This window comes from Elgaria multicarinata, chromosome 11 (genome assembly GCF_023053635.1).
Source record: "Elgaria multicarinata webbii isolate HBS135686 ecotype San Diego chromosome 11, rElgMul1.1.pri, whole genome shotgun sequence".
Lineage (NCBI taxonomy): Eukaryota > Metazoa > Chordata > Lepidosauria > Squamata > Anguidae > Elgaria > Elgaria multicarinata.
Window position 1 is genome coordinate 43,347,596 of NC_086181.1, and position 140,005 is coordinate 43,487,600.

The 140,005-nt window shown below is 46.4% G+C and overlaps 9 protein-coding genes across 11 annotated transcripts in view; 2 read left to right on the plus strand and 7 right to left on the minus strand.

Annotated features, from left to right (window-relative positions):
- Positions 1-16,873: 16,873 nt before the first annotated feature.
- CEBPE (CCAAT enhancer binding protein epsilon) lies at positions 16,874-19,281 on the minus strand. Its single transcript, XM_063137860.1, has 2 exons — positions 18,724-19,281; positions 16,874-17,256 (listed from the first exon to the last, which is right to left on the minus strand). The coding sequence occupies exons 1-2, from the start codon at positions 19,147-19,149 to the stop codon at positions 16,954-16,956; spliced, it is 729 nt and encodes a 242-aa protein (XP_062993930.1). The 5' UTR covers positions 19,150-19,281; the 3' UTR covers positions 16,874-16,953.
- A 5,140-nt stretch (positions 19,282-24,421) lies between these two features.
- On the minus strand, positions 24,422-42,339 carry SLC7A8 (solute carrier family 7 member 8). Its single transcript, XM_063137876.1, has 11 exons — positions 41,847-42,339; positions 35,943-36,147; positions 35,672-35,823; positions 31,139-31,264; positions 30,733-30,886; positions 30,511-30,634; positions 30,304-30,407; positions 29,879-29,975; positions 29,519-29,668; positions 25,231-25,408; positions 24,422-25,092 (listed from the first exon to the last, which is right to left on the minus strand). Exons 1-11 carry the CDS (start codon positions 41,971-41,973, stop codon positions 24,944-24,946), a joined length of 1,566 nt encoding a protein of 521 aa, XP_062993946.1. The 5' UTR covers positions 41,974-42,339; the 3' UTR covers positions 24,422-24,943.
- A 7,292-nt stretch (positions 42,340-49,631) lies between these two features.
- On the plus strand, positions 49,632-58,909 carry RNF212B (ring finger protein 212B). The gene is made up of 15 exons (XM_063137646.1): positions 49,632-49,731; positions 50,118-50,170; positions 50,774-50,848; positions 52,996-53,111; positions 54,055-54,115; positions 54,296-54,324; positions 54,512-54,558; positions 55,010-55,052; positions 55,394-55,451; positions 56,351-56,396; positions 57,167-57,206; positions 57,346-57,473; positions 57,721-57,779; positions 57,873-57,913; positions 58,376-58,909. Exons 1-15 carry the CDS (start codon positions 49,632-49,634, stop codon positions 58,410-58,412), a joined length of 933 nt encoding a protein of 310 aa, XP_062993716.1. The 3' UTR covers positions 58,413-58,909.
- A 95-nt stretch (positions 58,910-59,004) lies between these two features.
- HOMEZ (homeobox and leucine zipper encoding) lies at positions 59,005-66,570 on the minus strand. Of its 2 annotated transcripts, none has more exons than XM_063137741.1 (2): positions 66,390-66,570; positions 59,005-62,510 (listed from the first exon to the last, which is right to left on the minus strand). In XM_063137741.1, exon 2 carries the CDS (start codon positions 62,448-62,450, stop codon positions 60,996-60,998), a length of 1,455 nt encoding a protein of 484 aa, XP_062993811.1. In that variant the 5' UTR covers positions 62,451-62,510; positions 66,390-66,570; the 3' UTR covers positions 59,005-60,995. The 2 variants fall into 2 exon arrangements, with proteins under 2 accessions (XP_062993811.1, XP_062993810.1); XM_063137740.1 differs by lacking the exon at positions 66,390-66,570 and adding an exon at positions 64,003-64,158.
- Positions 66,571-71,937: 5,367 nt separating this feature from the next.
- LOC134406147 (twisted gastrulation protein homolog 1-like) lies at positions 71,938-81,397 on the minus strand. Its single transcript, XM_063137432.1, has 5 exons — positions 81,387-81,397; positions 80,085-80,238; positions 76,797-76,896; positions 75,070-75,285; positions 71,938-72,554 (listed from the first exon to the last, which is right to left on the minus strand). Exons 2-5 carry the CDS (start codon positions 80,196-80,198, stop codon positions 72,334-72,336), a joined length of 651 nt encoding a protein of 216 aa, XP_062993502.1. The 5' UTR covers positions 80,199-80,238; positions 81,387-81,397; the 3' UTR covers positions 71,938-72,333.
- Positions 81,398-87,279: 5,882 nt separating this feature from the next.
- PPP1R3E (protein phosphatase 1 regulatory subunit 3E) lies at positions 87,280-91,983 on the minus strand. The gene is made up of 2 exons (XM_063137769.1): positions 91,508-91,983; positions 87,280-87,762 (listed from the first exon to the last, which is right to left on the minus strand). The coding sequence occupies exons 1-2, from the start codon at positions 91,958-91,960 to the stop codon at positions 87,283-87,285; spliced, it is 933 nt and encodes a 310-aa protein (XP_062993839.1). The 5' UTR covers positions 91,961-91,983; the 3' UTR covers positions 87,280-87,282.
- A 7,939-nt stretch (positions 91,984-99,922) lies between these two features.
- Positions 99,923-111,301, plus strand: PABPN1 (poly(A) binding protein nuclear 1). Its single transcript, XM_063137710.1, has 7 exons — positions 99,923-100,357; positions 103,515-103,629; positions 107,418-107,485; positions 107,577-107,683; positions 108,714-108,801; positions 109,322-109,476; positions 110,211-111,301. The coding sequence occupies exons 1-7, from the start codon at positions 99,923-99,925 to the stop codon at positions 110,248-110,250; spliced, it is 1,008 nt and encodes a 335-aa protein (XP_062993780.1). The 3' UTR covers positions 110,251-111,301.
- Positions 111,302-113,508: 2,207 nt separating this feature from the next.
- Positions 113,509-134,765, minus strand: SLC22A17 (solute carrier family 22 member 17). The gene is made up of 10 exons (XM_063137873.1): positions 134,559-134,765; positions 133,332-133,676; positions 131,976-132,079; positions 129,505-129,659; positions 127,132-127,297; positions 124,305-124,438; positions 123,415-123,520; positions 120,831-121,054; positions 117,985-118,096; positions 113,509-115,584 (listed from the first exon to the last, which is right to left on the minus strand). Exons 2-10 carry the CDS (start codon positions 133,665-133,667, stop codon positions 115,269-115,271), a joined length of 1,653 nt encoding a protein of 550 aa, XP_062993943.1. The 5' UTR covers positions 133,668-133,676; positions 134,559-134,765; the 3' UTR covers positions 113,509-115,268.
- A 2,696-nt stretch (positions 134,766-137,461) lies between these two features.
- The window catches only part of EFS (embryonal Fyn-associated substrate), an 18,628-nt gene continuing 16,084 nt past the window's right edge, over positions 137,462-140,005 (minus strand). For both annotated transcript variants that reach the window (XM_063137874.1, XM_063137875.1), the window contains exon 6: positions 137,462-138,693. In XM_063137874.1, coding sequence (XP_062993944.1) covers positions 138,280-138,693 — 414 coding nt within the window. In that variant the 3' untranslated portion in view covers positions 137,462-138,279. The remainder of the gene's footprint in view (positions 138,694-140,005) is intronic.

A 140,005-nucleotide genomic window follows, 5' to 3' on the forward strand; every position in this document is an offset into this window, starting at 1 on the left:
ATGAGCCTTATTTTCCTTTCATTGCACTCTACTAGTGCCAAGGTATGATCTTAAACTGAGATGGAGACCTGGTGGCCCTCTGGATATTGGATCACTGGCCATCTGAATTGTGGCTTATGGGAGTTCAGCAACATCTGAAGGACCAGTGGATCCCCTCCCTTAGTCTAAAGATATGTGATCATTGCTGAAGCTAAGTGTGTGTGGATCTATGCAGTGTTTTGATAGGGGAGGAACCACGAACTCTTTGTATCATCCATCTGTCGGGGATGCTTTAGGGTGGATTCCTGCATTGAGCAGGGGGTTGGACTCGATGGCCTTGTAGGCCCCTTCCAACTCTACTATTCTATGATTCTATAAACTACCTTGAGTTTCATTCACGGAAGGAAGGTGTGATCTAATATTAATAAATAAACATGCATTTCTTTCATTGGAGTTTATTCTCTTATTTATTGCTTTATTTGCTTTATATTCTATTCTTTCTCACAAAGAGCCCAGGGTGGCAAATAAACACAGCCCAACCACATCCACAACATTAAAATCATGATTATAAAATCACAATACTATAATAATAAAAGAATGTCTGTCTGACCGTCCATCCATAGCACCAAGACCCTGAAATCTATACACCTGAAACTTGGCGTACTTAGTAAGGGGACCCTAGTTGTGTGCACTTTGGGGGGTATTTTGTTTTTTAAACGCATTCATTCATTTTAATGGATGCAAATGTGTCCATGTGGTTGAAGTTTGTAGTAACACCTTCTCTAAGCGGGCACGTAGCTCTACAGTCCTAAGTATTATTATTATTATTTATATAGCACCATCAGTGTATTATTATTATTATTATTATTATTATTATTATTTATATAGCACCATCAGTGTATTATTATTATTATTATTATTATTATTATTATTTATTTATTTATATAGCACCATCAATGTACATGGTGCTGTACAGATAACACAGTAAATAGCAAGACCCTGCCGCATAGGCTTACAATCTAATAAAGTTGTAGTAAACAATAAAGAGGGAAGGAGAATGCAAACAGGCACAGGGAAGTGTAAACAGGCACCGGGTAGGGTGAAGCTAGCAGTATGGAGTTAGAACAAACTCAATATTTAAAAGCTATAGGGAAAAGAAAAGTTTTTAGCTGAGTTTTAAAAGCTGTGATTGAGTTTGTAGTTCTCAAGTGTTCTGGAAGAGCGTTCCAGGCGTAAGGGGCAGCAGAAGAAAAAGGACGAAGCCGAGTAAGGGAAGTGGAGGTCCTGGGGCAGGCGAGAAGCATGGCATCAGAGGAGCGGAGAGCACGAGCGGGGCAATAGTGTGAGATGAGAGAGGAGAGATAGGCAGGAGCTAGACCGTGAAGAGCTTTGAAGGTCAGCAGGAGAAAGCAAAACCCTGCCGCATAGGCTTACATTCTAATAAACTTACATTCTAAGTTTGAAACCAGTGGAGGTTAGTAGGCTGAGGGGCAGAGTTATAGGCCTGTCCCTTCCTCATGGCTGTGGGGCAGCCCCACTTAGCGGCATGAAATGAACAGACCCCTCCCTGTGTCTAGGGGTATCAGTGGGAATGGCTTCACTCAGTTGGGGTGGGCACGTGGGTCCAAGTCTTATTTATTTATTTATTTATTACATTTCTATACCGCCCAATAGCCGGAGCTCTCAGGGCGGTTCACAAAAATTAAAAACATTCAAAGTATAAAACCCTTGACAGTTGCGTACATTTGCTTGAAGGCTTTGCTGCATCAAACAGCCCTGTTCCAACCCATGCAAAGCTGAGTCTATTTGACAGTACTAAAACACAATTCTCCGTGTTCAGTTTTTCACTGCACCCCTATTTCAGCAGCCTGTGCACCTCAGGTCTGCAGTGCCACAGACCACTTTCTGTGTCTCTGTCGTGCTGTTTCCTGCAAATTATAGCAACAGGCTCCTCTTTCTGTGCTCTTCCTTAGTAATGCCATTCTCTGTTTCATTTTCTTTACTGGGGTCGTGGGTGGCACGAAAGGGAGTTGAGCTACACCCTAGTTCTTGCTGGGTAGAGGAACTCACAGCCTGTTTCTGTTGATCCAGACTGTTTATGCCCAAAGGCATAAAACACATTCCCTCACTCTATTCCTGCAGTGAATTGAGCCAGGATTTTCAAAACATGGGGCCTCCTGACCCTTCTAGAATGTTCCATGAGGGAGGGGGCACTGATACTGGTTTGGGGGCCTACACTGCAGTCCTCTATATTGCAATGGGGTTTCTATGGCACCCTCCCTCAAATATTTGACCTCAAACGTTTGTAGGATTTGGAAGGAATGCAACCTCAAGCTAGGCTGGATTATTCATCTGTCAAACCAGCTGTCCCCTCTTGTGTGCTGGACTTGCTGTTACTTCTGGTTACAGAGGCCTCCCCTGACCTGGTGCCTCCCAAGTGCGTTGGACTGCAACTCCCATCATTCCCACCCAGTCAATGGGAGTTGAAGTTCAATGGAGGGCACCAAGTGGGAGAAGGCTGGTTGACGTCACCCTTCCTTGTGCTTCTCCCTTGCGCTCCAGACGTGAGGCGAGACTGCATGTTTGCCAGTCTCAAAGCCCTTGGCGGTGTCTTGGGTCGGACCTGCCATAAATCAGTGGGAAGGTGAGATAAGGGGACACAACAAGGCCACCCCGTTGCAACAGCTTCCCGCTAACTTGCAATCTGTCAGAAACAAGACTTTGTTGATGAAGGGCCTGGATGAACTTGTTGACTTCTCCGAAGAGATGACGGAGCCTGTTGCCAGCACCCCCAGGTGGATGAATCCGTCTTTTTCTCTCTTACGCTCCTTCCCAATTGTATTTATCTATTGCAGGACCTGCAATCGTTCCTTTCTTGTGGGAAGGGGGGGGCACATAGCCCTTTCTCCACACACCCTAGCCTAGGCATTTTGCATCCCAATTCCCCCCACAGTTGAGACAAGGCTGCAGGAAGTATCTGAGGAAGGATATGATCAAACTTGCTTCTATGACAGGGACCCACACCCTTTTTAGACCCATGGGCGCATTTGGGAATTTGAGACACTGCTGTAGGCACTACCACAAAATGGCTCCCACACTTATGTGGCTAGTCACGCAATGGCTGCCACAAGGGCCTGGCTAGTCAAAAATGATCTAAAGAGGGGTGTGGAGGTGAGAAAATGCAAGGCTAGAGGCTGTGAAATGGGAGAAGCAGCAAGGAAAAGAATGGGGTGAGCAATTGGGGCTAGAGGCAGTGGGGAGGGCTGTGCCCCCACCCCACCTTGCTAGGCTAGAGGCTAGTAATGGAGGGAAAGAAGACTGTAACATTTCCCAACGTTTTCCTTAAAACAATTCTTTTTGAGAGGGGCAGGGTAGGGAGACCTTCATGGGCATTGTGGAAGGTCCCTGCGAGTGCTATGGTAGGGTGACCCTATGAAAAGGAGGACAGGGCTCCTGTATCTTTAACAGTTGTATTGAAAAGGGAATTTCAGCAGGTGTCATTTGTATATATGGAGAACCTGGTGAAATTCCCTCTTCATCACCACAGTTAAAGCTGCAGTTGCCCTGCCCTCTTTTAAATCTGTTCACTCTAGTATAGCTCCTGCAGCTTTAACTGTTGTAATGAAGGGTGAATTTCACCAGGTTCTCCATATATACAATTGACACCTGCTGAAATTCCCTTTTCTATTCAACTGTTAAAGATACAGGAGCCCTGTATGGTCACCCTAGCTATGGTGCCCATGGACATTGCATTGGGGACCCCTGATCTATGTTGTTATTCCCTCCCCATCTCCTTTAGGAATTCAAGTCCTCCTCAATACCACCACCACCCTTTTAAAAAAAAATCTGCTTTGCAAGCTGGAATCACTGGATCCAAAGAACAGCCATCTTGCACAATGTGTTTTCCTGTGTGCTGTCTGTAGGAGAGATCAGAGGTTAGAATAACACCAGGTGGGTTCCAGGCGATGGTCATGGAGACGGGGTGAGCCTCTCACAGCCCTGTTAACCAAGCCAAAATAACAGGCCTTGGGGCTTCTCCTGACTCATGATCCAGGTTGCCTCTGATAGCCACAGAAGTGGAATAAGCTGCGGTATGGTAGCCATTTATTTATTTATTAAATTTATATTCTGCCCCACAGCCGAAACAAAAGTTAAAAACAGTGGACATTTTTTTAAAAAAAAGTATACAAAATTTAAAACCATCAAAAAAATATAAAAACAACAGTATAAAACAGTATCCATTTTTAAACAACAACAGTTCTGGGGTCCATTAAAAAACAAACAAACTTAGCATATGTTGTTAAATGCTGTTAAATGCCTGGGAGAAGAGAAAGGTCTTGACCTGGCACCGAAAAGATAACGATGTTGGTGCCAGGCGAGCCTTATCGGGGAGATTATTCCATAATTGGGGGGCCACCACTGAAAAGGCCCTCTCCCATTTCCCACCTACAGCTCACTTGAGTGCAGTATCTTCCCTCTGGCGGATGCCATAAGGTGATTTCTCTCTCTTAGTCATGTTCTAATGTGACCAAGAGAGGCCTGGTCTTCCTGTCCCTATGTTGGGAGTGCCAGATATCTTTCAGCCGGAGGGCCAAATTCCATTTCGGAGAAGCTCTTTAGAAACCGCATTCCAGTGGAGGGTGGGGATGAAGAGCAAACTACCAAAAACTAAAAAAGCAAAGGGAGGTGAGCGTCCAAAGTAGATACACTAAGAACAGAAACAAGTTCTCCGGATTCAAGAATACATTCATGATTAACAAAAGGCCCAACGCATTCCGGCCTGTCCCTTGTTTTTGAGGCCTTCAGGGGATAGAGAAAAGCCTGCAGACTTTACACAGCAAAAAGATGTGTCACTTGTATTTATAATGTATTTGGTGCTGCCAACTTGCAGTGCAGTTTACAGTCTCCGTGCTATCCCTGCTGCACAAGCCTGCCACTGCTCTTGTTTTAAAGGATGGGAACGGAGGCTGGTTTTTTGGGGTGCACTGCTATTTGTGAGGCTACGCACCTCGGATTCACAGTGGAAGTAGAATTCTCATTCTGCTGTAGCCCCTTGCTTTGCAGCTGCTTCTTGCTGGCCAAGTGCCTCAGGCTGTGACAATTGGGCACTGGGGCTCGTGTCCCTGGAGTCCCATCCCCTGTGGCTGACGCTCTCACCATCTTCCAGCAGCTGGCATGTGGCAGCACCATCCAGAAGGGCGCTGAGGGACTCCTGTCCCTTCTCAAGAGCAGCGGAGGCAGACGGTATGCAGAAAGGATGAATCTCAGGAGGAGGGGCCATAGCTCAGTGATAGTGCAAATGCTTTGCGTGCACCCCCAGTTTATAAAAAGGGGGGAAAGCAGTGGCGTAACATGGGTTGCTGGCGCCCGGGACAAGGCAAGTATTACACCCCTAATTCATGGACCTTTAGCATTCCCTGAGTCCCTTCCACCAGTCCAGTATTGAACCCCTTATCCCCCCCACAAGCACATGTATTAAATTTTAAGAAAATACTGATCTATTTCATAGAATCATAGAATAGCAGAGTTGGAAGGGGCCTACAAGGCCATCGAGTCCAACCCCCTGCTCAATGCAGGAATCCACCCTAAAGCATCCCTGACGGATGGTTGTCCAGCTGCCTCTTGAAGGCCTCTAGTGTGGGAGAGCCCACAATCTCCCTAGGTCACTGATTCCATTGTCGTACTGCTCTAACAGTCAGGAAGTTTTTCCTGATGTCCAGCTGGACTCTGGCTTCCTTTAACTTGAACCCATTATTCCGTGTCCCGCACTCTAGGAGGATCAAGAAGAGATCCTGGCCCTCCTCTTTGTGACAACCTTTTAAGTATTTGAAGAGTGCTATCATGTCTTCCCTCAATCTTCTCTTCTCCAGGCTAAACATGCCCAGTTCTTTCAGTCTCTCTTCATAGGGCTTTGTTTCCAGACCCCTGATCATCCTGGTTGCCCTCCTCTGAACACGCTCCAGCTTGTCTGCGTCCTTCTTGAATTGTAGAGCCCAGAACTGGACGCAATACCCTAGATAAGGCCTAACCAGGGCCGAATAGAGAGGAACCAGTACCTCACGTGATTTGGAAGCTATACTTCTATTAATGCAGCCCAAAATAGCATTTGCCTTTCTTGTAGCCATATCGCACTGTTGGCTCATATTAAGCTAGCGATCTACAATAATTTAAAGTAAATTTAAAGTAAAATTAATTTAATACTAGTATACCAGTACTTACATTTATTTAAAAGCGCCTGGTTTTAATATATGCAAATTTTTCAATAACAGTATTGAAATCTACATTGAAATCTCTCTCAATTGACAGTATTGCTAGGTTGCTCAGTCTTTCTTGGGTCATTGTAGATCTCTGATATGTTTTGATTAATTTAAGTTTTGAGAAACTTTTTTCACAACTGGCAGTTGAAACAGTGATAGAAAGATTCTTAATGTCACAACAAAGTTTGTCAAACTCTCTTATCCACAGTTTCTGGCCAATATCAGTGAAAACTTGTAGGTCAATACTCTCTGGGAGAATATTCGGCTGAGCAGAAGTAGAAGCATCCTCAGGCAAAGCTGTCTCTGCTTCTAAAGCAACAACAGGAATGTCCACTGATGCTGGAGCAGGCTCCTGTGATGCTGCTGTTGAGCCTGGTGTACTTTCAGCAGTGTTCACAAGAAACCTGTCAAGGCTTCCAGCTAACTTAGCTTGTTGCTCCTGCTCTATCTTCCTCCTCTTCCTGCATTGTGCACCTGATTCTTTTTTATTTAGCATCATGGCTGATATGATGACCTTGATATGATAACCGATCACCTTGCAGGCTGCATTTCCTCCCAAACGGGCCTCTCTAGCACACGCGTTGCTGCTCTGTACTCCTTCTGGATGACTTAGAAGGTAGCCAGAGCAGCAACGTGTGTGCTAGAGAGGCCTGTTTGGGAGGAAATGCAGCCTGCAAGGCCTTCCTGACCTGTGCACAACAAGAAAAATGCTGTAAAATGTTACGTGGCAACGTTTATTTGCCCCGTCTTCACAGTTGGATCTACACAGATTTTAATTTTTTTATTTATTATTACTACTTTTTTTTAATCATACCCATTTTTGCCTGGAATTTACCTCCAATGTTTCTAATTTTCTGGAAGAGGTCTCTTGTCCTTCCTATTCTATTGTCTTCTTCCACTTCCGCACATTGCTTGTTTAAAAATAATTCCTTATCTCTTCTGGCTAACCTCTGGAATTTTGCATTTAATTGGGCATATCTCCCTATCACTGTTGCCTTTTGCTTTCCTTCTTTCTTGGGCTACTTCCAGTGTCTCAGCAGACAGCCATCTTGCCTTCTTGGTTTTCTTTTTCTTTGGGACGTTTTTTGTTGCCACCTCTTGGACAATGTTGCGAACCATACTCCAGGAAATAAAGCCAGACTGCTCACTTGAGGGAATGGTATTAAAGGCAAAACTGAAGTACTTTGGCCACATAATGAGAAGACAGGATACCCTGGAGAAGAGGCTGATGCTAGGGAAAGTGGAAGGCAAAAGGAAGAGGGGCCGACCAAGGGCAAGATGGAGGGATGATATTCTGGAGGTGACAGACTTGACCTTGGGGGAGCTAGGGGTGGCGACGGCCGACAGAAAGCTCTGGCGTGGGCTGGTCCATGAAGTCACGAAGAGTCGGAAGCGACTGAACGAATAAACAACAAACTTTTTTGTGTGAAATTTTTTACACCCCTAAGAATTTTGCGCCCAGGGCAACCGCCCCTGAGACGCCACCCCACCACACGCTATGCAACTGGGGGAAAGGATCAGCTAGCAGGGGAGGGGAAAGAAAGTCATCTTTCTGCCTCAGGTCATCAGTACTGGACAGTACGGATAAAATGACCCCAGCTGCTTCCTAAGTTTATTCCACCTGTGGCCACTAGAGGCCCTCGCAACCCCATTGCATTGGCCCATCAGGTGGGCATGGACGGGCACTGGCTCAGGGCCCATGGACAAGAGCTCCCTGGATTTGCTCCTTTTCACCACTGCATCCTGCTTTTTCACCCGCCTCCAGCTCTGGGCCAGACAGAGCAGGTGGTGAGAAGGAGAAGCAGTAGATGTCACGTCTGACTTGCTCCCTGCCTGTCAAGCAAGCAAGTGGTAGCAGTGAGAATGGCAGTGAGAAGGTGGACTCACTGAGGACGCCATGGCCAAGGACTCTGCCAAACATGGTGCCAGCACTGCCTTCAAAAACATTGGGGTAGGGAACCTGGTGCCTTGCAGATGTTTTGGACTACAGTGCCCAGCATTTCTGACCATTGGCCATGCTGTCTGAGGCTGATGGGAGCTAAAATCCAAAATATCTGGAAGGCACCAGTTTGGGCAAAGCTGATTAAAGCAACTAAGTGACTTTAGATCTGTGAAGAGCACTTCAAAAAGTATTGCTTATTTTTTCTAACTTCTCAACATTTTGGGGGTTTCCCCCCAGAAAAAAACGGGTTTTTCCATGGCTTCAAAATGTCCAGAAATTTTAGGTGTCTATTGGGACTACAGCTCCCATGTGACCTGGGGCTTTTGGGAGTTGCAGTCCATTCCCCCAAAATGCCGGTCCAGCTACTAATATTGCTTGCTCTGTAGAGCAGGGCTTTTCAAATGGCGTCCTGGGATCCCATGGAAATGTATTGTCAAAGCTCCTCACCAAAGACTCCTGAGCAAATTTAGTAGCCATGGAATAAGAGGAAAGGTTAACTGGTTAAAGAACAGAAAGTAGGAATAAATAGTAAAATTTTTCCAATGGTGTAGGGTCCCACAGGGATCTATATTGGAACCAATGCGCTCAACTTACTCTTAAATGATCTGGAATTAGGAGTGAGCATTGAAGTGGCCAAGTTTGCTGATGACACCAAATTATTTATGGTGGTAAAAAAAAAAAGTGCTCCAAGCAGATCTCTCCAAACTAGGAGAAGGTGCATCAAAATGGCAGACGTAATTCAATGTGAGCAAGTGTAACCCTAAGAATGTGGGGGAAACATGTTCAGAGGAGCGTGTTCAGAGGAGGGCAACCAGGATGATCAGGGGTCTGGAAACAAAGCCCTATGAAGAGAGACTGAAAGAACTGGGCATGTTTAGTGTGGAGAAGAGAAGATGGAGGGGAGACATGATAGCACTCTTCAAATACTTAAAAGGTTGTCACACAGAGGAGGGCCAGGATCTCTTCTCGATCCTCCCAGAGTGCAGGACACGGAATAACGGGCTCAAGTTAAAGGAAGCCAGATTCCAGCTGGACATCAGGAAAAACTTCCTGACTGTTAGAGCAGTACGACAATGGAATCAGTTACCTAGGGAGGTTGTGGGCTCTCCCACACTAGAGGCCTTCAAGAGGCAGCTGGACAACCATCTGTCAGGGATGCTTTAGGGTGGATTCCTGCATTGAGCAGGGGGTTGGACTTGATGGCCTTGTAGGCCCCTTCCAATTCTGCTATTTTATGATTCTATGAAACATATCCCAACTTCAAGTATAACCTTATGGTATCTGAGCTAGCAGGGACCGACCAAGGGGGGATCTACACTATTTATTTATTTATTTATTTAAGGATTTTTATGCCGCCATTCAGCCAAAAAAGGCTCTCACGGTGGCTTACAAAAGTATTTCTTGACAGACCCTGCCCACAGGCTTACAATCTTAAAGCGCTTTAAAGCACTTTGAAAACGTTTTGAAAACTGTATATGCAGTGTGTCCTGGGCCCCAACAGTTGTCAAAACTGTTATAAAGCGCTTTAAAGCAGTCGTGTAGATCCCCCCCAAGAAAGAGAGCTTAGGGCAGTGATGGACAGCTTGATGAAAATGCTGACCCAGCATGAAAAAAAGAGAGGCAAATTCCGTGTTAGGCATAATGAGGAAAGGAATCGAAAATAAAACTTAAGTACCATCCTGCCTTTATACAAATCTATGGTGCAACCACGCAGAACACTGTGTGTAGTTCTGGTTACCACACCAAGAAAGGATATTCTAGATTTGGACGAAGTGCGGAAAAGGGCAACTAAAATGACCGAGGGGCCGGAGCGACTCCCCTACCAGGCAGTGGACATACAGATTCAGTAATGCAGCCTTCCCAAAATGAAAACCTCCCACTTTTTTTTTTTTTTTTTGACATCCACAAAGTGTGGCTCAGGAGGAGAAGGTGTCTTCTCCCTCTCTGCCTCCCTTTGATCTGCAAGAGCCTTTCTAGCACAGCAGCATAGCTGGTGGTTTTGCAAACCTGACCTGTTTGTGATGAGCCTGACTTGCGGTGGGGTGGGGGGTGAGAGGGGGTGGTCCTGGATGGCATGAAAACAGAGAAGGGTGGCAGTGGTGAAGGTGGGCAGGCCGCCTGCAACATCTGGGAGCTCCTGGGTCTACTGTACAGTCCCCCAGCTCCCGGGCTAGCTGGGTTAGGGGGACGAGATCAATGGAACATGGAGGGCATGGGGGTCTGTCTCCGTTTGGGGCCGGTCTCCCCATTCTAGTCTGATCTGCGTTGGGGTCACTTACAAGAACGGTGTGTTGCAGGAGGCGTGGGGTGGGGTGGGGTGGGGGAGAAGGAGAAGAGTTTTTTGTGGTTTGTGGCAGGACTTCGTTCTCCTTCCTGGTGGCGTAACAGGTTGTTTCACAAGATAATGCAACAGGGGTTGGCTTACCTTGAGGTTGGCTCCTTTGTACCTCGATGAGGCAGGCCCGGGGGGGGGGAGGGGGGATGGAGCAGCAAAATCTTGGCCAGAGCGGTGGGGCTGTTGAGATCCCAAACCTCATGTTCTGGAGGACTCTGCAAGGCACAGGGATCTCTTTGAAAGGGAACGCTGGGTACACGACCGGATCTCAGAAGTGGCCAGGAGGTTAGCAACGTCCGCATCACCTTCGTCCAAAAGCTGCTCTCTCCACGGGTTGTAACATCAACCAGTGGCTTGTGCAACTGATGTGTGTGTGGTGAGAGAGAGAGAGAGGGAGAGGGAGCGAGGGAGGGAGGGAGAGATGAGCATGGAGAAAGGAGACCTGCACGGCAGCAATTAATGGTTACATGAACTTCTCCTTGATGGCTGGGTGGAGGTCTCTCAGAGACGCTTGACAACTGGAGACTCAGCGTCATTTCTGTGGGTACCGCCTTGCCCACAGGGACCTCTCTAGGTGCCGTCCAAGCTTCCTGCCCCTGCTGATTTTTATTTCATTTTAGGGTTAGAAAATGTTTTTTGACTGGAGGGCTGTCATGGTGCAAAGCGAACTGCTGGTCTGAACACCAGCTGGCATTCCAAGAGAAGTCCTGGTCTCCCTGTGGGGTCCAGAGGCATTCTTAAAAAATTAAAAACGGGGGTGGGCTGCAGTCCGGCACTTTGTTCTGAAGTGTGTTCAGCCACCCAGAAAAAAAGTAGGAAAGCTGGGGGTGATAGGGGTGCTCGGGGGTCAGGGGGAGGGGTCAGCTAGAGGAGAATGGTTGAAATATGTGATTTGGCATTAGGCTCTTATTTCCTATCTCTGCCCTTGTGTCATTTCTTGGCCAGGTTACTTGTCTATGTGCCTCATAGTCTTCTATGAAATGGGTGTTTTGTGACTGGCCACGCCTATAATGGTTGCCTTAGGGTGACCCTATGGAAAGGAGGACTGGGCTCCTGTATCTTTAACAGTTGCACTGAAAAGGGAGTTTCAGCAAGTGTCTTTTGTATGTATGCAGCCCCTGGTGAAATTCCCCTCTTCATCACAACAATTCAAGCTGCCCTCTTTTGCATCTGGTCACTCTAGTATAGCTAGTGCAGCTTTAACGGTTGTGATGAAGAGGGGATTTCACCAGGTGCTGCATGCGTACAAGCGACACCTGCTGAAACTCCCTTTTCAATACAACTGTTAAAGATGCAGGAGCCCTCTCCTCCTTTCCATAGGGTCACCCTACTTGCACGTGGCCCATTCAGCAGGCCATTTTGATCCTGCTGCTTTTCCTGCACTCAGCAGGAGATAGTGGCAACTTCCATCTTTAAAAATAAGTCAGACTTACTGGTTTTTGGGTTTTTTTCGTACATAGAAGGCTAGAAGGGGCGGGAGGTGCTGGAGACAGACAACATCATGAGACGGACCCGTGAAAATCCATGAGTGCCCAGTAACGAGCGTGCAATAAAATGCTCGCCTGATGGAGCTCAAAATTTAACTTAGGGTGACCCATGGGAAAGGAGGACAGGGCTCCTGCATCTTTAACAGTTGTACAGAAAAGGAAATTTAAGCAGGTGTCATTTGCATGCATGCAGCACCTGGTGAAATCCCCTCTTCATCACAACAGTTAAGGCTGCTGGAGCCCTGCCCTCTTTTGTATCTGGTCACTCTAGTATAGCTAGTGCGGCTTTAACTGTTGTGATGAAGAGGGAATTTCACCAGGTGCTGCATGCGTACAAATGACTCCTGCTGAAATTCCCTTTTCCATACAACTGTTAAAGACACAGGAACCCTGTCCTCCTTTTTAGGGATGAGCAAGCCACCCCGTAGCAGCCATTTTCTGTAAGTGCCCATGACACACTCTCGAAATTCCAAATGTGCCCACTGCCCCCCCCTAAAAGGTTGGAGATTCCTACTTTAGGAAAAAGGCTTGGATGGAGCATGGAACTGGTGTGATGCATTAGAAGAGCTTAGGTGGAACGATCCATCTCATTCAACCTCCCACTTCCCACAATGGCCAACCAGATGCCTTTGGGAAGGCCGCATGCAAGCCATGACAGCTATTACCATCTCCTGCTCTTGAGCCCGGCAGCTGATATTCAGAGGTAGTTAGCCACAGCACGTGGCGATTACACGTAGCCAGTGGAAGCTGGTGGCTCCAATGTCAGTGGGGCGGTGAATCCGCTCCAGGTTTTAGTCAGAACCAGTCAAAAACTCTAAAGGAGCTGTCCAAGGTGATGATTGGTTGGCTGCAACTCCTTGTCTTTCCTGCTGTGACCAAAGAACCATCCTCCATCCACCTAAAAGAGAGAGGGCCTTTTCAGTGGTGGCCCCCCAATTATGATCTCCCCGATGAGGCTCGCCTGGCGCCAACATTGTTATCTTTTCAGCGCCGGGTCAAGACCTTTCTCTTCTCCCAGGCATTTAACAGCATTTAACAACATATGCTAAGTTTGTTTGTTTTTTAATGGACCCCAGAACTGTTGTTGTTTAAAATGGATACTGTTTTACACTGTTGTTTTTATATTTTTTGATGGCTTTAAATTTGCATACTTTTTAACGTCCACTGTTTTAACTTTTGTAAACCGCCGTGAGAGCTTCGGCTTTGGGGCGGTATATAAATTTAATAAATAAATAAATAACCCAGGTTGTTCAGCTTTGAGGGGACTGCATGTCTGAGGACAGCCTCCCCTAACCTGACGTATTGGACTCCCAACTCCCACCATCCCCAGTCAGCACAGATAACAACTGAGCCAGGAGGGGTGGCGGCTTTTATTTACCCAGTTAAATCTCTTCCATACACTGGCCACATACTTGGACAAGTCAATAGTACAGCATAGGCAGAGGGTTAGGGTTACCCCTTAGTGACCGTCTGGAGCAGGGAGGGTGAAACTCAGCCCTGCAGCCCTGAAATGTGGTGCACGCCCCTCTCCAGCCCCTCTCTACAGGCTCAATCTCAGGCTCATCTACACCAAGCAGGATATTCCACTATGAAAGCGGTATATAAAAGGCAGGAGCCACACGACTGCTTTATAGCGGTACTGAAGTGCACTGACAACTGTTGGTGCCCATGACACATCCACACCAAGCAGGATATAACACTATGAAAGCGGTATATGGTTACACTTACTCCGGTCAAGGAAGCTCGTAGTCTTGGCTTTATATTTGACTCCTCGCTCTCCTTTATTCCTCATATTGAGGCAGTAGCTAAATCCTGTCGTTTTTTCCTGTATAATATTGCCAGGATTCGATCATTTTTGTCTGCCTCTTCTGCCAAGACTCTTGTTCATGCATTGGTTATTTCTCGGTTGGACGACTGCAACCTTCTTCTCACTGGCCTTCCTTCTTCTCACATCAGTTCATTGGTTTCTGTTCACCACTCTGCTGCTAAGATCATCTTCTTGGCTCGCCACTCTGACCATGTTACTCCACTTTTGAAATCTCTTCATTGGCTTCCAATTCACCTCAGAATCCAATATAAACTTCTCCTGTTGACCTAACAAAGCTTTTCACAGTCTAGCTCCTTCCTATCTTTCCTCTCTCATCTCACGCTATTGCCCCGCTTGTGCTCTTCGCTCCTCTGATGCCATGTTTCTCACCTGCCCAAGGGTCTCTACATCCCTTGCTCGGCTTCGTCCATTTTCTTCCACTGCCCCTTACGCCTGGAACGCTCTTCCAGAACATTTGTGAACTGCAAGTTCAATCGCAGTTTTTAAAGCTCAGCTAAAAACTTTTCTTTTTTCTAAAGCTTTTAAAACTTGATTTTGATCTTACTTTTATACAGTTAGTTTTACTCTACCCTGTGCCTGTTTGGTGCATTCTCTTGTTTTATTATGATTCTATTAGAATGTAAGCCTATGCGGCAGGGTCTTGCTATGTTATTGTTTTACTCTGTACAGCACCATGTACACTGATGGTGCTATATATATAAATAAATAAATAAATAATAATATCCTGCTTGGTGTAGATGAGTCAGTATGATCAGAGATAACATTGAGGATTCCCCTTTGTGTAGGACCTGAGCGACCCGCCATGCGCTACCCTGATCAGGACACCGAACAGAGCATGAGGGAGGTTTCCGACACTACCAGTGTCTGGAGGAAGAATCATAGAATAGCAGAGTTGGAAGGGGCCTACAAGGCCATCGAGTCCAACCCCCTGCTCAATGCAGGAATCCACCCTAAAGCATCCCTGACAGATGGTTGTCCAGCTGCCTCTTGAAGGCCTCTAGTGTGGGAGAGCCCACAACCTCCCTAGGTCACTGATTCCATTGTCGTACTGCTCTAAGAGTCAGGAAGTTTTTCCTGATGTCCAGCTGGAATCTGGCTTCCTTTAACTTGAGCCCGTTATTCCGTGTCCAGCACTCTGGGAGGATCGAGAAGAGATCCTGGCCCTCCTCGGTGTGACAACCTTTTAAGTATTTGAAAAGTGCTATCATGTCTCCCCTCAATCTTCTCTTCTCCAGGCTAAACATGCCCAGTTCTTTCAGTCTCTCTTCATAGGGCTTTGTTTCCAGACCCCTGATCATCCTGGTTGCCCTCCTCTGAACATGCTCCAGCTTGTCTGTGTCCTTCTTGAATTGTAGAGCCCAGAACTGGACGCAATACTCTAGATGAGGCCTAACCAGGGCTGAATAGAGAGGAACCAGTACCTCACGGGATTTGGAAGCTATACTTCTATTAATGCAGCCCAAAATAGCATTTGCCTTTCTTGCAGCCATATGGAGGAGCTCTTGCAACCAAGAGCTCCTCCAGGTGCCGGCCAAGTGATCCTTTGCACCCCACGTGTCACCCCAATTGGGACAGTGTGCCATCCATGAAGGAGGCGGCCAAATCCACCAGCTGAATCCCTTTCTCCATGCAGAGAGAGGCACGGAACTCCTTCTCCCTCTCTGCATACAGAAAAGAAAAAAGGGCAGGAGCAGATGACATCCGTGGATGGGTGGAGCTTCAGGGTGGGGCTGTAAGGCAAGGCCCCACCCCCTTGGCGTCATCTGGCCTGCCAGATTGGTCTGTGGGGGTGCCATGCAGCCCCAGAACCAGAAACGGTTCCTCGCCCCGGGTCTAGAACAAACGTTTGTCAAGGGAAATAGCAAATGAAAATGATTTCTCTTCCCAAGCCTGTCTTGGCTCAGGAAGACTGGGGGGCCAGATGCCGAGGGGGTGGTGCAGCCTAGTAGACCAGTACACAGGAGATACCAATCCAAATCTCTGCTTAGCCCTGATGATCACAGAGGATGTCTTTGTGTTTACATGAAACAGCACCCCTTTTGCAAATTCCTGCCTGAAAGTTCTTTGCTTCTGCACCGTTTGCACGGCAATTGCTTTGCTTTACCCCTGTGCCGAGCGAAGAAGGGAGCAGGTATGAAAAATGGGGAGTGTAAATCTGTCTTCCGATTGCTCCCCCCTCTGGCTTTTTCTTCCCCACATCTATTACAAGGGCCTTAGCCGCTCAGTAGTTTTGCATATTCTATGGTCTTTGGCTTCGTTCTTAGCAACTCCAGTTACAGAGCCTCCAGATCTTGACCTGATCAGCTGCTAATTACGGTGGACAGCCCTGGGGCCAGTGGACTATTGATACAATTCACTATCCGAGGCAGGGATGGACAACCTCAGGCTGGAAGGCCAAATCTACCCACCTCCTTTGCTCTCAGTCCATCCCTTGGCCACACCCCGTTTCCCCAACCACCAATCTCTGGTGGTGTCCCAGGTATGCACATTTCCCCCTCCATTCTACGAGGTTAAAATGCCTCTCCTACAGCTTAGTTACTGGCCTTAAGAACTTTAAGCTAAAATATGCTGGTATTTTGGCTGTGCCGCCTTTTGCCTTCGACCCCTGCCCACTTCTGGAACGTGGTCCCTGGAAGCTTTTCCTAACCTGAATTCTGCCCCGGAACCAAAAGCAGTTCCCCCGCCCCTGATCTCGTGCGTATTTTTAAATTTTTATTCTCTCAGCATTTTAACAGTCTATGAATTCAATTTCAACTTTGCTGTTTTAAATTTGTATTTCTGCACCGCTGCTGATTTTATCCTGGTTGTGCTTTTATATTGTATGTCATGGTTTTTTATATTGTATGTCATGGTTTTATATTGTATGTCATGGTTTTTATACTGTTAGTTTTATACTTTGAATGGTTTTAGTTTTTTGTGAACCGCCCAGGGAGCTTCAGCTACTGGGCAGCATAAAAATGCAATAAATAAATACAGGAATAAAAGGAAAGGAAAGTCAACCAGAGATCACCAAAGTGAGCCTGTGGCATGAGAGATCCTTTTTATTTACATGCTCCAAATCCCGCCCCTCTTAATTCCAGGCCCCGCCTCCTCTGGCCCGGCCTGCTCTCCACCCAAGGTTGGCTTCAGCTGCATCCCCCCAGCCCTTTGATAAGCCCAGCGGCTTCGGGCACTTGGCGGAAAACGTCACGGAGGGTCTCTGTCTCTTGCATCAGCTGCTCTACCCGGCTGCGCAGCCGTTCGTTTTCGCCCAGGAGTTCCACCATGCGCTGCTGCGTCTCCATCACCCTACGCTTGGCCTTGTCCCGGCTCTTGCGCACGGCGATGTTGTTGCGCTCCCGGCGCAAGCGGTACTCCAAGCTGTCTTTGTTCATGGACTTCTTGCTCTTGGGGGTGCCGCAGGGCGGGGAAGGGCTGCAAGGCGGGCCCTGGGGAGATGGAGAGAGGAGTGATAGGCCGCGGGTCGGAGGAGGCGCGTCGCGGACGGACGCCCAATTACTGGAGCTGGTTGAGGTACAACGAAATCGGGCCTATCACACAGAGAGCCTTTCGCTTAATACATTCAAATCTGAAGATGAGGCTCAAATTCTAGGGAGCCTCTTTAGAACAGAGGTAGAAGCACAGAACTGTCTTTTGCAACCTGCTGGGCAAATGTCAGAAGGACTGCATGATGACTTGGGTGCTTAAGGACTGGCCTTTTGGAGTCGGAAAGGGTTCTTCCAGATGGACAGCTCCTGCTGCCAAGAATTGGAAGGCACTGTGCAGCTATTCCGTCTTTTCATAGAATCATAGAATAGTAGAGCTGGAAGGGGCCTCTAAGGCCATCGAGTCCAACCCCCTGCTCAATGCAGGAATCCACCTTAAAGCATCCCTGACAGGTGGTTGTCCAGCTGCCTCTTGAAGGCCTCTAGGGTGGGAGAAGAGCCCACAACCTCCCTAGGTAACTGGTTCCATTGTCGTACTGCTCTAACTGTCAGGACGTTTTCTTCCTGAACAGATTTTTTTGCAGGAAGCCAAAAGGACCCACCAGTCCTCTGGCCCAAGAGGGAAAGGAACCAAGATGCAAAGCTTATTGCGGGTTGGGAAGAAGAAGGAAAACCCAGTTCTGAGAGAAGGGGAGGGAGGTTGTGGGTTCCTGTAAGAGCAGTACGGCAATGGAACCAGTGACCTAGGGAGGTTGTGGCCTCTCCCACACTAGAGGCCTTCGAGAGGCAGCTGGACAACCATCTGTCAGGGATGCTGTAGGGTGGATTCCTGCATTGAGCAGGGGGTTGGACTCGATGGCCTTGTAGGCCCCTTCCAACTCTGCTATTTTATGATTCTATGATTCTATGACTAGGGATTTGGGTCATGAGATGCTGCCTCTTTTCCTTCAAATCCTTCTTCCAACCTCCCCTTTCCCATGAAAAGTCTGGCACCATGCCTAGTCTGCATACCCTCCTGCGGCCTTCCTCAACCTGACGCCCTCCAAATATGTTGGACTTCAATTCCCATCATCCTGAGTCAGCATGGCTGGCAATGATGGGATTTGCAGCCCGGCTCATCTGGAGAGTGCACAGTTGGGGAAGGGTGCCCTACCGTAACTCAGACTTACGTACGTGTAACTGGACTAACCGCATCTTCTTCCCGTCTACCCCTGCCTCCCACTTCCTTCCCCTTCCTCCGTTGTCTTCCATGTATTGCATTATAGATTGTAAGCTGCTCAGGGCAGGGACCTGTTCTGTAAAGTGCCATGCAGGTTGATGGCACTATAGGGAAAAAAACCCACAATAAATGCTCAGGGAAGATCACATTGCAGGGAACGGTGCATGAGTGAGACCTGTTCTAGAGCGGAGAGTCTCCGAACTGGGCGAGGCAAGGGCATCGGGTGGCCAAAGGACCTCCAGCCTCCTTACCTTGAGCACTCTCAGGGCTTGTCCAGGACGCACTCCCGGCTGGGCGAGGGTCACCTGGGCGCAGTGGGTTGCTGGAAAGTGCCCGGTGTTGTAGGGATGGCGGCCGTCGGCCCGCCCAGCATCGCCGCCTCGCGGTTCCTCCTTAACAGCAACGGCCCGTGGCTCAAAGGGCCCGAGGCCCTTGCGCTCGCCTCCGTAGGACAGGAAGGGGTACGGCTCCCCGGGGAAGTAGTTGGGGAACGGGGCACCCTTGGGCGCTCTCTGCTGGGCCCCTTGCAGCAACTCCGAGAGCAGCTGCTCGTCTCCCATGTACGAAGCCAGCTCCGATTCACAGAGCGGGCCCAGTTCGGGGCCGCTGGGCCGGGCTGGGGCCATTTCCAGGGCTTGGTAGTGCCGCTCGCTCTCAAAATACCCGCCTTGGGACATGGCACTCAGTCGCAATCTCCTGTTCCCTTACTTCTTTCCTCTCTCTCCCCGGCCTGCTGGCGACTCCAGTGTGCTCGTTTATGGCCAGTCTGTATTTTAATGTCCCTTTCTCAGGTTCCCTCTTCCTTTTTGGGGTGGGGGATCCTTAATATCTTCTTCTTTCTTAGCACTCCAGCTCAATATGAGTCTGTCTTCCGCCTTGGCTGATTCCACGCTTTCCTTTTTGACGCTCAATTTGTTTTCCTTGACTTTTTACCGTGTCGGTGTTCTTCTGCCTCCTTCTCCAGGGACGCCTGATGTTCTACTTCGGCTTTCCTTTCTGTCACTTTTTTCCGTTGTTCCTGTTCTTGCTCACACTCCTACCTTTGGGGCTTTGCTCCTTCTGTCTTCTGTGACTTGTTCCCCCTTTCTCGGTGTCTTTTGCTTCTCCCTCTCCTCTCCCTCCCCTTCCTTCCTCTTTCTGAGGTGCGACCCGGCTCATAACAGTAAGCCTGGCTCACCCAGCAGTCTCTCCCTGTGTCCCTCACCCTCTGCAGGAGTCCTCCTCATCACTACTGGTCATGCAATGAACATACATGGTCCCGGTGATGCCTTTTTAAATTTCTCTCCCAGCATAACCCATGCCTCTCATTGCGACGGTCAACTTAGCTTCCATCTCCACTGAAGGAGAGTCCTACTAGAATCATAGAATAGCAGAGTTGGAAGGGGCTTACAAGGCCATCGAGTCCAACCCCCTGCTCAATGCAGGAATCCACCCTAAAGCATTCCTGACTGATGGTTGTCCAGCTGCCTCTTGAATGCCTCTAGTGTGGGAGAGCCCACAACCTCCCTAGGTCACTGATTCCATTGTCGTACTGCTCTAACAGTCAGGAAGTTTTTCCTGATGTCCAGCTGGAATCTGGCTTCCTTTAACTTGAGCCCGTTATTCCGTGTCCTGCACTCTGGGAGGATTGAGAAGAGATCCTGGCCCTCCTCTGTGTGACAACCTTTTAAGTATTTGAAGAGTGCTCTCATGTCTCCCCTTAATCTTCTCTTCTCCAGGCTAAACATGCCCAGTTCTTTCAGTCTCTCTTCATAGGGCTTTGTTTCCAGACCCCTGATCATCCTGGTTGCTAGATTGGACCAAACCTCCCATCTAGTCCAGCAGGGCAGAAACTCAGAACTGAGGTCCCGATCCAGCCCTCCGGTGTCCTCCAGATGGCCATGTTCCATCCCGTTTCCCAACCACCAATTGTTTGATAGTTTCCTGGCTCTTGTGCAGAATTTCCTCCATTCTGAAAGGTGGAAATGCCTCTCCTCAGGCTGAGTCACTGGTGGTGAGAGCTTTAAGCTACCATATGCTGGTATTTTGGGCTCCAACCTCTTTAGCCTTTGGCCACGCCCACCACGGGAATGCGGCTTCTCCAAAATCAAATTCGGCCCTTGGGCTGAAAGGGGGACAACACTCCTAATCAGGTCCCACATCTTGCTTCCTTAAGCGGCCAACCAGATGCCTCCGAGAAGCACAGAAGCAAGATTGAAAGTCAATAGCCACCACCCCAACAAACTGGTAATTGCCTCTGTATCTGGAGATTCCCGTCTGCTGATTAGGGTGACCATATGACCGGATTTGCCCGGGTTTTTGATGGCAAATCCGGGACGGGGAGGGGAAATCCGGATTTTTTTCAAAGAGCAGCTCTAATGGGAATTAACAAAAATGCTTATAACTCCATCATTTTTTAAGATAAAGTCATGAAACTTGGCACAATGGTAGCTATTAGGAAGGGCTTTAGTCACACCAAATTTGAAATAGATCCGATCATCCATTGATTTTTTAGGAGTTTTTTTAAAAATTAGTTTTTAAAATTATTATTTTTTAAACTATCATTTTTAAAGATAAAGAGCTGAAAGTTGGCACCGTGATAGCTTTTAGGTAGAGCTTTAGCCATACCAAATTTGAAACAGATCTGGGGCCAGTAGCAAACCCTGTTAACAACAACAGCAGCAGCTTGCAATGAGTGAAGATACAGTCAGAAAAGATATTTGAGGGAATGGGAGATTGTAACACACAGAGTATGGCAAAAGCTTCAAAGTACAGCAAAACCTACAAAAGTAGGAGTGAGTGAAGTTAATTTCAGATACATTGAATCTCTCACTTGTTCTTTATTTCAGTGATTTTAACATTAAGATGTTTGGTAGAACAAATTTGTCTTAAATGTGTGCTGTAAAATCAGACATGTGACCAAGGCTATGTTCGGGTGGGCACGCCCCCTTGGGGCCGACCATGTTGTCTTCCTTTTTGGTTTCCAAAATATGGTCACCCTACTGCTGATAGATGTGTCCACCTCATCCCCTCTTAAAGCCATCCAGGCCAGTGGTGGCCACCATTGCTGTGGCCTCTTGTGGGAGCAAATCCCACCAATTAATTGCGTGCTGTGGGGAGTAGAACTTTCTTCCGTGTCTCCTGAATCGACTACCCATCATTTTCATTGGATCACCCCAGGTTCTCAGGTTACGAGAGAGGGAAGAGAGAACGCCTCTCTCTGCCTGCTTTCTCCGCACCATGTGTCGTTTTGCAAGCCCCTTATCACATCTTCCCTTACTTGCCTTTGTTCTAAGCCACAAGGCAGGTAACTTGTGGACCTCCAGCATAGCCAATGTGAGGATGATGAGACTTGTAGGCCAACACATCTGGCGTGTGGCTGTGCGTGCCAGGTTTGGAGAAGGCTGCTGTAGCCCTTTCGTTGTAGAGAAGGTGCTCATAAGAAAAGCCATGCTGGATCAGGCCAAATAAAAGGTCCATCTAGTCCAGCGTTCTACAGCCACAGTGGCCAACCAGAAGCTCACAGCGAGCCACGGCAGGATGTCAGTACAATGGCAGCCTCCTGCTCACATACCCCAGCAACTGATAGCCATAAGCATTCTACCTAGGACCCTGGAGCTAAGCTATAGCCAGCCTCATCCTCCACTAATTTGCACAGTCTCCTTTTAAAGCCACCTAGGTTGGTGCCCGACGCTGCATCTTATGGTGAAGATTTGGATTGCCTTCCTGTCCCGTAACGATTTGGATTGCCTTCTGTAGCTGCCTAACTTCACAGTATCACATAGACGAGCTCCTCTTTCCTACAACTATTGCACACGACGCTAAAAAAAAAAAGAACCTATCAACCTCTTTTGTCTTTTGCACTTTGTGCCATTTGTGAAAGTTGCTAAGGTGTTGTCAATACAGAAGAGCAATCGCTTTTATGTTTACTGCAGTGTAAGTTAAAAATTCTCATTAGAGATGGAAAAGCCACTTTATGCCGTGTGATAACACCTAACCTTTGCCTGCTTCCAGGGGCCATGTTGGAGCCAGGCTGCAAAGGCTAAATGTTGCTCTACACAGTCTTTTTCAGAACCAGCAGGTGGAGCCCTGCAGCCAGAAGTACAAATGGACAAGCCCTAGACACGTGAGATACTTTGGGAGAGAAAGGAAAAGAGGTGCAATTCCTGTTGGCTCCCTTCTTTTCTAGCAATGGAAAGGCGTTCAGGCTTAAAACCTTCTTCCCACACCCCAAACTGAGACCTAAGTTCAGCTTCTTGAGACCTGTGGGTCACTTATGGAAATTTTAACTTGCCCCCAAAGGCACCCTTATGGTCGGGGGGCGGGGGGGGGGGAGACGGATGTCCCAGCTCCAAAAGAATATCATAGAGCTAGAAAAGGTTCAGAAAAGGACAACTCAAAAGATCAGGAGGTGGGAGCATCTTCCCCACAGTAGGAGTTTAAGGAGTTTTTTTTTCTAAACTAGACTCTTGTGGGGTTGGTGAGTTAGAGAAGGTTTGTACAATTATGCAAGGTGTGGAGGGAGAGATCTTTCCCTCCCCTTTTCAAAATACTAGAATGCGGGGATTGGTAATGGAACTGACTTGTAGTGGATTCAAGACAGAGAACATCATCACATGGGGGGAAATCGTGTTTGCTTACCGTCGCTTCTCCGCCCACGCATTTGTCCCTCATTACGTCCTCTTTTGAAAAAGGAAGTAAACAACTTCCACGTGCCCCATTCAGCGGGCCGTGTGCTTCTCCTGCATACAGCAGGAGATAGTGGCAACTCCATCTTTAAAAATAAGTCAGACTTACTGGGGTGTTTTTTGTCGCACTTTGAAGGCTAGAAGGGGCAGGAGGTGCTGGAGACAGATGACATCGTGAGAGGGACCCGTGAAAATCCATGAGTGGCCAGTAACGAGCATGCAATAAAATGCTCGCCTAATGGAGCTCAAAGTCTAACTTAGGGTGACCCTAGGGAGAGGAAGACAAGGCTCCTGCATCTTTAACAATTGTATAGAAAAGGGAATTTCAGTAGGTGTTATTTGCTTGCATGCAGCACCTGGTGAAATCCCCTCTTCATCACAACAGTTAAAGCCGCAGGAGTCCTGCCCTCTTTTGTATCTGGTCACTCTAGTATAGCTAGTGCAGCTTTAACTGTTGTGATGAAGAGGGAATTTCACCAGGTTCTGCATGCATACAAATGCTGAAATTCCCTTTTCTATTCCACTGTGAGAGATGCAGGAGCCCTGTCCTCCTTTCCCTATGGTCACCCTAACTACTACTTCAAACAACATGCAATTTCTGGAATGTACTGCCACAAGATGCGGTGATGGCCACTGCCTTAGGTGGATTTAAAAGGGTTTAGACACATTCATGGAAGCTGAAGCTATCAATGGCTGTTAGCCACGACAGTTAAAGACAACCTCTATGCTCAGAGGCAATAGTACGTCACATTAAATACCCGCTGCTGGGGGAGGCCTGTCAACTCCACACCCTGCCTGTGGACTTTCTAGAAATATAGATGGTGGATGTGTGAAACACACTGATGGACTAGATTTCGACCTCCTCATGTTCTTAGAGGGCAGGAATGATATGGTGGTGCAGAGACAGGACTCCACTGATATCAGAAGTTTTTTCACCTCACCTTCAGCCATTGGAGTGAAAGAATTAATGCCTTCCAACAGCTTTTCTCCAGTCTTCCCCTCTACCAGCAAACATTGTACAGCCTTCCGGCCATTTGATAGACCTATACTGTGAATGAGGTTTTTTTTTTCCCTTCTTTTTAAATTGTGTGGAGTGGAGAATGGCACTTTCAATCGAAGTTAGCACAATCCTTGCCTGAGCGGTAAGTATGTTGTCTAGCCCAGGTTTATTCATTTCTGCCAAATAATTCCAATGGGAAATTGGTATCAGCGGGACAGAAAAGTGTGTGTGCTTCATGACGTTTCGGCTTTCTACAGTCCAGCATTGAAGGCTACAGAGAGGGCAAGTTGAGTTTAATTTATTTCATCAAAAAAGAGAGAGACAGAAATGTGAAAAATACAAGGACACAAAACCGAGGGGGAGGACCTTCCCTCCCCCCCGCGAGGTTCAAACCCAAGGAGAACATTCCCAACCATGTAAGGCAACAACGAGGGAGCCCCTTCCAGCAGGGGGTGTGTGTGGTGGCGGCGGGGCTGTGGGCGTATGGTTTGGGGCTGTGAGGGGAGCTCCCGTTTTTTTCCAGTCCCAGCAGGGGACAATGCAGGTAGGGAACTGTGGGTGTGAGTACTCCAGACCCAGCAAGGATTTTCCGTAGGAAGCTGGCAGTGGGGCATCAGTGGGGCTAGTGGGACATTCCCACCTATTCCAATCCCAACATGTGGTGCTGAAGGGTGCAGTGAGGGAGCCCTCATTGTATGTGAGCTCCCATTTATCCATTCCGGACCCAACAAGGGTACTATGCAGTCCATAGCTGGCTGGCTGCTGCTGATTCTACCCCCACCCGCCCCCAGGCAGCAAAAAGCCTCAGATCTGAGGGAGGTTGACATCTTCCATTTCACACATTGGCTCAAGCTGCTCCTTGGTCTCTTTACTGAGATTGGGTTCAGGTTCCCCTGCATCCATTTGGGGGTATACAACAACGCAAAGCTTCTGTCCTGCCCGAGTCACTGCATCTGTAAGAAGATGGGGGTAAGGAGGTGAGTTGGTTTTTAAAAAAAAAAAAACACGGGAAGACAAAATAACCCCCAGCCTCAGCACACGCACAAGCTCTTATATCCAGCCATCCTCCCTTCTGTCTGCCCAGGACTCACCAACAAACGTGTGGAAGGCAGGTGGTTTATGCTCCCAGTGCACTCCCAGGAAGTAGACGGGGACTCCCGTCAGCATGATGGCTAGGCCAATGCCACACACCACGGGTTCTGACCACAAGCTGAACACCAACAGGAAGGCCCAGAACAGCAGGTAAATTATGGGGAAGAACAGGCTCACCTGGGAAGGAAAGAGATGGGTTGGGTCTGGGCAGGAGCATCAGGAAGGGAGATGTAGGAAAAGGGCTGGTAAGGCAGAAGGTTTCCTTGTCTAGCAAGAACTTAGCTAGCTATTGGCCAGCAGAGGAGGGACGAACCATAGCTCAGTGGTGTAGTACATGTTTTGTACGCAGAAGGACCCAGGTATTTTCAGACAAAAGGATCAGGTAAAGTGATGGGGAAAGACCTGCCTGGAGCCCTGTAGAGTTACAGCTCATTACGTTAGAAAATACTGGGTTAAATGGACAAATAGCCAGACCCAATATAAGGTAGCTTACTAATACGTCATCTTGGCGGTGTGTGTGTGTGGGGGGGGGCAGTTGATCATGCAGGAAATTAAAATGGATAAAAGACAAGGCTACATTAAAAATTAAAATTAGATTTTGACTTAAATCAGATTTTATTTATTTATTTATATTCAATTTAATTTATATGGTGGAATCCTATACATTGTTGTTGTTTATTCGTTCAGTCGTTTCCGACTCTTCGTGACTTCATGGACCAGCCCACGCCAGAGCTTTCTGTCGGCCGTTGCCACCCCCAGCTCCCCTATAGTAGGCATCCTATACATGCCTACTTGGAATTATGTTTCACTGTCTTCAACGGGCTGTATGCCCGTGTATGTGTGTTTAGGAGGCAGGCTAAATTTCAATGTGTAAAATCTAAGTTATATTAAGTGGTTCTTAAAATTAACTGAGTTTAAAAAGGATTTCTGTATGTAATAAACAGATTAAAGTCTACACTCAGTCTCCTAAAACCAAATATATGACTCTCTTTCAAACAAGTCTCTTTTTCTATGTAGAAGAACAAAGCATGGCAAACATAAGTAACTTTTGAAGTCAAGCATTATTAAGATGACTTAGTAGGGCCACAGGTTTTATTATGCCACAAATTATTAATTTGTCTTCCCTGCGCTTATGCAAAGAGGGAGATCCCTGGACCATCGTTGCCTCAAGAGAGAAATCGACAACAAAGAAAGGAGACCTTTCAAGTTCTGGTGGGAGCAGAGATGGAAAAGAGAGTGAAGATGGAAGAGCAAAACTTTGCTGGCCCTGAGGCAGGAAACGTTTCCTGCAACATCCAGGAAGGGAGCAGTGCAGAGCCCTGGGAAAGGATAGCGCAGAAGAACCAGCATGGGAGCAGCACCAGCTCAGATGTGGAGCGCCAGCGCTTCAGGGAATTCTGTTTCCAGGAAGCCATGGGGCCCCGAGAGGTTTGCAGCCAACTCCACCACCTTTGCCGCCAGTGGCAGAAGCCAGAAAGGAACACCAAAGCTGAGATGCTGGACCTGGTGGTGCTAGAGAAGTTCCTGGCCGTCCTGCCCCCGGAGATGGAGAGCTGGGTCAGAGAATGTGGAGCGGAGACCAGTTTCCAGGCGGTGGCCCTGGCAGAAGGCTTCCTCCTGAGCCAGGCAGAGGACAAGAAGCAGAAGCAGGGAGTGTCTGCCAAAGTATGCACAGATTTCCATGAGGAAGAGAAGGCTCCACCGGGCACCACACAGAGGCCGCTGGACAGGTGGATCTTGCAGGAGAGCGACGGAAGACCCTCCTCACAGGGGAATGAAAAGACCCACAGAGAGAGTGAACCGATCCTGGAGGATCCTTCTAGGCCTCCTTCGCTTTGTGGTGGAGTGGAGACGGTTTCTGTGCAGCCAAAGCAGGGTCCAGTGACCTTTGAGGAGGTGTCCGTGCATTTCTCGGTGGAGGAGTGGGCTCTGTTGGATCCAGGCCAAAGGGCTCTGCACAAGGAAGTCATGGAGGAGAATCATGGGATCCTGGTCTCTCTGGGTGATCGCAGGGAGAGCAAGGAAAATGGCATAAACCAGAGAAGGAGAGCTGAAACTGAAGAGAAGTGGGGAACCAAATCCATTTCTTTGGAAGGGTCAGATGTCTGTAAAACTCCACTACCAGGAGAACCAAGCAATAGGAACATTCACAATAGGAAGACACAGAGGAAAAGCTCTCAGAATATAAAGGCTCAGAAGATTCACCTTACCAAATGTCAACCATTTCACACAGAAGAGAACAGATTTCAGTGCTTGGAGTGTGAGAAGCAATTCAATTTCCTCTCGCAACTTAACTTGCATAAAAGAATTCACTCAGGAGAGAAGGCGTTTAAATGCTCCGAATGTGGAAGGTGTTTCGCTACAAGCGCGAGCCTTAAAATCCATCATAGAATCCACACAGGGGAGAAGCCCTATAAATGCTTAGAGTGTGGAAAGAGCTTTAGTCAGAGCGGCCATCTTGGGTTTCATCAAAGGACTCACACAGGGGAGAAGCCCTTTGAATGCCTAGATTGCGGAAAGAGTTTTGCTTGCAGCACACAACTTAAGCGACATCAAAGAATTCACACAGGGGAGAAGCCCTATGAATGTCCAGAGTGTGGAAAAAGCTTTAGTCAGAGCGGCCATCTTGGGTTTCATCAAAGGACTCACACAGGGGAGAAGCCCTTTGAATGCCTAGATTGCGGAAAGAGTTTTGCTTGTAGCACACAACTTAAGCAACATCAAAGAATTCACACAGGGGAGAAGCCCTATGAATGTCCAGAGTGTGGAAAGAGCTTTAGTCAGAGCGGCCATCTTGGGTTTCATCAAAGGACTCACACAGGGGAGAAGCCTTTTGAATGCCTAGAGTGCGGAAAGAGTTTTGCTCGGAGCACACAACTTAAGCGACATCAACGAATTCACACAGGGGAGAAGCCCTATGAATGTCCAGAGTGTGGAAAGACCTTTGCTCAGAGCACGAACCTTAAGCAACATCAAAGAATTCACACAGGAGAGAAGCCCTATAAATGCTTAGAGTGTGGAAAGAGCTTCAGTCAGAGCTGGCACCTTAGACAACATCAAAGAATTCACATGGGCAAAAGGCTGTTTGAATGCCTAGAGTGTGGAACAAGCTTTGCTCACAACATAGACCTTAAGAAACATCAAAGAATTAATATAGGAGAGAAGCCCTACAAATGCCAAGAGTGTGGAAAGAGCTTTTCTCAGAGGACAAACCTTAATCGACATCAAAGAATTCACACAAGCAAGAAGCCATAAAAGTGCTCAGAGTTTGCTGGTTTTAAATTTTGTACATCTATTTTTTAAATTTTCATTGTTTTTAACTGTTGTAATCCGCCCAGAGAGCTTCGGCTATGGGGCGGTATATAAATGTAATAAATAAATAAATAAATAAATAAATAAATATTTAGATCCCGTCAACAAAAACACCATAGATATTTCTTTTCCGTATCCTGGAGAAACACTATTCTGCCTAGATAGCAACCCCACCTTTGCTTCTGGAAAATTTTGGGCCTCTAGTCTTCAAGTAAGTGGTTTTGTTTAATGTCCTTACATGTGCACAGGAAAAGCAAAACAAACATCTTTGATGTCACTCTGCTTGAAGCAGATATAAATTCTGTGGTGCAAACGGCTTCTGGACTGTGTGACCCCCTGCTAAGGAAGACTAAAGCATAAACATCTCACTTGGTTTGAAGAAAAATTTGCAGGCTATCTATACCCTGAAATTACACAGCGGTGGCTGCATGGTGGTGCTGCATAGTTTATACAATGCAGCCGCCAACTCACACCCACCACAGGCTTTCTCCTCGAAACTGCACACTTAAAAAGTCGCTTACTGCAACTTTTTCCTTTACTCTGAGGTCACCACCTATTTTGCTCTGCCTGTGGGTGGTGACCTTGCTTCGCATTGAGACTGGGGGCATTCCAGGGGTGGATCGAGGCCCTGGGTAGGTCGGGGGGAGGGCGTGGAAAGCACGCAGTTCCTTCTGCTGTGGAGATTTGCCACTCCCACCCCACAGCTGCAATGCCACGGGGTTTTGAAGAAACAAGTGGCAAAGAGACGCCATCAAGACACCCCCATGGACACTTTTAAACAATTCATATGAATGGGGTTTGTTTGTTTGTTTGGAAAATATATGAACTAGAAATTGGAAACTTGATTTAAATTAGTAATGTAAATCGCCATGGTTTAACTCTACCCTGCATGGTCCCCAGGGAAGGCAATACTGGTGCAGGACAATAGGAGCTGATATATGAAGGGCAGAGGCCATGTGGTAGGAGGTCTCTTACCTTGATGGGACGAGGCCGGTGAGGTTCCCGCCAGCGTAGCACAACTTGCCCAGCCACAGTCACCCCATAGAAGAGGTAGTTGATGAAACCCACATAATTGATCAAGGTATATATGTCACTTGTCACCAGCATAAGCAAGGTGGAAAGGCACTGCCGGACACAGGCAAAGAGAAAACAAACAAAACAATCGATTATAGTAATGTCACAGCAATCAGCCCAGGCCCCTTAGTGACATCGGAAAATGCCCTTGCGAGAGACTTCATTTGCAGTCACTTCACAGATCCTCCTCGCCTGCTAGATACCGTTTTCCCCTCCCCTCCCCTCCCCACACTGCCCCAGACCTCTCTGCTGGTGACTTACAGTGAAGAGTAAGGCAGGAATGGGAGTGCAGCGCCGTACGTGAATCATGGCCAGCACGCTGGGGAGATGGCCCTCCCGGGCGCCAGCAAAAAAGAGCCTGGGAATGGTGGAGAGATCATATCAACAATACAAGCAGGGAGGCACTATTTTAATCAGCACCAGGAAGGTGTTCACGCTGGCTCCACATTGTGAACGAGCCTTAGAGATCATGTTGCACGAAAGGACAGAAAAGGCTCAAACGGATGAATGCCAACTAAATTCCCCAATCCTAATTTAGGAGTCAGGAAGGCAGCGCTATAAAGACATGGGTGAGGACAACAGTTGGGTGTGCTGCTTTCATGGAACTTGATAGATGGGAATTTCAGAAGATGGAAACTTTGAATGAGAGTGGAATGTTGTCCCCGTGGGAGGCCATGTTTACTCACCTAGAGGAAGTGAAGAGAGAGCCATTGACTCCTCCGAAGGTGGAGAGGGCAACAGAGATGGGCATGATCCAAGCCATGACTCCTAGCAGTTTCTCCCCAAAGGTCTGTGAGGAAGGGAACAAGGAGAGAGTGCAAGGGATTAACTGTGTTTCCATGTGGAACCCAGCAGGGAGGGGAATTTGCACAGTGGGGTAGATGGGGCCTCACCACTGCAACTGCATTGGAGGCCAGCAATTCCTGGGGTGACATGGCAGTGACATAGGCCACATTGGCGAAGACGTAGACAAAGGTGACCAGGGGAATGGAGATGAAGATGGCTCGAGGCAGATTCCTGTGAGGAGAAAGAGTTGAGATGGAAGATGGGAATAAGTATCAAGGTGAGCCTGTTCCCCCTCTATTGCCATCAGGGTGTCCCTGACCCTGACTCACTTGTACGGGTCAACCAGCTCTTCGGTGACATAGTTGAGGAAGTTCCAGCCCCCGTAGGCAAAAGAGCCCTGTAAGAAGGCCAGTGCTACCAGTCCCACATCTGGCGTCTGGAAGAACTCAAAGGCGTGTTTTGGCTCCAGCCAGAAGTATTCACCTGTGCAGAGGAGAAACAGGATGCAGAGAAAGGGTTCATTAGAAAGGTAGGTGGTCTGTTCTCTCTCCCCTTGCTCAGATAATTCTCCCACTCTCCGATGCAGACCGGGGCAAGGAGCTATGGAAACCAATCCAGTCTCTAAATCAGCTTACAGAGCTTTAAAACCTAGCAACCTATTCTCCTTGGGTGGGCCAGTACAGCCTGCCGGGGAGATTCCTGGCCCCTTCTTTGCCTGGCCAGACTAGACCTCACCTTTGCAGATCTGCACAATTCCCATGATAATGATAAGTCCCAGTGCCAGCAGTTTCCCAGCTGTGAAGATATCCTGGACGCGTGTGGCCCAACGCACGCTGGCACAGTTCACCCAAGTCAGCAGCACTGTGGAGAAGCAGAAAAGTATGTAGGGGGAGGGACTGTCAACATTCTTCTTCTGGCCCAAATCTACCCATCAAGGCCAGATTCATGCCTGCAGGACACAACATCTGAAGATAATGCCAGAAGCAATGCGTTTGGGGGCAATTTGGATGCTGCACTAACCCCTTCTTGAGACAGAGCAAGGACTACTTTCTGGTTCAGGGCAGCCACAGCCTCTTTGCTTCTGGCCCAGACTTTGATTTTAGCCTTATCAGTTTAAAGAATCAGTAGATCTGTCACTATGTCACCACCTCTCACAATAACAGAAAGGCACAATTAGATTTTGTTTACAATTGTTTAAGGGCAAAGCTATTCAGAGAGAACGATTTTTCAAGGCACCAGTGATCAGGGAGGTGCATTTATCCCTTGGCTCGCTATCTGAAGAGGCCTTGAGGATTGTAACCTGGGGTTAAATCCGTGCAGTGCAAAATAAGGAATGGAAAGAAACAAACAAGGATCTTAATAAAGTTCTTGGAGGTTTGAGGGAATGAAAAACAAGCAGAAGAGGGAGGGGGAGGCGATGACCTATTTGGCTCCCAGCCTGGCTGCACCAAAACATCCCGTCTGCACAAACAGACACTGGCCCCGGGTAACCCTAACCCAACGCAAACAAGGTTTTTGTGAGTCAGACAGATAGAAGCCCCTTCCTCCATCCTTTCCGTTGCCCAGCCCCAGTCCCAGCAAACAGGGATGACAAAGCAGATCATCCCTGTCCAAAACTACCCCACAGCAACAGGTGGTAGAATGGTATATTCTAAGGCTAAATGAAGCATGACAAATTTCCACACATACAAATGGTCGTATGCTGTTCAACATTAAACAACCCATGGTTTGCTAACAATGGGTTGTTTGAGAGTGAGTGCTGGCTACCGCCTGTCCTCCCACTTCCACTTTGCTAAACAACCCAGGAACACACACATACGTTCCTGGGTTCTTCTAGGTGACCTCTGAATCCAAAACTCAGACACCATTTGCCTTGTTGTATCTACTTTCCATTTACCAAAACAGATCAGATATACTGTATGTTAGCCCTGGAGAAGACTCAGAAGCTTGTGTGGAGTGGGCTAAGGGTGCCACAGGTCAGATCTGGAATCCGTAAAAGACCTGATAAGTCCTCCAGGCCTTAGGATTGTCAGTCCTGCCCTAACACTTTCATGCACACACATGGGGGGGGGGGGGAAACAAATGTTATGTTGTTTATATCTGTCTTGACCTATTCAGGTTTTGGGGAAGTATCAGTGAGTGCATCCCATATGTGCTCTGTCCAGTTATCCTACCCTTTCTTCCCCCCCCTTTTTGTGGGGAGGGAGGGGAGAATTTGCAGCGATCCCCAAAACTTAACTGAAAAAGAGGAAATGGAAACTTCCCTGCTGACTCGGCATCACTTTTGCACAATCAAGTTCAAGTCAGAAGGGCTCAAAACAGGAAGCCTGGAGTTTAACAGAAAATCAGTTTGGGGGTGGACGCCACAAGAGTGGAGGATGGTCTGCTAATTTAGGCTACTTCAAACTGCGAGGTTTTTCTACTATGTAGAGAACCTCAGTGTCAGAAGCGCCATGTACAGTCACTCCACACAGGTTGGAAGCTGATATGGACATGTTGGTATCCTATATTAATCTTGTTGCTCATGAAGATGATAGCGCAGTTAACAAGGGCATGGTGCAGGCTAAGTGGTAACTCGTACGCACTTACAGCTGTGGAACATGTTCCACTGAGCACATATTCCACAGGGCACGTCGGTTGAGGACCATGTGGGATTCCAGAGGCATTGAGATTGTGATGACCTATGAGGGGAGGACGAAGGGCAGGGATGAGGGGGGTGAGGCTGAGTGTAGAATTTCCTTTCCAGTATAAGGTTGCCCGTGGGGATTGGTGGGCTGTTTCTGCAGATCGCTGACAGAGTATAAGTTTACCTCTAAGATCAAGAGGTAGATTTGGCTGTGAGATCCCAAGAATAGATCAGGGCTGGCTCGAGTTTTGGAATGGGATCATAGCAGGAGCCAGGAATAGTCCCGGTATGAATGGGTGGATCTGAGCCTGGGATTCCATGGGGAGTTTTGAGGTGGTGCTGTGTGGGGAGGAGGTGTGGCAAACTGGTAGATCTCAGGGGTGGGGAGCTAGAGAGCTGATTTCACAACCTCACAGAAATATATGTTACTCCATTCTGTTCCAACCCAAAGACTGAACTCCTAGAAGTTCCCTTGTTTCTCAGTATCCCTGGCACCCAGCAAGGCTGGAGCAAGGCCAGCGAGTCTCCAATTCCCTGGGATCCTTTCAGATACAGAATCTCAGAGATGACGGTGGAGCAGGAGGGTGTGGCTCAGAACGGTTGCTGAATTTTTAGCACACACTGTCCCAGGGACTGATCTAAACCAGCCACCCCTGCCACCTTATTCCTGACCTCAAAATAGAACTAGTGCTTCGTTCAGAGAGGTCAGTGACCAGCAATGCCACTTCCACGGCATTCCTGCTGGCCTCCTTAGACCAGCCGCAAATTTATCCAGGCTATTCTGTGGGCCGCCGAGCTGAGACCGGTACAGGAAAACAGCATTCTAACCACTTCTAGGTTGCTTGCTTACGTCAGCATGGAGATACGAAGCAGATACCACAGAACACAAGATAAGAGAGATTAAGACTTGCTTCACAGGGCTCTGGTGACACTGCCCAATTTCAGCCTTCAGCCTACAAGTATACCATCCACAGATTTCCTCCAAGCAGTTAGTCATAGCCTTTCCCTGTGGCAATTTTCACGCTAAAACTCCCCCCCCCCCCACACTTCTCTCTTCTTATCCTTCAATCAAGACTCACTGTCTGGTGGGCTTCTTTATCTCTCTCCCCAATCTGTCCCTTCTGTTTGCTGATGATCTACACTATTCACTGCTTATCATTTTCCAGCTCTTCAAGATTCAGGCAGAAGGCCCATCTGCAAGTAGTTCCTTGTTGCTGAGGTTTGTGGATATGGATTTCTTTTCTTTCTTGTCTCTCTCATGTGTATATACTCGCTCCCCTTTTTTTGCTGACTCAGCGCTCAATAACCGGCTTTGACCTGATTAATAAACTCTTGCTGAGCTGCAGCAGCTGGCTTGCATAAGTGCCTCAGCCATCCCCCTCCCTGGCCGTCGCTCATCCTTCCTCCGCCCACCACCCCTGCCGTGGGGCTGGAAAGAAAAGAACAAAACCAGTTCTTGCTCGATCTTCCTAGCATTTGATGTCCTAAGGTAACCTCGGCAAGGATCACCCGTCTTAATAATTATTTGAGTCCATGGGTATATGGCCCACTCCTCAGTGGCTAAGGTTGGAGCTATTGTGCAGACATCAAGAAGAAAAGGCTATGTTCAGGGATAAATGGAAAGAAGTGAATGAATGGATGGCGCAAAGGTGCGATGCCAGATGGATGGATGTCCTGGTGTTTCGCCATTCCTTGTAAGTCCAGTACCTCTCAGACTGTCCCTTCTACAGTTCCCTATTGCATTCATTGTGAAGGTGGCAGCGAGGGGTGGGCATGGGTTCTCCCAGACAGAGGGTTCCTAGCACTGTGCAGCTATTTCATCTTTTTCTCTTTAACAGATTTTATGCAGTAAGAAAAAAGACAGAAAAAGCAAGAGGGGGAACCTAGAGGCTTCCAAGTGGAAGGTGATGGCATCTGGATGCCCATAAATTCCTATGAATGAGGCAGGGTGATGGCATGATAAAAGCCTCATGAGGAAGCACTCTGTGAATCAGGCTCTAGACAGTTCTTAGTATGCTCACATAGAGGCTATGCTCAGACATGATAACCCACACCCAAGGGTTGAGCAGATTGTCGTTGAAACGTGTGTTGTCACTGAAACATAGATTATCATGTTGTCTGAACCCAGCTGCACTAACAAACCCTAGTTTGTTATCCACGAATAACCCACAGTTCACACCCCAACAACAAACCATGGGTACTTTCCATGGGTTGTTGTTACCCGCCTCTCTCTTTGGATTGGTTTGAATACTAGGAGAGAAGCCTACCCTGCCTTAGATGGTCACCCCGAGTTAGCCAGATTGGCTGTAACATAACCCCAGGGTCCTTGAATAGATTCAAGTGGCTACCTGTAGTATGGAGGCCACTTATATAAATTCCCAGTAGGGTGGCTGCAAGTGCACAGAGAACAAACCATTAATGACGTTCACTTACTAGGTACGAGCCACACATTCCATGTCCATTCCATTGAGAGAATGATATAACACTCGTAATTTAACACGCCCAGGCCTGACAGAACACCAGTTCAGCATCTGCCCTACCGGGGACGTATAAACTGCCACCAAGTGGCAACCAATCTAAATCAACCCAACGTTCGTGACCAGAGCATGCGCACTGCTATTGGTGGAGGCGTCGGTACTTACAAAGGCAGACCCCAGCCATTAATCGGAGTCCGGTTTCTGGGGGAAGGCAGGTAGGGAAGATTGGCTGCAGTATGTAGTTTGAAAAGGTAAGGGCAATGACAGCCTGATTGGTAGGGTAGATCACCAGCACAGCAATCCATAGCCGCAGGAACCTTGAGAGGGACACAGGTGTGAAACAGGTTACAAGCCCCCCGCTCTGACCTCATCCCCAACCACCCTCTATCCTGCCCCGGTTCCATATTACCGTTCCATTTACCCCTTCCCCTCTTACCCAGCCAGTCCGCCAAAGATATCTTTGACGTAGGAATAGTCGCCTCCAGATTTGGGGATGGTGACTCCCAGCTCCGCGTAGCATAGTGCTCCCACAGCAGTGATGAGGCCAGTTACAATCCACACAATTAAGGCCAGCCCTACTGAGCCTGCGTTCTCCAACACACCCTTCGGCGACACAAAGATCCCTGATCCAATGATGTTACCTGGAGAAGGAACAGAGGGACACAGGATTAGAGATCAAAGGGCGATGGTGAGAGGGGAAATGCCAATGCAACAAACATGGTAGCATCTGTTGGAGTTTGCAGACTCTAAGACAGCCTTCCTCAACCTGGGGCGCTCCAGATGTGTTGGACTACAACTCCCAGAATGCCCCAGCCAGCTGGCTGGGGCATTCTGGGAGATGCAGTCCAACACATCTGGAGCGCCCCAGGTTGAGGAAGCTGCTCTAAGACAATGGCCCTGTCCGGACCACATGCTAAACTATGATGGTTAAGTGTTTCGAGCTAAACATTATTCTTAACCATGGTGGCTACATAACCACGGTTTAAACACACCCACTAACCACTTGCTGCAAAAGGGTTAGTGGCCTAACCATGACATTTACTGTTATTTTAATGTCAGCTTCACATATCAACTGGAGAACCCACTAGTTCTTGTCCTAATAAAATTCTATGTTTCACTTTGGTAAGAAGCAAGACTAGGAACATTCATGCTTGTGATGGATTTAGAAAACTTTTCACAATGAAAATTGTTTGTACCATTTTGTTATTTAACCTAATATTTTTGCTTTGTTAACTGCATATTGGTTGCCTGGAACCAGAACTGTTGAATTTATAATGTAATATAATATAACATAATATAATATAAATCCACTAGGGCCACATTCTTATGCACATCTGTATAGAACAGGGGTGAGCAACTTTGGGGGATCTGGGGCTCCACTTTTAAACCCTGGACTGCCCACGGGGCACACTCCTACCAATGCAGTGCTTTTTAATTTGGTGCTGTGGTAAAAAAAATATCGAAATTCAGTGGCAAACCAACTACAGAAGCTTAAGGACGACATTAGCTTATTTTCAAGTTAAATGTGTCCTTAACTTTCTGTAGCGGTTTACAAAAAACTTTCAGTAGCAAAGCACCATTTATATATTTATTTGAATTCAGGGGGTGGCGGGCTCATGCAGCCCATTGGCCATATGTTAACCACCCCTGGGATAGCATATAAGTTCCACTGAAACTAATGGGAATGAAGGATTGTTTACAAACACATTTCAGCACTTTATTCAGAAACAAGTCCCACTGATCCTGTGCAGACGACATGCTATGCCATGGTGGTTAAGCATTTTGAGCTAAACTTTGGGCCTGTTCAGACAACACGCTAAGCCATGGTTAGGCCACTAACCCTTTTGCAGCAAATGGTTAGTGAGCATGTTTAAACCGTGGTTATGTAGCCACAATAGTTAGGAATGGTTCATATTACGTGTTAAGTCATGGTTCACATGACATTCTAAGCCATAATGTTTAGCTCAAATTGCTTAATCACCGTGGCTTAATGTGTTGTCTGAACAGGGTCATTATGGCTTAGCATGTCGTGTGAATCATTCCTAACCATGGTGGCTACATAACCATGGTTTAAACATGCTCACTAACCATTTGCTGCAAAAGGCCTAACCATGGCTTAGCGTGTTGTCTGAACAGGCTCACTGTATTCAATGGGCTTACTCGCTAGTATTCCTAAACATACTTATGTGGGAGGAAGCACTGTTGAACACTGGGATTTAGAAATAAATGTTTGGGCCTATGTTTGCAATGCTGTGCTCACTTACCTAGGAGTAAACTTGAATGAACATAGTAGGACTTACTGTCAAGAAAATGTGCACAGGATGAATCTGCATGTCAAGTAAGCATTTTCAGTGGATGGGTGTGTATTTAACAACTCTTACAAATGCTTAAATGTGGCTGAATCAACCCAGTTTTCAGAAGAATGATGAATCTCAATGTAGACATGTGAGCAGTTCAAGATTTCTAGTTCCATTTAAAGTCAAATTATGTGGACTTTAGCACACACACACACACACAAATGAAAAAAGAAGTACTTTGCTCCAATGAAATATGCATTTCGATTGGGATGTAATAGCCTGTTTTTTGACTGCAGGTGCCCTGATTGCAGACTCATACCAAAAACATGCATATCACAATTCTTGTGTCGGGGAGTGGGGGGGCTTCATGCACCGCATACTGGCTATGGTCATTTGAGCCATCCATTTGGCTATTTTCAGGTCCACTTAAAGTTGAGGACAGTGTCGCCTTTTTAAATCATTTTTTATTTAATTTAAACAAAAACATCCAAAAAACAAATGTAGCCTTGCCTTGATTCAACAAGGTAAAAGAGTCTGGCATACCTACCCCAAACGTACATAGCCCAGGACAGGCCTGTAGAGTAAAACTGGCCCGATGGCCAAAGCATCTTGGTTACCACATTTAAAAACAAACTTTTGGCCTTATAATTTGAAGCGTAGCTTCAAAACCGCTTAGGGATTTTATTATATTAAGCAGTATATATCACTAGTAAATAAATAAACAATAAATACACACAAGGGATGCAGTTTTATGAGCTGGGAGATACTCCACATACCACTGGAAATCCCAGTGTGGCACACTGTGAAAAACACCTTTTAAAGGGTGCAACCCTATCAGTTGTGCCCTTGATGATCATCCAATGTGGGGTGGGAGGCGCAGCGGAGGCAGTTCGCCTCCCTGTCTTCCCACCTGCATATTTCACTAGCCCAGTGGCAGCCTTTCAGAGTAGGAAGGAAGGAGGTTAGGAAAAGCTCAGGATGACTCGTAACCTGGCCTCTCTGGTCTCCCCCCACCCCACTTGCCCATCAGAATACCCCCTTTCCCCTCTCTCCAAGGTTGATTCTCCCTCGGAGGACAGCTGATGTGGTTCTTTTCGTGCCGGCTGCAAGGGTGTGTGTGTGTCAGGTCTCCGGCTTCCCCTTCCGAGGTTGGAGTGCTATCTCTGACCTCGGAAATGGGAATCCCCAGTATCCTATGCCCCCCTTAGTTAATGTCCAGAGGCCACAGGATTGCTCCCTAAAATAATTTAAATTGTTTTTTTCTCATAGACATATTTGTCTAGCTAAACCACTTACTTGCTCCCATATATACCTAGTAATTATTTATCTCTCTCTTAGAACGGCCAGGTGGCCTGCATAGGCGTGTGCAAGGGTTGTGCCAGGCGTGCCCAGACACACCCTAATGTCTCAAGCAATAAGCATGAATTGAGGGGGACATTGAGGAGGGAACCACTGCCTCTGAGAAAGCATCATTGCTCCCAGCAGCAGGATCGAAAAGGAATCGCTCTGCTGGGAATCACGCTTCAAAGAGGCAAGGAGGAGGGCCTCCGAATATCACCTTGTAAGCCCCTCCTCCAGCCAGTGCCACTACAACACACCACTAACGCTGGAGCTTGAGGAGCGTCTTTTCATCCCCCCACAGCTGCAACGGCCCTCCCGTCCCACAGTCAGGCAAACTGGACGCTGAGTAGGGCATCAGTGTCTACAGTGTTTAATAAATAATTGAATAAAAATAATGTCCTTTATGACTGAGTATTCAGTAAATGTTCATTAAACATCCTTGGGTGTACACCCTAATGAAATAAGCTGTGCATGCCTATGGTGACCTGCTCTACAAAGGAGAGTCCTCTATCTAAAAGTTGCCTCTGTTTGGTAGACTGTCCAGTCGTAGTCCAGTTTAAAGTTAAAGAGCCATCAGAAGAGAGAGCAGAGGCTTTGAGGTTGTCCATCAACAGTTAATATCTGAACAGCATACTGAGCAGGCACACAGGTCACCTGGTGAATCTTCCCCACTCCAGTGAAATGTATTTGTATATTTAGATCGTTGGTTATTTTTATGCTCTTCATAATTTTAATTTTTGTGAACCACCCAGAGAGCTTCGGCTATTGGGCGGTATAAAAATGTAATAAATAAATAAATAAATAAATGTGCAAATACACATATAAATTAGCATATGCAAATGTTATACAGATTGGTGCCCTCTTTTTTGGTGATGCATTTCCTCCTTTCCGCGATGCATAAGTGGCCAATGTAATGTCTCCCTGTCATGACACTGCTGGCTCAAATCCTCATGGTGCACCTTGCCCAGTTTTTCATCCTTGTGTGGAGACATTCTGCATCTCTCCCTCTCTGCCAGAGAATATTACCACCATTTTTTTTCATTAAGAAAATTAAAACTCTGCAGCTAGGAATTCGAGCCAAAGAGATGGGTAGAGGTGTGGCTGAAAGCACCAGCTGCAAAGTAGGGCTGGGTTGCATCACACTAGGGCTAGTAGAAGTGGGAGTGACCAGAGAATGATGTGCAAGGCTTGGGGGATTGGGTAGGAGATATGTGGCTATTAAGATTAAAGAAAAGAAAAAAGAGGGCTGAGGGAAAAGTTGAGGCAAGTTGAAAATATGGGAGGAGATATAAGAAAAACCAGATATGTGTGGAGCATTGGGAAAGTAGAAGCTCAGCCTAAATGAAGGCTTGATCCTCCTCCTCCCACTTTCAAGAAGGCACCCAAGAAGCAGGGTGAGGAATATTGGAAGTGTAGGTAGATCTATAGCTTATGATCCTGATATTTAGAGAGGGGAAGAGAACCTAGACGAGCACAATTAAAGGCCTTTCAGCACAGTACAGTCCGAGGAGCACAGGCAGTGTGAGGAGGGGAGCTCAAAAACTGGTTAGAATTGGGACATTGCATTAGTGAGATTGGAGTGGGTAGGAAAGCAAAGGTTGTCTCCCACAGTGCTTCCTCCTCTTTTCCTCTCTGTGTTTGTTTCAGCAGTCTCCTGGCACCTGCTGAAACAAAGCCATCTGGAGTGGGATTGATGGAGTTGGAACAAACATGCACCAAGAGCTGGCGCTCTAGCTTCACTGGAGTGGAAAACAAACCCCTGTGATCAAGAGCTTGGGGAACTGCAGAGAAACATTCTGCGTGGCTTTGCTGTCAGCCTTCAGTCCAGAGTCCCTGCAGCCATGAAGCCCTAAACTTCAGAGGAGGATTCCCTCTTCCCTGGACTGAAGATGCATCTCTCTATGGGGCAGAGGCAACTGGGGGGCATCATTGCTTGTCCAGCTTAGAGACCCAGCTGTTTTTGGCATGGGGCAGTTGCATACTCGGAGAAGTCTCGTCTGCCACAGATTTGCAACCCCCTGTAGGGCAAAGCAGCTGTGTAGACTGGCATCCTTGCTTATTTTTGAGATCCAATTCCTTCTGGGCCAGGCCAGCTGTATATACAAACGTTCCTCTCTACTGCTGTGATGCCAACATCTCTAGGGTGGGATACATTAACCTGCAATTGAGTGGATCCCAAAATATAGAAGGATTTAGGGTGGAGTACTGCAGCGACAGGAGCTGGGTATTGGCCAGGAATCTGGGGTTTTGCTCCAACAGAGAAATAAACAAGCACAGGTTAGGAGGAGTTCAGTTGGTGCTGCTGGGACTGCTTTACAGAGTGAAAGACTGGCTCTAATAGGATTGGTGATGTGAGCTGACAGCTCTAAGGTATTTATAGAAAGGAGGGAAAGACAAACATAGAAGAAACAGGGGCCAGAATTAGAAAGGAGGACAGAAGAAGAGATTTTTCATTCTTCATTCCTTCCTCAAGAAGACTGTGGGAAAAACAGAATAGAAAAGAGGCACAAAGGGTTTCATAATCATGTCTAATCACAGCTCTAATCAGGAAAGATAGGCTATCCAAGGCCAAGACGGGGTAGCAGGATCTCTGCCTCCTGACTAGTGGAGGAAGACAAAGATATCACCTTGTGCCAGGTCAACATGAGAAGATAGCATTGTCCAATTTAAAGCAAATAAATCCCACCAGAATCCCCACTCACCCACAATAATGCCACATGCGCTCATCAGCCCAATCTCCTTCTTGAGCGCAACACCACCTCCTTCTGATTTGTCTGGGCTGGCTGAGCCCTTCTCAGGACCTCCTCGGCGACGTGCTCCATCCTCCATGGTGTTCTACCTCTCAATAAGCTTGAACAAGGCAGCCCTGAGTTATAGATGCTGGGCCCAAACAACTCTGGGTTAGTGGTTGTGTGAATGGCTCTCCTGCAATTTGAACAGCCCTGGATTGGATCTGTGTCGCCTGATGCAATTATGGTCTTGAACTGGACTTGGGCAAGCCCCAAATTATATCTCCTAGAACTCTATTCGTAGTCTGGCTTTTCCAGTTCGCTTTGGGGGCTCTGATTTCAGCCTCTGGCTGTGACCGTTCGGATGCTGGACTTTGTATCTTTAGATTCAAGTTATCACAGTCTGTGTTTCAGATGCTGCCCAGCTCCAGTCTCTCTCCTCTATAACAACAAGTTACTTGCATCTCCTTCTTGGTTCTAGTATCATAAAATGCTTTGGCTCTAACATCAACTGTGTCTCTTCTATTGAGCTTTGATTTGGGTGTTAGCCGCTAACCATTCTTTGGTTCTGGTACCAAGCTGACCTCTCTCACGTGTCCTAGTATCAGTCAGGTTGGGACTCCGGATAGTGCAAAATTCCCCTCTCTGGGTTCTTGAATCTCCTCTCGCACTTTGTTTTTTTGTCTTCTGTAAAGTTTCCCCTGAAGCGAAGGAGGAGACCCACTCAACAACGCAGGGGAAACAGGACTGGTTTGATCTTGTTTGTTCAACTCCCCCACAGCTACTACTATCACAGTTCGGTTCGGATCAGTAGCGCTTGTTCTCAGATTTTCTTAGATCTTCCTTCCGGCTCCGTTTGGACGGGGATCCCTGGACCGTTTCCCCCCCAGGGCACCCCTGTTTTCTCTCTGGATTGTTGATTCGCCCGTTTTCTCGTCCCAGCGGAGTTTCTCTCCCCTCCAGGTTTCGGCTTCTCATTCCTCCTCACAGCCCAGCTCTCCTTCTCCCTCTGCTCCGCTCTTCATCTGTTTTTCTCCCTCTATCTGGCTCATGTGCCTGAACCAGCTGCTGCCGGACCAGAGCGGGGCTTAATCCTTTGCTCCAGGAGCCAGACTCCTCCCTCTTGCATTACAACCGTAATCCTCATCAATAGAAGCTGCTCCACTTAAGGTATCGCCTTTTCATCTCGCTCCTCTTCCCACGCACACGGAGACGCGCGTAACTCCGGCTCGCTTTTTGCCTTCTTCAGACTCTCCTAAAACCAGCCATCGTGTCCCGTCCACCGTTTCAAAGGGAGGGAGGGAGGGAGGGGGGGGAGAGAGAGAAATGCACATTAGCTGGCGTGAGTTTAGACAAGCTCTTTACCTGTGCAATATCCACACAACCAACCTCTGTAGAACCATATCAATTTCTGCTGCCTCCACAACCAGAAACCAAGAGATTTCTGACTTATCCCCAAATGCCCTGGTCTATACTGCCATCCTGGCTTCTGTGGGACTTTGTGGCAGGTAGTTCCTCAGGCTCTTTTCCCTTGGATACAAGGGTCTTATTCTAGAATATCTAATTCTGTCCAGCCTGTTATAGAGTTATTTATCTTTCTACACACCCTTCCTCTCATCTCTTCCTCTACGTTTTTAGGTTCTGTTAGAACATCTATGCTGTACTATTTCAAGTCCCACCTTGACAAGATTTTCTTTAAACCTTCCCTTACATTGCTTTTCTGGTTACCCATCTCTTAGTACACCATGCAAGCAAAGTTTACATGTTACTGAATTTCCTCACAAGCTTAATATCCAACCCTCTCTCTTGTCCACTCCCTCCGCCCCTTTCTAGTTTTCTGTTGTGCCATTTCAAGATTATAAAATCCTCAGATGAGGGTCAGATTACTTTTCATAGTACTATAAAGTGCTTTAGGGCACAACCCTATGCATGTTTAGAAAGGAGGTGGGGGAATCTTACAGCTCCCAGCATGCCCCAGCCAGACTTTTTTTTTTCTGTCTGAGCATGCATAGGATTGCACCCCTAGCCAGTTAAAAAATAAAATGAAAAATAGCATGCTGTCATTCCCCCTGAGTCTTTGGGATAAGGGTATAACATTGAAACATCAACATACATAACGTTGCCATTTGTTAAAAACAAAACAAAAAACACTTCCAGGCACATATTTGTCTACCTGTCGGAATCTCATAATTCACAATGCAGATGCTTCAATTTATTGCCCAGTAAAGACTATTTCACTTATGATGTTTTGTGTGTGAAAATTACATGAGTATTGATTTTGTTCGATGTCGCTGTTTTTGAAAACAGCTTTTAAAATCGGAAATGCAGAAAAGAGACGTTTGACACAAGGGGGGTGGGGAAGGATAAAAGAACCGGGGGGGGGGCGTTAAATGACAGGACTTTGTGTACCCTCCTCCTTTCCTGCATGTTACTATGCTTCCTTCTTCCCCCGCACAAGGCTCCATCCCTTCTGTTCATTTGTCCCCAATTCCCCTTGCTTGGCAGAATTCTCCCTTTGCATCTCTGCTGATCCCGCACCTTCTCCTGCTATGTAGGGGTGAAGTCCAGCCTTTGGGGAGCACCTTGACTCTTTTATCACGATATCAGCAGGAACAGGAGAGAACAAAGGTCAGGGCTGGGAAGGAGAGAAGATAACAACAGAGAATGAGGAAAAAGCAGTGTGTGGGGGAAGGGGATGGCTCAGCAGCAACTGAATAGCAAACAATCCACTTAAAAATCCATATAGTGTAATACTTTTAGATCACACACACACAAATGCGCAAGTTTTCAAGATCTCCAGATGGCTTCATCAGGGAAGATGTTACGAAAAGCTGGTTTGTGGTGGGGCTGGGATGGGGGAGTGGGGAAAACTGACTGGATGTTGTAATCAGGATGCCTGCATAGTCAGAGTCTTAAGATGATATAGAGAAGGAGGGTTTACAGACATTCAAGGTGGGCTCTTGTCAGGTAATGGTTTCAGGTTTCAGTGATCTTTGATTTGGCCTAATAAGGGTGTTGTGTTACACTATATGGATTTTTACATTTCCCCCTATGGTCTACAGGGTTGCCTTTTGGTTTTTGTAATCCATTTTAATAAATGGATTAAATTATGAGAACCAATGTGGGAAGGATTTGACAAAAATGGAAATGAAAAATTGCAGTGAAGATGGTTGCTTCGTCTGCAGCTATTAGTTACAATTCAACAGCTGCTACAAAATCCATGGGGGGCTGGTGCCTTTTCTGCTTCCTGCTGGCTATTAGCAATCTAAAAGGCCCCCACTCTACATAACAGACCCTCAGATACTAGATTACATGCTCATCCTCAATCTAGACCCTCTCTGTATCCATGGCCCATCAGTCAGTCAGCTCACCCCCTTATTGTTTCTCACTTCCTTGAGCACTTAGGTTGTCACCTTTTTTCTGGCAAGGTTCTTGGGTGCATAACAGGCAGTGATTTCACAAGTGCAGATTTCTCTGGCTTAAACACAATGGTTTAGAAAAACTTGACCTGCTGAATCTGCCTCTCATGCAGGTATGACAAGCATAGGGGCCCTCCCAGGCAAAAGGTGGTCACCCTACTCTATTATTTATTTATTTTATTTATGTATTACATTTTTATACCGCCCAATAGCCGAAGCTCTCTGGGCGGTTCATTATTATTATATTTATTTAAATATAATAATATTTAAATTATTTTGCTCAATCCCATCAATTGTCTTTTCTCAGTTCTTGCTTTATTAATGACCTGCTATCCTGGATGTTACTGTTCCACTTTCAGGATCTCATACCTATATCTGACACCCCTCAGGTCCTCTTCATACTACCATTTACCATCTATGCTCCACGGATATCCTAGCTGTAGCTAGACCTAAGGTTTATCCCAGGATCATCCCAGGTTCGCCCCTGCCTGAGTGCTGGATGCCCTGTGTGACACTTAGATGAACAGGTTTGACCCCAGGACAATCCTGGGATAAACCTTAGGTCTAGCTACAGCCTCTGTTTCCCTTCAACATCTTCATTTCTATATTAGTGCTCCCTTTTCCCCTTCAGCACCCCCATCTCTCATTTCAATCCCGTCCGGACTTACTCTTCCTTCTCTTACCATTCATAGAATCATAGAATCATAGAACAGCAGAGTTGGAAGGGGCCTACAAGGCCATCTAGTCCAACCCCCTGCTCAATGCAGGAATCCACCCTACAGCATCCCTGACAGATGGTTGTCCAGCTGCCTCTTGAAGGCCTCTAGTGTGGGAGAAGAGCCCATAACCTCCCTAGGTAACTGAGTCCACCGTCGCACTGCTCTAACAGTCAGGAAGTTTTTCCTGATGTCCAGCCGGAATCTGGCTCCCTTTAACTTGAGCCCGTTATTCCGTGTCCTGCACTCTGGGAGGATCGAGAAGAGATCCTGGCCCTCCTCTGTGTGACAACCTTTTAAGTATTTGAAGAGTGCTATCATGTCTCCCCTCAATCTTATTTTCTCCAGGCTAAACATGCCCAGTTCTTTCAGTCTCTCTTCATAGGGCTTTGTTTCTAGACCCCTGATCATCCTGGTTGCCCTCTTCTGAACATGCTCCAGCTTGTCTGCATCCTTCTTGAATTGTGGAGCCCAGAACTGGACACAATACTCTAGATGAGGCCTAACCAGGGCCGAATAGAGAGGAACCAGTACCTCACATGATTTGGAAGCTATACTTCTATTAATGCAGCCCAAAATAGCATTTCACTCCCCATCCTACTATCTCAACACTGTGCCCTAGCTTATTTCAGAAAATTAAACCCTCCTGCCTTTTCTTTTGTATTCCTGTTTCCACCTTCTTCTAATTCATTGGTCCTCAATAAATGGAGCAGGACCCATGGCCAGACCTAAGGTGGGTCAATAACTAGTTCGATTAATAGGAAACCATAGCTCGGTGTGGGTGTATACCTAACAATTAAGAACAAAACAAGAGCCATGCTGGATCAGACCAAGGTCCATCTAGTCCAGCACTCTGTTCACACAATGGCCAAGCAGCTGTCGACCAGGAAGCCACATTGCAACAGCACCTTCCTTCCCATGTTCCCCTGCAACGAGTGTATAAAGTCTTATTGCCTCAGATACTGGAGGTAGCACATAGCCATCAGGACTAGCAACCACTGATAGCCTTTTCAAACCCCCTTTTAAAACCATCCCAATTGGTGGCCATCTCTACACCTTGCGGTAGCGAATTCCAGTTTATGCGTTGTGTGAAGAAGTCCTTCCTTTTATCTGTCCTGAATACCCATCACCTTCATGGGATGACCCCATTGGGTTCTAGTATTATGAGAGAGGGAGAAAAATGACTCCTTATGCACATTTTCCACACCATGCATAATTTTGTGCCATGCATAATTCTGTAATTCCCAGAGTTCCCTAGAAATGGCTGTTTAACTGGTAGTCTGCAGTGAAGGTATGTTCTTCACCTAGTCACCCATCACCAACTGCCCTCTTCCCTTGGCAGTTCTTTTACCTCAACCTGACTTTATACCTTTATACCTTCTTTTACCTTTGTTCTGACTTTATACTGTTAGTTTTACCCTACCCAGTGCCTGTTTGCATTCTCTTCCCCTCCTTATTGTTTTATTATGATTCTATTAGAATGTAAGCCTATGCGGCAGGGTCTTGCTATTTACTGTTTTACTCTGTACAGCACCATGTACATTGATGGTGCTATATAAATAATAATAATAATAATAACCTCTCACATTACTGCCAGTATATCCAGGCTGGTGGCTCTGATTTCAGTGGGGCTGTGAATCCATCCTGGTTTCCAGTCAAAACCAGTCAGAGCTCTAAAGGAGCAATCCTAGGTGCCGAAACTTGGGCGGCTCATTTAAAGTTCAGCACCTTGCATAGTTCCTTTAGAGTTCTGACTGAAACCCAGAACGGATTCACAGCCCCACCGAAATCGGAGCCACCAGCCTCTACTGGCCATGCCATTTTAAGGAGCAATCCTATGCATGTTTAGATAGAAAAAAAAGGCCTACAACTCCCAGCATTCCTCAGACAGACTTTTTGGTTGCCATGGAGTTGCAGGACTTTTTCCTATCTAAAAATGCATAGGATTGTGTCCTTATACGCCTATTTCTGCGCCCCGCCCCATTGCCTCTCCATCCACATCCCCTCCTCACTCCCTTATTACCCCCTCAGAGCCAGAGCCCCGCCCCCTCAAGCCTCGCGACGGTTTTTTTTTTTTTTGAACCCTGTGTTTTCGCGCCTCTTTTAACGGCTGTTTTGGAGCTAAGGTGGCGGAGTCGCCTCGGGGGGAAAAAGGCGGGAAAGAGACGAGAGAGGGGAGGGGAAGGGGGGGAATGCTTGCCAAGGGAGGCGACCCCACCACAGAAGACTCAACATTGTAGATTGTGAATTTATAATTATAAATTTATATAATTGACGCAACTAGACAACATTCCCCTCCTAAAAATAGGCGGTTTACCAGGGAAGTTGGGGAAGTTCCTTACATGGGGTGGAGAGAAAGGGACTGGGTACGCTGTTCTTCTCACGGGGGTGCCTTCTCGTCATGTTTGGTCATTTTAGCTTGCAAAATGTGCATTTCCCTAAAGCCTAGTCCTACTCATTACAAGTTCTTCCCTTTGGATGCTAAATATGCATAATCTCTATACCTGTCTCTCCAGAGATGGTTCCTGATCTCTTAATATCTTGCCCCTGATGCATCATTTCCCCTGTTTTCAGAGTGGCAACGAAAACAAGTCCTTTCACAACTTAAAAGGCCAACAAATGTATTTTAGTTTTTGTGGAATAAAGCCCACTTTTAATTTTGTCCCGCTTTGTCTTCTGGAAAAAAAGCTGCATCTAGTAGATTCTTCATCAATCCTCCTGAATTCATTTGATTTTTATGCTCAGACCACACAAAACCACCCTGAAATCTCAGCACCCATCTCATAAAAACCACAAACCCAATACACCATGGTGCTTCCATGGTACAAAGACATTGATCTCCTCAAGTGGATTCCTGCATTGAGCAGGGGTTGGTCTCAATGGCCTTGTAGGCCCCTTCCAACTCTACTATTCTATGATTCTAAGTCTTTAAACAGAAGCATCCCAATTCTGCCATCAAGTCATGTCTGTATTTGCAGACAGCACTGTAAAAAATGTGGGATGTGATGCAAAAACATGGATCCAAGGCAAAGATCCCTGGAGTCCTCCTAAACCCACCATTAAATCACAGTAAATTTACAGATAGTACTTTAAATAGTGGATCCAGCAGTTTGTACATGGTGCAAAACTAAAAGTATTTATTCGAATTGGATACTGCCTAACTGTGTGGTTTACAATCACAAAACCAAACAGCAGCAGCAACAAAATAACTTAAAATAATAACAATAATAATAATGTATCAAAATAATACAGAATCAAACATTAGAAACATTATTCAATGTTTAAAACATTGGGGAGCCAGCTGTAAAATTTAAAAAGCAACAGATTAAGGGTCAAAGAGGAAGGTCTTAACCTGATGTCTAAAGTTTCCCACCACTTCTCTCTCTCTTTTTCTTACCATTAAGGAGGAAAGACTGACTAGCTGCACAGTGCCTTTTGATTGGTAGCGCTAGGATCACCCTCTGGCCCAGTAGAATCTGACATATTGTGAACTGCCCAGAGAGCTTCGGGTATTGGGTGGTATAAAAATGTAATAAATAAATAAATAAATATCCTCCTAATCTGATCCACTTTTCCCAACAGAAGCTGAATGGGACATCTGCTTCACCTCTCACTCTAGCACCATGGATTGGTTTCATTGCAATCAGTGTTTCGGCCAGGAGACATCTGACTTTTACATCACTAGCTGTGGACACATATTTTGCAAAAAATGTGCTGATACAGGTAAGAGTTACAATACGATGTTTCTACCACGTCTTGTAGGCAACATTCAAAGAGTCACAGATATTACACAAGGGTGGGCGCTAAACACATATTAGTCTTCTGGATCCTTCACATGAAAAAGTGTTGCTCATGTGTTATTTCCCCATACAATCTGGAAGTCATGTGATAACAGGAAAGCATTTTAGGAATGTTTAGCCCCTAAGATCAGAAGCCAAGCAGTCACAAAGAATACAGTGTTTAGTGCTCTTTTAAAAGACATCTATGATTTTGAAGAGTGGCTCATAAATAGAGGGCTGATCCTTCTTGTTATTTCAGAGCACTTGAGATTTAACTATGATAATTTTCAATAGATTATACTAACACCTTTTACATTTTAATCCTGGCAGATAAATGCCTGTCTTGTGGAACAAGCTGCAAATATTTGTTTCTCAATGATAATGTAAGTTGTGGTTTCTCTAAGACAGAATTTTAACTTCTTCCTTTCTGGAATATAAATGTTTTATTTGTACCACATCCATTTCAACAAATGTACAGACATTTTATTTATAAAAAACAGGGGAATCAAATAGAGGGCAGAATTATGAAAGCTGTTGCTGCCTCATACACTCAACATTAGAGAGTTCTTGGGTTGGCAGGCTTTTCCATTTGAGGGTATGATGACATCAAAACTCCTTTTTTTAAATGATGCAACCTGAATGGCTATAACAGTGCAGAGGATAGAGATAGAAGCCCATGATTACTAGCTTGCATGATGAGACAAGAAGAATAAAAGATATCCTGAGAACATGGAAACATTTTAGTATACAAAGCTCTTTCTCATAAGCAGATACATGCAACTATTCCAGTATTATATGTGCCAAAATTTAGACTGACACAGTGGCTGGCAAAGGCCACGTAGTTAATGAAGAGGGATTTGTACTTTGGTCCCTTAAATATACCACCAATGAAAAAAACCAGAAAAATCTCGATTTGTTTAGCATTTGGGGAAGATTAGGAAGGGTCTGGTTCTTATCTCCCCTCTCTTTGCCTCCCTGATATTCAGATGAAACCAGAAGAAAAAAGGTTTTTCAAAAGCCCTCTTGAAACAGCACTCAACTATATTGCCCACCTATCTCAGGTAAGAATGATAAACCTGGTAATTTGTTGGGAATTATCTCAGTTCTTAGATCTTAAAATAGTTGACATGATTGGCAAAATGAGAGGCAACACAAGCAAGAACAACTCAGCAGCCAAAAAATATGGAGCAAATTTTGTGGAATGTTTGTCAAAAGTCAGAGTAGCTTAAGGAAAAGGAGAGAAGTGCTTAAGTGGTCCTTAGAGAATGACCACTCCACTCAAAAAGGAAGAAAGTCTAATAACCCATTCTCCAATTCAACAATCCAGCTATTCCCCTAAAATTTGCAGTTCACCTCATTTCTATTGTAGGGAGATTGCAAAGGTCAGTTAGAGAACTAGTTAATAACCAATCTCGGAAAAGGTTAATAATAACAGTGGTCCCCATACTTAGCAAATTAATTACAACAACAGATAAAAGAGCCAGATAAATATGGCTACATGCTAGTTAATAATCAAAGAGAATTTCAGCAGAATCAGCAGCACCTAAGCATTAAAATCACCCAGGGTTGCCATATTCTGTATATCTCACAGGACTTGGCAATCACCATCCCAAACCCTCCGGTGAGCTAGATAACCTGAAATTGAACTGGGCAGGGCCACCCTAAGGCGGCCCTGTAAATACCTAGGGCTGTAAATACCTAGGGCTGGCAATGACAGCACTAGGTGTTGGGATGTCATCAAAGAGGCCAAATTCTCTGAGTTTTCATGATACTTTTGGGCATCAAGAGGATCAAAAGAAAGGAAGAAAGAAAAGCTCAGAACAACATTCTTGTGGTGTTTATATAGAAATTACCCTTCCTTGCTTTGGTGGCTATTGCTGGAGATGACAATGAAAATGTTTGTTTAAGAAGTTTAAACATCACACCTTCAACGATGAAGTTCCTAGGATGGTTTAAAATGTAAAAGCAAGAAAGTATAATTAATCAAAACAATGATATAACAGCAATTTAAAGCAGCATGTAAGCAACTAAAAGATTTAAAAGGGCTGGGAGAATTAAGAAGTCTTCACCTATTGCTGAAAGGATAGCCTTTTAGATGCCAGGCGAGCCACCAATGGGAGGGAATTACAAAAGCAGTGTGCCACAAATGAGGCTTTCTAGTAAAATGTAGACATTTAAGGGAGGTTAATATTTTAATTGTTGCATTTCCAATGTTCTCCAGTAGGTCTTAATTTTTGACCCCTCTGCCTCAGCCTGAAAATAGCTTTGTATGCTCACTACTGAACTAGGCTATGGAGTTGTTACATTTTTACAACATGTACCCCATGCGTGAGTTTTATCTCAAGGTTGTTACTACTAAAAGTAGACTGTAGTAATTTGCCTGATAAAGAAGGCTTGCAGCTCTTAAGTAGCTACCTACCTCATAATATTAGCATATGCATCAGAATTTTTCTGTATATTTTTCTTTCCTCTACCAAACCCAGAAGTTGCTTAATTTCCCATAGCTTAAATGCAGTTTCAAGGCTTGCTGAGAGGGAAACAGATCGGAAAGCACACTCAAATCAAGTTGGTATTATCCATATCACCTTGTTCTGTTGCAGCCACTGTGTACACAAACTCTGTGTCTTGCAAACATTAAGAGCATAATGCCATAGGTCACGCCTATGACTTGAGGCACTATTGGAGTAAATATGTGACGCTGCTAGTCCATTTGTCCATCTAGCCCAGTACAAGTAGGGAACCTATGGCTCTCCAGATGTTGGCAGACTACACCTTCTACCATCCTTGGCTACTGGTCATGTTGGATGATATTCATGGGAGTTAGAGTCAACATCTGGGACAGCACAGGCTCCCCACTCTTACTGTGAGTGGTAGGGATTGAACCCATGTCCATCTACATACAAGGCATATGCTTTACCACTGAGCTATGACCCCTGAGTTGAAAGGTTCTTCCTCATCTCCCTAAGTAAGCTACAGCCCTAAATCTGACTTCATGAAAACACATTTTAAAAATGATTTTAGGATGTTTTAACAATGTATATTATGTTTTAATTCAATTTTATGTATTTTATATTTACTGTTGTTCTGCGCCTTGATCAAAATGGAGAGGCGGTTAAGAAATAAATAAATAAATAAATAAATAAATAAATAAATAAATACATGGCTTTAAATCCCCCTTTCCCATTCCCCATTTCCATTCTCTTCCTAGGTATGGATGTTCCAGAAGAGCCAGATGGAGCTGCTGGTTTCTTTCTACAAACACAATGCTTCAAAAGCGGAGGGAACCTTACAGCAAGCTTACCAGAAACTAAGTATCCAAGAAAAGTGAGACATGCAGGTTGTGTTCACATGAACAAAGGCAAACAGTATTAGTCATGTCTGCAGGGATTAGTAGAGCCAGTATGAGGTAGTGGCTAGAGTATTGGATGAGGCTTAAGGAGACCCACATTCAAATTCCCACTCATTCATGAAGCTTTTTGGGTGAACTTGGGCCAGTCATTTTCTCTTCATACAACCTACCTCTCAAGGTTGTTGTGAAGATAAAATAGGGGGAAGAGAACCATGTATGCTGCCCTCAGTTCATTCAAGGAAGGCAAATCCAACATAAGTCTTACTTAGAGTAAAATTATTTCTCTTCATTTCAATGAGTATACTATAAGTAGAACTTACATTGGATTTTACCCAGTATTTTTTTTAACTTTTACACTATTGACATATACATGAATCCATTCCTTCTCTGCTCCACAACATATAAGCACACAAATCAAAGCCAATCGGAGAAGCGGGTAAGAAATAAATTATTATTATTAAGTCAAGTCAATGAAGCCATACAAAATATCCTTGAATTCTCTTCTAATTTACGAGAGGAAATACTTCTTTAGCAGCAAGAGGAACTGTAGTAGTGGTGAAGTGGACCCTCTCAATCATGCTAACATAAACCAAGTTTGAGGGGTAAGAATATGTTCTCTTCTTTAAAAAGGATTTCTGCTATCTTCTAATTTCAATTACTATCATGTTAATTATTTATTTATTTATTTATTACATTTTACATTTTATTTATTACATTTTTATACCGCCCAATAGCCGAAGCTCTCTATTTGTGAAGTGAACGTAATGGTTTGTATGACACTTGAGTCAGACAGCTCATCTCTGTTCTGCATCACTACTAAAGTGTTCCCCAATGGAGAATAAAGTATAAATGCTAGGCCTGGGCAGATATAAAGGGTAAAACCATCTTGTATCTCCCCAATCCTCCATTCTCATTTAGGGAGTTGGAGGCAATACGGAAGGAGAACAGGGTATTGAAAAAGAAGTACCTCAGCTTGCAGGTAGGAGCTTTTTGTTGGAAACTGATCACATTTTCGGTGATTTGGTTTCTTACACCCTCTACTGGAGGGAATGCATTCTGCTCCTGTGTATTTGTCTCTGTAGTGAAGGAGGAAGCGAATCAATCTATTAGCATATTATTCAGGATTCTGAATCCTGAAAACTCTCTTCTGTCTCAACAGAGTTCTCAAGGACACCATCAGGGTAGCAGGTCAGTGCATCTGTTCTGCCCTTTTGGGACATTCATCAGGAGCTGCAGCATGTGAACTGTAGGCAGTAATGGCTTTTCTTGGCAGAATAAGGAAGCTGTACTTGAGACCACAGGACAGCAAAACATTTGGGACAAGATAATGTTTTTTTTACCCTTACTGTACAAAACTCATTTTAATTTGCTACAGAAACAGCACCCCAAGGCCGGTTGCCATCACACCCCCATCACAGAGAGGTAGGTAGATAGATGGGGCTCTGTACACATCCAGTTAGACCCCTGAGCAACACTGCACGTGGCAGTGAATCTTCTTGCGGATAACTGTAAGTGCACATGTTCTTGCCCTGTAAACTTAAGAATCAATGTGTGTTTGCCTGACAGAAAAAACCACGTTTGCACATGTGCATACATGAAATCCTGCATGCTCTCTGAGAGGAATGGAGATTGTTAGGAGAGTTTATCCAGAAAGGCATCTTATAAGTCTTTTTAATAGATAAATGAATACAAATATATACCCAAATCTTTGTCTGTTAAATCGGGGTATAGGATTTTGATCCTTGAGGAAAGGAATATTTACTACCTTTCCCTTGCCTGCGAGTATATAGAAATTACCTTATAATGACTCAGCATGATATGTCCCTCCAGCACATTACTTGCTACTCTACAGTAACTGTCTCATATTTTGCAGTTACACCAAACCCTATTTTCCAGCACTCCAGTGAAGTAGTCAGGTAGGTACATGAGGGATATCGTATTTCTTGGTTATGGGTATAATGGATTGTTGAATAATTTGTACCAAAGAATCTAGAAGCTTACTCAGAATTCCAGAGAAAATTCAGCTTTCCCCTCCTCCCTCTGGGAAAGCAACATTCTAACCCTTTCAGTTGTTAATACAATTCTCTTGCTGTGACCACTGCCCTCTCCTCTGTCCAGTTCCATAACAAGATTTTAATTCTATTTTTTAAAATCTAAACCACTTTGCAAAAACCATATTTAGGTATTGTCTGTCTGCTTGCATGCATTTCTAACCTTTTTATCAATGACTCCTTGGCGTTTTGTGCTTCTTTCATAGCCGCTCTTCTTCCATGGACTCCATCTCTTCCAGAATCAGCCATCTACCAAACTGGCAGGCAAGTCCCCCACATTGCTGTCCTTTTCTCAGAAAAGGAATATGGATAGAAGGGTGGATATACCGTATTTCTTCGATTGTAAGACGCCATCGATTGTAAGACGCACACTAATTTCAGTACCACCAACAGGAAAAAAAACCCTAAGACACACCTGCGATTCTAAGACGCACACCGTTTTTGGAGATGTTTATATGGGGGAAAAAGTGTGTCTTAGAATTGAAGAAATACGGTATTTCTTTCTTACAGACTCTCTTAGTGGCATAGGGTGTTCCGACAACTAGGAGCCATGGAAACCACCTGCCCAGGGTGAAGAGGCTGTGGTTCAATGGTAGAACATGTGCTTTGTATGCAGAAGGTCCCAGATTCAATCCCTGGCATCTCTAGGTAGGGCTAGGAAGGAATCCTGTCTGAAACCCTGGAGAGCTGCTGCTAGTCCATGTCAACAATACTGGGCTAGATGGACCAATGAACTGGCTCAGTATAAAGCATATCACTATGTTCCTATGATAAGAGAAGCCCCAGTGCTCTTTGAACACTTATATTTTGTGTTACCAAGGCCCGGTGTTTGGTAACACACCACATTACCACGCTATTCCCCTCTGGCCACTGAGCCTAGTGAAACAAGGACAGCAACACGTTGGCTGGGGAGGGGCCTTTTTTTAAAAAAAACCCCACATCACTGCTCCCCCAGTACCCTGTTCCCCTGAAAGTTCCAAAAGCCAGGAGCTGCTAATGCTATTTGTCTAATGAGGCCTACAAGACTCAATGAAAAGTGCAGATGCAATTGTAATGGAAACTTTAGAATTAAAATGTTTTAATTGTTATCCTATTTTGTAATGTTAACTGCTTTAAAAACTTTTCTAAATAAATAATAATAAATAGTTCTCAATTTTATCCAGCATGCCACAGGAGCCACAAGGATGACCCTTGCTGATTCTACTAATGGTAAGAAATAATTGGAGGCAGATTAAACTTCTGCCTTGTTTAGACCTACTGTAAAGAGTACAAGAGACCACAAGATGGTAACATAGGACCAGAAATAACAAAATGCAAGGTTCTTCTGCTAGGGATGTATGAGACTCAGTTCACAAATCACCAGAACCTGGCCAGTTCACAATTCCGAACGTGAACGGGAGCATATTGTTCTGGAAAAGCCTGCACATTCCCTAGCTTGCCATCACATTTGAAAGATGTGTATTTTTTGAAAATGTACCTTTAAAAATTATGTGTTTTCATGTTTTAGTCAGTGGGGAGAACTTGCTCACTTTTGAAAAATGCACACTTTTCCCTTTTAAAACGCACTTTCCTTATTCAAACGAAAAGAAAAAGAGGTTGCAAACTAAAACAGGAGTGTGGTGAAGCAAAATTTAAAGCGGAGTTTGGAGAATCTCAGCAAGCTCAAGCATCACTGATTCTATCCTTAGCTTCTGCCTACTTTCCCAGGATTGCAAATGCACCTCTGCTGGGGCACGAAACCAGGTCTACAGCCAAGGGATACACCATGCCTTAAAGTTGGAATAGAGCTTATTCAGGCCCCGAGAGGGGAACATATCCCCTTCTCTCTGTAATGGAAAGAGTAATTGCCCACTAATCTATAGTCCTCATCTTAAATTAGACACCCACAACAAGATCCCACATGCTTAACCTTGTTCTTCCCTGTCACCTTTCCATCAACTCATTACTAATTTCAGGTATAATAAAGTTCTGTTTTGCAGCTACTCCATCTCCAGCTTCCACTCAAAGTTTATTCTACAGGTGAGTTACAGCAGGGGAAGAGGGGTTCTCCTCCAGGATCCTGTCATTCATCACATGACCATAAAAAGGCCATACATCTAATATTGCCTGCAACTGTAATTTTTATTTCTTTCTCTCTTTGCTCCACCATTACTTTCAGGCCCTCTTCCAACACCCCCATCTCGAATGTCTTCAACCTACAGCCTTCTGTGGTGAGGCAAAGCCGGAGTGCTACCAACACCGGGCAGCAACAGGAAACCTCATATTTCAGCCTCAACATCTTTACTGGTGAGGAAGGGTACCCAGCTATTAACTACGACACCTTTTCCCATCCATATTCCTTCCCTCCGTAGTCTTTATGCCCAACATTGCTGATCACTCCACACTATAGTCTACTATAACAGGGGTTACAGTGGAGAGTAGTCTCAGCAATGTACTATAAAGTGTTAGGCATTAGGGCAGCACATACCACCTTGCCCCATATTCTCACCAAATACTCTCAGGTGTTCAATTCCGTTTTGGTTTTGGCCTACAGATCAGACAGAGGGCGTTTCTATGCCAGAACGTCACATCGAAAGGCTACGTCCCGTACAGGTGAGAAGCAGCCTGTGGGTATGGAGCATGGACTTTGTTACACCATCACTAGAATATTCTGAATCATTCCTTTTCTTTCTCTCTCCTTCCCAGCTGACGTTAACTCCTCATTATACACCATCCTTTCATAGCAGGTAAATGGGACGTGCCTGGCCTTTTCACCATCCTCCCATCAGATGCTTGGGAAAGAGAATACATAATGATGAGAAGAACTTTGAAAGACCATCAGTATAACATACGCAAGTGGGAGCATGGGGAATAGTTCACCTTTTGTTGCAGGGCTCTGCAACACAAGGCTGGAGGCAATGGTTAACTGATATAAATTAAGCTAGCTTTCAGAAAAAGCTGCTCAGCATGCTTACAGAGAACAGCATGAAAAAATCATAATGAAGTCAACACCACTCCACCCACCCACTTGGACCAGGTTCTTGTTCTGTATAGCAACCTCCTCTCTGTGTATACCAGGTTGAAATGCATTACTTACCACTATCAGAAGTCAGAATACTTTTATTGGACAAAGCTGAGTGGTAGGCAGGATATGTGACTGAAATATGAAGCCCTGTTCTATGCAACCAGCTCACTGTACTTTCGTCCATGTACTCTTCCATCAGCCGAACCCATCAGCAAAACTAGGGAGGACTGAAGCAACTGTGCTCTTAATCTGCATCATCACGGGCAAGATAGTCTCTTCTGCCCTGACTTTTGATGGTATAAATTCTGAACTGACAAACCATATGTTAACAGTAGACATCCGTTCCCCACTCTTGCTCGCACAAAATTTCAGGTGGCACCCGACGTGTGGTAGACTCAAGCGGTGTAATAAATCTTTGCAGGGTCTTTGTTGGAGGAATAATTAAAATGATAGCTGGTGGAATTGTCCTAAGGCCCACCATTACTGGTCTTTGATACTAACAGACTTCATTACAATGCATTAAATACACTATGGATACTAAAACTAGCCTTGCCTAGATTGTGATCAGTTTATTTTGTTAAGAAGAGAGCTGATGCTGTCAGTGGCTAAAATGCAACCCAAATATTCCATCAATCTAATCCTGGTTGTACATAATATAGGACTACTTTGTCTATAATCATAATTGCTTCCCACATTGAGGACATAAGAGGTAAGCCTAAAAAAAGCAGTAATCTGGAAAGATAGAAAAGTAAGCTACCGTTTATTGAAGACAATTATCAACAGAAGCCTTCAAAATACTTTTTTATGGCTATTAAGTAATCAGTCCACATGTTAGTCTATTTTATTCATCTCTTTTGATAGATTTTGAACAAGTTGTGGTCTTGGAACTGTAGCACACAGACTTGTGCTGTCCATGCACTATCTTCTCGGTGTGCAGTTGATTAGCTTATTACAGTGTTTTTCAGTTTCTCTTGCCAGAAAGGGTGGGTTTTGGGTGTTTTTTGTTTTTTTTAGAGATTCTGTAAAATATCTTGAAAAAATGATTTAATAAATAGTTTTTTTTAAATTCAGGTTATCCCTTTGTACAGTTTCCTACCTACTCATACCACCATAAATCCCACAATCTGTCTTCACCATCCTCTCTTATAAAAGACCAAGGGCTAGTTAAGAGTTGACAGCAGCTTATCCTCCCCTAGATATCCAGGGAGACAACAAACATGACCACATTGAAGAACTTGGTGGAGGGAGCCAAGAGCCAAGCAATCAATAATGTTTCCCCTATTTCTGCAACTTTTCCACTGCCTATCTAAGACTTAAGTGGGAAGTGGTTCTCAGTTCATAGCATCAGCCAACCAGTGTGGAATGAAGAAAGACAAGGGGTAGGGTAAAAAAGGCATGGCAGGGAAAGCTGATAAATCAATGCACTGATGGAGGGAGAAAGAGCAAGCACAGGAATAAAGAAAAGTGGTATGACAGACACATGGAAAGAAAGACCATCAAGTATAGAAGAAAAGTTAGAAGACCTACAAAGAATGAAAGGCAAAAAAGATGCAAGAAAAGGATTAAAGTGGAAGACAAAAGATGAAGATGAGGCCACAAAAGATCCATCTTAATCCCCATTCTGTTCAGCACCTACCAAGAATCAAACATATCTGCCATTTGGGAAGGGCTGCATTTTATCATAGAAACATCATAGAAATAGAAGCCCATAATCAACAGAAGGAAAACCAAGGCGGGAGCAATTAGAGCTAATGCATGGAACGACTTAGTTTTTCTCCTCCATTTCTTTGATGTGTAAGGGGCCCAACACAATTCTCCATTGACAAGTAAATCTTATTCCCTTCGCTGCTGCTTCACTCAGCAGAACAGGATATACTTGATACATGGGCTTAGCGTAGCTGGATGTTACATATGGCTAGGATGGAATATGAAAAAGGCATTGCTCTAGGAGTGAAAACACAGAAAGTCATAGAAGTGCCTGGAAAGACCCGAGTCCAAGAACATGCAATGGTAATAAGAGGAACTATCCAAATTCTAAACTAGAAGCATATGTAAAAGAATTAGTTGGACATAGTGAGTCAAAGCTGAATCAAGACAGTTCTCTCTTACCTCATGTATCTCTGGGTCTGAGTTCTGACCTTATTATAATTAGGAAAGATACAAGCTTTAGAATTCAAGGATAGCCAGGGGAGGAAATCAGCAAGATTTTAGAAAAGGAAACCAAACTGGAATCTGTTAGTGCAATGAACAGGCAGCAACTTGAAAGTTAGATAAGAGACCTTTCCAGATTGAACCCACTACTGAAGGGGCACATACAATGGACTCAGAAGCTTGAAAGGGGTATTGGAAATTCCATTTCCATCAACCTTTTAACTATGATTAAAGACATAATCATTGAATGGGAAGGACAGGGCAAATGGTTTTACTTACATTGGGCTAGTTCACATGATTGAACAGCCCACCATGGGTGGCCTGTGGGCGCCCATTTTGAATATTCAACACCTCGCCATAGCTTTTCATGTCGTGAGAACCTGGGTAGCGGGGGTTCTGCGAGAGTTAAAAAAGGCTTGCATAACCCATGGTTGGCTGTTTTGATCATGTGAATCTAATCAGTCTAGAGCTTAAAGGAAAAATAAAACTATTTTAGAACATAGAGGAACCCATTTGGGATCATGGACAATGGCAGGAATTTGATGGAGCAGGGATCTTGCTCCCAACATCTTTACATATATTTTTTTTGCCTCCTTGATCCTTCCCTCAATTCCATCCCAAAAGCCCAGAATTTCTATCATCCACACAAGAGTCTACGCTGTCCAGTCTTCATCATCACTGTCATCATCATCATCACCATCATCATCTTCTTCCTCATAGTCTTCATCTTCCACTTTTATCATAGCTGCTGCCACCTCCTCATCTACCTCATCCTCATCTCCCAAGCATACTTCTACCTCACATGGAGCTGGTGAATGTGAACGGAACCACTTCAACACCTGTTCAGCTTCCATACCCGACTCATGACAGAGTGTTGGCAAGTCACTCTCCTGCAACTGCAGATGGGTTGCCCAATGGCGCTCCAGTGGGCTTGTATCTGGATGGCTATTAAGGAGTGGATGAGGAGGTATTGAGGAGGCAGACTCTGGACTTTGCCCTGCATTGTCCCGAAACCATTTCAATTGACCATGCTTGAGGGCATAGCGAGTGTCTCCAAACCATTGGATGATCTCTGCCCGTGGTAGTCCAGTGATCTTCTCCAGCAGATGATAATCCTCTCTCCTGGCCCATTGGCAGCGAAGAAAAAAGGACTTCAACACATCCAGCTGTTCCTTTGTCTTTCGCCTAGGTTTGCGCAGAGTGTCCGATAAATAACCTGAAGCCTGCTGCTGGTCACCTGTAAGGTATTGATAGTTCTGGAGGTTACATGACTCAAGCCTGGTTGTTGCTGTAGAGGAGGATGGGGTAGCTTTGAGAGAAGAGCCTACTGGAAGAACCACTTGGTGAAGGCCACCATTTACTGCAGACATGAGTTCATTTGGCTGTGGGAAGGCCTTGGGGAGGCTCCAGGCTGTTGTGTGAGAGTTCTGGATTTTATAATCCAGGCTGGTGGTTGCACCAGGTCGGTAACCACCAGAAATGGTCTCTTTGGTATGGTGAGGATGCACAGAGGTACCTGAAGGTTCACAGTTCTCCTGAGCTTTGCTATGGTGGGACAATACATTTCCCTTCAATTTCCAAATGTCCTGAGTGGTTCTCTCAAATTCCTTTGTTCCTTGGGCTATGCTGTAGTGGTTTAAGGAAGTTATAGAAGATTGCTGGTTTTCTGGGTATTTACTGGAGTAGTGCACAGAAGCAGGCGCTGTTTGGTGGCATTCTTGGCTCTTATAGGATTGGTGCCAGGAATCACCATCATTCCCAGCAAGCAGGCAACTAAAGTGAAGCTGGTCCTGATGGTAGATGAGGCGAGCGCGGGTCTCTTCAATTTCCTCTGCGCTCCAGCTGATGCCACAGCGTAGCCGCTGTGCCATGAACCAGGCCTTAACCTTCTCCATGTGCAGGCCATGACGCAGGCAAAGCAAGGCCAGATCAGAAAGGCTGGGATATGGAAAGTAGCTGAAAGTTTGTAGCAGATGCTGGTTGCCATCGAGGTCGCTTGTTTGTGCTGCCTGTGTCCACACCAACTGCAGGTCCTCAGAGATGGGCGGCAAGCAGATCAAACCTGGAGGTGAGCCAAGGCAGCCTGGAGCATCCTTGTTAGGGGGCATGGCTACTGTAGTCTAGAAGCAGTCTTCGATCTTGGGATCAACGTCTGTCCCTCAAAACAGCTGGAACAGAAGGAAGAATATGGGTAGAAAAAAAAATGAATTTAAGGGAAAGGGGGATAGCAGGAATCCCCTTTGGCAATGAGGAAGAAAACGGGAAGAATGTGGAAGGAAAGTAAGCATGCTGTTTGTGGGGGAGACAGAAATACATAATGTCTCAAGCTCACTTCTCTCTGAGGTGGTTCTGTGTGTGGCTGTACCACTTCAGACTTCTGTTGGAAACTCTCATGACTATGCTTCCATATGAAAGAAAAAGAAAAATTTGCTGAACATAGGATACTAGCAAGTCAGGGAGGAATATTCTGGCTAAGCCTTCTAGTTTTCTATATGGAGAAGCATTCAGTCATGTGAGGTCCCACTGGCAGTGTTAGGTGGCACAACCCAGACACAGATTTACCTCTTCAGTGTGACAGGCCTCTGCTTAACTACTACAAACTAACATAGCCTCTCTTCTAGAGTGCATTAACATGTTAAGGACCTTTTAGGCCTGGTTCAGAAATAACTATATTTGGCATATATACAGGTATATCAGCCTGAGAAGAAGCTGTGAATCTGCATGCTCCTGGGTTTAGCACTGCTATCATGGCTTGTTTAAACTACAGTTTTCTGTTACATCCAAACTGTTAGTGTGGTTTAATCCTTACTTACAAACCAGGATCACGTCTGTAGCTTAGTTGCAATATTTTGTGTCTGTTTAGTTCCACAGTGTGTCCTAAAACTGTTCACTCAGGTTCCAGTTTTCATCTCCACACATTGACTAGAACACAAATTTAGTTCACTAGACTCCCCCATTCCTCAATTACCTTCTGCTCCTACCCATATGTTCCCTCACATTTGTTCAAACCTTTTACGTTGAAAGTTTTTTTGGAGACTGTAAAGTATTTCAAAGTAGAATAATTTACATACCCCAGGAACTTAAACATGAGCAGACAATGAATCCAAACAAAATTTAGTACCAAACGTGCTGTACTAATCAGCCAGACTGAAAAGCCAATTTCACTCTAATAGTCCTGGAAACCAGATGGCCTTTAATTAAATAGGATAATATAGCAATAATGGAGCAATTAATGCCAATTTAAGAGACAGCAGAAAATTAGATGCCTAAAGTCAGCATTAGCAGGAAACTACTCCATCACAGTTCCACAAAAAGCAAACAGCTTCCCCCAAAGTCTTGCAGCCAGCTACATATAGGGTGCTGCCTAACAGTCACAGATCTAATTCATCAGTTTTCCAGGAAGAACAGGCATTTTGCAAGGTAGAAGTAAAACCAATCATTAAGTAATCTTTGTTATGATAATAGGCATGAAGACTCCCAAAAAGACCTACTGATTTTCCAATCCCATACTCAGGTACTACTTCCCCCGTTCCACCCACTTTCGCCACCACCTCACTCCATTTCCTTTATCAGCAGGGCCTTAACCTCCCCTTAGCTATCCGTCCCCACGTTAAATCCCCTTCCTACCTCCCAAACCCGAATTCTCTCATGTATACTCACTTTTGTCCCTGTAGTGAGACTCCTCCCCTACTTCAGGACTTTCCTTCCTTCTTTCTCTCCCCTACTCCCTGCAGTGCACGATGGGAAACAGAGGGGAGAAGGCGGAGTTTCTCAGTCCCGGGAAGCTGGTCCGTTAAGGGAAGGCAGACTCCCGGGTTTGTCGTCCTAACTTTTTTCTTTCTCTCCTTTTATAACCTCTTCTTTTCCTCTATCAGCTTCAGCACCACCAGTTCTGTTCCCATAACACCCTAAAAAAAACCTGACCCTAAACATATACAAGGGTATTTTTAATGGAAAGGTAGGTTATAAATGTACTAAACATAGTGGGATAAATTGAAACTTGTTCAACTCTAGGGCAGGAGGGGCTGTAGCCCAGTGGTAGAGCACGTGCTTTGTATTCAGAGGGACCCAGGTTCGAGCCCCAGCATCTTCAGGTACAGGTAGGGCTAGGAAGGACTCTCTGCCTGAAACCCTGGAGAGCTGCTGCCAGTCAGTGTCGATAATACTGGGCTAGCTGGAACAACGGTCTGACTGCACAAGACAGCTTCCTATGTTCCCCAACCTGGTGTCCTCTAGATCTGCTTGACTGCAAAACATGACTGGGAGGGGGCTGTTGCACTCAAGTCCTAATTCATTGTGTGAACTCAATACTGGGCTAGATGGACCTTTGGTCTGATCCAGCAGGACTTTTCTTATGTTCTTTATGTCTCCCATCATGCCCACCCAGCACAGTCAATGCCAGTTGCCAGCTGGGGATGATGGGAGAAGCACTCTCCAACACATCTGGAGGGCACCAGGTTGGGGGAGGCTGCTGTAGGGCAAACACAATGGAGATTGTATAGTACTTTACATGCAAATGGTTTGGCACAACTCAAGAGTCAACTTTCATCCAGAAACAGCCTTTTAGGGGCTTCCAAATTTGCGGCAGCAGGTTGCAGTTACTCAGTGGTGAGCAAAAGGTGTTGGGCAGCCCAATCCAACCCACATTTGCTCAGAAGTAGACCCCACTGCATTCCATGGGTCGTACTTCCAATAAGTGTGCTCAGGATTGAAACCTTAGTATGCACTACGTACAGAGGCCTGGTACTTTTTACAATCCCATGTATCAAGTGAAAACAAAGCCTAACTCCTCGTGAGTTCTCACTCAAAACAAGGTGCAGTTGTTCACACCCACCCTGCCAGGCCTCAGTTGTTTTGATTTTGCCCATCAGCTCTTTCCTCTGAAATCTTCCCACTCCTGCCTCTTACCTCCCCATGCTGAATTTTAGGTTGAAAGCTCCTAAGAACATAAGAAGAGCCCTGATGCTGGATCAGACCAAGGGTCCACCTAGTCCAGCACTCTGTTCACACAGTGACCAACCAGCCATTGGCCAGGGACCCACAAGCAGGACATATTGCAACAGCACCCTCCCACCCATGTTCCCCAGCTACTGGTGCACACAGGCTTACTAAGGGCAAGGGCATGTCTTGTTTACTCTGTTAAGCACCAGACACACTGGTGGTGAAGCAAGTGTGTGTTTTCTCCCACACCATTCATCTCCCACCTTTTACCCAACTTCGTGTTTCCCTCTTCTCTTTTCATCCGCCATTATGAATACTTCTCATCTACCCTATTCTGCCAGTCCTCATCCATAAACTACCCCAATGCTTCCATTTTACCCCTTCTTCCCACAATTCCCCTCTTGCGAACAGAGGCAAGGACTAAGGAAGCTGGAAAGGAGGTAACACCAATAACATTGTTTTCTTTTCACCTTCCCTGCTTCATTGCATTGTTGTCTCTTAAGAGTTTTGAGAAGAGTAAATTGTTATTTTTAACAATTTACTTCTGCTTCCCACATGTCCCCTCTCTTATGGAGACAATAAGACAGTGAGGAAGGTGGAAAGAAAAATATATATTTGCTATTATTGTTACAATGCTATTGTTGTTACGAAGAGTCACGAAGAGTCGGAAACGACTGAACGAATAAACAACAAAATTATTGTTATAATCTGCGGAGGGGGCAAGAAAATAAATGAGTAAAGAGAAGAACTGAATGTGGAAGAGTAGAGGAGGAAAGCAGAGATAGAATCTAAGGCAGAACAAGAAAAGGGAAATATGAGGAACAGAGACGAGAGAACGAAGTGAGGGAGAGAAAAGGGAAATTTAGGGAAACAGAATGAGACAATGAAAGGAGGCGGCTAGGAGTAGAGGAAAACAAAAGGAGCTCGCGGGAAAGGAGCCCGAAGGAGAAAGGAAGGGATGGCGACAGCGAGAAGGAGGCGGGAGGCAGCGGATAAAGAGAAGGAAAGGAATCTGCAGCGGGATCGTACAAGGCGAAGAGGAGAAAGAGGAGGAGGCCAAGGAAGAGGACACGGGAAGGGGAGGGCGCAATGAAGTCGCCACTCACCTTCTCAGGCCTCCTCCTGCTCGCCCCCTCGGAGCCGCGTTCCGCCCGCTTGGCTCCCCCGCTTGGGGGGCCGGTGGGGAAGGGAGAGCTTGGACTGACCAGCGGTGCAGCAGGCCACGGGTCTGCCATTGGTTGGTAGAGGCGTGGCGGGCTGGGATCACGGGAGTCCTCGGTTCTTGAGAGGGAAGGAAGGAAGCCAGACAGCAGGACTCCTGGGTTCCGCTTAGAGAATTGTGTTTATTAATAAAGAGAGCAGCCAGGGCCCAGGCCACGCCCCCTTACCTGGAAATCCAGCCCTTCGCCCCAGATGTGCGAGAATGGATTGTGGATCCTTACTCTGCACGTGCTCAGAGGCACCTTTTTCGTCATTGTTGCTTCACGCGTTCCAGAACGTTCAGACTGTGCTGTGTTGGGTGAGGAGGCATCTTCTCTCTCTCTCTCTCTCTCTCTCTCTCGAAGTCGGGAGTTAATTGCTCAGCCCTTTTCGACTGCCTTCCCGTTGACCGAGTCTCACGAAACTTCATTGGAAAGCTCTTGACTTCCAATAACTAATTCCACTAATAACAACGGGTTTTCACTATAATTCAAAGTCGGCAGTTTATTGATGCCCATTAAGCTTTTCTTTTTAAAAAAAGAAAGAAAGAAAGAAAAAGAAAGAATTAGGCTATCTTTGATAAAATGTGCTATAAAGTTTTGGTTTTAATATTAAAAAAGTCATAATTAAGCGAACATAATAATTGCAAATTGGAGCAAAATGAAATATGAACCCAAAAAATCTCATTATTATTATTATTATTATTATTATTATTATTATTATTATTATATTTATTTGTATCTCGCCTTTTGCCCAATACTGGGCCTCAAGGCGGCCTTACAAAATTTAAAACATATACATTTTAAACCTAGGAAAAGAAATATACAAAAATAAAATAATAATAATTTAAAAATTACAATATTAAAACATAAACAATTTTATAAGTCCTTAACATAGATGGAGGACCAGATTATACTCCAAAGGCCTGTTGGATCAAACAAGTTTTAGCCTGCTTCTGAAAGCCCATCAAGGAGGGAGCCAGTCTAGCTTCCCCAGGAAGAGTTCCAAAGCACTGGAGCAGCCACCGAGAAGGCCCTCTCCCATGTTCCCACCAAGTGCGCCTGTGAAGATGGTGGGACTGAAAGAAGGGCTTCTCCAGAAGATCTCAAAGCACGGGCAGGCTCATAAGGGAGAATACGGTATTTCAGATAACCTGAGCCATATAGGGCTTTGTAGGTCATAACCAGCACTTTGCTGGAAGCCAGAGGAGCTGTTTTAACAGGGGAGTTGTATGCTCCCTGTAACCAGCCCCGGTCAACAATCTGGCTGCAGCTCTTTGAACCAGCTGGAGTTTCCGAACGCTCTTTAAAGGCAGCCCCACATAGAGCATGTTAAAGTAATCCATTCGGGATGTAACTAAGGCATGTGTCACCGTGGCCAGGTCCGACATCTCTAGGAACAGGCACAGCTGGTGCACTAGCTTTAACTGTGCAAATGCACTCCTGGGCACCACCGAAACCTGAGCATCCAGGCTCAGGGCTGAATCCAGAAGTACACCCAAGCTGCGGACCTATGTCTTCAAGGGGAGTGTAACCCCATCCAGCACAAGCTGTATCCATATTCCCTGATCTGCCTTTCGACTGACCAGGAGCACCTCTGTCTTATCTGGATTAAGCTTCAATTTGTTCGCCCTCATCCAATCCATTACTGCCAACAGACACCGGTTTAGCACCAAAACCGCTTCCTTGGAATTGGGTGGAAAGAAATAGTAGAGTTGGGTGTCATCAGCGTACTAGTGGAACCGCACCCAACTCCGGATAACCTCTCCCAACGGTTTCATGTATATGTTAAATAGCATGGGGGACAAAACAGAGCCCTGAGGGACTCCACAGGCCAACAGCCAAGGAGTCGAACAGGAGTCCCCCAGTACCACCTTCTGGGTCCGTCCATACTGGAAGGAATGGAGCCACTGTAAAACAGTGCCTCCAAGTCCCATCCCAGCAAGGCAGTTCAGACACAGGCAAAGTACAATGATATGCCAGTAAAATATGGCTTGTAAAGAAATGAAGGGATTAAGTGACACCTACAGTTAAAAGTAACCCAATTAAATGCCTGCAATGTTGCGGAAATGGCCCCTTTAAGGCTGCAACTTGCGCAAATTGGACTGTTACAGAAAAGAACGAGCCGCCATTTTGTGGGAAATGGTGGCTCACCAAGACAGCAGGTGCCTGCTTGCAGCCGCTGAGTGCCCTGTGGACTAATGTTCATCGGGGTTCAGTGAGCGCCGCACGGGGAGGGTGCAAGGTAGCCTGCCCATCCCTAATCTGCCTACACCTGTTCTGTGCTACGGGGAACTCTATGTTGCCATGAGTCATGTGTGCTCATTGGCAAACCTCAAATTCCAAGTCGTGGATGGACCAGAGCAAGGATGTTACAGTGGCTGCCCTCGAGTTTACACCAAGAACGACATATTTTAGTAAGTTTTGTAAAGGTAAAAGATGTAACACTCTGAATGTTTCAATAGACACAGTTAGTCAAGTTAAACATTTCATTAGATTAGATTTTTCTCCATGAACTGTGTCCGTGAGTAGCTAACTTGTTGGGATTTTAATATGTCGGTGAAAGCTGCCTTGATAACCTGTTTGAAGGGCCGGCTATAAATCGAAATAATAAGAAGATCAAACCAGTCCGTACTCCAGAAAGTAAAGCCAGACTGCTCACTTGAGGGAATGGTATTAAAGGCAAAACTGAAGGACTTTGGCCACATAATGAGAAGACAGGACACCCTGGAGAAGAGGCTGATGCTAGGGAAAGTGGAAGGCAAAAGGAAGAGGGGCCGACCAAGGGCAAGATGGATGAATGATATTCTGGAGGTGACAGACTTGACCTTGGGGGAGCTGGGGGTGGCGACAGCCGACAGAAAGCTCTGGCGTGGGCTGGTCCATGAAGTCACGAAGAGTCGGAAGCGACTGAACGGATACACAACAACAAAGGTCAGAACCAGCTGCTGGAACCATTTTGGGGTTAGGGTTCAGCACCCTGGATAGGTCCCTTAGAGTCCTCGCTGGCTCCAACTAAAACCTGGAAGGAAAACACAGCCACACTGAACTCAGAACCAGCAGCCTCCACTGAGCCCCCCTTTGTCCCTTGGGAAGGTGTACAATCACATTGGGGTAGGGAGCTGAGGCATAATGACAGGGGTTGCCCCAAACACAGCTTGTTTATGGCAGACTAGCAGGGATTTGAACCAGGGACTTCCCTTCTCATAGCTCCTGAGCTTAATCATTATTCTAACGCAGTGGTCCTGCCATTGGTTAAACACGCTCAGTAGCAGCCTGGCTGGCAATAGCTAATTTGGGGGTGCATAGTTGGTGAAGCCAGAGCCCCTGGTCTTGGCAGGGGTTGTTAATGGCTGCTCAGCTCAATTCAACTTCCTATGGACTTCTTGACCGTATCGTTGGCCAACTGTCTAGTGGGAAATAAGTTCATAATGCCAAGGGAATGGTATTCTACACATTCTCAGAGGCGCCAATTTAAAATTATTGCATACGTGTGAAGGATAAACTCTTGTGATGAAACCAGGACTGTTTGGTGATGGGCTCTGGCTCGCATTAAGCCTTGCCTCCTCCTTGCCACACAAAGGAGAAGAAATCCATCTGGCCGTGAAAAATGTCTACTGTGGTCCCTTTCTGTTAGTCTCTAAGACAGGGTTACCTGCAGCCCAGGGTGGGATCCCCTGTTCCATGGACCTCTTGCTCATGGTGTCTGCTGGAGTGCTATTCTTGTCTGCCATGTTTGCTTATTGGGCATGAGAAATGCCCTAAGGAAATATGGCGGCAGGAATTTTCGCCGCTAATAGAAACATGGGGGCAGTGGTGATCTGGGGATGATGTGGAAAAGAGATGAAGGCTTAGAGGGACAGTCAGAAAGATTTGAGCCACCTATTTGAGGCAACCAGGATGATCAGGGGTCTGGAAACAAAGCCCTATGAAGAGAGACTGAAAGAACTGGGCATGTTTAGCCTGGAGAAGAGAAGATGGAGGGGAGACATGATAGCACTCTTCAAATACTTAAAAGGTTGTCACACAGAGGAGGGCCAGGATCTCTTCTCAATCCTCTCAGAGTGCAGGACACGGAATAATGGGCTCAAGTTAAAGGAAGCCAGATTCCAGCTGGACATCAGGAAAAACTTCCTGACTGTTAGAGCAGTACAACAATGGAATCAGTTACTTAGGGAGGTTGTGGGCTCTCCCACACTAGAGGCCTTCAAGAGGCAGCTGGACAACCATCTGTCAGGGATGCTTTAGGGTGGATTCCTGCCTTGAGCAGGGGGTTGGACTTGATGGCCTTGTAGGCCCCTTCCAACTCTGCTATTCTATGATTCTATGATTAAGGAACAGGGCTCTGCCGGCCCCTCTATATCAGTGCAGACCACCTTCTATGTATGGGGCCTTGATAACCCTCTAGGTTTTGCTGTTTGCCTGGGTCTAAAAAACCAGATATTGTCAAGTACCAGGAAGGCCCAGAATCCATGGCTGGTAATGCATCACAAATTGGACCAAAGCCACTCATATATTTTCAGATATATATATTTTATTTCAGAAGACTGTTTTCTCCAGTCCACCCTTTCCCTCTCTCCTAATCACCCATTCTTCTTCGCTACTCAGCAAACAAGTAAAAAGATTTCTTTATTATTGTTGGGTGTGTGTAATTGACATGTTTGTACCCAGGTCTATGAAGCAATAAGGCTTGAAGAGTTCAGAAAGCTCATGACTGGGGGAAGATTTGGGAAGGGGTATTGCTCAGCAACTCGTAGTAGATGACCGCCCAGAACAGCTCTTTGCCAGGCACAGTTCTTGTAACACTGTGACACCAAACAAAGGAAGTTCCTCTTTTCTGTGGCACTTCAGCGTGGAGGAACAGGGGATAAAAGCAAAGTCAGAAGAGCTCAGCTAGAGAGACCAGGAAGAAGAATGCAACAGGCAAGGTATCCTATGGTAGAAGGAAGACGTAGGTCAGCTGCATCAGGAGCTTGTAAGGACCCTTCTTGATTAGCACAGGGGAAGTGATGAGTTGGTGATATCTAGGGTGACCATGTGAAAAGGAGGACAGGGCTCCTGTATCTTTAACAGTTGTATTGAAAAGAGAATTTCAGCAGGTGTCATTTGTATGTATGGAGAACCTGGTGAAATTCCATCTTCATCACCACAGTTAAAGCTGCAGGTGCCCTGCCCTCGTTTAAATCTGGCCACTCTAATATAGCTCCTGCAGCTTTAACTGTTGTGATGAAAAGGGAATTTCACCAGGTTCTCCATATATACAAATGACACCTGCTGAAATTCCCTTTTCTATGCAACTGTTAAAGATAAAGGAGCCCTGTCCTCCTTTTCACATGGTCACCCTATGATATCTGTATAACGGATGGGTGGGAAACCTGCAGCCCACGGGCCAGATGGATTCCCCCTTCGGCCTGCGAGCTTCTTCCACAAGCCCCCTCCCCTTCCCCCTCCAGCTCTGTGCAAGGGACCCCCTGCTCTTTTCTCCAGTTGTTCACTGGGATTTCCCAAGGAAGACAGTCTTTCTTCGGCACAGTGAGTTCGTTAACAAACCCTCAATATTTAATGCTCATTTAGTGAAAGAAGTGTGAAAGTGAGGCACGAGCAGAAGGAAAGAAAGACTGGGCCTGTTCAGATGACATGCTAAGCCATGGTTAGGGCACTAACCCATTTGCAGCAAATGGTTAGTGGGTGTGTCTAAACCGTGGTTAGCTGGCCACCATGGTTAGGAATGGTTCACACTGGCCCTGTTCAGAAGACACTTAAAAAAGCCTTAAGGTTTAAGGTGTCTTCTGAACAGTGTGTGTGTGTGTGAGTGAGAGAGAGAGAGAGAGAGAGAGAGAGATCCAGAGCATCAGTCCCGGCAGCTGGAACAACGTGCCTGAGCTCCTCCATAACCCAGGCAGTCAGGCCCCAAACACTGACAACACGCATTGTGGAACCAGCGGTAGCGCCAAGCTCCCACTGACTGACAGGCCGTCCGGCATCGACTCATGGACAGGCACTCATTGAAGAAGATAGACTGGCACGGGGGCGCTGTGGCATTGAGGCCCTCGGCATCGGGGAGGGTCAAACCTGCAAAGGAGAAAGGGTAACGGTCACGGCCACTGCGGTGAGCCCAGGCAACTGCCACCTTCTCCAACTCTCCCAAGCAACCCACCTTGCCCAGTCCTCCCCAACCTGGTGCCCTCCAGATGTGTTGGGACTATAATTCGCAGCACCCCCCCCCAGCCATCAATGTTATTATTATTATATTATTATTATTTATTTATATAGCACCATCAATGTACATGGTGCTGTACAGATAACACAGTAAATAACAAGACCCTGCCGCATAGGCTTACAATCTAATAAGTTGTAGTAAACAATAAAGAGGGAAGGAGAATGCAAACAGGCACAGGGAAGTGTAAACAGGCACAGGGTAGGGCAAAACCAACAGTGTAAAGTCAGAACAAACTCAATATTTGAAGGCTATAGGGAAAAGAAAAGTTTTGAGCTGAGTCTTAAAAGCAGTGATTGAGTTTGTAGTTCTCAAGTGTTCTGGAAGAGCGTTCCAGGCGTAAGGGGCAGCAGAAGAAAAAGGACGAAGCCGAGTAAGGGAAGTGGAGGTCCTTGGGCAGGCGAGAAGCATGGCATCAGAGGAGCGGAGAGCCCGAGCGGGGCGATAGTGTGAGATGAGAGAGGAGAGATAGGCAGGAGCTAGGCAGTGAAGAGCTTTGAAGGTCAGTAGGAGAAGTTTATATTGGATTCTGAAGTGAATTGGAAGCCAATGAAGAGATTTCAGAAGTGGAGTGCTAGCTAGAGGATGCTGTGCGTGGCAGTGGTGCAGCTAGGTAATTTTAGACCTTGGACCTAATGCTCTTATAGGCCGGCCCTTTAGATGGCCATGTGGATTACTACAGTTGCGGAGCCAGGGCCGGCCCTACCATGAAGTTGTAGGAAGCTGGCACAGCAGGCGGCGGAGTATGGGAAGAGCGGCGCTCTCTCTCCCTCCAAAGTGATATACCTCTGCAGGGCCGGCCGTACAGTCAGCTGGCAGGACCAAAAAGCAGCCGCTCACTTGCCTGCACATCTAACTCAGCTGGCCCCTTGCCAGTGCGCTGCCTATAAGGTCTTTTCGCCTTCAGGAGCCACGAGGTCAGGCAATCGTGAGAAGTCCCAGAAGTTCCAGGATCTCTTGCTGGATGCGCAGGTGCCGTGTGGCACCTGGAAGGAGGAAACAGCTCAAGTGTAGCATGCTGGTGAGGCGAGCCCATGTGTCCACGCAAGGAAAAGTAAGCTACCTGGCGGTGGCCAGGCACACAGATTGTGGGGTGTGGGGGGGAGGATAAGGCGGGCCCGTCACACAACTAATATCTATCTTCGCCGCTCCAACTACCATTCCATGCTTTAAAATTGCTTCTGCATTCATAATACGTTAGAATGACAAAACTGTTTGCCAACCCGGATTTAAAAACAAAACAAAACTCTGAGCTTGTGCAGTTTTGCATTTTATCCCCACTTAAATCGTAGCCCCATAATGACTACAGCAATAAAATGGGAGTTTCCTTCTGCTGTTCTCGTCACCTGGTGCTCATTTGATGGGGGGTGGGCTGTGGGGCCTTGGATTTGGGCCCCAAAGTTCAGCCCTAGCTGCACCTCTGGGGAGTTTTAGTCGAACACATCTGGAGGGCACCAGGTTGGGGAAGGCTGACCTAACCCAATCACAACTGCTCCTCTTCTCCAGCCTTGCCAATCCAAACTGCGGTTGTGTCTTCCTTTTTCTCGTGTCCTCTGCCTTCTAAGAACTCTTCTCAGGCCTCCCTCAAAGAACTCTGGGAAGCCGTGAAGGTGCTCTCTCTCAGAGGCTTCAGAAGCAACGAATAATAAAGGCAAGAATAGCAATCATGGCTCAAAGGCAGAACAGACATCTGTTGCAGCAAAAAGACAAAGTGTGGGTCACCTTGAAGAAGAATTCATTTAGGGATTTTTGTTGTGTAGAACCGTCTGACATAACGGTGGCTGAACTCCCATGCGTGGCTTCCATGGGCCTTGAAGTTAGTCTGAACCCCCAAACAGGGAATCTCTTACATGCCCAGGAAGAGAATCCTGTGATAATACCACTTTGCATTTTTCTGCCCATGACCTGTGGTTTCATTTACATCAAGCCTGCAAGGCAGGCCAGTGAAGGAGCAGGAGGCTGAGAGGCAGTGGTTAAGGGCTGCAGAATTCACGTCTGAACTGGACAGGGGAACTTCTAGCTCTTAGCACACATTTAAACATTTCACGAAACTAACATCCCACCTCAAGCCAAAAAAGACCGCCACGTGCCAGGCCTGCCTCTCACCTGTCCTCCACCGGATTTGTTTTTAAAGCCTCCTTCCAGCTGGATTGACTGGCTGAATTGGGGCCTGCTCCTTACATAAGGAATTCCTCTTTTCCCAGATTGGTGGAGAAATGCATGGTGTGTGCACTGTGTTATTTGCACACATCTGCTTTTCTTGCACGCCTGCTTCCTTGGGCGCTGTGCATATTCTCCCTGCGTTGCCTGGGATCCTCTTTCAGCAGCAACTCTGTTCCCCTTCTCTACACACACACACATCATGCCTACCTGTGTGTGGCCCCAGCAAGAGGTGGCTTGTCTCCGCATGGTTCTGCTGCAACTCCTCTTCAATTGGCAGAGTCAGGATGCTCCAGCCCATGGGAGGATCGTTGTCAGAGATGGCCATGAGCGCCCGGAAGAGTGAGGGCACCGGGGACATCAAGTTGTGCATGGAGCTCCGTTGGGCAGGGCGGCGAGCTGACGGGAGGCGTTCATCACACAGCCCTCGGAATGGGAAAACAAAGTCAGAAATCCTTGCCAGGGCCAGATTAATCATTGGGATGAGGTCCTGGCTTTAAACCTCTCCCAAGCTAGGACAGGCACGTTCAGACAACACGCTAAACTATGATTAGGCCATTAACCCTTTTGCTAGGGTGACCATATGAAAAAGAGGACAGGGCTCCTGTATCTTTAACAGTCGTATTGAAAAGGGAATTTCAGGAGGTGTCATTTGTATGTATGGATAACCTGGTGAAATTCCCTCTTCATCACAACAGTTCAAGCTGCAGGTTCCCTGCCCTCTTTTAAATCTGGTCACTCTGGTATGGCTCCTGCAGCTTTAACTGCTGTGATGAAGAGGGAATTTCACCAGGTTCTCCATATATACAAATGACACCTGCTGAATTTCCCTTTTCTATGCAACTGTTAAAGATACAGGAGCCCTGGCCTCCTTTTCATATGGTCACCCTACTTTTGCGGCAAATGGTTAGCAGGCAGGTTGAAAACGTGGTTATGCAGCCATCATAGTTAGGAATGGTTCAGATGACACGTTAAGCCATAATGATTAGCTCAAAATGCTTAACTATCATGGCTTACTGTGTTGTCTGAACAGGGACTATGTGAAGAACCACTGAGTGGACCAGAAACATAGCTGCTTCATAGTATCTGAAAGCAGAGATAGAGGAGGAGGGATCAATAGCCCCTCCTGTCCCCTAGGCCCCATCCCTTTCAATGCTAAGGTGACCCTATGGAAAAGAGGACAGGGCTCCTGTATCTTTAACAGTTCTGCAGGTGTCATTTGCATGCAACACGTGGTGAAATCCCCTCTTCATCACAACAGGTACTGCATGCATACAAATGGCACCTGCAGAAATTCCCCTGTTAAAGATACAGGAGCCCCGTCCTTCTTTCCATAGGGTCACCCTATTTAATGCCTGCTATTCCCAAGTGTCTCAGGCCTTTGGCATTATATTGCTGCTCATGCTGTCCCTCCCTCTTTACCCCACGAAGTCTTAGCTATTTTGCCATGTGAAACAGGCATCTTTTCAGCCACGGGAGATGTCTCCCCATGTGAAGTCATTAAGCCGCCTGCTGCTGGGCTGGGACATCCATCCATTTAAACTGGCGTGGTTTTCGCTGATTTGGGAGCAGGGTGTCAGGCAGAGAGGAGCCCTTTTCCCATCACCTGCTACCTGGTCCTTTTGAACTGGGATTGAACCTGGGACCTTACGTACAAAAAGTAGGAGCTCCACCATAGAGCAACGGCCTCTCATCCCCAAGACATTGGCTGTCACAGAAGGGCTGGAGCCACAGAGTCCACTCTCCTTCACTCTTAAGTTTAAAATTCTGGGAGAATATGGCAAGAGTTCTGGCAAAAGCCGTTTTCCCAGTTCCATCTCTGCTTTGACCCCCTTTTTCTTTCCATCCAGCAATAGCTTCCTGGGGCCCCCCTTCCGCCATTGCCAATATGTGCCAGTAAAGGGCTTGGCTACAGTGACCCCAGGGAGTTCACTCACCCACACATTCACAGCACGATTCCCACAGATTGTCCAAGCAAAAGGCACACTCCCGGCAGCACGGGCAGCTGGCACGGTTGGCTTCGCACTGGCACACTTCCTGCCGAGAGACGGCAAGGAGGGGCGTTACAAGAACAGCCGAGGGCAGCATGCAAAACCCCCACTTCTGCCTCCTGAAGGGGTGTGTGTGTGGCGTTACACCCCACAAGTCAGTTCCCAGATGTATGTCTGCGTTTGTAAGTCTGGGGTGAGTTTAGAATGTTGGCCTGAGTGGGCGGAGTTAGAATGTCTGGGGAGGGGGAGGAGGGATATATAAGGGAATGACTGAGGGGATTGGGGGGGACTTTTTAGGTCCTCTTAGAGCAGCCTTCCTCAACCTGGGGCGCTCCAGATGTGTTGGACTACAACTCCCAGAATGCCCCAGCCAGCTGGCTGGGGCATTCTGGGAGATGCAGTCCAACACATCTGGAGCGCCCCAGGTTGAGGAAGGCTGTCTTAGAGTCTTTAGTGCTCTCTGTGTTTAGAGTACTTAAGTTCTGGGGAATTTGAGGTTCAGGGTAGAGAGTGGTGACTTTGGAGTGTGGTGTGCACGTAGTTGATGTATATTAATCAATACAGATAATAAAGAAATCTCAAGAGTGATTGTGTGAGAGAAAGGAAAGCGTGTATGTGAATGAGTGAAAGGATTGGATGAAAGGTTTCAAAAAGGTTTTAAAGATTTTATTTGAAACAAAGCTTGTGAACTTTTAAAAATAAATTTTAATTATTTTGTTTTTAACTACCACAAAAATCCCACGTGTCTGTTTGGCATTTATCATCTGAAGTTTACACATTTAGCACCCACTCTGACAATCATTCCCCTCAGCACATATAACTCACAGTGTTTTATTTTGTATATTGAAATCCTTCTCCATTTAACCCCTTTCTCCACATAGTTTGGAGGAAGGTGGTTTTTATCCCTTGCCTCAGGCGTATCAAGCGGTGGGGCTTGGCTTGAGCAGGGAGTAGCCGCGGGCAGGCTTGGTGTTCACAGCCTGTGTCGTGGCAGGGGGAGAATATGAATTCTGCATCTACAATAAGTTTTAGAAGGCCAGAGGCTCAGGGCAAATTTGGAAAGCCAGTTTCCACAAGCTAAGGGAGCCCCCTGCCCACCCACCAGGTCATCTCACAAGCCATTTTGCTGCCTGTGGAAAAGGCACCCTGAAGCTGACTGGACTGGCAGATGTTCTATGATCAATCTCCTCCTCCTCCCTCCCAATCCCCTTTCCTTTTGTGTCATGTCTTTTAGATTGTAAGCCTGTGGGCAGGGACTGTCAAGAAATACTTTTGTAAGCCGCCGTGAGAGCCTTTTTTGGCTGAATGGCGGCATAAAAATCCTTAAATAAATAATAATAAAAAATGAATCTTATTTTAGTGCTGGCCCTGTACATATTCACATACAAACGCACACATGCACACACTGTTAGCCTATTTCTTCGATTCTAAGACGCACTTCCCCCCCATATAAACATCTCTAAAAATGGGATGCGTCTTAGAATCGCGGGTCTGTCTTAGGTTTTTTTTTTCTGTTGGTGGTGCTGAAATTAGTGTGTGTCTTACAATCGATGGCGTCTTACAATCGAAGAAATACGGTAGTTTTCCAAGAGATTTGGGTGTCCAACACAGAAAAATCACAATACAGCCCTTCCTTGTGGTGAGCGGTTAAAAAGAGAATAAAAACCTAAATAGTTTCAATTTGCTGCTTTATGATAGGGCCTCAAAATTTTGAAGTGCAGGTCACCCCGCCCCCTCAATTAAGCAGAACCTCAAAATGCTGGCAGCTGTGCTGATCCATCTCCCCTGTGTATGTGTGTATTATATTTGTCTTTCATAAAACTAACAGCTCTAGGGTGACCCTATGGAAAGGAGGACAGGGTGTGAGAAATACAGCTAAACTCTGAAGGAACAGGAAAAGCAAAAACCCCTGGTGTTTCAAACCAGTGCACCACGGCTCACTACACCACTGATGGTGGTGGCTGTTTCCTACCGTGATTGGTTAGGAAGCTTGATGAGGTGAAAGAGATCCCTTTAGCACCACCTTGCTTAATTTGATTAAATTTCTCATTTCCTAAAGAAGTGTTGCCCTAATCTAGTCATTCCCACACTCTGTCTTGGTGGAACTCATTCATTTCATTTGCCATGCAAAAACTCTTAGTTTATAGTGAGAGATAATTAAATTATTAGCAGATCCTATGGGCTCATCATGAGCAGGAGGTTATCCGCTGTCTCTCTGCATGATACTCTACCCAAAGAGCCCCTGCTAGCGATGGATACTATTGCCCCGTCTCTGCATTGGGTGTGATTCGATAACTCAGTCATTCCTAATGCAGAGAAGCAAGGGGATACTTAGGTTTCAAGCGCTGTCATTTTTCTAAACCAATCGCCCCATTGCATCTCTGTAATAAGTAACTGTTCTAGACTTGTCTGCTCCCAATTACCAGGAAGCCCAAAGTAGTGACCCATGCAGGCATGGGCCCACTGAGGGTGGGTCATAGAATCATAGAATAGCAGAGTTGGAAGGGGCCTACAAGGCCATCGAGTCCAATGCAGGAATCCACCCTAAATCATACCTGACAAATGGTTGTCCAGCTGCCTCTTGAATGCCTCTAGTGTGGGAGAGCCCACAACCTCCCTAGGTCACTGGTTCCATTGTCATACTGCTCTAACAGTCAGGAAGTTTTTCCTGATGTCCAGACGGAATCTGGCTTCCCTTAACTTGAGCCCGTTATTCCGTGCCCTGCACTCTGGGAGGATCGAGAAGAGATCCTGGCCTTCCTCTGTATGACAACCTTTTAAGTATTTGAAGAGTGCTGTCATGTCTCCCCTCAATCTTCTCTTCTCCAGGCTAAACATGCCCAGTTGTTTCAGTCTCTCCTCGTAGGGCTTTGTTTCCAGACCCCTGATCATCCTGGTTGCCCTCCTCTGAACACGCTCCAGCTTGTCCTCATCCTTCTTGAATTGTGGAACCCAGAACTGGATGCAATACTCTAGATAAGGCCTAACCAGGGCCAAATAGAGAGGAACCAGTACCTCACGTGATTTGGAAGCAATACTTCTATTAAAACAGCCCAAAATAGCATTATTGTACACACTTAAGTTCATGGGAGGGGTGTGTGTGTGTGTGTGTGCCAGCTAGTTTATTGAGCCTCCCATTTTAAGTTGTGGGTGGGGAAGGAGAAGGAATGTCTACCACAAGCTTGGAAAATGCTTCCTCTGCAGACCAGGGAAAGGTGGAGGTAGACATCTCACCTGCAGCAAGCACTTACTGACGTCACTAGCGCAGAGCGCTTTATTGCAGCCGTTGGCAGGCGAGGCTGCAGCCCATGTTGCTGCCACCAAAAGCAAGACCACAATGTGGTCCATTGCTACAGTGTGCGGAACCAGGGGGAGGGGGCAGACACACCTAAAAGAGAATGGAAGCCAAAGGGTTACCTGTGAGCGTAGAAAGGAAGGGGTCTTAATGCTGACTAGCTGCAAATGCCAATCAAAAGTTGGTCCCCCCCCCCAAAAAAAACCCTTTTACTTGCGCATAGATACCTTTATTCCATCATGTGCAGCACAGAAGGGGCAGGAGAACCACTTTTGCAACACTTTCCTGACAGGAAGCCTGGAGAAGATTTTACTGGCCACGGGTGGCCACGTTTACAAACTTGTTGTACATACAGTCAGGCTAGTTTAAAGGTACCTTTAAAAGCCGTCCTGATGGGAAAACCAGCCCTACTCACATTTATTCAGAAGTAAGTCCCTTCGGGTTCCATGGGGTAACTTACTCTCAGGTAAGTGCGTGTATATGGGATCACAGCCATCACCATTTCCAGATAGGGGCTATTTAATGGCAGGGATTGCAGTCAGTTCAACAAAAACTGTCTTGTAGATTCTTAAAGACTTAACCATTGTTATGTATTGTGTCTTAATAAATCTGTTAGTCATTATGGTGCTACAAACTTTTTAAGACTTTGTTTCTTTCTCCCCCCTCCTATTTATGTATTTATTTATTTATTTCTCTCTCTCTCCTTTATGATTCCTGCTTCTTTCTGTTCTATCTTTCTTTCCCATCTGGCCCTGTTCTAATCAGCCATGTGATCTGTGGATCTCAGCAATGCTACCTTTTTAAGGCTCATTGCGATGTATAGACAAGTTGTTTTCAACTATTTCTGACGGTGAGCTACGCTACAGAAACTGGAATAACAGGGGAACCGTCCCTTGGGGAGACAAGGAAAAGGTATATATTGCGATGGGGAGATAACGCCTCCCTCTCTAAGTTCTGGGGAAGAATGGGAGGGGCTATCAACAAGGGAGGGGGGGAAACCCTTCTCTGTTGAGGTACGGATTTAGCTTAAGGACAAAGCCCCCACTCCAAATTTCTTAGATATTTCCTTGCCTTTATTGGGACGAGGTAGATGGAGGAGGAAACATAACGATGGCTAAAAAGAGTTGTTTTGGTGGGGGGGAGCGGGCGAGTTCGCCCTTCCCTATCCCGTAAACAAAGATTTTGCAAAGAAAAAGAAAAGTGAGTTAAGTGTGATGGGTATTACCTGGGGGTGAGGGAGTCTGCGATCGGGATTTGGGGGGGGGGGTCCACGGAGTAGCGTCGCCCCCTTTTTGTTCTCTCTCCGGTAGAAAAAGAAGGAGGGATCTGAGCAGAAAGAGAGGAGGGGAAAAAGGAGTTTGCATGGAGTGGGGAGGAGGGGAAGAGGAGAGGGGGAGAAGGAGGGAGGCGGCCATTGAGTTGATCTTGCACCCAGCTTTTCAAAATTACACACACACACTTCACACGCGCACACACAAAGGAACACCAATCAGTTGTTATATTTCTTTTCTAAGTAAGTTTACGAAAGAATTGAACAAATTCTGAAAATTGTCTGAAAAAGCAGCAGGATGTCAGCAGATTTTTTCTTTCTTCTAGCTCTCTATCCTCACCATTTTTTTTTACTGGTCCTTCTGGCATTATATTTCCTTCCCCCCCCCCCCCCTACACCCCATTTTCATTCGAATGCTGTCCCCCCCCCTCTCTCTCACACACACACCACAAATCCATGCTGCTGCTTCCTGCTCATCTTCCATAATTCTTTCCTTGTTGCTAAATAATGCTCCCCTGATTCTGTGACCACAGCGCAGCTGGACAACCAACCATGCCATGCGTATTTATTTATTTATTTATTTATTTAGAGTATTTTTATCCTGCACCTCAACCAAATGGCTCTCGGAGCGGCTTACAATGTATCAATAAAGAAGACAGTCCCTACCCTCAGGCTTACATTCTAAAAAAAGACATGACACACAAGGAAAAGTGGATGGGGAGGGAAGAGGGAGAAAATAAAAAGAAATTAAGGAGACTGCTTAGGCTGGTGGGAAGGCCCTGCTCCGTCCTCACATCTCCCAATGGAGGGGCAAACCAACAGGTGCCGAAAACTGTGTACAGTTCTGATCGCCACACCTAAAAAAAAAAAAAAAAAAAAATCAAGTTGGGAAAAGTGCAGAAAAGGGCAACTAAAATGATCAAGGGGATGGAACATCTCCTCTATGAGGGAAGGTTACAACAGCTTGGGAAAGAAGGAGGGTGATAAAGGTGTACAAAATTATGCATGGTGTGGAGAAGGTGGCGAGGGAGACATTTTTCTCCCTCCCTCAAAATACTAGAACCCAGTGGGGTCATCCCATGAAGCCGATGGGTAGGAGACTCAGGACAGATAAAAGGAAGGACTTCTTCACACAGCGCAGAGTTAAACTGTGGAATTCACTATCATAAGGTGTAGTGATGGCTACCAATTTGGATGGCTTTATAATAGGGTTGGGTAATCGTTTGGATTACTGCAATGCGTTATACATGGGGCTGCCTTTGAAAACGGTCCGGAAGCTTCAGCTGGTACAAAACAGGGCAGCCCGTTTACTAACAGGGACTGGCCGGCGAGACCACATTACGCCAGTCCTTTTCCAGCTTCATTGTCTGCCAGTCGAGGTCCGGGCCCGATTCAAAGTGCTGGTATTGACATTTAAAGCCCTAAACGGTTTGGGGCCAGGTTATTTGAAGGAACGCCTCCTCCCATATGTACCTACCCGGACCTTAAGATCATCTACAGGGGCCCTTCTCCATGAGCCCCTGCCAAAGGAAGTGAGGCAGGTGGCTACTAGGAGGAGGGCTTTCTCCGCTGTGGCACCCCGGTTGTGGAATGAGCTCCCCAGAGAGGTCCGCCTGGTGCCTACACTGTACTCCTTTCGTCGCCAGCTGAAGACCTTTTTATTCACTCAGTATTTTAACACTTAATTTTAACTTAAATTTAAATTATACTGTTCTAACTCTGTATTTTAACCTTATATCAATTTTGCTGCGTGGTTTTATCCTGGTTGTGCTTTTTATACTGTATTTTGTATTTGTGTTTTTAACCTGTTGGTTGTTTTATGATGGTTTTAATTTTTGTGAACCGCCCAGAGAGCTTCGGCTATTGGGCGGTATAAAAATGTAATAAATAAATAAATAAATAAATAAATTGGGTTCCTGGTTGACAGCTGGTCGGCCACTGTGTGAACAGAGTGCTGGACTAGATGGACCCTCGGTCTGATCCAGCATCAGGGCTCTTCTTATGTTCTTATGCCTAGTGCTCATCTCCTCCCAAGGGAACGACCCTGGCTCCCCTCTAGAATTTTTGGGCTACAATTCCCATCACCCTCAGCCAGCATGAACAACGAATCCTGGGAGTTTGGATTACTGCAATGCGTTATATGTGGGGCTGCCTTTGAAAACGGTCCAGAAACTTCAACTGGTACAAAACAGGGCAGCACGGTTACTAACAGGGATTGGCCGACGAGACCACATCACGCCAGTCTTTTTCCAGCTTCATTGGCTGCCAGTCCAATTCAATGTGCTGGTACTAACATTCAAAGCCCTAAACAGCTTGGGGCCAGGTTATCTGAAGGAACACCTCCTCCCATATGTACCTGCCCAGACCCTAAGGTCATCCTCAGGTGTCCTTCTCTGCGAGCCCCTGCCAAAGGAAGTGAGGCGGGTGGCTACCAGGAGGAGGGCCTTCTCTGCTGTGGCACCCTGGCTGTGGAATGAACTCCCTAAGGAGGTTCGCTTGGCACCTACATTATATTCTTTTAGACGCCAGGTGAAGACCTTTTTATTCTCCCAGTATTTTAACAGTCTATAAATTTTGAACTTGCTGTTTTAAATTTGTTTTTTTTTTAATTTGTATTTTTGCATTGCTGCTGTTTTAATCTTGGTTGTGCTTTAATATTGTATTTTATATTATGGTTTTATACTGTTGTTTTATACTTGAATTGTCTTAATTTTGTAAACCGCCCAGAGAGCTTCGGCTATTGGGCGGTATAGAAATGCAATAAATAAATAAATAAAACATCTCAACAACACCAGGTTAGGGAGGGCTGCTGTGAATTAAGAGTGCATGTTAACCAAGCAAAATGTCCAGGCACCAGTTGGGTTGAAAATCACCGGTGAAAGCTGGTGTCTCTGATGATAGTGAGGCGGTGAATCTGCTCCGGGTTTCAGTCACAACCAGGAAGAGCTGTAAAGGAGCCATCCAGGGTGCTCAACCCCACTGTCATCGGAGCCACCAGCCTCCACCTGAAATCACATCTCTTTTCGAAATTTCTTGGGCGTCTCATCTCTGGGGCACTCTTTGCTGGGGTAACCTTGGTTCAGACATTTGCAGGCCACAAATTCAAAAAACTCAATTTAATATTCATTTCTGGTGTTAGTGATGTACATAGTCAACCAGCACTTTTCAGCCATCTTAGTCTCACGGTTTTAATTTTTGTTGTTTTGTTGTTGTTGTTGTTGAGACTATTCATTTCTCCCCCTTTATTGATCAGTTATGAACATTCACAGAAACTTTCTTTCATTGAAAGCATTTTGTTGTTACAATGGAGAACACCAAAAGCATATCAGACTCATTCCAATCTCTATCGAACCCTCTCTGGTCAAAACTAAAAGTCCACTTTCACCAGAGTCCTTCGCCCAAGCTGAGCTAAGGAGGTGATATATATCCTGTTAATTACTTGGGGCACTTTTAGGCAATTTACTTTTCTTGACTGCCAGGCCAACAAGGAAACATCCGGTGCCATAAGAAATGTGGAACAAAGAGAGGATGTGTGTTGTGTCTCTGCATGAATAACTCCTCTGGGCTTGGCTCTGTCCAGTCAGAGGGCCCAGAATAGAGAGTCACACAACCACACAGAGGCTTAGTAATTCTTACACACCCTAAAGTTATTTTTATTTTTAGGTGAAAGAACAACAAGTGTCTTGTAATCCAGAGAAGAAATGCAACAAAATTTTGGGAGACAGTGTTATAGAGTCTGCAGTTGTTAGGGGCCCTTGGGAGTCATGAATAACCCAAGAAATTTGAGAAATCTCACCTCCTTTTTCCTTGGGACCAGTCCATACTTCATCCAAAGCATGAACTCTATCATGAAAACTGTTTTTAGCTACCATGGACACCATGATCCATGTGTTATTGGGCTGCTTCACCCAAAATATTTTGCAATGAGAAAGAACATGAACATCATTACGCATGGATTTGACACACCTGCTAATTCCTTTTCCATAAATCCACAGATAAAGAAGCCACAACATGCATTGATTTCCCAGAATAAACACTTCCACCAATTAAGTATTTGAAGAGTGCTCTCATGTCTCCCCTCAATCTTCTCTTCTCCAGGCTAAACATGCCCAGTTGCTTCAGTCTCTCTTCATAGGGCTTTGTTTCCAGACCCCTGATCATCCTGGTTGCCCTCGGCAGATTGAGGGGAGACATGATAGAACTCTTCAAATACTTGAAAGGTTGTCACACAGAGGAAGGCCAGGATCTCTTCTCGATCCTCCCAGAGTGCAGGACACGGAATAGCAGGCTCAAGTTAAAGGAAGCCAGATTCCAGCTGGACATCAGGAAAAACTTCCTGACTGTTAGAGCAGTACGATAATGGAATCAGTTACCTAGGGAGGTGGTGGACTCTCCCACATGAGAGGCATTCAAGAGGCAGCTGGACAACCAACTGTCAGGGATGCTTTAGGGTGGATTCCTGCATTGAGCAGGGGGTTGGACTCGATGGCCTTGTAGGCCCCTTCCAACTCTGCTATTCTATGATTCTATGAATTTCACTCATGAGGAAAAGTCTTGTGTATGAATCACCCACCTGGACTGGATCAAAACATGCACAAAGAATGAGAGTGACATTGTGTTTTTTTGGTTTTTTTTACCAGCTAGTTCAGAACACACAAGATGAGAAAACAGTGACGCAAAATGTAAGCATTCATACATTCCACATGTATTCATGCAGGAAGATCAGGGGCGGGGTGGGGTGGAGGTAATGTGTGAACAAGTCCTTGGAATGATAACCCAATGTTCTCAGTGTGATCTAGAACCTGGTCACAGCCAATGCTGAGGAGATCTGTTGATGATAGTATCTGGCGGTAGGAAGTGTCCATCTTTCATTTCACTAGAAGCCTCGTTCCATCTTCTTTGCCTTACTCCTAGACAAGCATTTTCCCTTTCCTTCCTTCCTTCCTTCCTTCCTTCCTTCCTTCCTTCCTTCCTTCCTTCACTTTCTCTCGTTCAATCTCATGTTAAAACACCAGCAAGACCCCACTGAAGAAAAGGGATTTCTTGATAAATCTCAATATGAACATCGGTCACTTAGCAACATATAAGCTGCATGTTTGGGCAGGGAAGGGAATAGGAAATGCATCAAAAGGGATCCTTCATGTTGATGCAGGTCTGGGAGACTTGAGTTCGAATCCTAGCTTACCAGCGACTCTGTTTCAAGCCTCTTTTTCGCCATCTGTAAAATGGGAACAAAGAACTGATTCGCTTTACCTTTTCTGAGGTGGAAGAAACACCTGCAGGCGACTTTCCCAGTCCACGCTCACTTGGCCTAATGATTTGGTGAAAGCACCCACATGCAGCTAGGTTAGGCTGAAAAACCCTTTGTTGACAGGGTGTGACAACTTGCAACATGGCCATTTTATTGCCCTGCTTCAGAGGTTGGTTTATGGCCAGAGTAGGACGGAATTCAATTGCAGAGAAAGTCCCGGGGGCAGCATTCCAGTGTTGGACAAAGCTGACAGGGGCCAAAATACCCAAAATACCAGCATAGCTTAGCTTCAATAACTAAGCCTTAAGGGAGGCATTTTGATGTTTTAGAATGGGGGAAAACTACAAAAGCCAGGAAGCCCCCCAAAGAACGGGGGTCGGAGAAAAGGGCTGTGGAATCAAGGAAAGGGGTGTAGAAACCAGGATTTGGCCCCAAGGGCTGAGTTTCCCCACTCCTGGTTTAAGGGGCACACTAAGCTAGAAACCTGAGAGTAGAATCTAGCCTAGAGAATGTCATGCTGGGGGAAGTGGGGGCCCAATCCCTGGTAGATATAGATAGATTTGACAAGTCACCCCTTCTAGCCTGTTCTTTGCTCACCCCCCCTGTTCCCGTTCCCCTATAGGAAGTGTATCCATCCCGTCTCACAGCAATCATGAGTGGGACTCGGAGGCTCATCCTCCTCGTCCACACAGGGCGGGGGCCGCATGGAATAGTTGCGGCCTTGGTTGTTGTCCCAGAACTCCTTCCCACCCACAAGGTAGCATAGTGCAAACTCGAGGACGACCCCCAGGGGCAGGGGTATAGGCAGCGGCAGCCGGAAGGCAAAGCGGTCGGCGTGGTCCCGGCCCCGGCCCGCAGGGGCGGCGTAGGATGCCCGGACTTCACGTTGTGCGGCCCAAGAGTCCCAGGTATAGCGCACAGAGACCCGTTTCTCGTAGGCCAAGTTGAGCACCCGGATGGTGCCAGAAACGCAGGAACCCTCAGCCCGGGCTCCTTCCAGGACGATGCACTGTGCTAGGAGACGTGGCAAGAAATCTGGCATGGTCAGGGGGTCTGGGAAGGTGGGTTCCAGCGGGCATCGTAGGCTCAAAGGATCCTGGGAAGACAAAGAAAGGAAGGGGCAGTGAGAATGAGAAAACAAAGCCAGTGGAGCCTGGTGGCTCCCCTGTCAGTGAATCCGCTCCGGGTTTCAGTCAGAACTTTAGACTTTGGAGCCACCAGAACCATTCAGAAGTTTAGACATCGGAGCCACCAGCTTCCACTGAACAAAGCACATGGCATGGCATTTGAATGTTGAGGGGGGAGTGTGGACTCATAGAAGTGAGAAGCAAAAGAAGGAATAAGGAGATTAAGGCAAGAAGAAAGACTGAAGAAATACTTGGACAGAGAGAAATACCTGGATAGGAAGGACGAAAAAAAGAGGGCGAGAGAAAGTCATGGTGAAAATAAGAATAAATGAGAGGTTAGAAAGAAGGGAAGAAATATGAAGGAAACAGCAAGTAACTACATTATTCAGGACACAATTGGGAGAAAAATGGTAAAGAAAAGAGGGAAGGATTTTTTTAAAAAAATAATCCACACTTTTGCAATGCCTTTATTAGGGCCATTCAAAATTCCACAAAACTGTGCAAGTTTTTGAGTTCTCCGGAACTCTTGGTCTGGTTAAGTGGTACAAAAATCAAGATGGGGGGAAAGAAAAAATAAGTAAGCGTGGAGAAAAGATGGTGAGATGAAGGACTGGCAATAAAAGGAGTTATAGAATGAGGTGATGAGGACTGAATGAGAAGAAGCAAAGTCAATGGAGGGAGAAGGGTGGAAAAGGAAGAAGATGGGTGTGATGGAACAGCAATTAAGATGAAGACAAAAGGGTTGAATAAGATGAAAATATTATGCCTTCAAGTATACTGGCTGGTAGGATGAAAATGGAGAAGAAATGAATGAGAACTTGGGAAGATTGCAAAAAAGAACACCAAAGAGCAGAGGAAGAGGATGAGGGATAGAGTGATGGAGCCGAGGCTGGAAAGATGGAAGGTTACAGATGAAGGGATGGAAAAAGAAGACAGTAGGAGATAAAAAGAGAGAAGGCAGTGTGGTGTAGTGGCTAAAATGTTGGACTGGGAGTCAGGAGATCTGGGTTCAAGTCCCCACTTGGCCATGGAAACCCACTGGGTGACTTTGGGCCAGTCACAAACTCTCAGCCCAACCTACCTCACAGGGTTGTTGTTGTAAGGATAAAATGGAGAGGAGGAGGATTATGTATGCCACCTTGGGTTCCTTGGAGGAAGAAAGGTGGGATATAAATGCAATAATAATAAAAATAAAAATAAGACAGCAGGGTGGGGAAGATGGAAGTGTGTGTGTGTGTGTGTGTGTGTGTGAGAGAGAGAGAGAGAGAGAGAGAAATGGGATATAAAGCAAAGAGAAAGGGCATGGTGGATAGGGTGACCATATGAAAAGGAGGACAGGGCTCCTTTATTTTTAACAGTTGTATTGGAAAGGGAATTTCTGCAGGTGTCATTTGTATATATGGAGAACCTGGTGAAATTCCCTCTTCATCACAGCAGTTAAAGCTGCAGGTGCCCTGCCCTCTTTTAAATCTGGTCACTCTAGTATAGCTCCTGCACTTTAACTGTTCTGATGAAGAGGGGATTTCACCAGGTTCTCCATATATACAAATGACACCTGCTGAAATTCCCTTTTCTATGCAACTGTTAAAGACACAGGAGCCCTGTCCTCCTTTTCATACGGTCACCCTAGTTAGAGTAGAATTGAGCATTAGTCTCAGGGAAGAGAGGAGAAGACCCCAGCCCCATGATAACGTCATGAATTGAAAAGCCTTCTCCCCAAATTCATTTTAGCTCCCTCTCCTTCGTAGGCTTCAATCCAACAATTCTGGAGGCATTTATTCCTACTTTTTGCCATATTGCAAGGCCCTGTAGGTAGCCGGTTGGCTAATATTTATTTGGACTCGATATGAGGAAGGAATTTAGGGGTTGGCACAGCGACCAGGTTTTTCCTCAGGGTTCAGAACAGGTGGGAGGCCGTTTCTTCCTGTTTTTTACCTCAGTAATTCTGAAGGCTCATCGACTGAGAAACCTTTTAGCAGCCCAGATACACCCTGCGGTTGCCTGAATGCTAGTGAGCTGGTAGATGCCAACAATTATTATGAATCATTCTTGCCCTTATTAGGAATGGAACGTATAGATAGACAGAAAGATCTATATCCATATCAGCCTTCCCCAAGCCGGCGCCCTCCGGATGTGTTGCACTTGTAGTGCAACACATCCGGAGGGCACCAGCTTGGGGAAGGCTGATATGGATATAGATCATATAGCCTTGTGGATTGTGTGAAAACGGTGGTGGCAATTTTGAAAACAATCTTCGCAGCTTGTTTTAGATTTACGTCCTTTGCATATTCACCACTGATGACTCCCTGAAACAATTATTTGGGTTACCTTTTTGTCCTGATTTATGGATCTCCTGCAACAAGTCTGGGGTGTGAGCACATCTAGTTAAAAGATATATTTGACTTAATTCTAGGAAACGATGACGCTGCAGTCCCGCACTTATGTTGCGGTAAAGTAGGGTGACCATATGAAAAGGAGGACAGGGCTCCTGTATCTTTACTAGTTGCATAGAAAAGGGAATTTCAGCAGGTGTCATTTGTATATATGGAGAACCTGGTGAAATTCATCTTCATCACAACAGTTAAAGGTGCAGGAGCTATACTAGAGTGACCAGATTTAAAAGAGGGCAGGGCACCTGCAGCTTTAACTGTTGTGATGAAGAAGGAATTTCAGCAGGTTCTCCATATATACAAATGACACCTGCTGAAATTTCCTTTTCAATACAACTGTTAAAGATACAGGAGCCCTGTCCTCCTTTTCGTATGGTTACCCTAGGTAAAGGCCATAACTCAGAAGCAACTCCTTAGCAGTTTAGGCCAAAGCACATTTACTCAGAAGTAAGCCCTACTAAATTCAGTGGGACTTTCTTCCTAGTAAGTGGGTTTAAGGTTGCAGCCGTAGCCTGTTCTATGTTAATTAATGCATGTTAGAGTATTCTAATCCATGTGGGATTTACATTTTGTGGCGTCCAGAGTGTGAAGAAAATGGAAGCATTTTAAACTGCAACTCACAGCATCTGGATTACAAGAGCAGCCCAATGTGGTCGCAAGAGGCATTGCACATAAAAACTGTTACGCCGTTGCTAACTGGGGCTCTATAAGACATTTTGGATCAGATCAAATCTGGTTATCCTAGTTTGGCATGACCCTCATGGAAATAGAGAGTAGCAATGATTTTTCTATTAGCACTTCCTTATTCCTGCATAGGGTGACCATATGAAAAATTCACCTGGTGCTGCATGCATACAAATGACACCTGCTGTAATTCCCTTTTCTATACAACTGTTAAAGATACAGGAGCCCTGTCCCCCTTTCTAGGGTGACCATATGAAAAGGAGGACAGGGCTCCTGTATCTTTAACAGTTGCATAGAAAAGGGAATTTCAGCAGGTGTCATTTGTATATATGGGGAACCTGGTGAAATTCCCTCTTCATCACAACAGTTAAAGCCGCAGGTGCTATACTAAAGTGACCAGATTTAAAAGAGGGCAGAGCACCTGCAGCTTTAACTGTTATGATGAAGAGGGAATTTCACCAGGTTCTCCATATATACAAATGACACCTGCTGAAATTTCCTTTTCAATACAACTGTTAAAGATACAGGAGCCCTGTCCTCCTTTTCATATGGTCACCCTACCCTTTCCATACTTAATTTTATCACTTCCCACCCTCACAGCCATGCCACCACTCATGTCATCCCGGCCAAGCCCCATTACCTTCACAGGTGGACAGAAAGGCAGGCAAGGGGCAAAATGGCTGAGTGAGTCACGTCTCAGCTGGGCATGGACACGCTCCGGCACTTCAGGAAGGTCGTTGGGCCAGAACTGCCGGACGCTGGTGAGCTCCAGGCCCAGCGAGTCGGCGAAGCGAACCCTCTTGCGGGTCCCGGGGCTGCGGCTGCGTGAGGCCCCTCTGCTCCTGCCCCGGGCCGGGGCTGAGCGTGTCCGGCGCCTTCCCCTCCTCTTTGGACCTCTCAGAAGATGGCGGCGTCTCCTGGGCCTGCTCCGTGGTCTACTCTCGGACTCCGATTCAGAGCCTTCGGTTCCGGAGTCCTCTGCCAAGCTCGGCCGGGAAGTGCGGTAATACGCTCGTTCGTACAGCCCCGCGATGTAACTTAGGTTGCGTGGGATATTACTGGGGGTCAGGGGTGAAGGTGGGGCATGGGCCATGAGGGTGACGCTGCTGACCCCAAAGCCTGGCTCTTTGACACAGTCGAGGTCCAACAGATGCTTCTTCTCTCACTGTTACCAGAGCAACCAGGTGGGAATCGCCTTTTTTCCTCCTTCCGCTGGAGCTGCCCTCTCTGTTGCTCTGTCTGGGATGCACTGTCCTATTGCTCCATTTGGGAGCAAAGATAAGCCTTTTATAGCTCTATCACTTAATGTTCTGCCTCTCAGTCTCTCATTACCTCCTCCGATTGCTCCTGCAGCGGCTCGCGCCTCCTAGCCATGTTTTGAGTTTTCTGGAGGTTTCCCATCTGTTTATCGCTTCCTTTCTATCACCTCATCAGGCCGTGTAGGGTTTGAGTTCCTTCAGTCAATCCAGCCAGGCGGACGTTTTGTCTTGTCTGTCCATGGTCCACTGCTTCCTTGCTCTTTCTACCTCATTCTTTTGCTCTGTCACTGTGCCGTTCGGAGTCGCTGGGTCTTTATTATTCTGCCCGTGCCCTGTCTCGATCTATCGATCCCGCTGGGGGACTTCTTTCTCTCCCCCCCAGGGCTCCATCGCTCTCTGCTGCCTTCCAGGAGTCTGTAGGTTGGTTAGATCGCCTGTCTAATTTTCTCTCCTCTCGACCTGTGCCACTCCCTGTATATCTATACCTGCCCTGTATTTCTCTCCCTGGATGATCTCTCCTTCTATGTGGCCATCACTACATTTCCACATTGTTCCATTCCAGAAATTTAGTCTCTCTCTCTCTCTCTCTCTCTCTCTCAGGGAAGAAGTGGTCCAACCCTTTTGCTTCCTTGATAGCTTTCGAACTTACACGCTTCTATTCAGTGTGATCCAGCCAAAGGTGACTCAGATATTACCATAATGCATAGAACCGCCTGCTCCTTGAAAACTTGACTGCCCTTCCGGATTCTGAAGGACTGAGGCTCCGAAGAAGATATCTCCAAGGGATCCTAACTGTCTGCCACACTTTCCCAATCCAGAAGAGGAGACCCAGGCAGGTGGGAGGGAGAAAAATCTCCGCTCCCAAAACCCTAGAAATTTTTATTACTGCTTGGATAAAGGACCAATCAACCACTCAACCCCAGGTGCCAGGGACAAGATGTACCTTTAAAAGTATACGTGCCCAGAAATGTTTCCATGGGGGATAAATTATTCAGAAGACAAAATAGAACTAATGGCTTATGTAAAAGCCAGAAAGTCGAAAGACTCACACCCGTCTAGAAAAAGGAGGCTGGGGTTTGAAACTGGGGCAGGCTGATTTGTAAACAGGAGCTCAGAAGGGGGATACTGGGAAGAGGGGGTTCAAAATGGCAGTGAGAGGCATAAATAGACCTTGGGGTAGGTGGGAATCCATCGGTGGGGATGGAGCCCTTCCCCACAGCGGAGCCCTTCCCTTGGCTTCGTGCCATGTTAACTAGGCGCCTGAAAGCATCTCTGTGTATATGAATCATGGAGAAATCTGCAGGCATCTGGTCATGAATAATGGAGCGCGCCCTGGTGCTCTCCGTCCTTGCCTCCTTAAATTCCCCTCCTGCCTCTCCGCATCCTGCAGCACAAAAGGGTTAAACTCTCCTTATTCTAAAAGAAATGTGATTTTCTCTCTCTCCCTCCCTATCTCTAAATGGGCAAAATCCCCCAGTTCCATCAAGATCCACATACTCCATCTCCATAATCAGGAGGAGGAACTTTGTAACTCCAGACAGCATCAAACAAAGCCCATCACACCACTTTGCTAAATCCAATTTAGCTCCGGAAAGATCTACCCACAGCCCTTGTTAAAGCTCTCCAAATCTGTAGCATTTGCACTCTCTCTCTCTCTCTCTGGAGCAGGGTGGGCTCCTCTATATCCTAGTATTATTTTTATCACAGCAGCTCTGTCTCTCAGCTCAACCTGTTTCTCCTTTCAAGGTCATAGCTTAGGAAATTAAATTTGGTTTGTTTGTATCGGGTGAGGCCCAAATGCAATGCACTATACACACACACACACACACAGAGGCTCTCAAATTTAAAAAGTTCCGGCATTTGAACCCAGGGCCTCTTGCGGTTAACATGAGCCAGCTGCCCCTTGTTTTTCTGTGCTAGTGTTCATAGTCCCAAACTATATTCATCTCGTCTTTGCGCGACTGATTATTCATGCCCCCATTTTACAGATGAGAAACTGAGGCCACTTCAGGGGCAAAATAGGGATTTGATCACATGTTGCCATGGCAACCCATTACTAAACTAGTCCTTCATCTATATAACTCCTATCTGTCCTCGCATGGGTCTTTCCATTAACTGTACCATCAGATTCACCTGGTTTGTTCCTCACAAATGTCCCCTCCTTCCCACTACAAATTCTCCCATTCTGTTGGGGCCCAGGCCTGTTTTTCGAATTCCACCTTTCCTACAAGCCATGAGACCTGCAGGGAGCCAAGAAACATGGTTACTTTTGACATGAGTAGCTTTCTAACCTTCCATCTTGCTTTAGATCACCAATGTGGATTGCTTTAAGGTGAATTCCTGCATTGAGCAGGGGGTTGGACTAGATGGCCTTATAAGCCCCTTCCAACTCTACTATTCTATGATTCTATGTAGGCAGGAGTCTAACATGGGGTTGTTGTTGCCATTTTGCCCCCCACCCCCTGAAAGGGCACCTTTGTTTTTAACAGCAGGTGTAGGGTTGACCAGAAAAAAATGAAACCATAAACACCAGTCATGTCTTTAACAACAGCCTCATTTGCAGAATTTCAGCAGTAGGAGCTTTCTTTCCAGGCAATATTGAAGAATGGACCCTTGTCACACAGCTCTTAAAAGTATGGGAGCCAAGCCAGATAAAAAGATGGTAACCACGGCCCAACATAAGATTCAAAAGTGGGAGAGCAGTCTCAGAGTGTGGCAATGAGGGACAGGGCCTTTTCGGTGGTGGCCCCCAGACTATGGAATGATCTCCCTGACAAGGCTCGCCTGGCGCCAACGCTGCTATCTTTCCGGCGCCAGGTTAAGACTTTCCTCTTTGCCCAGGCATATGGCAGCACATCTTAATCACCCACATGTTTATTTTAACGGTTTTTAATGCTTCATGTATGTATGTTCTGTGTTTTAGAATTTTACATTTTGTATACTTGTTTTTATCTCATTTTAGAATTTCTGTAAACCGCCCAGAGAGCTCTAGCTATGGGGGCGGTATATAAATGTAATAAATAAATAAATAAATAAATAAATAAATAAATAAATTAGACCCACAAATGAAGGAAAAATGCCTCAACATGTTAAAACAGAATTTTATTTGTACAAAAGCACAATGCGTTTCAGCCTATTTTTATTTTAAGGCCTTCTTCAGGATTATGTATTATATTTATATCCCACCTTTTTTCCTCCAAGGAACCCCAAGGTGGCATACATAATCCTCCTCCTCTCCATTTTATCCTCACAACAACAACCCTGTGAGGTAGGTTGGGCTGAGAGTCAGTGACTAGCCCAAAGTCACCCAGTGCGCTTCCATGGCTGAGTGGGACTGACTCCCAGTTCAACACTCTAACCACTACACCACACTGGTAGTATAAGGCTCATTACTAGAGATCCACCAGACCGAATTTTCTCATTCTTGTTTTAAATTGAAGCTTGAGCAGTGTGGATGTGCAGAAAATTTTGAAACTTCGAAAAAGTTCAAAGCTCGAGCTTTGGGCAGCTCGGGAAGAGAGAAGAGAGAGGGATGAGGCAGAAGGCAGGTTAATGCGTTTGCCCCACACTGTGCATGTAATGCAACATGTGACACTGTGTGTGAATGCACATGTAATAATGGTTATGTTAGGGAAATTTCCCCAAATCCAGTAGGGAAGGAACGACTCTAGACCGGTCCAGATGCAGAGGCTTTATTTTACTATGTACGCAGAAGAAAAGCTCACCTCCAGCAAGCCGAAGGCTGAACTCTCTGCCCATCGTCAGCATCAGCATACTTTTATACTCCTCAAAGTTGCTCTGATGAAGTCCTACTTTTCCCTCCTTCCTCCCTTGACTGATCACAAGCCCCATACATATTTCATAAAGAGAAAACCATTCTTACATAAACAATGCCCTATTTTGGCAGCCTATGAACGGTACAAAATGTTGCATTCTGTTCTTTGATAAGAACCCCAAGGAGAAATTGAGAGTCCAGAGTCTACCCTGAGCCTTCCAAAATGAAGTGATAAACAATGAAGTGATGCGCCTTCATGTCCATCCTGGTTCCTAAACACAAAACAGACGTGTTTGAGGAAAAAGCAACATGTGACCATGGTAGATAAGGAGCCAAGAGATAAGGACAGCCCTGAGCAGCCAGCCAACAGGTTTTCTGTGTCTCTAAATTCAAAAAACAAGGAGGAGAGGGGGGGAAAGGATCAGAGTATTTCTGGATGCTTGGGCACTTTTGCACAACAGACAAGGGATTTTAATGGGGTATTTTCAGATTTCCCTGTCACTTATACTTGTGAGCACTTAGAGTGTTGGGCCAATAAAAGGTCAGGCACCAAATGTTGGGAAAGGGGCTGAAGTTGGTGATAGTCAGAGGAAGAGGAAGAGAACCTGAGGAGAAAGAATTGAAAGCACACCAGAGGGAGAACACAGAGAACTTCAAGAAATGGTAAACAATTTTTTAAAAAACAATCTTTTTGTTTTGTTTACGCCTTGGCTTATTTGTAGTACATTTATTTTAATAGTGTAAAGTTTTTCCAGTCGTAAAGGAAATGGGCAAACATATTTTTATCCAAACATTTTCAGACTACTAGCTCCCATGATGACATGGGATTTGCACTAATAGTACAAGATGACACATTACTAAAATAGCATAGAATTTCATCATTAAAGAACAAAACATAAATCATTGCACACTGTAGATAGGCCTGTGCATACATACTTAATGCCTGCAGACATTCCTGCAATAATGTCTCCTAATAAAATTCACTCGTGACTCGGAAATGAGTTCAGAAGGCTGTTGTTTTTATTCTATGTGGTAGAGATATTATTTTTTTCAGGTGTTCCTGAGATACATCAATTAGCTCAAGGACTCCCATGTGTGGGCAAGGCTGTGTTAGAGAGGAAAGGAAATGTCTGAAAACTAGAGAAGTGGAAGAAACTCATTAAGTCCCTGAGAGAATAAAGCATTTAATAATTCAGATAATATAGGGTGACCATATGAAAAGGAGGACAGGGCTCTTGTATCTTTAACAGTTGTATTGAAAAGGGAATTTCAGCAGGTGTCATTTGTATATATGGAGAACCTGGTGAAATTTCTTCTTCATCACAACAGTTAAAGCTGCAGGTGCCCTGCCCTCTTTTAAATCTGGTCACTCTAGTATAGCTCCTGCAGCTTTAACTGTTGTGATGAAGAGGGAATTTCACCAGGTTCTCCATGTATACAAATGACACCTGCTGAAATTCCCTTTTCTATGCAACTGTTAAAGATACAGGAGCCCTGTCCTCTTTTTCATATGGTCACCCTTGATAATACAATTTGCCAACAGGGACATAGGGGGGGAAAAGAGAGAAATTGTAACTGAGCAAATTTAAACATAAGAAGAGACTGGATCAGACTGGATCAAAATGCTGGATCAGACTGGAAGGCTATATAGTCCATCATTTTGCTTCCCTCGGTAGCTATCCAGATGACCCTGGAAAGTTCACAAGCAAGGAATTCAGTGCTTTCCTTGAGGTAGGGTGACCATCTGAAAAGGAGGACAGGGCTCCTGTGTGAACAGAGTGCTGGACTAGATGGACCCTTGGTCTGATCCAGCAGGGCTCTTCTTATGTTCTCCTGGGCGTTTCAAAGGCAGGCAGGAATTCACCAGGTAGAGCTTTCTCTGCCAATGAGGGAAAGATTATGTACTTGCTTGATTTCTACCTGACCAGGTGCTTTTGAAGACACAGCAACATCGCCCCCTAACCCACCCACCCCAATATTTTTAAAAACCGGTCTTTACAGTGTCAGGTTAAACCCTTTTTATTTCCCCAGGCTTTAGTCTTTATTAAAAATTGTAGAAGTGCGTTTTTAGATCTTTGCAGTGCTTTTATCTTGATTACTACTTTGGTTTTATTCTGTTTTAAATGCATGGTTTTATATTATGTTTTACTGTTATTATATTTATGGTGGTAAGTCTTGTCTTGCAAACCGCCCAGAGAGCTTCCGCTAATGGGCAGTACAGTAATGTAATACATAAATAAATAAAATGTAACTTTCTACTTTTTTTGGATCCAACCACTGCAAGAAGAGGGAGCATTTGAGTTTATTTTATTATTTATTATTACATTCAGAACATAAGAAGAGCCCTGATGCTGGATCAGACCAAGGGTCCATCTAGTCCAGCACTCTGTTCACACAGGGGCCAACCAGCCATCGGCCTGGGATGAACAAGCAGGGCATGGTGCAACAGCACCCTCCCACCCATGTTCCCCAGCAACTGGTGCACACAGGCTTACCTGCGGGATCGCCTTCTCCCATACCGTCCGCCCCGCACACTCTGGTCCTCTGGGGTGAACTTACTTCAGTCAGCTAAAACTAGGCTGACATCAGTTTCCCAGAGGACCTTTTCTTCTGTTGCCCCCAGATTGTGGAACGGCCTGCCGGAGGAGATTCGTAAAATTAACTCTCTGTGTGATTTTAAGGCAGCTTTAAAGACTAGCCTTTTCCGGCAGGCCTATCCAGATCAATGTTAAATCAAGAATTTTTTAAGATGTATTGATTCCTGTTCTAATGTTGTTCCCCGCCTCGATCCAAAGGGAGAGGCGGGTAATAAATAAATATTATTATTATTATTATTATTATTATTATTATTATTATTATTATTATTGCCTCGAATACTGGAGATAACACACAACTATCAGGGCTAATAGCCATTGATAGCCATTGAAATTATTTTATTACATTATTTATGTAATTATTTTATTACATTATTTAGTATGTATGTATCATTATTAATAATTCGTTGTGATTATATATTACAATTATTTGCAATTTATTAATAAAAATACATTATTTATAATTATTTGTAGTTTGTGATTACGTTATTAGAGGCAATGTATTTCCACCGCTTTTTCTCAGCATATGGAGGATTCTATCAAAGGAAACCTGAAGTTGTGATGGAGAACTATTAAGACTGGAGCCCTTTGATTTGTACAATCATTAGTAAAAGACTATGGGAAGCTGCCGACCAATAAAATAAGAGAAGGCAGGAAGGGCCGTTAACCGCCCTTTCCAATAGCCACAGGGCTGTTGGCGCCATTAGCCTATCAGAAATTGCCGCTCCAAACGGCCTTAGAGAAAAGGGCAGGACAAAAGGACGTTCTACCAATTGAAGCGGACAGAAAGGAACTCCAGTTTGGCCAATAGAAAAGCCATTCTGTATGATTGGCACAGCGCCATCTAAGTTCATGAGACCAATGGTAGCTCGGTTCATTGGCCTAGAGTATGTGATTGGCAGGTAGCATTCCACCCAATAAACATGTGGGGGCGGGCAAATGTTTTAAACAAATATTTCGTTGATAGACCCAATCGTGTACCTCAATCCCATGGCTTGAAGCATTGAGGCAAGCGCGGAAAAGGCGGGCCGAGACCCTCTAACTGCCCAATGACGAACTATCCTTATCACCTAATAGACAGACGGGCGGGTCTTCCATTCAGCACCGCGCCGGAGCAGGGCGCAGGCGGGGCTCCCCAATCAAACAAGAGCGCGGCCAGGGCGGTGCCAGGCCTCTCTCGAACCAACCCGCACTCCTCACTGCCGATTAGCCGCCCCATTCCCCGCTCTCGCCCAATCACGGGCGGAGACGTCTTGAACGACGCGCAGGCTCCGCCAATGGCCCCGGCGCATGAGGGCGCGAGGCAGAGGGCCAATGGGCGCTGCGCCGCGGGGCGAGAAGCGGGCCAATGGGAGCGGCGGCGAGCGCTTAACCAATCAGAGCGCGGCGGCGGGCGGCTAGTGCGGCAGGCAGCAGCGGCGGGGTCTATGGCGTCTGTGCGGGGCACGAGCAGCGTCGGCGGCGGGCGAGGGGCCATTGCGGCCTTGGGGGTCGAAGGGGAGCCAGGCGGGGGGCTCGGCGGGGGTCCTCCTTCCTCCTCCCAGTACGGGAACGGGCTGGGGGGAAGCGGCCCCGGCGGGGAGCCGGGCGGGGGGCTCCGCGAGTTGGAGGAGGAAGAGCTGGAGGAAGAGCTGCTGCTCGAGGCCACGGCGGGCGGCGGAGCCGGAGGAGCAGGCGGCGGCGGGGGAGCCGGAGGAGCAGGCAGGGGCGCCGGGCCCAGGGCCGCCCTTTCCTCCTCGCTTCCTTCCAGGCCCGGCCAGGCGGGAGTAGGCGGCCCGCACCATCACGCGCACCCCGAAGAGCTGGAGGAGGAGGCCGGCCTGGGAGAGAGCGACCCCGGCGACTCGGCCATAGAAGACCCGGTGAGTCTCGGCTCTGTGTGTAACGTCCGAACACGAGGCCTGCTTAAGAGGAGACCCGTTGAAACGAAGCCCCTTGCTTCACAGTACGCGTCTAGTCTAAATAGGACCGGGTTGGATTTTACCCACTGATTAGCGGTTTTTATAGCGGTTTAAGGCAGTTCCCATCCCAACCCGGCGCCCTCCGGGGTGGGTTGGGATGGGAAAGGCTGGAGTAAGGTGCTTTTCTTAGACCCCAGGTTCAAATCCTTCCTTAGCCCACGGGTGAACTTGGGCCTCTCTCCCTCTCGGAGTAGCTCTTGAGGGTTTGTTTTTGCAGAAAAGGGCGAGTGTGGGGTGGAAAGAGGCAAACGGGCTCCCCCAAGCTTTTGGGTAACCCCCCGCCCAACTTAAGCCCTGCTGAGAATACAGCCCTTGAAATGAATGGGACGTTTCGTCCCATTATACTTTGAATGGTTTTTAATGATTGTGAACCGCCCAGAGAGCTCCGAGGGCTATTGGGCGGGATAGAAATGCAATAAATAAGTAAATAATTCATTTCAATGGACTTACTCTTAAGTAGGGCTTACCTGGAATTTTACTCTTACGATTCCCAAATTTAATGGGGGGAAAAAAGAGCGTTTCCCTTTTGGGGGAGGGAGTTGCACCAAGAGGGTGAGAGATCAGGTGATTGAAACGTGGTCCTGGGGTGGGGGTGGGAGGGAAGATGACAGAGGTAATGTATGAAAGGCTCTTTAAATGTAGTACATAGGGAAAGCACAGTTGTGTAGGAAGGAGACAGATTGCAAAGTTTGGGGTAGCTATGTATGCAATAATTTGCCCGGTTGATGTAGCTGATACAGAATTCAAGAGTGCTTGGAATTCCATGCAGGTGAGGAAATAGGGCTGGTGAAGGGAAAGGATAGATTGCTTCATCCTTCTTCTGCCAGCCTGTTTGGTTTCTGGGGAAGCTGCAGAAGAAAAAACATTCCTTTAGCAACCTGAATGGAAGTACAGGAGGTCCTCTTCTTAGTCCCCTTGCCAGAAAGCAGGTTTTTTTTTAAAATTAGTTTCATATGTGGCTATTAGCCTGCATTTCTATGCTGCCTGCCCTTCTGCGTCTTAAAAAGCTAGTAGCGTCCCCTCTTTTTTCAGGTTAGTAACTTCTGGGCTTATTTACAAGGCTGCCTTTGGGGAGGGGTCTGTCTCAGCTGGGGGTGGTTGAGAAAATTTTGCTGGGGACAGCTGGGCAACATGGGTCAAGCCGAGCATTTGTGTGGGATGTGCAGAGTTTTGAGGCAAGATGGCAGAATCACTTCTGAGGTGTATCTGCTGCTTCTGGCAGGTTGAACATTGAATCTGGTGAAAGAATGGGGCCTGTGGTTGGCATTTGGGAGCAGGATTTGGGTTCTATGAGCCCGAATCATGTGAGGGTGCCTCCTTTGTATTGATTTTATAGGAGGAAAAAGGAGGCAGAAATAAGGGACTGTGGTAATGTTAGAGCCATGCTCTGACATTGCCAGGGGTCCATCTAGTCCAGCCTTCCTCAACCTGGGGCGCTCCAGATGTGTTGGACTGCATCTCCCAGAATGCCCCAGCCAGCTGGCTGGGGCATTCTGGGAGTTGTAGTCCAACACATCTGGAGCGCCCCAGGTTGAGGAAGGCTGATCTAGTCCATCATTCTGATCATATAGTTGCCAATGAGAAGCCTACCACAGGGCACAAGTGCAACAGCACCCTCCCACTCATGTTCCCCAGCAGCTGGTATACAGAGGCATACTGTCTCTAAATCTGGAGATAATATATAGCCATCATGAGTAGTAGCCACTGATAGCCTTCTCCATTAATTTATCTAATTCCCCTTTAAAGCCACCCCAATTGGGGGCCATCACAACATCTTGTGGTAGCAAATTCCATAGTTCAACTATGCGCTGTGCGAAGAAGGACTTCCTTTTATCTGTCCTGAATCTCCCACTAATCAACTTCATGAAATGACCCCTGGGTTCTAGTATTATTGGAGAGGGAGAAAAATGTCTCCCTATCCACTTTCTCCACACCATGCATAATTTTGTACACCTCTCTTATGGCTTCATTTACCTGCCTTTTTTAAAAAAACTGAACAGCCCCAAACAGTGTAACCTTTCCTCACAGGGGAGTTGCTCCAGCCCCTTGATCATTTATTTGCCTCTGTCTGCACCTTGTTAAAAACTCTATATTACCCTTTTTGAGGTGCAGAGACCAGAAATATATGCAGTATTCTAAGTGCGGTTGTACCATAGATTTGTATAAAGGCAGTATGATATTTCTGTTATATTTTCAGTTCCTCTTGTAATTATGGCCAACGTGGAACTTTCCTTTTTCACACACTAAGTCTACATTTTTTACTTGTCCACTACAACCCCAAGATTTATTTCTTAGTCGGTCAGTGCCAGCTCCAGTCCCATCAGCATATAGCTGGGTTGGTGTTTTTTTGCCCCAACATGCATCACTTTGCACTTGCTTACATTGAACCACATTTGCTAGTTGGATTCCCATTCTCTCAATTTGGAGAGATCCCTTTGGAGTTCCTCACAATCCCTTTTTGTTTTAATCACCCTAAATAATTTGGTGTCATCAGTAAACCTGGGCACCTCCCTGCTCACTCCTAATTCCAGTTCTTTTATGAAAAAGTGGGGAAGCACTGGTCCTACTGCAGATCCCCGTGGGACCCCACTATTTACATCCCTCCATTGGGAGAATTTACCATTTATCCCCACTCTCCGCTTTCTATTCTTTAACTAGTTACTGATCCGTAAGAGGATCTCTTCTCTTATTGCTTGACTGCTAAGTTTGCTCAGAAGTCTTTGGTGAGGGGCTTTGTCAAAAGCCTTTGGGAAGTCCAAGAAAATAATGCCTGCTAGACCAACAGTGGGATTGGGAAGATCAAGCGTAGGATTGAAAGAGGGCCAGAACTATGGGGAAACGGGTGATCTGGTAGGGAGGGATCAGAAAGGAGAGTTGTTTTGGGTGGGAATAGACACCTGTAAAACGTCTTGTATGTTGAGAAAAAATAGAAGATGGCGGAATTAAGGCAGTGGGAGAACAGTAGGGCAAGTAAAAGAAAAGTCTGGGTGGGGAGAGCTTCTAAGAGCTACTGGCATGTTTTCTAACTTTCTTCCTGCCCACCGTTGTCTTCCCCTAGGAACTGGAAGCTATTAAAGCTAGAGTGCGAGAGATGGAGGAAGAAGCGGAGAAGCTGAAGGAGTTGCAGAACGAAGTAGAGAAACAAATGAATATGAGCCCCCCACCTGGCAATGGTGAGCACACACACCCGGCCCCCATTCCCTGTATTCTTGTGGGTTTTCTTCCTAGGCTGGCAAATATTCAGAGGTGCAGAATTATTAAGAGTTTGCGTGGAATTCACACGAGTAATTCTGTGGAGGGTGTCCCCTAAACTAGATACAATCATCCTTGGCTTGTGCATTGACGAGAGTGGGCTGTTTGCTGACACCTTGAGGCCTTCAAGCTTTTGTCTCGGCCAAACCAAATCTGTGCCCCCCCCCCCTTTAAAAATAGCAAAGGAGGAGTGACATGGTGGGGAAATTACATTGTGAATTTTCACTTGGCCGAGACACAGGAAAGACTGATGGGATTGATAGCTGGCCGGGGAGGGGAGTGGTTCATAGCCATTCTTGGTTGACAGGGTGGTTTGTCTAATTAGTTTCCCTCATAAGGCCTGCCAGTGGCCTGCTGGGCAGCTATTGAGAAACCAAAGGCTTTAGGTTCTGGCTAGGAGTATGGCAGCAAAACCTGAAACTTGAATGAATTGATGGATGGGCACCACCAGGAATGGACACGGGGGCATAAGCTTGCTTAGGCCATAGCTCAGTGTTGTCTTCACTGATTGGTGGTGGTTTTCTAAGCTTTCTGATTGGGAGTGCTTTCCAGCACTACAAGAGATCGATTGATTTATATACCAATCCCCACCCAAAAGATTTTGGAGCAGCGAACAGCAAATAGAATTAGAAAGCACCGTATTAAAAACACAATTTTTAAAAGAACGAAGTTTTGATAAAACCCCAGTACTGGTAAAAACGTGGCCCGTCATTCCTTGAAACGGCATTTTCAGGAGGCGCTGGAAGCCATGCAAGGCGGTGCGCAGGACCGAACCTGAAACTGTTTGCCTGTGAAGCATGTGCTCCGTTGCTGACCTATGCTAAAACGGGTTGGAGGGAGAAGCACCAAAAATATGTGCAAAAGGAGGGAGACGTTGGCTCTGGTGCTGGTGAGAAGATTCTTTATTTTCCTTCTTAAAAAGGTTTTTTTTTATAAAAACTTCACAAATAGCCCAACGTTTCAGATGGTGACAATCCTTCTTTAGGGGCTGTATTTAACACAGAATATATATGTATTAGTATTTAATTACAAACTAATAAATATGCATAACCAAATACAACAGGCACAATACCATTACATAAGAGTTGTTAGTGCACTATAAATATTTATCTCTGTAGGATATTGACATAAAGACCTGAAGAAAACCACCTAATGCATTGAGGAAATCTATATTGAGACAAGTCTAGCTTTCAAAAGCATTTTAAAAACAACAACAACAACCTCAATCTTTTTTTAAAAACTCCATTTTAATTTTTAAACGAGGCTTGTTGCAACTAGCAAATATCTTATATTTTTTGACATTTTGTTTAGTTTAATTATGCCCATATTTTAAATTGAAGAACCATCTTAAACAACCACTTTAAATGTCAAAAAACACAAGGTATTTGCTAGTTACAACAAGCCTCGTTTAAAAATTTTAATGGAGTTTTTTAAAAAAGATTGAGGTGTGTTTTTAAAATGCTTTTGAAAGCTAGACTTGTCTCAATATAGATTTCCTCAATGCATTAGATGGTTTTCTTCAGGTCTTTAGTCAATATCTTATAGAGATAAATATCATAATGCTCTAACAACTCTTATGCAATGATATTGTCCCTGTTGTATTTGGTTAAGCATATTTATTAGTTTGTAAATAAATACTAATACACATATATATTCTGTGTTAAATACAACCCCTGAAGAAGAATTGTCACCATCCAAAATGTTGGGCTATTTGTGAAGGTTTTTTTTTAAAAAAAAACCTTTTTAACAATAAAATAATAATAATAAAGAATCTTCGCACCAGAGCCAATGTCTCCCTCCTTAGAATCATAGAGTAGCAGAGTTGGAAGGGGCCTACAACGCCATCGAGTCCAACCCCCTGCTCAATGCAGGAATCCACCCTAAAGCATCCCTGACAGATGGTTGTCCAGCTGCCTCTTGAAGGCCTCTAGTGTGGGAGAGCCCACAACCTCCCTAGGTAACTGGTTCCATTGTCGTACTGCTCTAACAGTCAGGAAGTTTTTCCTGATGTCCAGCTGGAATCTGGCTTCCTTTAACTTGAGCCAGTTATTCCGTGTCCTGCACTCTGGGAGGGTCGAGAAGAGATCCTGGCCCTCCTCTGCGTGACAACCTTTTAAGTCTTTGAAGAGTGCTCTCATGTCTCCCCTCAATCTTCTCTTCTCCAGGCAATCTTCTCTTCTCCCCCCTCCTTTTGAACTATGCTAAAGCCATTTCCCACCTCAATGCTATAAACAGGTTTCTCCAACCTGGTGCCCTCCGGATGTGTAGGACTGCAACTGCCTGCCGACGTGGCCATGATGTAAAATCTGGGTGCTGGAGATCTTTTGGAGGGTTGGAAATGAAATCTTAATGGAGTTTGGGGCCTGGTGCAGCTTCAGACACCAGAGATCACAAATTGCTTGCTGGGCAAGCTGTGGTATTGTACTGAAGTCCAGGTACAGCACAGAACAATAAAGAGTTGCAATGCAAGACGCAGAACGAAAGGAGATAAAAACAAACCATCTTCCGCAGCCATTAAGATAATAGGAAGCTTATGTGGGTGTTTCTTAAACTCCTTTCAGGGATTCTCTCTCCCCCCCCCCCAAATTGATGTGTCTGCTGTTGCACCGGATATGGAGGCCCTGGTGCGTTGGAGGGTGGCGAAGGAGGTGTCAGCGGCTGTCTGCCTTGACATTCCCAGCAACGGATTGTGTCTTTGCCATTGGGTATTCTAGGGCAGGGGTGGGCAGACCTCAGCCTTGCAGGATCTCCTTTATTTTTCCTAGATTCTTGAGAATCCACCAACCAGCGGTGGGTGTAAAACAGGCAGACTGACATGCTGTAAGAACTAAGGAGCAGGCACCTTCCTGGGCATATCCTGAGCCTAGGAATTTACATGAATGAATACTCGATCCAACCTCACAAGTCCTTCCATGCAAAAAATCTGATTCCTGGGTTTTCAACTTCTGTGATATCAGCTTTGTTCAGCGGAGGGTTTTGAGTTGGCTTTCTCTCTCTCTCTCTCTCCCCCCCCCCCCTCTTTTCTGGGAAGCTTTAATCAGTTTAATAAGTAGAGTAATCAACCAAAGCTTCACAGGACTCTGGTAAAGATTGTGGAGCCCTTTGTGAAATTGAAATGCAGCATATAGAGTAGGGAATACTTTCAAATATTGGGACAGCCTACACTTCTCCTGCCCTCAACAGTTCCTCCCCACTCCCACTCCGATTGATGCCTGACGGGGCTTACAGAATTCATGGCTGCAAAACCTAGTAAGGGCTATGTGTTGATGCCATGCATAAGTGTACAGAGGATAAGTTTTTCATGGGCTGTTAGAGCTTATTTCTAAACGTCTCGCCTTCTTTTCAATCTGAATCTGGCCCGCGGCACGGTTTACAACTACATTAATGGAAATGTTAAAACCGTATAAAGAGAGCGTGTAAAACGGCTGTCTGGAGATGAAATAGTTTAAACCGGGTTTTAAATCCCTCTGAGCGGGAACTGAGGGAGCGTTTCCTGTTGTCTCTTGAGTTGTTCTTCATCTACATAGCAGCAGGGTGGCATTTATCAGGTGCTGTGCTTTTCCTGATGCAATTCTGAGCTTCCCCGTGGACCTGAGCGATCACTTGTGAAGCATAGGTCCTTCGGCGCCCGCTCTTTCCTGGGTACCAGAATCGTTGGAAAGAATTTCCTTCCAGGTTTTCTCAGCTTCCGCTTCCGCTTTCTCCATAGCTGGCCCCGTCATCATGTCGTTAGAAGAAAAGATGGAAGCCGATGCCCGATCCATATACGTAGGCAATGTAAGTGTGTGTGTGTGTCCCGTGGCATCCCTGCTTCATCAGAAAAGCAAAAGGAGCTTCTTGATCTCACTTTGCATGTCCACAATTTTAGGTGGATTACGGGGCAACAGCAGAAGAGCTTGAGGCCCACTTCCACGGCTGTGGCTCCGTCAACCGCGTGACCATCCTCTGCGACAAATACACTGGTCACCCCAAGGGGTGAGTGAATGGTGGGAACGGCCTGGCGCTGTGTTTTCCATGGCGGTTACTTCTCCTTTCAGCATGAGAACCTCCCTGCAGCAAAAGCTCTCAGGGTGACATACACAGATAACGAAATAAAACAAGAAGATCCTATATATATAGGATGAACCGCCCAGAGAGCTTTTTGTGAACCGCCCAGAGAGCTTCGGCTATTGGGCGGTATAAAAATGTAATAAATAAATAAATAAATAAATAAGTAAATAATAAATAAATATATAGTTTTCAGTATATATGTATAAACAAACATACAAAATACAGTAAACTTTTTTTCAACCAGAAATTTTAACAAAAGTACTTTCCCCCCCCCCCAAGCTTCACTTTTTATCCCTCTACCCTGTTCCCTCCCCCACCCCTGCCTGTCTCACATAGATTTCCCCTATTTTTCTTTCTAGGATGGTTTTCTCTTCCATTTTATTTTGTGTGGTGTTTCCCCCCCCCCTACTTCTTTTTCAGGAGTCCCACAGAGTCCTATAAGCTTCTGCCAAAGTTGTTCTATTCTTTTCTTTTCTTCATATATTCTATATATTTTTGCCAATCATTCTTAAAATTATCTCTTTGCTTCATTCTTCTTTGAAATTGCAACTTCTGTGTCAAATTTTCACTGATTGCTCTTTCCCAAATTTTCCTTTTCCACGTGCCTACTGTCAGCATCCTTTCCGCCTTCCATTTTTTTTGCTGTTAGTTGTCTTGCAGCTGTCAGCATATATCCTATTAACATTTTTTTATTTTGACAAAAATATTCAATAAAGCCAACTCTGGCGTTTTAAGTACTTTTCGGTCAGTAATTTTTTCTAGTTCTCTAAAGACCTTAGCCCTGAACTTCTTTACCTTTCCGCACTTCCACCACGTATGAATTTGAGATCCATTATCCTCACATCCTCTCCAGCAGGAGGATGAGGAAGTCGTAATAAGATCCAGTTAAATACAATACAAAAATGAAGATCAGCCCCTTTATTACTAATCCTTCTTCCTGGCTCTTTCCCCCAAGGTTTGCCTACATTGAATTCTCGGACAAGGAGTCGGTGCGGACTTCCTTAGCGTTAGATGAATCCCTCTTCAGGGGGAGACAGATCAAGGTGCGTATGCCCTTTGCCAGCCCCCTTCCCACGAGTAATCCCTTGGCCAGACTCCGAAGCATCTTTTTGCAGCTGATGTTTGTGTCTCATAGAATCATAGAAGAGCAGAGTTGGAAGGGGCCTACAAGGCCATCTAGTCCAACCCCCTGCTCAATGCAGGAATCTCCCAGCAGTGAAAACTGCCGAGTCTTGACTGAGATCCCACCAACCCCTTCTGGGTAATAGCCCGAAGGCTGGGCTGATGAAGATCTCTGCTGATTGTCTCTTCTTGCCTGTGTGTCTCCTGTTCTCCCCCCATTGACTTGTCTTTCTGCTGAAACAAATTTTAAGTTTAAGTTAAAGGAACTCTTTTTTTAAAAAAATTTTTTAGCTTCAACACCATATTCCTAGATGACCCAAGGAAAGCATGGAAGTTAGGAATGGCTGGTTCTCAGATTGGGATGATTGCTTAATGGTTTCTGGGGCAACATTTTAAATGGTCTTTCCCCGCAAGACAGGGTATCTTGTCCTTTCTTTTAAGGTGATTCCCAAACGGACCAACCGCCCTGGGATCAGCACCACAGACCGGGGCTTTCCCCGAACCCGGTACCGTGGGAGAGGATCCGGCTACAGCAGTTCCCGGGCCCGTTTCTACAGTGGTTTCAGCAGCAGGCCGCCCCGAGGGCGTGCTTACAGGTCTGGCACGATGTTGTCGGCTGGTTGGGCGAGGGGAGGCAGTTCTACGCACCTTAGGTGGGGATTCCCTTGGCTGGAGAAAGAAGGGGGCCTCTTGGGTTAGAGCAGGAGGTGGCAGGAGCCAAAGTTCCTGGTGAAGCTGGGATGAAAACGGAGCATGGCAAGTAAGAGAGAGAGAGAAGGGCTGGGAGCCATGTCAGCTGGTTTTGGCAAGGGGAAATAAAAGTCTCCTAGAGCTGAAACGGCAATCTGGTGGAAAAGAACGTCTGTTCATATCAGAATATTTAAGGCATCCTCAGTTGTGGAAGCTGCTGGAATTGGGGCTCTGAAGGAGAAAGCAATACAGAGCTTCTGAGTTTGGTCCGTTTAATATCTTACTGTAAGTGTTCCTCAAACAAATTCCAGCAATTTCTAAAATTCGCAATTTTGGATTTTCACTTCAAAAGGCTGCCGGCTTCTTGTACAAAATATTGCTTCGGCCTTAGAATTTCCTTCAGGGTGGCAGCTTGTAGGGTTCCGAGCCAAGCAAAAAAAATAATAATAATGTAAAACTCTTAGGGACCGGACTCGCAAAGTGCAAACCATCCCAATTTTGAAATTCTGGGCCTGCAGCCTGCAATTTTTCAGAGCTGAGGACTTTCCCAACTCTCAGATCTTCTTTAGGGTTTGGGTTGCTTAGGTGTTTTTATTTCGATCATGCCTTCCATTAACCTGTTTTCTTCTTCTCTCCACAGGGGCCGGGCCAGAGCGACCTCATGGTATTCCCCTTACTAAAAACAAAAAAAAAAAGTGGTTGTTTTAGGAAGGAGGAAAAAAAAAAAGAAAAAAATGAAGATTGTTACCATGATGGAAAAAAAAAATACTGTTGGTGGGCGGAGAATGTCTCTAATGCTGTGCAGAGAAAGGGCTGAGATATCTAGATATATATATATATGGGAGGGGGGGAGACATAAACATTGGGGGGGGGTTGTGTTGTTAAATTTCCCCCACTAGTGCTGGTGATTCAAGCCTGCCACCTCCTCCCCTTCCTCCCTTTCCCTTCCATCTGCAGAGATTGTTGGGCGTGACCAAGGCATTCTTCCTCTTAGGCTTTTATTGTTGCCCTGTATTTCGGGGGGGGGGGCAGTTGTGGGGAGGGGTTGGAGGGTTGCCAGCTCCCCCCACCCCAAATTCTTGTGTATTTTGTGAGTTTTGTGGTTATTTTGTTTCTTTTGCACCCCTTGCCCATTTCTTGCGTGTGTGTCTGCGTGCTTGGTTTCTTCCAGCCCTCATTTGACTCTCTCCTCTGTCTCTCCCCCCCCCCCCCAAAAGAAGGGAGCGAGTACTCTTGGCTCCAGCAGCGATGTTGTTCCATACGTCAGGTCTTGCCCAACTGCTTTCTTTATCTTTCTCACCTGGGCAGACTCAAAGTCTCTCAGCATCCTATTCTGGGTGTTAGACAGGAAATCCTTCCTGGGTTTTCTCTGCTCCCCGCCGCCAAAAAGCCCTTGTCCTTTCCGCTCAAACGGAGATGTGCACATAAAACGTTCCCTCTAAAACAGGTCGGGCTGTTTCCTGTGAAAATTGCCGCCCCTCCTCAAGGTGTTGTATATTTTGCTCCCCACACCACCTCCCCTGCCCCACACCACCTCCCCCGGGGGATGTTATATGCCTTGTTTGAGTGTCTTTATCTTTACAGGTTCCTTTATTTTTTAGCCTGAAGAAATATCACCGAAAACCGAAGCTCTAGAAACCAGGGGCAGGGGAGAGAGGACTCCCTTGGGGCCTTGGTGGGTGTGGGGAGGAATTGAGGCCCATCTTTCCATGTGGGATAATGAGTTTTTTTTAATAAAAAAAAATAAAAAATTAAAAAAAAGGGGAGAAAAGAAAAGGGGGGAAGTTTAGGTTGGGGTGGGGCAGGGGAGGGTGAAGAGGAAGGAATAGAAGAAAATGTTATGAGGACAGAAAAAAAATAAAAGATGTTTTTGGAAGAAATGAGTGAAGTGTGTTTTTTTGGCTGCTAGGATTCTCTGGTTCTACTAATGTACAAATAAAGGTACATTACTATCTGCCTGTATAGAAGCCCACAGCCCTTAAAGGGGGGGTGCTCTTTCAGTCCAAGGGCTGACTTTAATTTTAGCCTAAAGCCCTTCCTGTCAATATGAAGCCTTTTTAAGACCTGGTGGGAATCTACACTGGTGTTATTCTAACGTTTTGAATGGGTTACTGTGACACACAGCGTCACGTGACCCTGTGTCTCCAACATTGTAAATGAGTCGTACTTACAGGTTCTGTTTCTTAGTTCCAGCGTGGCTACAGATTCATGTGCCTCCTACCGGTATCAGAGCTGCTGGGTTTGCTCCGCCCACTTCCTGTTCTTCCTTCGCCCCGTTTGCTATCTTATCTGCTACAGCAGATAAATCACACCAGCGTTATACTGTGCAATCACTGACAATTGCATGCAAAGGACTCAGAAGTTTTCCACCTTAGAATCTGCTTTTATTGTGAAGTACTCCCATGCATCCTGCCTTAAAAATTTGAATCAAATTGGGTCATCGGTTGATTTTTTTTTTAACATTTCCCCCCTCTTTGCAAAGGAGTTGAGGAGCGCTCAAAGGATCGCTGTAGCTCCGTGCAGGAAAATTAACAAAGGTCCAAAGTAGGGGTGTGCACGGACCCCCCACTCCGCTTCACTTTAAGATCCGCCATTTTCGGATCGGCCCACTCCGCCCCGCTCGGAGCTTCGGATCCAGATCGGAGCTCCGGTTCCCCCCCCATAGGGGGGGTTACCGGGCCATTGCCGCCCATGCGGCGACGGCGGCAGAGCCCGGTAAGGGACCAAGGAGGAGGGGGCCTTACCTGCCTCCGTCCGCGGTCCGTCGCCGTCTTCAATTGAGCCCGCGGTTCCACCAGGAAGTCTGGGCCGCAAGTGCGGCCCAGACTTCCTGCTGGAACCACGGGCTCAATTGAAGACGGCGACGGACCGCGGACGGAGGCAGGTAAGGGAGAGGAGGGCGGGGGGCGTTACCGGGCCCTGCTGCCGTTGCCGCATGGGCGACAGCGGCAGGGCCCGGTAAACCCCACTTACCTTTCCGGCGGAGCTCCGGATCGAGGCGAAGGATCCGCCTTCATCTCGATCCTCTTCGCCACGCTCCGCCGGCCCCCCAATCCTCTTCGCCTCCACCTTAAGGGCAGGCGAAGCCCCCCGCTCCGCTACTGCTTCTCTGGTCGGATTAGAAGCGGAGCATATCCCTAGTCCAAAGTCCAAAACTTATGACCAGCAGGGCTTAAATGGGGCTGCTGCTAAAACTTTTCAATTTGGTCTCCCATCCCAACCCAACCCTACCCAGACCCAACCCTGCTTAGCTTCAGCAAAGTGGCTGGCTCCTATGCATTCAGGCAATTCCCTGGGACCTGCATCAAGATGTTTTGGAAGGGGGTTTGTGTGTGCCTTGGAGGCAGGCAGTGAGCGGAGCAAACCCAGCAACTCTCAGAGAAGAGGGAGGGAGAACAACAATGTGCCCTGTGGTAACATTACAGCTACAGAGAACCGATACAGAGAACCACGTTAGAAAGGGACACTAGCAACGGTATAAGACTAGTGTAGATCCGGCCCAGGATTTCAACCCTTTAGAATGGAAGCCATCAAATGAAGTGTTTGGAGGGATGGGGCCATCTGGGAAGAAGCGGATCGGGACCCTGGGCCTGAGGTTCAAGACATGGGGCTATGAGCCAATTAGGCCTAAATGTCAGCCTGATAAGAGCCTCTATCGGCTACTGTGTGCACGCTTGCAAGCTTTTCTATGGTAGAAACTTGGGCAATCAGAACTTCTCAAAAGCGTTTTCAAGGCACAGTGTGGGTTCACGCAGTCCTGTGAAGAATGAAATACAGTTGTGTCCATACAAGAAAGGACCCTTTACCATTTTTGAGGAAGGAATTGCTGGGCACCGGAAAATCTGCACCTGCGATGTTGAGCAGAAAGAAGCTGAAGTTGAGAACCCGGGCAAAAGTTTCTGGCAGGGTCTAATAAATGCTCTGGGCCAAAGCAAAGGTTTCTCAAGAAGTTTTTCTTTAATCTGTTTTTAGCTTATTAACAGTCAGTAGTGTTTTTTTTTCCCTTTACGGTAAAAAGCAGCCAAGTTTCTCTTGGATCCCCTGTGCGGGTTGCATTTTCAAACACATCAAGGGGCTGAGTCATCCGCCACTCTGGTTGTCTCCTTTCCCTTCTTCCCACGTGGAATATCGTCTTGTTGGCGATAATAAATTTGCCCAGAGTGGAACGACTGGTAATGCTACCTGTATTAAAATGTGTTGGGGCGGAAGGAGAGTAGATTCTTTTGTTCCTTGTGTCCTAAAGTAAGGGTGTTGCCCGCAGGTCCCTTGTATCCGAGGGCAGAACGAATGGCTCTCCTCAGTATGGTGGTGGGGAAATGTGCCCTTTTGTTAATTTCTACCTGTTGCACAGCTGTAAGAAGCAGTCCGGATGGTTCAGTAACCGGATAATAGTCCTGCGGCACAATAGGGAATCATAGGGTCAGAGACTGTAGGCGTGTATGCGTGTCAATGGTCCTATGTCCAGCAAAGGGATAGGTCATTTTCTGCAGACCCTAAAGAACTTTGGTGGCAAGAATAGTTGTGAAGCACTCAGCCATCTAGCCCAGCCACCATGTGAAAAAAAATCATGCATTTAAAAGATTTCAAAGGCCCTTTGTTCCATTTTGGGCCTCGGCCAGCAAAGAGAGACGTTAAGAGCCCTTTCTAGACTTGAGATGTGCTATCAAGAGGATTATTAATAAATGGGATGGAGTGCATAGGTTGAAAGCTTTGACCCTGTCGTGAAATCAGCCCCCAGACTTTTGATCTTAGCCTGAGTTTCTTGAATCTGTAAAATGGGGACAAAGATGCAAGCTAACCCAATTGGGTTGTTATCTACTCAAGCGATCCAGGCAGGCAATATCGCTAAGATAGTCAAATGCCCAGAGGGAGGAAAAGCAGGCGGTCAGAAAAACAGCCTCTAGAAGAATCCCAGCAATCCATGAGGGATTTTATGAGATTAGGGAGTGGGCCTAATAGCTGAGCACTTTTAGAAAAACCAACAGGTGTAGAATCAGGAAAACACCTTTCCAGTGCTGGCATTCTCCCCACCCCCCCACTGGGTTCTGTAACGTTATCATCTGATAGGCAGAAAGACAGCAGGTGAAGGTTTCTCCATGACTGCATCACTTCTCCGGACACAGATTCACCTGTTCAATTTCACCTTGTACAGCTGTTAAATTGGAGGGAACAAGTCAGGAAACTTGAGTGGGTGGGAAACTAGGAGACGAAATGTGGGTTTACGGCAATCCTATCCAAGACTTTATTGCATGTAGAGTTGTTTGGGGATTATTCTCTCCTCCTAGCCTCCCACCTGTGGGAGTCTGAGATGCAGATGCATGGCCCTGGTGTGGACCTAATCTGTTATGGCAATTCTAAAGATGGGTGCTCAATCGCCATCAATAAAATTGAGTGTTGGGACTGGGGTGGGGAGTTCCTCAGGTCCAGTTCTACCGTTTAGAGAACAATCCCAAGCAACGGCCATTGCTCTATTTTTCTGTTTCTGGTGTGACATGGCAGCAGCCGATCTCTCAGTGGAGGAGACTGGCACGTCCCTGCTCATGTTACGTCAGAAACAGAAAACGGAAAGAGCAAGAGTTACTCAAGCTTCTAATTTGCCCTTTCTTTCATCTTATTATGAGCCAGGCCTAAGCGAGGTTGGTTGAGGCCTGGCTGTGTGGCCTTGTCTAGGCGGTCAAATTCAGCCAGAGCAGGTGCTTCAGCTAGCAGGGTTTGGTGTGGACAGCAGGGGAACGTCGTCACGCCGGGTCACCGCCTCAGAGTTGCGGCCTTCGCTCCCGCCAGCCCGGCGGAGCAAGGAGGGCCTCCGGTAGAGTTCTCCATCGCGTAGGCCTTCGGGCAGGGCCTTGCGCTTGCTCTCGGGAAGCAGCATCAGGCAGAGAAGGGCCAGGATGTTGAGAGACGCCAACACAATATGTTCCAGGAATGAGCCGTGCTGTTCTCTCAGCCGGAGCAGAGGAGCGCTCAGCCCTCCCAGAGATGCCAACGCCAGGATTACGCCAAGGCCCTTCCCCCTGCAGAGAGAATGACCTTGGTTACACAAGCTAGATTGTAGGGATGTTACCCCTGAAGTAATTATAGGGGTGTTGCTCTGAGGTAATTTAAGCTCAACATTTAACGAGACTCAGCCACGGAAATACATGCGCAGTGTTAATAATAAACCGTTTAATTATCGTTATTAAAGCTCCCATCAGAGCGCCCGACATCTTACAGAGCACTCAAGGACTATGGCTTCAAGAACACCACATTCCACTTGTGTTAGTCATGAGATAGCATAAAATGTCAGGCAGGACACTGAAGCACGGGATGCACCTGGCTGCTAGAAACCCTCGGCCTGACCACCTGTCCGTCTCTCCCACTCCCAGATTTTAAGGTTTCAACAAGCCATGCCTATGCTTTCAAGCCTATGTTCCGAGTATCAAGGACTGGAAACTTATAGAACTACTTCTTCTTTAATAGACACCACAGATTTCACGAAACTGAATTCTTAAACAACATATGCTGAGTTTGTTTCTTTTTAACGGACCCCAGAATAGCCGTTTTTTATAAGGATACTGTGTTTTTATGCTTGTTTATGTTTTTAAACTTTGTATATTTGTTTTAATGTTTACTGTTTTAAACTTTTGTAAACCGCCCAGAGAGCTTCGGCTATGGGGCGGTATATAAATGCAATAAATTCATTCTGTGGTTGTGTGGCGTGATTCCAGAAAACATTCAGCTCTGGTCTTGAGGCGGACCTCAAAATGAGAAAGTAGCTTGGGGCAGTCAATAACGGATGAGTTTATAGTCACCAAGGGAGAGTCAAGAGCGGTAAAGGGCAAAGACCTTTAACAATATGAGGACTAAGCCCAAAACAAAATTTGTTCTGGGTTTAATTGGACTCCACAACACCTTTTCAATAAGGGTCTGTCTAACTTGCCTAACTGCTGGAGATGTAACGCACCTGATGCTTCTTTAATTCATATGCTTTGACAATGCCCAGTAGTTGGGAGGAAGTTATAATAAGGATAAACTTTGTACTGAAGCAATCTTTAATATGGAACAACGTCCATGTCCCTAAACTACCTACTGGCTTCTTGGAAGTTAACACATGGTCTGCGCAAATGGATTTTCCGAGCCCTTATGACAGCTAGAAGACTTATACTGTCACGATAAATGCTCATCTCCCATAATGCAATGGACTGAGGACTTCACGCTATCAACATTTGAATGGGTGTTATATAGGTGTGAATTGTGTGTGGATAAATACATGGATATTTGGTCTGCTTTTCTTGAAATCTATGCATAACTACCTTTTTTTTTTAACAAATGGTACATTTGGTGGAAAAAATTCTATTCCTATAGATGTAATGTTTCTTTGTTTTTATTTTTCACGATTTATTTTTTGTTCTGTTTTGTTAATATTCACAATAAAAAACTGAAAAACAGTATGAGGGCTAGAAACTTGAAGATACAAAAGTTGGAGGGGTGGGGGAGAGCAGCTGAGCTTTGGCCAAATGCTAGCTGGGAATTATGGGTGTTGCAGTCCAATACATCTGGAGGGCACCTGGCTGGAGAATGCTGTGGTACAGATTTCTAAAGTGGAGTGTGCTCCTTTAATCTTCCACATTTCTATACCAGGAGCCCAATTCCCACAGAGAGCCTGTTCAGATGACACTTCAGGCTCTGGGGTTTGCAAAACTGGTTCTTTGGAGTTAGCACTAACCACAAGCCATGCTGTCGCACACAACACTTTAAGCCATGGTTAGAGCCACTAACCCTGCTGCAGATGGTCAGACTGTGGTTATTCATAGAATCATGGAATAGTAGAGTTGGAAGGGGCCTATAAGGCCATTGAGTCCAACCCCCTGCTCAATGCAGGAATCCACCCTAAAGCATACCTGACAGATGGTTGTCCAGCTGCCTCTTGAATGCCTCTAGTGTGGGAGAGCCCACAACCTCCCTAGGTAACTGGTTCCATTGCCGTACTGCTCTAACAGGAAGTTTTTCCTGATGTCCAGCTGGAATCTGACTTCCTGTAACTTCAGCCCCTTATTCCGTGTCCTGCACTCTGGGATGATTTTATTTATTTATTACATTTTTATACCGCCCAATAGCCAAAGCTCTCTCTATATATTTTATACAGCCCAATAGCTGAAGAGATCCTGGCCCTCCTCTGTGTGACAACCTTTAAAGTATTTGAAGAGTGCTATCATGTCTCCCCTCAATCTTCTCCAGGCTAAACATGCCCAGTTCTTTCAGTCTCTCTTCATAGGGCTTTGTTTCCAGACCCCTGATCAACCTGGTTGCCCTTGAGTGAGCAGGGTTTAGCAAAACGCACCACAAACAAGACACCTGAACCCCTGCTCCTTAACCAGCAAGGTTTAAGGTGTCTTCTGAGCAGGCCTAGTCACCCAATTTCTCTCCTGTCTGACCTGATTATGGTGGGGATGACCTCCGAGGCAAAGAAGACACTGAGCGAGCCAGCCGCGTGGGAGGAAAACAGGCCAAGGATGGAGAACGTTCTCCGTGCAGCATCGTTGAGATCTGCAAGGCAGAGGAAGGAAGGGAGACCCGTATTAAAATGGCAGAAATCACGCAAAAGGGACCACAACTGATGACGACCCGCTAGACCTGGCTCAAAATATTTCTTCACGAAGACAGGAAAAGTTTGATTAATTTCTAACACTGATAGAGAATGCTTTTCTACTTAAAGACAAACAAAACCCCAACACAAAGAACAAATTTAAAAAAAGAGAAATCCTTACAAATATTTATACTATATATAAAGTGCCTCAGTTTACCTATAAGCCCTGAAACCTTATAGCCCTTTTCTCTGCTCACTACTTGCTGATGTGAAGGATTTTGTGTATGGTCAGCCAGTTCTGTGTATGGAAGTGAACCTGTGAGGATAGGTCCTTAGAAGCACTGGCCAAGATAGATGAGTTTGGCTTATGCCACATCCATATCATTTGTATGGTCTGGTTTGCACATAGTAATAAGCCATGATGTGTTGTGTTGAAATCTGGCTTGTCACTGGGGCAGTTCACATGTCACGGTGGCATTGAGCGACAAATCATGGGTTAATGAACCCCATTATCTACGTACACACACGATGCGCGTGAACTGCTTCCATTTTTGGTAAACATGTGATCTGCCCAGGATGTGTGAACCTGGACCGATGGGTTGTTTAGGGACATGGGTTAACCGTTGGGTTGTTTCGCCCCTAAACAACCCATCAGTCCAAGCTTGCACACCACACTCACAACCTCTGATTGTGCTGACCAGAGGTTGTTTACAGAAAGCGGAAGTGGCTTGCAGGCAGTGCATGCATGTCCCTGCAAATCGTGGGTTAAATAACCCACGATTTGCCACCGTGACATGCAAACTGGGTCAATGGGCCAGCTCTCTTGTAACAGCAGCAAATTGTTGTTAATTATATGTGAACCAGATCAGTGTCTGAGAACCCATCCCCTCAAACAAACCATGGTTTGTTAACCAGCTACAAGCCACTAAAAGGAGCCATGTTTTCTTGTTGGCTTACGAAGTTGGGCTTATTTAAACCATGGCTTGTCATGATGTATGAACCCCAAACTGTGGCTTGTCCCTAGATTGCTTGAGCTGCTGTATGCCCTGAAACAGAAATGCCCAAAAAGAGCAGCCTGAAAATGAAACTGCTATGAAGGTTGGCAAAATGGGTGGGAGAGAAACAAACCAGAAATAGGGAAAACAAGCCATGGTTTGTTTGTTTGGCTGCAAGATTATTTATGGCTGAAGCAACAAACAATGGTTAATATAAACTATGGCTTATGTTATCAGTGGGCAGGAATGCTGGGAGATGTAATCAACATATCTAGAGGGCACCAGGTTGATGTATAGAGAAACGAGTAGAAAGAGTTTTTCCCTCCTCTTTCAGAGTTAGAACTCAATGCCATCTCATGAAATTGTTTGGCTGGAAACTCGGGATAAAAGAGAGTCCTTCTTCACACACAGTAATTACTATAAATTGCTGTCACAAAATCTGGCCATGGATGCGAGCTTAGGAAAGGGGATTAGACAAATTCACGGAAGAGGGCAGCTGGTCACCAGTACACCTAGGGGTGACCACATTACACCAGTTTTAAAATCTCTTCACTGGCTGCCAATTAGTTTCCGAGCAAAGTATAAAGTGTTGGTAAAGCCCTACATGGTTTGGGTCCAGGCTACCTGCGGCATCGCCTTCTCCCGTACAACCCACCCCACACGCTCAGGTCCTCTAGGAAAAAATCTACTTCAGCTAGCAAAAACTAGATTAACAACTGTTACCCAGAGGACCTTCTCTTCTGCTGCTCCCAGACCGTGGAATGGCCTGCCGGAGACTCGTCAACTTAACAGTCTACCAGCGTTCAAGAAAGATATAAAGACTGATCTCTTCTGGCAGGCCTATCCAGTGGAATTTTAAGATGTTTTTTAGGATGTTTTTAACAATGTATATTATGTTTTAATTGAGTATTTTATCGTTTATTGTTGTCCCCTGCCTCGATCAAAATGGAGAGGCGGGCAAGAAATAAATTTATTATTATTATTAGCTATTCGCTATGATGGCTAAATCCGCAGCCGCCTGGCTTTGAGCACCAGTTGCTGAAATGCCACAATGGGAGAGGGCTGCTGTTGCGTGCGGGGGCCCTAGAAGCATCTGATTTGGCCATTGTGGTAAAACAAGACGGCTGACTCATGCCACAGCTAGACCTAAGGTTTATCCTGGGATCATCCAGCATTCGCCCCTGCCTGAGCACTGGATCCCCTGTGTGTCACCTAGATGAACAGGTTTGACCCCTTGACGATCCAGGGATAAACCTTAGGTCTAGCTATGGCCTAGATCAGGGGCGTCGAACCTCTTTCAATTTTGGGGAAGCTCTTGAGGGCTGCGATCCCGTGGTGGGTGTGGCCAAAGGCAAAAGGGGGCAGGGCCAAAGATGCCAAAAACATCCGTGTATTTTAGCTTGAAGTTCTTCCTGCCGGTAACTGAGCCTGAGGAGTGTGTGGCCACCTGGGGAAGGCCAGGGATGGCCTGTAAGCCTGAACTTCTGCACCCCCGGACTAGATGGGCCATTCGTCTGGTCCAGCAGGGCTCTTCTTGTGAGCATCACCGATGCGCTGACGTGTCTCAGCCATGGCCGTAGCGCCTTCCACAAACCGGCCCCTTCCAAATGTGTTGGGACTATAAACTCCCAGCATTCCCAGCGAGCACAGCCATGGATAAACTTGCTGGCCTGTGTGTGGAGTGCACTGGTGCTCTTACACTCTCCTAGGCCCAGCAGGATAAGGGAGGCGATGCCGGTCAGCGTGGTGGTGAGTAGCAGGATCCCACGACGTCCGTACCGGTCCACGCTCAGGCACAGGAAAATGCAGGCGAGGCCCGCGCTGCCGGCTGACAGCAGGTAGGAGAGGTAGAACTTGGCGTGCGAATCCTCCAGGGATTCCCAGGCCAGCTGGTAACAGTGGCAAATGGCATGGGCAATGAATCTGTGGGGACGCCGAACAACAAGAAGAAAGCGGAGTTTAGTTTACATCCCACCTTTCTGTAAATTTATTTATTTACTTATTTCTTACATTTATATACCGCCCCACAGCCGAAGCTCCCTGGGCGGTTCACAGAAGTTAAAACAGTAAACATGAAAAAGTATACAAAATTTAAAACCATCAGAGAAATAAAAACAACAGTATAAAAATAACAGTATCCATTTAAAAAACAATTCTGGGGTCCATTAAAAAACAAACTTAACGTTGTTAAATGCCTGGGAGAAGAGAAAAGTCTTGACCTGGCGCCTGAAAGATAACAATGTTGGCACCAGGCGAGCCTCATTGGGGAGATCATTCCACAGTTGGGGGGTCACCACCAAAAAGGCCCTCTCCCTTGTTGCCATCCTCCGAGCTTCCCTCGGAGGAGGCACTCGGAGGAGGACCTTAGATGTAGAGCACAGTGAATGGGTAGGTTCATGTCGGGAGAGGTGTTCCATCAGGTATTGCAGTCCCAAGCCATGTAGGGCTTTATAGGTTAAAACCAGCACCATGAATTGGGCTCAGAAACGTATAGGCAGCCAATACAAGCGGGCCAGAATCGGTGTTATATGCTCAAACCTCCCTGTTCCAGCTATCAATCTGGCCGCCGCGTTTTGCACAAGCTGCAGCTTCCGAACTGTCTTCAAAGGCTGCCCCATGTAGACGGCATTGCAGTAATCTAATTTGGAGGTTACCAGAGTATGGACAACTGAAGCTAGGTTATCCCTGTCCAAAGCAACTTACAGTAAAAAACGTTGCAGACCACCTTCCCTTATCAATACCCCAGGCAACAGGGGTGTTGCTACACCTGGGCCCATGAGCCCCAAATCTATTTTCCAGGGCCCCGGATTTATTTCACAGAGGTTTCTTCTAGAGCTGTGCACCGCTTCGGATCTGGATCCGAATTCTGAGCCAAAGCAGGCCAATTAGGACCAAATCGGTCCAAATCCGGGCCAAGGTGGAGCTCCAAATCAGCCTCTAACTCAGGTAGAGGCTTCCGTACACAGCCTTAGTTTCTTCCTCCACATAATTGCCATGCAGGGGGCAGGTTTCAAGGGGGAGGAAAGAGTTAACTCCCCACCCCACCCCCACCCCAGTATTCCCCTGCCTGGCAATACAGCTAAGGGAGAAAAATTCATTGGTTTGGAAAGAACTAGGTGAGGGCACAAATTAACTGAAGAATTGAATTTGAGGTGATTTGGATGAGATGCTTATTGGCTGGCTTTTGCCTCCTGTGAAATTGTAATAATTTAGTAATTATTTCTAAATTTATATAAATAACATTATGCAATTTGTGCCACGCAGGCCTGGACCCCACATCTTTTCAGCATCTGGCAGCATCCATGCTGGTCATTCTGGAATTAACGGAATGCTGACACACCATGCCTGGATAACGGGGCCTTCTCAATAGTGGCACCCGCGCTTTTGGAAAGCCCTCCCTTGTGGAGTTCAGGAGGCAGAAAATGCGGCTTCTTTCAAACGCCTCTGAAAACACACATCTCCACCCAGGCTTTCCCTGGGCTGTGATCATGCTCTTCCATTTAACTGCTCCTTGCATTGCTCTTACTGTAACTGGAATGGTTTTCAATGTTGCGTCCTTAATATTGGATTTTAAATGTGATTTCAATATTTAATGGCAGGGCCAGAGGAGAAATCGGCAGCCAGGATTAAGGCGGCAGCCATGACAACATTAACAGACAGCCGGACACAACCAAGAAATCCCAAGATAGCTTTAAAAGTTTTAAAATAGCAGGGCATAAGTTAACATAGGGTGACCATATGACAAGGAGGACAGGGCTCCTATATCTTTTAACAGTTGCATAGAAAAAGGAAATTTCAGCAGGTGTCATTTGTATATATGGGGAACCTGGTGAAATTCCCCCTTCATCACAACAGTTAAAGCTGCAGGTGCCCTTCCCTCTTTTAAATCTGGTCACTCTAGTATAGCTCCTGCAGCTTTAACAGTGGTGATAAAGAGGGAATTTCACCAGGTTCTCCATATATACAAATGACACCTGCTGAAATTCCCTTTTCTATTCAACTGTTAAATATACAGGAGCCCTGTCCTCCTTTCCCTAGGGTCACCCTAGTTCACATTTTGCCTTAGACTGCATTCTCCATCAAGAGAGGATCCTCTACCGTTAAGATCTTGGTATCTGGTCCTCACTCCCAATTCTCAAGCCAGTGAGAACAAGCAAAGAGCTGTCAATTCCTCATGTACCAGCCTTTTCCTGTTTTTTCCTCCTTGCATCGCAGCTTCTACACCTTGTCCCTCCATCCCACTCTCTTCTGGTTCCCGGACGGGCAAGGAAGAGCCAACTCACGTGGTGAAACCAAGGATGAGAACATTTTTCCAGATGTTCCTGCAGGACAGGAGGGCCCGGAACGAGATCTGGGCTGCAGCGGGGAGGTGGCAGGCGTTGTCCAGCTCTTTGGAAGTGGAGGAAGAGGCAGAGTTGGGGAGAAGGAACAGAAGGGAACGATCTATCAGAGAGCAGCAACTATACTCATACAATATTTGACATAATTTTGTTTGTTCTAAGGGCGCCGGTGGGAGGGAGACTCCAGGACAGGGATGTTGAACCTCTGACCCACATGGACCCCAATCCAGCCCTCCGGGGGTTTCCTCAGACAGCCACGCCGCCTTCCCCTGGCTCCATGCTCTTCCAGATTCCCGCACATGATTTTTTTCTCATTCTAAAGCAACTCCGATTGGAGTCCACCAGAAGAAGGGCCTTCAGCGTGGTGGCCCCCGCTCCTACGGAATTCCCTGCCTCTGGAGGTCAGGCAGGCGCCAACTTTGTATTCCTTTCGGCGCCTCCTGAAAACGTCATTATTCCAGAAAGCCTTTCCTTAATGACCAGCCACGGTTCACTGTACATTTGGCTTCTTTTAAAATCTAAAGTGTTTTATTCTGTTTCTTTTATTTTATCTTCTACGCCGCTCCGACATTTTCAATGGGGGGCGGCATATAAATATTGTAAATAAATAAAATAAATAACTCTTAAGTGCCTCTCCTGAGGCTTTAGTTAATGGCAGTAAGAGCTTTAACCTAAAATACACTGGCATTTATGGTATTCTGGCCTTGTTCCCTTTTGCCTTTATGGTATTCCGGCCCCATTCAGCTATGACTCTGTTTAACAAGACGGCCCTAGTCAACACACTTAGTAAAAAAAAAAAAAAAAAAGGTCCCTCAGTACTCCCCGAGACTCACCCTCCAGCGCTTCCTGGGCCTCTGACTCCTGCGTACTGCCGCCCTGGGCCAGGCCTATCAGAATCTCCTTGGCTTGAGATGTTTTCCGGGTGGCCAAGAGCCAACGGGGTGACTCAGGGTACAATCCAGGGCAGCTAAGCAGGAATGGAGGTGGGGGGAAAACAGCAGGATCAGCTGGGAACACATAGCCTGCAAACCGTACACTAGGCCATCGGCCAACCTCAGAAATGTGCAGCCTGCTAAGGTGTGTTGCACATCGTCAGGATCTCGTAACGGCTGAGGCGCAACTCATTTGTGTCAAGTGATTCTGACGCCGCATCCTCGCTTAAGAACCTACAAAGTACCTTATAAGTTCAATCAAGACCCCATTGATCTCATCAACCAGAATTTGCTAGGCGGTCCACCAGAAGTTTCTAGCGGTCCGCACCAAGCCAGGAAGGGTTACTGGAGAAGGATATGAGGGACAGGGACTCGTTGGTTGTGGCACCAAGAGTTTGCAGCGCTCTCCCAAAGGAGGCTGCACTGTCTCCACTTCTGCTCATCTTTCAGGGGGCAGCAAGAACCTATTTTTACCAGTGGACTTTTGGGAGTGCTGTCAGGCTATAATTTCTTTTAATGCAAATAATAAATGCAATAATAAACAAACATTTATTTATTATTGCATTTATATCCCGCCTTTTTTCTTCCAAGGAGGTGTGTACATAATCCTCCTCCTCTCCATTTTATCCTTACAACAACAACCCTGTGAGGTAGGTTGGGCTGAGAGTCTGTGACTGGTCCAAAAATCACCCCGTGGGTTTCCATAGCCAAGTGGGGACTTGAACCCAGATCTCCCAATTAATAATAATAATTGATCTGATTGCTAGCCTGCTCTTACAAAACAATGTTCAAGTTATATTTGTTGCTTATAATCACTTTTGGTTTTTTTTGGTAAACTGCCCAGAGAGCTTTGGCTATTGGGCAGTATAAAAATGCAATAAAATAAATAAAAAGCATGTTTATATCAATTATTTTTAATAGAAAGCTGGGATACAAGCACCCCAAATAAACACACTAATAAAGAATCCCATGACGCGGAATGGTGGGAGATTCAGGACAGACCAGAGAAAGGACATTTTCACACGGCGCGTAGCTAAACTAGAGAATTTGCTATCACAAGATGTAGTGATGTGGCCACCAAGTTGATTTTGAAAGGGGATTAAGGCAAATTCACGGAGAAAAAGGCAATCAATGTCTACTAGTCATGATGGCTATGTATAACCTCCAGGATCAGAAGAATTATACTTCTGAATACCACTCGCTGGGGAACATGAGCGAGAGGGTGCTACTGCACTCTCGCTTTGCTTGTGGGCTTCCTGACTTAATGACTAAATTCCAACCACCGTTTTACTGTTGGTCTCGTTGCAATTTATTGAGCTAATCCGGCAGAGGTCTTTTTATGTCCTTACTGGCAGATGAGTCAGAGTTTGTGGTAATTCCAGTGGTAAAGAGTCTTTTGAGGCTCTTCACATGATCAAAGCAATATTTTTTCTTCAAAAACAACAACCCGGACTTCACATCTTTTAAATCCCTAAATAGTTTTGGGGAGCCAGCATGGCTCAAATTGGTTCCTAAAGTCATCTGAGCGAGCAAGCTGATAGACAGGTGTTTTGGGGGTGTAGCTTAAAGTATTTGTGTGGGCTTATTCGATGAGGCGGAGGCTTCTGGGGAAAAGGTCCCATATGCCAGAGGTCCCTGGCATTTTTGGCTCAATGGGCATATTTGGAATTTTGAGTCATGGGTGCTCTCACAAAATGGCTGCCGCAATGGGCATGGCTAGTTGTAAAACCCTCATTTCCCAGAAAGCAAGTGGATGTAGCAGCAACATCACCCTTTTGAACCCAAATAAAGATGGTGCTGGAACAAAGCCCTTCGCATTGCAACATGCCAGCCTCCTAATTAAAGAAAAGATTGCTTTAAAACCCTGTAGGAAATAAAATTAAAATCAGGAAGGACAAGGAGGATGGTGGGTGCTAAGAGAGGGGTCTGTGGGCATATTTGTACCCATGGGCACCACACTGGGGATTCTAGGCCAGGGGTACAGAACACGCAACCCCTGACACCCAACGCTGCTCCCCAAATTCAGTTAAAAAAATAAAATAAAACCATTTTAAATCTAAGAATTTTAAGATGCTGTGATTGTTATTTTAATATTGTATTGTTTTATATGCTCTTTTAACTAATTCATAGAATCATAGAATAGCAGAGTTGGAAGGGGCCTACAAGGCCATCAAGTCCAACCCCTTGCTCATTTTATTTATTTATTTATTTATTACATTTTTATACCACCCAATAGCCGAAGCTCTCTCTCTCAATGCAGGAATACAATACATAATTCTATGTATTGTGTTCAGTGTTGTTCCCCGCCTTGATCCAGAGGGAGAGGCGGGTAATAAATAAATAAATAATTTATTATTATTATTATTATTATTATTATTATTATTATTATGGAGAAGAAAATGACATTCATAGTGGCTACAGAGCACCAAAAGGTTCAAACTTAACTTTCAAACACGCTAATTTGACCCTTCCTGTGCTCTATAGCCACTACAAATGTTAATACATAAATTTAAATGCTTTATTTTATTTTCAGCATCCACCGGGTGACGAAAACGGCTCCTGGACCTCCCAAAGTTGCTCACTCCTGTTCTAGACCAACGGCAGTGATGGAAGGTTTTTTTTGCAAGAGGGGCTGTGGAATTTTGGAAGTGGATGAGCTTGCTAAGCCTAGGGAGGTGTGTGTGTGGGGGAGCTTGGAGAGATCTTAGTGACGCAGCCCCTGACTTACCCGAAGAGTAGGCAAAGGCCCAGCCCAGCCGACATCACGCCCTGGAGGACGCGCCAAGTCCCGCAAGCCAGCGCCAGCCCCAGAAGTAGGAAGCGCCCCCCAACTGTGACCAAGTCCCCCGCCATGGCTACAGGCAGCCGCTGTGGAGGGCAACACAGCTCCAAGCCTAAAAAAGAACAGTCAGGCAAAAGGAACAAGCGGCATGTACTCAATCCACAATTAAGGCCAGAGCTACATGGGGCGATATCCCGGGGATCGCCCTGGGATCATCCCTGTGCGCTCACATGACGCACAGGGGATCCCGGGAGCAGGGAGGGATCATCCCTCCCTTGTTCCCGGGATATCGGCATAGCCTTTCAGCCCGCTTTTTAAAATTTATTTATTTATTTAAAGCATTTTTTATAGCGCCGCCTCACCATTTCTGGCATCGAGGCGCTTTACAATCACATATAAAACAATTCCATTAAAACCCTCAACCCACATTAAGACAATTCCATTTAAAACCCTCACCCTCAAACCATTAAAAGCCCTCAACCCCAATTTAAACCACCCCTTCCCCAAGCTCTTGTGAAAATAAAAACACCTTACAAAGGCGTTTGAAGCCATTGAGAGTGGGAGCCTGTCTAATCTCCAGGGGCACATTATTCCATAACCGGGGGGCAGCCACTGAAAAAGCCCTGGCCCCCGCACATTCCAATTTGTAGCAGGGGACCATCGGGGCACCCTGCTCCTGAGAGCGAGTCTGCCAATGGTGAGACACAGGAGAGAGGCGAGTGCTCAGGTATCCAGGACCCAAGCAATGCAAGGCTTTATACCTGGTCAACAAGACCTTGTAGTGCACCCTAGCAGCCACCGGCAGCCAATGGAGCTCTTGAAGCACCAAAGTGATAGAAGACCACTTTGGGAGCCCCTTGATCAACCTGGCTGCTGCATTTTGTACAGCCTGTAGGCGTTGGATTTGCTTCAAGGGAAGCCCTGTATACAACAGGTTGCAATAGTCCAGTCTGGAAGGGACCAGGGCATGGACTGCGGTGGTAAGATCAGCCTCTGACAGAAAGGGGCAAACTTGGCGGAGCACATGGAGTTGATAAAAGCAACTCCGAACCACGGCCCCCACCTGTGATGACATAGTTAGGGACTGGTCAAGAATAACACCCAGGTCCCGCGCCTCAGTCACAATCCTTGGTTGGATTCCTGAAATAGGCAGATCTACGAGCTTCTGCCTCAAATCTGCCAGCCGCTGACCTCGGCCAATCACCATCAGCTCAGTCTTCTCCGGGTTAAGCTTTAGTTTACTCTTAGACATCCAGTTCCAGATCTCAGTCAGGCACCAAGACAGAGAAGCAACTGCCATTCCCCAGCTGGCTGGGGAATGCTGGATGTTGTAGGCCTTTCTTCGGCCTGAACATGCATAGGATTGCACCCGATAACTTTCAGCCCTATCTGAAGCATGTCTGCTCCGAAGTTGAGCCTGTTTGATTCTTATTGACTTTACCTCACAATGCGTATTCCCTTTTCCCTCCTTTATTTCCAAGGCAGCCCTCCGGATTCCCAAATACAAAGAAACCAATAAAATCATTTAAAAGCAAGAGAATGCAACAGCATCTAGAGAAACCTAGGCTAAAAGCCCAGTTTTTATATGGCGTCTGACGTTGATAAGAACGGGGTGCTTGGAGGAAAGTCTGGAAGGGTGTGGGGAGGAGGAAGAATTCCCAAACCAGGTCGCTAGTTCAGAGAAGGCCCAATTCTCAGTCACCGCTCACCTTATCTCAGGAGATAGGGTCACCTGAATTATCATAGAATCGTAGAGTTGGAAGGGGGGCCTCTAAGGCCATCGAGTCCAACCCTCTGCTCAATGAAGGAATCCACCTTAATGCATCCCTGACAGAGGGTTGTCCAGCTGCCTCTTGAAGGCCCCTAGTGTGGGAGAGCCCACAACCTCCCTAGGTCACTGGTTCCATTGTCATACTGCTCTAACAGTCAGGAAGTTTTTCCTGATGTCCATCTGGAATCTGGCTTCCTGTCACTTGAGCCCATTAGTCCACGTCCTGCACTCCGGAAGGATCGAGAAGAGATCCTGGCCCTCCTCTATGTGACAACCTTTTAAGTATTTGAAGAGTGCTATCATGTCTCCCCTCAATCTTCTCTTCTCCAGGCTGAACATGCCTAGTTCTTTCAGTGTCTCCTCACACGGCTTTGTTTCCAGACCCCTGGAAATTCAACCAGATCATCTTAACAAGATTTACTTGTGTTTACGACCGGAACCCAAGGTGATGAGCTGTCCCGATTGAGCAACTCAAGTCTGCAACCCAGGGGGAAACAAGAGCAGAGAGGCGTGAGGTCAGGCTGAGGCAACCACAAGAGGATACTCACGGCTAAGGTAGAGGGCAAGCTGCATGCCCCCCAGCATCACCCCCCAAAGGCAACGGCCCAACATGAAGACAGAGGGAGAGGTGGCAAAGGCAGCCAAGATGCCTGCAGGGCAACCAAGAGCGACAGCCAAGAGAAGGGTGCCACGCCGACCCACACTGCAGAAGACAGATAAAGAGGTTGAGAGGTTACCCCACTGGCCATTCTGTCTCCCCCTCCTATTTTAAGCCGAGTCTTCCTTATGCCCCCACTCCCATGCCCACTGTTTCCATAGCTGTCCCATGCTTTCCTGCAGAAGAGGCAAGCCACGCTGATGAGGCTAGTCACTTCAGCTTAACAAAACCGTTGTGCACTTTTTAACTCTTGCAATTTTATTTCTTTGTTTACTTCATTTAAGATATTTCTTGGCCGCCTTTCAGGGAAGGAGCCCTCCCAAGGCAGCATACAACAATAAAACTCGCATAATAAAAGATGGACATGATAATAAAAACAGTAGAAATAGCAGCAAACATTCCAAAAACAAAACGAACGCCAGCATAAGACAAAACCCACAATAAACAACTACAGCTACAACCCGGTCCAATAAAACAAAATCAGGGGAAGGCCAGAGCAAAGTGGCAAGTTTTCAGGGTTTTCCTAAAACCCTGCAGAAATGGGGCCTGGTAGACCCCTGACGGCAACTTATTCCAGAAGTGTAGGGCCACTGCAGAAAAGGCCCTCACTCATGTATCCGCCACTCACGTAACTGCCCTAAAAAATGGCCAAGTGAGAAGGACTTCTCTTGCTGATCTTAAAGCACAGACAGGCTATGAGTAATGCGCTCTCACTGAAAACAATGACAAGTGACGGGAACGAGGACTGAAACAGATTTGGAAGAAAGAGGTGTCAGACAAGCTCTCATTCAAATGTGGTTGCCGACATTCTAATTGCTATTTTCTAAATGCAAATACCCCCGCCCGCTGGAGTCAATGGGTGCGTTCGGAGCAACCGGGGTGGGGAAAGAAGCCATCATGGCTTCTCTCCTCCCCTCGTAAGCATTACGCACATGACCGCCATTTTGCATTATTCCCCGTGGCGAGTGTCACGGCGGGAGTGGCTTCACAGCCCCATCCTACAACCCCTTCTGCACATCGCGGGTTGTAGGTTGGGTCTGAAGCTGCCCCGTCGCACCGTGTTCGCACGACATGCCAACCCACGGTGCAGTGCGGGGAATAACGCAAATGGCGTTCGCACGTGCAACACAAGGGGGAAGTGGGAGAAGCCACAATAGCTTCTTCCCCAGACACGATCGTCCGAACTGTGTGGGGAAAATAAGCCCTGCCCCAACATCCCACCCTGGCTGCAGTGAGCTTTGCATATGGCGGCTGTTGTGCCACAGACTCCCACCTTGACCCCCATGTAATGGGATTGCTCTGGTTATCTCCCAGAAGTTGTTGTTGCTGATATTACTACTACTACTACTACATTTATATACCACCTTTTTTCCTCTTGCAAGGAACCCAAGATGGCTTACATACCCCTCTTCTCCATTTTATTGTCACAACAGCCTTGTGAGGTAGGTCAGGCTGAGACTCAGTGACTGGCCCAAAGTGACCCAGGCCTTAGCTAGACCTAAGGTTTATCCCGGGATCGCCCCGAGGTCAGCCCTGTTCATGTAAATGACACACAGGATATCCCGGGAGCAGGCAGGGACGACTCCGGGACAATCCCGGGATAAACTTTGGGTCTAGCTAAGGCCCCAGTGAGCTTCATGGCCAAGCGGGGACTAGAACCCAGATCTCCCGAGTCCCAATCCAGCACTCTAACGTTAACTTTCCCAGTGCCTTGATCACCTCTTCCTCCCTCCTCAAAGACTCCATTGCTTTCCCTAACTGCTGCCCTCTGCCCCCATCAATTATTCCAGCTCAGCTACCTTGGCCTAATCTACACCTGCCGGTCATCGCGGGGTGGAGGTCGTCCCTGCGGGTCCAAATGACACACCGCTGATCCCGGGGTGAACCGGGGACGACCACTCAGTTCTCCCGGGGTATCTGGGACTGCTTTTGTCCCGTTTTTTCCTCCGGTCTCAGGACAATACTAAGGTCTGCGGGTGGTGTGGCTCTCCCTCCCGGGGTCTTCCCTCTTCCCTGTGAGTAGCGAGGCTCAGGAAACGGGCAAGTATCTGTGCGGGGAGAGTCCACGGACATCGGGGGTGAGCATTTTCGCCATGTTTGTGATGGCTCTTGGCGCCTTCCAGCACCGAGTTTGTGTGTGTTTTTTAAAAAACCGTACCTTTGCGCAGGGTTGCGCCCACGCTGTTGCGCAAATGTCTCCACTGGTTAAAAAAAATATGGCGCCCCGGAATGACCCTCCTTTACTTTCGGGAAAACTCGCTGGCGTGTGGGATGATCCCGGAAGCGCAAAACCCCTTGATCACCCCTCCCCACTCCCAGGAGGCCTCCAGGTGTAGCTTAGGCCCTTATCTTCTGGCTTACCTGTCGGCCAGCTGCCCCAGCAAAAGGGCTCCAGCTGCAAAGCCCAGAAGGAAGCACAGCTGCTCCAAGGGGACGACCCAACCTCGAGAACAATCCAGCGACCACTGAAGGGACAGAGAGATCGAGATTGGAAGGGGAAGCAGGAGGGAACACTGAAGGACTCACAGATGGGTGTTTCCTTTTGGTAGGAGTGAACCAGTAGTTGGAAGGAGCAGACGCAAAGAATTTCTGAAAGGTGAGCTACATCCTCTGACCTGGAACCTCATGGCTGTTCTCTAATCCTGAGTTGCAAGATCTGGCGGTGTTTACCCAGTGGTGGCTGGTTGGAGAGAATGTCCTCTACATATGCTCAGAGGCACTCTTCTCACCATTTTTAAAATTTATTTGTTTATTTATTACATTTTTATACCGCCCAATAGCCGAAGCTCTCTGGGCGGTTCACAAAAATTAAAATCCTGAGGAGCATAAAAACAACCAACAATCTAAAAACACAAATGCAAAATACAATATAAAAAGCACAACCAGGATAAAACCACACAGCAAAAATTGATATAGGTTAAAATACGGAATTAAAGCAGCAAAGTTAAAATTTAAGTTAAATTAGGTGTTAAAAACATGGCTATTCACATGTTCCAGGACACTGAAGTCCAGTTTGGCTTTTTATATTGTATTTTGTATTTGTGTTTTAAATTTGTTGGTTGTTTTTATGCTCTTCGTGGTAATTAATTTTTGTGAACCGCCCAGAGAGCTTCGGCTATTGGGCGGTATAAAAATGTAATAAATAAATAAATAAATAAATAAATATTAAATCCTGGTTGATCACAATAATTTATATGACACTTAGAAGCAAAAGGAGTGTAGTAGTTAGCGCCTGGAAGCCACTCACCCGCTCATCTAATCACAGAAAAGGCACCCTAGTCATGCTCAGAGGCACTCTCCCTTTATTATTTCACATGAACCAGGGCATAGGCCTGCCCTGAAAACCAGTTTGGGCCCAGGCTAAAATTAAATACTCTGCGTAGGAGAGAATGAATGAAATGTGGACGTGGACACAGGAGAGTTTTCAGGCGTGTCGTTATATTATTATTATTACTTTTAATTGTAACCTGCTGTTCCTTCAAGGAGCTCAAAAACACCACGGGTGCTTCTTTCCTCTCCACTGATTCTATCCTCCCAACAAGTCTGTGAGGTAACCCAAAACACAGTGTCTGGAACCAAGGTCACGCAGTGAGCTTCCTGGGGATTTGAACTCAGGACTCCTAGGCCCTAGTCCAGCACTCTGTCTGCTCCACCAGACGAGCTCTCTGGGGTACAGCAGAGAAAAAGGACCCGGAGGAGGGGAGGAGGGACCCTCACCTCTGTCACCGGATTGCTGGTGAGGGCCGGCAGCCCCCCGTAGTCCCAGCTCTGGCAGCGGGGGTCCTGGCAGGTGGTGTTTTCGGGGAGCCTGGTGCCATTGGGGTCCCGACAGCGGCGTGGGGGGGTCAGCGTGAAGAGGGCATCCGAGCCACCCCCCAGGCCCAGCAGGAGGCATGGCAGGCAGCTCAAGGCCAGCAGGAGGCGCTGGCGCTGTCCCCCGGCCCCAAGACGCCCCAGCAGCCATTCAAAGGATGGGGGCCCCGATTCGGATGCAGGGGCCACACAGTCCCTCCGCGGGCCCCCAGGGTCCGGGGTTGGGGGGCTGGTATCCATGGGCAGTGTCTGCAGAGAGAGAGAGAGAGGCGGTCAATTTAACTAGAGGGAACAGAGGGAACGAATAAAAGGAGAAAGAAAGGAAAGAAAGGCTGGAGGGCAGGAGGTATATGGGGCACGTGGAAAGGGGGGGGAAGGGGGGTAAAGAACATGGAAGCAAGACAAGGAGGAAGCCAATGAAGAAGAGACCAGGGGGTCAGAGAATAAACGAACCAGGGAGGGACCTGAAAGGGGGGGTGAATAAGTTGAAAACCAGCAAAGTGAATCAAGGATAAACTGGAGAAGAGAGGAAGGGGCAGGAGGAGGGAATGGGGGCGTGGGGGGCTGGAGTGGGAGGGGGGAAAGGCTGCACAAGGAAAAGTAGGGGAGCAGGAGTGAGAGTTAGGGGGTGAATGAAGGCGGAGAGAACAAGAGAAAGGGCGAATTCTCTACAGGAGGAGACTGAAGTGGAGGGGTGTGTGGGTGGGCTCAAATTCGCCACATGTGGAGGGTGGGCGCAAAGGAGGGGTGGAGGGAAAGAGGGTGTGGGGGGGGAGGGGAGGATCTATTTGGGAAAGGCCGCTTCCGCGTTCGGGTCCCAGGGGCGGAGAGATGTGAAACTGTACAAGGCTGGGAAGTGAAAGAGTGGGAAGGGGTGCAGGAGGGGGCGATGGGGAAGGGGGGGTGAGGAAGAGGAAAGGGAGGAGAAGGAGAGGGCGGGGAGGGGGTGCAGCCGGGACGGGGGAAGCCAGGGGAAGGGAGGGGTGCGTGGAAAAGGCCGGCGGAGAGAAACAGGGGACGGAAGAAGGAGACGGGGAGGGGGGGGATGGAGGTGGGTGCGGAGAAGCGGCAGAGACCGGTTGGGCGCCGGCGGTGGACAAAGGGAAGGGGCCGGGGCCGGGCGAGGCTCACCAGGCACTGGGTAAGGGCGGGTCGGCGGACTCCGGGCCCCCCACCACTGGGGCCCCCATGGGGGAAGGCGGCGGCAGGCGGCGGCGGCGGCGGCGGCGATGTATCCAAATGGGGGTCCGAGCGCGTCCGGCGGCTGCGATCGCGCAAAGGGAAGCGGCGGCGGCGGCGGCGGAGGCCGGGGTGGAGCGAAGCGTCCCCGCCCCACAGCCGAGGCGTCCCTCGCCCGCCCCACACGAGCCTCCGCCCCCCGCGCGATGCGGGCAGGCGCTACAAGGTAGCGGGCCAAAAAGTAGCCGACGAGTTTCCTGTGTCCCTGCCTCCCTCCCTCCCGTTCCTGGCCAGTTTCACGGGACGCTGCGCAATTGCGCCCGTCGCCGCGCCGGATTTCGGATGAGCGAATCCGGATTAAGTATCCCTGGGGGTGGCGGGAGGTGTGTGTGTGTGTGTGTGTGTGTTCAGGCTTCCCTCGTTAAACAGGTTTGCGTTTGGGGCATCTGTCATTTGAACTCAAGGCCTACGTTGGGTAGAAGAATGCCCCTTCCCAAATCCGCACCCCACCCCCCAAAAAGCCCCTTTGCCTTTCCCCATTGTGCTTTAAAGGCGTTCATATGCGCACACAAACATCCCAGAATGTTGTACTTTCAGGTTTAAATTTTTGTGAGGTGCGTTTACTGTTGATTAATCTTGGATTGTGAGGTTTTATTGTTGTTCTGATGCCACTGCGTTTTACGTTCACCGCTTTGACGCCTCTGTGAAAAGCAGTATAGGAAAGTGAGGAGCGATCATAATAAATGTAATTAATAAATAAAATAAATAAAAACTAGAATTGAGGAGGGCAAGTCTGAGGCCTCAATCAGTATTGCCAGTTGCACATGCTGAGCTCATTTTAATTGTAAACCCTTGCATGACCTCATTGGCCCCATTCAGAAGACATCTTAAACCATGGCTTTAACCACGGTGGTGAAGCCGGGCTGTGTTCAGAAGACACCTTAAACCAGGCCTTCAACCATGGTGAATAAAGCAAAAGGCCTTATTCACCATGGTTAAAGCCAGGGTTTAAGGTGTCTTCTGAACATGGCCTGACTTTCTGCCTTAAACATCATAGTTAAAGCTATGGTTTAAGGTGTCTTCTGAACGGGTCTATTATCAGTTTCACTAGACTGCCCATACACTTCTAATCTAGAAATCCCCAAACTTTGTAGCCTTTACTTATATGGAAGCTAACACTCTGCTGCCCCTACCCTGGGTCATTGTGGTTACCCCTTTCTGCGCCTTTTCTTACATAATGGTCAACAATTTGGTTACCACTTTTCAAATGAATGTGACATTTTGTTCCAGCTTTAAATAGGGCTTTTTAACAGAAACATCAGAAGAGCCCTGCTGGATCAGACAAAGGGTCCATCTAGTCCAGCACTCTGTTCATATAGTGGCCGACCACCTGTCTACGAGAAACCCACCAACAGGACATGGTGCAACAGCACCCTCCCACCCATGTTCCCCAGCAATTAATGTATACAGACTTATTGCCTCTGATACTGGAGGTTGCACTTAGCCATGAGGAGTAGTAGCCATTGATAGTCTTCTCCAGGTACTATAGGCTGCCTTTTTGCTAGCTTGGGGTAGCAACGTCTCACTTCCAATCCTTTCTGTTCAAATGTTTATAGCCATGACAATATTCTAGACCTCATGATGGAAGACAAAAATGTGAGCTTCCCTGAAGGTATTAAGGATGAAGATAGAAGGCAGATCTAGAAGTAGGATGTATTGGGATAGTATCCAATGTTAGTCCTACATGGAGTAGATCCATTGACATGAATAGGACTTATGTTAGTTGTGACTAACTTAAGTCTCATTCATTTCAATGGGTTTACTCTGTGACACATTGGATACTATCCTATGTTTAAAAATTAATAAATCACACATTTAATTTTTCAGTTTGGAAACCCAGCTTATCATTTAATGACCTGGGACCCAGTGGATTTTTTTTTTTAATCATGTCCAGGTCTTGTAGAAATGGCAACTTTCAAGTTGAAAAAAACAGGCAAATCCCAATTTACTTCTGTTGCCCTTTGAAAACTGATGAAAATTTCTGGATCACATATCTTATGGCTATTTTGCTGTGTTGTTTATTTTGGAGGGAGGAGTTTCTAGTTTTCATAAAGTCCCATTTTATTGTTTTTGTTGTGTTTTAAATTTGTAAACCGCTATCTTTTTTGAACCTCCGTACTTTTTTGGATATATTTTTTATGAATCTCAATACCTGTTTTTTTTCTTCTTTTTCTAAAAATGCTTCTGAGTTGTTTGGGGTGGACGATGGGAACATATCAACGTTTGGAAGGAAAAGACACACAGAGTCCTTTGTTTATCACCCATTTTATTATGACCAAACCTAGAAAATAACTTGGCAAATATTTCCTGAGAGAGCTGTTTTGACCCCATTTGCTTCCTGGTGAGGAAATGAGATGAGGAAGGGTCTTGTGGGGCTACTGCTGCTGTAAATTGCGGGTTAGCTTGGCTTCCATCCAACAAAGAATGCAAAACCTGGGCAAATTCAGAGGAAGGGAGGGAGCAGCGGACCCAAGTAATGGATCAATAGGTCAGGCTTCATTCTGAATTATCCTAGCTTTGGTAGCTGTCTCACCATGGCTGGCTCCTCCCTCGACCCACCTATTGCCCCTCCTTACCCATTTGTGACCCCTTCAGAATGCAAGTACCTTTGTCTACAGTCCACATTGTGGATTATATAAAGCCCACATTGACCAATCACCCCCTATTGTCCATTTTTATTATTTCCTCCTCACCCTTGGCTTCCTCCCTTGTGCCCCAGATTACTTTGCTTCCTTTCGCATTTGGCTGGCTTTCTGCATTTGTTTGCTTTCGTTTCCCCCCCGCCCCCCCCCCACAAAATCCTCTCTGCTGTGGCAATATCAGTCATTCTCTCATTCCTTTTGTGTTTTTCCTTCTCCCAGTCATTGTTTCAAGAGGAAAAGGGCTGTTTCCCAACCATTCTATTCACCCTCTTTTAAGGCTTTTTGGAAGACAGTGGGGTTGTGCCCCTAATAACGCCCGGTCGGGTCTGTGGGGCGGCCGTGAGGGTGGCACCGCCCGGCTCGAGTTCAATTTGTGTCTTTGGTCTCCAACCCAACGCCACCGTCTTGATCGGAGGCTCCTGGGGAAATAGTGCAGAGACCCTAATATTGGAGATGGGACAATTTGGATGTTCCACTGGTGCGGTGGGAACCCAGCCGGAGGAAGAAAGAGTGCCAGAGGTCATAGGTCGCAGGCGCAAGCATGAGGAAGTAAAACAAGAAGGAGACGTTTGGGTGCTCGCAAAGCCCGTTTCTGGTCAAGAATGGGAGTGGTTGAGGTACAGGTCAAAGGCCTTGTTTGCTTAGGAAAGAAGCCGAGCAAAGTTATCTTCAAAGTTGAGCACCCAAGGGTCAGAGGTCACAAAACGTTGCTTTCGAATACAGATGCTGACTGCTATGGGCGTGAGAGGTCCTGGTAGGGTCTTGACGAACATATAGGCAGAGTTCATAGGAAACAACAGCCGCTGTTACCCACGGGCACTCACGGGTCTACAGGGCACGGCTGCCGTAAGAGGCCCAAGGTGACGTGTTCATTATTGCCACTGGGGGTGGGTGGGTTCTAGTATGCGTCGCAGCAGAGGGGGGTCAGACGTTCGCTGGTGATGAATCCAAAGTGGACGCAGAGCGCAGGGTCAAGATGGCGCCAGGGTGCCGAGCAAAGAGGTGAAGGCCAAGGCTTGTCGGGAGAGCTCCACCACGCACTCCCGCATCTCCCGAGCGGCAGGAAGCGAAGGGTAGCGCAGGGCGGCCCCCTTGACGGACAGCACTGCTTCTTTCAGGGCTTGGCAGAGGGCGCCACTGGCGGACCCCACCCTGGACCGCACGGTCGCCGAGGACGCCAGGCGGGACACGGTGTCCCCCACGAAGACCAGTTTGTGCGCCGTGACGATGACAAATTTGCCGTGGGGTACAAAGACCTTGGGGGGCTGATGGGCGCCAGCACTGGCGAGGAGCGCCTCAATGGCTGAAAGCAGCGTGGCGTAGTGAGTCTGACATTGCCCCGTGTAGAACTGGAGTAGCTGGCTGTCCTCTGGGGAAGGTGGCGTCTACAAACCGGAGGGAGAGATCAGAGGAAGCGTTACAGATGACGCAGGGGTGGGCAAGGGAGTGTCCCCTGCTGTCCTCCCAAATTGTAAAACAAAACTAAATTCAGAAAATACAGTGGCGTCCAGAGCGGCCATTTTGAAGTCTTTGGGGCTCCTTTTAGTGCTCCATAGCTACTAATTTTGATCTTTTGGTGCTCTGAGGCTGCTATGGATATATAATTTTGTATTTCTGTGGTGCTGGGGGATGGGTCCGGTGGCTATTCACCCTCCGGTTATTTTCAAAGGGGGTGCTAAGAAAAATGGCCACTCTCCAGTTCCAGATCTTTCTTCCTTGGCGGCGGTTCCAGAAAAATATCTACATGGAAATTTCTTGAAATACAAGCAGGTGGCTTAACATGTGGGCAAATTTAAGATGAGTGCAAGTATTTTAGTTACATGCTTTTACAACTGAACCAAAATCCACCATTCACGGGCAGAAAAAGTAAGGAAGCTATTTTGGCTCTTCTCAGGGGTTGGTGAACTTCAAGGCGATGGGGTGCAAAATTGACCAGCGTTTCCCCCAGCTCCTCATTGTTGCCAAAAATTCCCTCTTTATTATCATTATTTACTATTTGATTTGTTAAATTTATATTCCACACAACTGGCAAATGCCTTTGAGGCAGTTTACGATCATAAAAAACCCCAAATAACAATAGCAACTGAAGCAATAGATACATCAACAAAAACATCAACAAACTGTTGTTGTTTAAAATGGATACTGTTTTTATACTGTTGTTTTTATATTTTTGATGGTTTTAAATTTTGTATACTTTTTAATGTTCACTGTTTTTAACTTTTGTAAACCGCCCAGAGAGCTTCGGCTATGGGACGGTATATAAATCTAATAAATAAATAAATAAATAAATAACATCAACAAAAACATAAACCTGATAAAAAAAAAGATTAAAACATTAAAGATATTACAAATATTAAAGCAGCAATAGTGAAGTTAATAAGCAAAGCATCAGAAAAAAGATGGGGATATTTCCGATTCCAGGCCATTCTAACCTCGCCCGTCCCTCTCCTGCCCCCTGGCAGCCACGGAGCAAGGGGATGTGTCCGTGGGTGGGGAGGAAAGGAAACTGGGGTGTGTGTGGGGGGGATCTGAGCTATCCCCAGGTTTGGAGGCTTACAAGTACCTAGGACAGATCCAATGAGATTGCGTTGCAAATACTTGCAAGGAAGAGGAAGCTCTTAACTTGATGTCTAAATGTATACAGTGAAGACACCAGCCAGATCTGGCATTCTAGATATGGGTGTGCTGCTACAGAGA

Coding starts and splice junctions, on each gene's coding strand:
- SLC7A8 (XM_063137876.1), bottom strand. CDS start 41,973: ATGGAGGATGGAGCACGTCGCCGAGGAGGTCCTGAGAAGGGCTCAGCC. Junction 30,887..31,138: donor AATTGTGCAGATCTGCAAAG/GTGAGGTCTAGT, acceptor TCCTCTGCACAG/GTGAATACTTCTGGCTGGAG. Junction 25,093..25,230: donor TGCCTTCCACACGTTTGTTG/GTGAGTCCTGGG, acceptor ATCTTCTTACAG/ATGCAGTGACTCGGGCAGGA.
- RNF212B (XM_063137646.1), top strand. CDS start 49,632: ATGGATTGGTTTCATTGCAATCAGTGTTTCGGCCAGGAGACATCTGAC. Junction 49,732..50,117: donor CAAAAAATGTGCTGATACAG/GTAAGAGTTACA, acceptor TAATCCTGGCAG/ATAAATGCCTGTCTTGTGGA. Junction 54,116..54,295: donor AGAAGTACCTCAGCTTGCAG/GTAGGAGCTTTT, acceptor CTGTCTCAACAG/AGTTCTCAAGGACACCATCA.
- HOMEZ (XM_063137741.1), bottom strand. CDS start 62,450: ATGCCCCCTAACAAGGATGCTCCAGGCTGCCTTGGCTCACCTCCAGGT.
- PPP1R3E (XM_063137769.1), bottom strand. CDS start 91,960: ATGGCCCATGCCCCACCTTCACCCCTGACCCCCAGTAATATCCCACGC. Junction 87,763..91,507: donor CTTTCTGTCCACCTGTGAAG/GTAATGGGGCTT, acceptor TTGTCTTCCCAG/GATCCTTTGAGCCTACGATG.
- CEBPE (XM_063137860.1), bottom strand. CDS start 19,149: ATGTCCCAAGGCGGGTATTTTGAGAGCGAGCGGCACTACCAAGCCCTG. Junction 17,257..18,723: donor AAGCCCTGAGAGTGCTCAAG/GTAAGGAGGCTG, acceptor CCATCTCCCCAG/GGCCCGCCTTGCAGCCCTTC.
- SLC22A17 (XM_063137873.1), bottom strand. CDS start 133,667: ATGGATACCAGCCCCCCAACCCCGGACCCTGGGGGCCCGCGGAGGGAC. Junction 129,660..131,975: donor CTGGGGCAGCTGGCCGACAG/GTAAGCCAGAAG, acceptor TGTCTTCTGCAG/TGTGGGTCGGCGTGGCACCC. Junction 127,298..129,504: donor GCTTGCCCTCTACCTTAGCC/GTGAGTATCCTC, acceptor GTTCTTTTTTAG/GCTTGGAGCTGTGTTGCCCT.
- PABPN1 (XM_063137710.1), top strand. CDS start 99,923: ATGGCGTCTGTGCGGGGCACGAGCAGCGTCGGCGGCGGGCGAGGGGCC. Junction 103,630..107,417: donor GAGCCCCCCACCTGGCAATG/GTGAGCACACAC, acceptor CTTTCTCCATAG/CTGGCCCCGTCATCATGTCG. Junction 107,486..107,576: donor GATCCATATACGTAGGCAAT/GTAAGTGTGTGT, acceptor CCACAATTTTAG/GTGGATTACGGGGCAACAGC.
- LOC134406147 (XM_063137432.1), bottom strand. CDS start 80,198: ATGGACCACATTGTGGTCTTGCTTTTGGTGGCAGCAACATGGGCTGCA. Junction 76,897..80,084: donor TCAGTAAGTGCTTGCTGCAG/GTGAGATGTCTA, acceptor GTCTCTCGGCAG/GAAGTGTGCCAGTGCGAAGC. Junction 75,286..76,796: donor ATCGTGCTGTGAATGTGTGG/GTGAGTGAACTC, acceptor TCCCATTCCGAG/GGCTGTGTGATGAACGCCTC.